The sequence below is a fragment of the Syngnathus scovelli genome, chromosome 2, assembly GCF_024217435.2.
Source record: "Syngnathus scovelli strain Florida chromosome 2, RoL_Ssco_1.2, whole genome shotgun sequence".
In the NCBI taxonomy this organism is placed as follows: domain Eukaryota; kingdom Metazoa; phylum Chordata; class Actinopteri; order Syngnathiformes; family Syngnathidae; genus Syngnathus; species Syngnathus scovelli.
Window position 1 is genome coordinate 14,246,123 of NC_090848.1, and position 115,310 is coordinate 14,361,432.

The 115,310-nt window shown below is 41.3% G+C and overlaps 5 protein-coding genes across 9 annotated transcripts; 2 read left to right on the top strand and 3 right to left on the bottom strand.

Moving 5' to 3' along the window:
- Positions 1–5,980: 5,980 nt before the first annotated feature.
- LOC125989035 (probable N-acetyltransferase camello) lies at positions 5,981–7,602 on the bottom strand. The gene is made up of 2 exons (XM_049755003.2): positions 7,423–7,602; positions 5,981–7,130 (listed from the first exon to the last, which is right to left on the bottom strand). Exons 1-2 carry the CDS (start codon positions 7,439–7,441, stop codon positions 6,394–6,396), a joined length of 756 nt encoding a protein of 251 aa, XP_049610960.1. The 5' UTR covers positions 7,442–7,602; the 3' UTR covers positions 5,981–6,393.
- An 8,055-nt stretch (positions 7,603–15,657) lies between these two features.
- pfdn4 (prefoldin subunit 4) lies at positions 15,658–17,946 on the bottom strand. Its single transcript, XM_049755005.1, has 4 exons — positions 17,805–17,946; positions 16,963–17,070; positions 16,755–16,895; positions 15,658–15,952 (listed from the first exon to the last, which is right to left on the bottom strand). Exons 1-4 carry the CDS (start codon positions 17,829–17,831, stop codon positions 15,821–15,823), a joined length of 408 nt encoding a protein of 135 aa, XP_049610962.1. The 5' UTR covers positions 17,832–17,946; the 3' UTR covers positions 15,658–15,820.
- Positions 17,947–19,791: 1,845 nt separating this feature from the next.
- Positions 19,792–33,005, top strand: bcas1 (brain enriched myelin associated protein 1). 4 transcript variants are annotated; one of them, XM_049754992.2, is made up of 15 exons: positions 19,792–19,929; positions 20,023–20,066; positions 20,304–20,379; positions 21,899–22,209; positions 27,071–27,211; positions 27,888–27,977; positions 28,638–28,673; positions 28,868–29,086; positions 29,674–29,730; positions 29,866–29,907; positions 30,000–30,053; positions 30,474–30,512; positions 31,137–31,259; positions 31,494–31,712; positions 32,246–33,005. In XM_049754992.2, exons 1-15 carry the CDS (start codon positions 19,794–19,796, stop codon positions 32,312–32,314), a joined length of 1,656 nt encoding a protein of 551 aa, XP_049610949.2. In that variant the 5' UTR covers positions 19,792–19,793; the 3' UTR covers positions 32,315–33,005. The 4 variants fall into 4 exon arrangements, with proteins under 4 accessions (XP_049610949.2, XP_049610950.2, XP_049610952.2 ...); XM_049754993.2 differs by having other exon boundaries at positions 27,924–27,977; XM_049754995.2 differs by lacking the exon at positions 27,888–27,977.
- Positions 33,006–36,881: 3,876 nt separating this feature from the next.
- znf217 (zinc finger protein 217) lies at positions 36,882–44,344 on the top strand. Of its 2 annotated transcripts, none has more exons than XM_049754978.2 (5): positions 36,882–37,209; positions 40,005–41,353; positions 41,542–41,649; positions 42,094–43,398; positions 43,488–44,344. In XM_049754978.2, the coding sequence occupies exons 2-5, from the start codon at positions 40,045–40,047 to the stop codon at positions 43,598–43,600; spliced, it is 2,835 nt and encodes a 944-aa protein (XP_049610935.1). In that variant the 5' UTR covers positions 36,882–37,209; positions 40,005–40,044; the 3' UTR covers positions 43,601–44,344. The 2 variants fall into 2 exon arrangements, with proteins under 2 accessions (XP_049610935.1, XP_049610936.1); XM_049754979.2 differs by lacking the exon at positions 36,882–37,209 and adding an exon at positions 37,225–37,752.
- Positions 44,345–72,132: 27,788 nt separating this feature from the next.
- Positions 72,133–109,395, bottom strand: LOC125988406 (teashirt homolog 2). Its single transcript, XM_049753563.2, has 2 exons — positions 108,802–109,395; positions 72,133–75,758 (listed from the first exon to the last, which is right to left on the bottom strand). The coding sequence occupies exons 1-2, from the start codon at positions 108,839–108,841 to the stop codon at positions 72,736–72,738; spliced, it is 3,063 nt and encodes a 1,020-aa protein (XP_049609520.1). The 5' UTR covers positions 108,842–109,395; the 3' UTR covers positions 72,133–72,735.
- Between the last annotated feature and the right edge of the window lie 5,915 nt (positions 109,396–115,310).

Below are 115,310 nucleotides of genomic sequence, written 5' to 3' on the forward strand. Positions count from 1 at the left end.
TAAGGGAGTCAAGAGAGATCCCAGTCATGACGAAAAAAAATAACACAGATGCCACTTCGAGGAGGAGCTACTACTATCAACTACTGACAACATAACTCCTAGACACAAATATTGGCCATTTTGAAAAAAGTCGTAAAAGTCTAGCATTCTTTTTGCCTCCATTTTTCCAGAGCTTTATACTTTTCACGTTCCAGCGTTCTCCTTGATTACATCCACTGGGTCACATAAATAACCCCTGAAGTGAACTGTAACTAAGCATTAGTCAGAGCGGCATGGAGTCTATCTAATAAGGAAAAACACGGTGGCTCGTGATGATGATGATGTTGATGTGTGTGACCCTGCTTTCCGTCAAAGGTGCAACGCCCGTGAAGGAAGAGAAAATGTTATTCCTTTCACTCCCACAGCCACTTAAGGGAACAAAACAAATTTCTGTTGAGGGGGTGGCGGGGCGGGGGGGTGTCACAAAAGACGCCCCTGACCCAACCAGCAGCTCTTTCCTAGCAACTGTCGCTAGGCACAACCAGGCCTGTTGGGGACCTTGTTTTTTTTTCTCTTCTCAAAAGAAGTTCACATTGCCCTGACAACTTGAACTGTGTTGAAACACATTGTGGAGGATTTCAAATTGTTCAATTTTGCACAGATGCGAACAATGTCAGCTGTGTAATTTACATCTCACATTTAAATGATAGAATAGAAAAAGAATGATCATTTCTCAACCACCCAGTTCAGATTATTTTGGGTGAATCCTTGTGAGAACCACCACTGTCCAAGATGTAAAGATGTGCAGCCATGTTTGGAGCGCAATTTGAGGGTCATACCGTGGTTCTTTTTGCATGTTGCCACACAAAGTTGTTAGAGTTCAGGCTGATTTTTCTGGCTGTGGTGGTGATTGCTAACATGTCATGATATACATCACTGGCGCAATCCTCCTAAAAAATACCACTCCTGTCTTTTAGGGGTAAAGCATTTTGGGAAAAGGGGACCAATCATCTCCTGCTCGGCTCCTCCTTGCCCTTGTCATGACGCTAACCACGAGTGACATGTTGGCTTTCAGCAGACCTCCCACCAACCCTGCCCTCAATTTTTACCTTTGCACGATCCTGTGAGCAAGCTGCATTATGGCAAGTTGATGGACGTCATTGAACTGCCAGTCTGGTCTGTGATGAAGGATATGGGTGGTCTGCTTTCTGTCACGGCAGCTCCTATGAAAAACAAGCGCATAAATGACTTTGATTGAAAATGACGGCATTAAGGTGGAGGTGAATGTAAGAGGAATCGCTTAGCTAGAAAAGAAACAAGAAGTAGAGTTTGGCATGCACACAAAAATGAACCAACATCTGGGTCAGGCCAGGTATTTTTTTTTATCTCTTGGTGTCTGTTATTCGATTATTTTACAAATGTCGTTTATTTATTTTGATTCACTTGTCTTATTAATACACTACTTTTTTAATAAGGCCTACATATTGACTCAAATCGACTCAAAGTAGGGTTTCAAACTCGATTTAAGGTTTCAAATTAGGATAAAATCTTGAAATCTTTTTTCACAGGCATTGCTTTCCGTTTCATATTCTCAGAACAAATCTTCTGTTCTTCTTCTAGTGTCAGTTATTGATGTTTGTTTCCTTTTTTTTTTTGTTGAAGGGAGTTTCTGTTGTCTGGCTTTTGTTACGGGTCAGACAACTGTTGGGCTAAATAGCCGTCAGCGTTTCTAGAGACTGTGTGGTTTTTGTATGGCTATTTTTTTTCTAATTAAAATCTAATTTGTACTGATTGAAGTTAAATTAATATTAGGGTAAAGTTGACGTCACTTGTCAACAATTTGGATTGTGCCTTTGGATAGTGTCAAAGCAGCCATTGTGTTGCCTTGCGGCCAGCAGCAGTTCCTCCACGTGATCGGCTTGCTGAACGCCACTTGAACTTTCACTCATTAGATGGCTGTGTGAGGTCACAGCCAGCGCGTGACACATGATTAGCACACAAAGAAGTGTTTTAAACCTTGTGACAGAGGCAGGCAGATTGTAAGCTCTTGAAATAATACTATTATAAAAAGATATTCAAATGACAGCATACAGTATCAGCATATGTCCGAAAATTAGAGGCTGGTTTGTTTACTCAACTGCAGATGGGGTGAGGCAATCATTGTGAGGTGGTTGGAGTCTTGGTGACTTGTAACTTGGGATTTTTAACACATTATTTTATTTTTTTATTTGAGTGCAAAACGTCCCATGCACCCTTATGCATTTCAATAGCCATCGGTCCACTGCACAGGAAAACAAACTTTTTCCACAACTAATTATGTGAGTGAGCAGGAATGGGGGATCAACATCTTGAGATGGCACTAAGAAATTCAACAACACATTTGAATGTGAAAAAAAAAAATGATGAAAAGTCTTAGCTGTAGAAAAATATATTACAGAATGTTCAGACCCAAGTGGCTCTTTGAGAGGGAGGAAAAGGGTAGATAACAACTTTTCATCTTGAGAAAATTACTCCTAGCCAAAAGATTGATAGCTCCTTTTCATGAATGTTGGCTTTTGAAACTTTGTTTGTTAATGTCCACATGTTTTGAATGTCGCCTCACTCCAGGGTAAAAAAACAATCATAGCAAAAACATTTCCTGTCCATAGCAATGACGTTTAAATTGGAAAAACAAATCACAGTGCTCTATAAGCAGGGTGTCAAACATCCAGTTTGGTGGTTAAATCCAGCCCGTTGAATAAATTTGAAAGTGAAAAATAGCTGAGTGACCCTGCGGCTACGTGTTATATTAAGACGTCTTTCTATCTGTTAAAAGAGAACCAGTAAATGTTTTTTTTTTATTTCAAAATTGAAAAACTGCAGAGATTTTAATGGCAAAATTTAAAACCCCACATGAAGAATGTTGTCCTACACTTTGGTATTGATCCAAGATTTTCCACATATTTGTGACCTTCTCTCAACTCATTCCGTAACAGTCTTAACTAAAACAGTGATTTTATTCTGGAACGCTCACTAAGCATCTAAACAGCAGCAAACCCCAAAGAGGTCAAATGAGTGATGGTGGTTTCGGTCCCTCAGCGTGATTGCGAGTACGAGGTGAGGGAAGTCGCTGAGTCGTGTTGACAAGAAGGCAACATGAGAGAAACGTTGAGCCGACTCGGCATGAATGACAAAGCGCCAACAATGATGCCTGATGAGAGCATCTTCTGGCTTCCTGCATGCACTCTTTTGATCATTCAGTTCTTCATTACAAATCACGGCTGTTGTGTGCCACTATCGTATTCTGTCAGAAGAAGAAAAAATAAACTCCAGTCGTACACACAGTGGGCCATTCCAGATTTGGAGAAATTGTTCCCCAAGTGGAATTTCAATCATCTATGCACAAAATAAAGTTGTTGCGACCTTACATAACAGAAAACATACATCAAGCTTTAAATGAACCTTTTTGCATGATTTTGTTGATAATTGTTATTATTAAAACACTTTGATTGACTAGATTTTTTTAAAAACTGCTCTGAGGTTTAGTGTCGCAACATATGAACATGTGACCCTGGGAACTAAAACCTGCAGTGGACCAGAGCACATGTAGACAATCATTCACTCACTTTTGGTGGATATGTGAAAATAGAGGAATGGATAAAATGAATGGATGTTACCATTCATAGCTGTAATGTTTCAGATCAAATTCCATCTGTTGCAGACCTAACTTTTAATTCATAAACATTATTATTTACAAATATTTTCTTGCATCTCTGATTAAAAAATGTGAAAATTAGTTGAAGTGTTTTTAGATGCTGGAACGGATTATTCCATTTTCCTTTTTACTATGAGAATTTTATTCAATTTTTTTTTTTAAATCCGAACAAAGCGTTGGCCAACCAGCTAACTGTATTGCAAAGGAAGAACTCCACCACTATCAGTTGGATTTGGTGGGGCACTGCTCTGCCTGCCCCTAATGCAGTATTAGCCCTGTCTGACATCTTCCACTCTCATATGCTATTTTATAGACTATATATTTGGAATTTATGTTAAAAAGAAGGTCAATCCCTTGCAGACTATTATATATTTGGTTTGAAAAACGATTAGTTCTGCTCATGCCGTCAACAATAATTATAAAGACCTCGATGCCACCGTGTCATTTAATTGTCTCGCCAGTGTTTTTATTCGCATTTTATACTGCAGAGTGAAGGTTAGTAATCTCTGAGAGCTTTGAAGAGAGAACAGTCTGTCTCTTCACCAGCATGTTGGAATCTCCCCAGGCTCATCACTGTCTTCAGTTATTATTAGTTTTGACACACACAAAAAACTCATTTAGAAATCATAGTTTGATAATTAAAAACCCAACTCATTCCATTCCCGCAGGAAGGTGAGCATGGGATGCTCGCAGCGGCTGCCAACATGCGTGTTCATTCCCAAAAAGTTGCTCCTCATCAGCAGTCGCTGGTCGGCCTCCCCCTTTATGACCCTCTTGTAGAATCAGCTCTTATTTCCATTTCAAAAGCCTTCACACTGATGCAAGTCAAATCCTGAGCAATAAACGTGGAAAAAAAAAAAAACGTAGAGGGGGACAAACATTTTTTAGCCGATAGTACAGCAACAGTGGGCAGTTTTAAAATGAATAAAATCCAACAAAAAAACAGAGTACAAACAAAAACAGCCGGAGATGCCAAAACTCAAAGATGTCCCACTGTGGAGACCCACCAGCAGCCATCATGGATTCTGTGCTTCGTGCAAACTCAATGCATTTGATTTTCGCTCCATGTTATTTTGTTTGTTTGGTTTGAGTGCTGATTGGGACCGAGTTCAGGCATTAGATGATTTGAAAGATACATTTTATACTATGCAACTTCAATCAACACAATACAACACATGCCCTGCAATCATGCGACATGATAGCAAATGAAGTTGCGTCTGCACACAAATGGAAACGCTCCTCTGTTATTCTTTTGTTTGTCATTAGTTCTAATCTCAGTATTTTTACCGTGCATGCCGGCCTGAATGCAATGCGTTATACTCCGTTCTTTATCCTCTTTGTATGCCGCACTCTTTCAGCTCCAAAGAATTTGAAATCTCCCAGTGTCCTGACACTATTGCATTTTTCATTGGTATTTTAAGCAAAGAGTTGTGAGGTCTTAGAAGACGGCTGGCATTAATTCCTCTGAGGTAGACGGATTCAACTTCTCCCTGGAAAGCGGCTTAACACAAAGTTCTCCCCCACCTCCAAATGACTCAATTTCTCACATATTTGAGCACACCCAAGAACAATAGCTAGACCGCAACACGGGCGCTATTTAATGTCCATAGTATGTTTCACACGGACATTAATTCAATTGAACACAAACTTCTAGGGTAAAAAAAAACAACAGTTTGGAAAACGAACGAACATGATGACAAAGAATATTCCAATGCCATCATCCACATATAGTATTGTCTCTGTAAATTTTGGACAAACGATTAGGTGAGTTATTTAACTCATTCACTACCATGGACGTCAAAGGTCTATTTTAACTGGGCTGGCAGTGAATGAGGCAATCAATGCTACAATGACCATAAAGTATGTAATAATGTTACGCAATACCATTTAAACTTTTGCTAATGCCTGCCAGGAAAAGTGCAAATACTCTTTAAACAGCCATTTATACCATCCATGTTGAACAGGAACTGTAAATCTGCACAACTGTTGTGAAAAGACTCATGAAATCATTTTTCATCCGTGTGAAACATTTTACGCATTTGATGGGCTAGAATTTGCGACATCGCCACATCGTGCAATTACAATCTTGTTTTTGAATCGCAGCAAAACCAGCGGCTGAGACTCGTCCACTCGTGAAATCGGTGATAGACAGGTAGAGATAAAAGTACCAGGCCGTTCTGGAACCTGCACTGAAAATAATGTCGCTTTGATATCACAACCTCTTCAACTGCTTCTCATCATTTTTCTGGGCACTACTCGACTACTTGTGTTTGGCCCACATGGACTAAACTCAATTTAACACCAACTCCTTGCTAACTCACTACCCCACAAGGGAGGCACTCTCTCTTTTTGTCAGTGGACATCAGATAGCGCTTCTGTTTTTTTTTTCTTTTCTGAGCCTAAACATTTTCCTCAAATGGCACAACACAGTACACTGAACCCATTTGTCTCTTTCAACTTAACTGCAGCATCACACATATAATCATAGCTGTTTGTGACATCAAAAGTCACCAAATGTAATTACAGCTTTTTTTTTCTTTCTTGACGAGACAAAAGGAGGCATTTATTTGAGGATAGGTATTTATTTGGTCAAGTGGATGACACACCCCGGTATTGAAGTTGGGTTGACATCTATTTGAGTGGAGCTACAAATTATTTTGCATTATGTAAGTGGAAAATATGCGCTTCACAGTCCAGGTTGGAAGAGGTCTTGGAGTCTTTCAGAGGAATTTCTCCATGCGCGTCACACTGATTCTGGCCAGTTTGGCGATCCAGCGATTGGAGTGCGTGGTGTTGTGCGACGACGTCGGAATAAAGCCGCTCTTTCGGAGGAGGGAGATAGCCCCCGTCTGTGGCGAGCTGACATCCAGCAAAAGACGAGCGAAGCCCCGTTCTTTGCAGAAGTCCAATGCCCGCTGGGTCAGCTGGGAGCCCACCTTCCTGCGACGCCACGGGAACGCCACAACTAAGAAGGACATCTCTCCGCTATCGCCGCTCCCATCGGCCGATGATCCTGTCCCCAATCTGCCGTTCAGGATGTCATGATGCTCTTCTTCGGTTTCCCTTCTCCCGGTCACCACCACCATGCCCACCACCCGGGACAGTTCTCCGTCTCCCGCCTCCGCCACCCAGAAGCCATTATTTGGGTTGTCCAGATAGTTGGCTTGGATATCAGCCATATCTGCGCTCAACCTTCTTAGCATGTAGCCCTCGTAGATCTCGTGGCAACAAAAGTAGATGACCCCTGCCCATGCTGCGCCGAAGAGCAATGCCTGGAAGTAGGAGCTGCCGCCGAGAATGTAGCCGGCCATAGAGATGCTCAGTGCCACACCCACGTGGTCCGGGTGGCTCATGGACTTGAAGAAGGCCGGGTATATGTTCTCACGAACGCCGTCACAAAACAACTCTGTGACCACACGTTGATCAGAGGGCCGGTATTCCCTGATGTTGAGCTGGACTGAATGAAGGAAGCAGGAGAAAGAGCTCAGCGAGGCTAATCTATGTGCAGCTTTAACATTCTTGCTGGATTTTCTGATATGGAAGCTAAGAACCGTGTTCTTGTTTTACTAAGGCAGTTTCTGTACCAAATGGATGCAAAGAGCAAATGTATAAAGCACAACTCAAATCAGGATCACAAAGGTTACTATAGAAATCTTTGGATGAGAATAACAAAATCACAAACACCTCACAGAATGTGACAACTATTCCTGAACTAATCAGCTAATTAAAGAAAATTCATCCTAACTTACGGTTGTTTTTCTGGGCCATGATGACTATTCTCCTCCTCCTACGTTTTTCGTGCACTATGAACTTCTCGACGCTGTGCTGGCCCCAAAACCTAAGCTACGTCTAATCAGCCAATCGCAGAGGGGATGCAAATTACTCTGAACAAATCCCTTTAACACCTCCCTCCAAACACAAACACGCATTGAGATCATCAAATGAAACGGCTGCCTGAGTGGACACGCTTCAAATCAAATAGATCACAGTGTTTGGATGATGGGATGTCTTTCCAAAGTTAATTATCTCAGCTGACGAACTCTGCAGTCAAGGAGGATGAGCACAAATCCCGATTAAATTAAAGCCTGATGTGAATTCAGTGTGTTCGTGCTTTTTTTCCTCCGAGAAATAATATTAGCTACAGCCATGTCCTCCCCCACACTGCCTTTAAACGTATTATCGTGAAAGCAAAGTTTATATGGTGACATAAACATGGTGGCAGGGTCCATGTCTTCTGATAAAGCGCCCCTCTCGACAACTGCGATTAAAGTCAAGTCAAAAATGTTCTTAATTATTTCTTTGCGCCCCTACTAGTCTAAATATGATAATCTGATCAATGTTGGATTTGTGGAATATGAATGAAGCAGAAAAATCCACCCCTTCTTGTCTCTCGGGGTGGCCATTTTATCTTGTATTGTCACTTAGTGGCCATTTTATCTTGTATTTTATCTGACTGAAATTATATCAGATATAAGCGCCGTTAAAGAAAATGTGTTCCCGGCCAATGAAAGCGGCTCCTCTCATTGCCTTTAAAACAAGCTCACAAAAGGCAAAAAGTTTTTGTCACTGTAGAAACAGAAATAGACAGTTGCACAAATTCTAGCCCATCAAATATATTTGTTATGGACATTTAATACAAGTATTGGTTATCCAATGCTAGTCTACAGTTACTGCAGTTATGCCTCATTTAAAATTCTAATGCCAGATGAATTTAACATCATGAGGGCATCAAATTCAAATATGTGACTTGTCATGGTAACATGCAGCCACCTAGCATTGTGGAATTAAGGTCAGGTTGAGGGCATGTTATGATGCAAACAGGAAATTTCCACGAAGCTTTCAGAGGTGCATCCATCTACGGAGACGCCTCCTCAAGGGTGCAGCTTCAGAGATGCTCGTGTGATTTGACAGGAACACCCACACACTCATACCTGCACTCAGAAATGTCGCATTTGCTGTGCTCCCTCCTCTACGACTGCATGCCTCTCTAAATTAAACCAACTTGCATTATATAACTAACTCTAAAGAACATTGGTGGAAGTTTCTTTTTATGGCATTTCAGAATGCAATCAATATTTTCCTAGAATGCTAGTGGTTATTTTCCATTCATCCATTTTCACCCCTACTTTTCCAATTCAGGGTGACGGTGTGGTTATTTTATGTTCCAATTCTATTTCGCTACTTCACGTTGACCTGTGAACTAGCATTCTACTCATTTCACATTCATGCTATATTTCTTGAAAAGGCCTATTGGCACGCCACTGATGCAATTCAAAACACGGATGACATGAACCACGGTTGCGTAAGCATCATGGTATGGGGGCGGGGGGAAGGGGATTATACACTATGATGTTTGGCATATTCATCTGATACCAGGGATCATGGATCAGTATGAATTAATGAGAATACTGAAGGAGTAATGTGACTTAATACAAATGTGGAAATATCCTTCAAACCACGCAGTGTCGTAATCAGCATCTTGCTTCCAGTTCAACAAAGTGGAGTGGCCAGAAAATGTGATGCAAAAAAACAAAATACTTTGTACTGGTGCCGTTATCCAGTGTTTTGAGTTTGCACATGAACACGTCTTCCCTTTTCCTCACTCGCTCGCTCGTACACACACACACACACCAGACACACACACACACACACACACACACACACATACACACATACACACATACATACATACATACATACATACATATTTTGAGACAGAGCAGCTAGAACTTTTGGGCGCAGTTACTTTTGAGTGGTCACAGGTTAAAAAAGAACATTCTACGTTGATTACCTGGCTATGATTCCACGAAACGAACACGCTTTCAAACAAACGACCTGAAGGTATTTACAGCTAATTTTAATTTATTGTATTGGAAATGAGCAGGAAGTACTTGAGGGCTGATTGGTCATTGTCACAAAACCAATTCAGTTGCTGTGGAAACACAACTGGTCTGCTTGGTATGCTTGTCACACGATGACCGCATTAAGAGTCTAAAGCATTAAATTCCTCCTCATATGCAGGCATCATTTAAACACACTCCACACAACTTCAACTCCAGCCCACTCGCTTCAAAACTTTGAAATTGAACCTGACGTGTCTCCAAAGTGCTTACGTGTCGTGCAAAAACAGCGCACAAATTTCCATTTAGTCCAAACGTCTTCCATTATTTTATGAATGCATTTCTGCATGTGCAATAAAGTGGCTCAGTACAGATGGAATGCTTTTATCTGGGAGTGCTCATCAAACCAAACGAAGTTGGATCACCCATGCTTTTTTTAACTTTTCATTTTTGTTGTGTATGAAGGACTTGACATCTTGTTAGTTTCTTTGATGAAGAATTTTCCCTTGTCACAATTGTGCACAGCTGTGATTCTTCAGGGTGTGCCCAGACAAAAGTGAGACGCGATCTCACCTCAAAGTGAGATGCTCAACTAATCATCATCCTGGAAATAAGAGGATTACACGCAAATGCACACTCTCTCAAGAGGCTAGCGAATATGTTTAAAATTCAAGTGAATAAATCAGAACACTGGCGACAGGGAGACTTATGGCAGGACAGAGATACAGAGGAACTGCTAAGGCGAGGATGTACTGACACACTAAAAAAAATATCTCCAAGGGCTGCATACAAAAAAATAGGCTAAAAGGGACACTTTGATATTGAGCACCCTTGAACCATTCTAAAACCAGTCCATCAGTGTACATGCAATGGAAATAGTCATTTCCTTCTGACAATGTTTTTTCCATTTATTAAGGCATTACAATAATCGGGCACTATTTTAGTTACACGTTTTTATGTATTTTATATCAACACGAAAATAAAAACAAATATTATTTGTTGTAGTAGTTGCCATTTCCCCAGGAGGGTGTGGATACATATTCATATAAAAATGTGATGTCACTGTGATTGACTGAAATCTTTTTAACGGTATACAAATTAAAAAAAACAGGAGGTCAATGTTGTTGATGAAAGTCTTGTCAACAGAGATATGGTAAAGAATACCAATACACAAGATTTCATCTTCTTCATCCTCGTTAATGTTTACATCAAAAAGATGGTGGGCTTTTCACCCAGAGTCAGATGGGATAGGCTCCAGCTCCCTTGTGACCCTAATGAGTATAAACAGCTTTGAAAATGGATAAATGCTATATTGGAAGACATAAATGTTGACCACAATAAACGTGAGATCCTTTTAAAAGCTCTTAACTGTCACGGTGCAAAATAGAGAATAACTGCAAATAATCCAGAGTTTAAAAAAAAAAAAAGTCCATGGTGCGCTTAGATATGCCGGGGGGGGGGGGGGGGCTATGTACAAGCTCACAATTTCACGATCACATAATTGTTATTGCTTCTCTACCGAGTGAGTCATAATAATCGTTGTCTAGGACAACGTAAGTGCATTGGACGAGTAGAAAAACTATCCAGAGGAGAAAAAAAAATCCACAGGGTGCTCATTCGTTGCACTCCAGTTATTAGTGATAATAGCTACCTTCACAAATAGAAATGAACAGAACGTAGAACTGTGTAATGAAATAAGGGCATACATAAATGGGCTGGAATCCAATTGCTTAAAAAGCAGTGAGACAGTGAGGATGGCGACGGGGGTCTGTTAAATAATCACAAGCCCGCCCTTATTACACATAGGCTCGATCACAAAGCTCATCATGACAATCTGAGTGATAGGACATAAAGACTTTGAGGATTTAAGGTAAAGTGTGGGACACAAACCTGATGTTTGCAGTCATTTAAGATTTATAAGGCACACAAATGTTGTAACTTGAGGTATTATGTTTGGGACTTTTATTAGTTTCACAATATTGAGTTGAGTCCCTTTGCTTCCTTGGACGCTTTGCAGGGATGTCGTTCATTTCATTACTGTCTATCACGTTGATCAGCCAAGACTGCAAAGACACGTGCTACTGCAGCATTAAGCGGTACAACAACAAAGACAAAGTCAGCCTGTGTGTGAGTGTGTGTGCTTGCAATTAAGATGGGCAAGCGCCCTGGGAACACTGCTTTCCCCGAGCTAACAACCTGCGGTTTATTTAAAGATTTCTTTATCTTCATTTATGAATGACTAGAAGTAGAAATCAAGGGAAGTTTTTTATTCCCACAATAATGCTCTCTTAGAATCACATCCCCTGCCCTGTGTGTGCAGCATAATGTTTAACACTGGATTTCCATTTCCGCAACAAAGGAAGCAAGTTAGTCATTCTACAAAAGAATTGAAAAAAATTCTATGAATATCATTACCAGTGGCTAAATTTATTAGAAAAACAATTTTGGACATACTGTAGCATAGCAACTTTGAGAGTGCAGACTAACTAGAAGACGCCTGACTAAGAGGGCTTCAGGTAAACCTCCCAACCATATACCGTATTTTCCGGACTATAAGGTGCACCGGACTATAAGACGCACCTTCAATGAATGGCCCATTTTAAAACTTTGTCCTTATATAAGGCGCACCGGATTATAAGGCGCACCATTAATGCATCATGTCAGATTTTTAATCCAAATTAAATCATTCTCCATTTATATTTTTTATTTCAACTTCAGACGCAACAAATTACTTTATAATCACAAAATAATGATCCATAGTCTTTTTGATTCATGATTCATAGTCTTCAGCGAGCCACTAATGACTGATTTCATGACACAATGTTTCGGGCTAGTTTAAATTTAGGAATTTGGTCCATATATAATGCGCACCGAACTATAAGGTGCACTGTCGGCTTTTGAGAAAATTTTAGGTTTTTGATGATTACAGGTATGTTCAAACATTCTCTCAAAAACGTTCGAACGTTCTCACAAATACGTTTGAACGTTCTTGCAAATACGTTTGAAAGTATTAGAGAGCTAAATGCACAAGTCAATAGCCTTCCCTTTGAACTGGCTGTAATAGAAAAGGGATGAATTACAAAACTTTCGAGTTCTGATGCAAAAGTTAATTCTCATAACTTTTCTTAGTGACGCTGATGTTAATGATAATGCGCAAGCATTTGGTCAGTTCACATCGGCAAAGCTGATGACCTCTGGGTGGCTCCAGCGAGCCAATCTAAAAGTCCACATGTTGCGCCTCAATATTCCTCAGACGGCATTTACCAAAGAAGAATGAATACTTTACATTCACCCCGGCAGGATTATGCTCTAGAAAAGATTTTAAAAAGCAGATCAGTCATATTAGCGCCGCGCCGACTCAGCTGTGCTGTCAGCCAATTAGCCTCAATTGATGTTGCAACAACATGCGCCGTCGTCATTCTCACACAAGGACTCACTTTTACGGCCTAATAGTATGCTACAACCGAGGGATAACAAGGACGAATTATGAGTTGTTTTCTCTTTTAAATCAAATTTTCCAGTCAGCATTGTAAAAGCATCTGCAATGTGGCCGTAAAATGTTTGAGATTCGCAAAGTGGTGACTCGGTATGGTGCTGTTTTTCCTACAAGACGGTGCATATTATATTTAATTTCAAAACACAATTTAAAGTTTGTATACAACTCAATTATTTGGATAAGTATAAACACAGTAAACAAGAAGCAGTTTGTCTTCCAAAAACACTGTGATGCGTGAAGAGGAACAACACATTCTGGTAACCTAATCGAAGGTGTGTGCTTAACATGGCCGCCTCTCAGTTGAGGTTATGGGTTTGAATTTCCTTCCCGAGTGGAGTTTTCATGTAGTCCGGATGCTTGTGTAGGATTTCTCCGGGTATTCTGGCTTCCTCTCAGATCCCCAAAACGTGCATGTTAGGTTCAGTGAAGACTCTACATTGTCTATAGGTGTGAATGTGAGAGTGAATGATTGCTGGTTTATATGTGACCAGTCCTAGCTAGGTCCCAGCTGACCCTTGACCTTAAGAGGATGAGAGCCTCTGTATAGAAAATAGCTGAACTCATTTTGCATTCTGTAACATTGCTCAGTCAGGCTTTCATGAAGAGCGCATTATGTTACATCAGAAATAATGATTTGATTGACAAAAACACTTTGCACTTGATTTCCGTCTACATTAAATCAAATTTGGGACAGTTGATTTTTGAAAGACAAAATGCTCTCAGCCAAACAATGTCACAGGCTTTAAAAGAATTTCAACACCGTCAGCTAATGGAGGTCTAATGGAAAATGCATATACAATAACTATTCATTCTGCCCTGTTCCCACTGTATTTATGTAAAAGTAGATATTGCTTTTATTAAGACTGCTCGTGGGAAATTACATTTCAGGAGTATATAAAGAAAACAGCAATTTCACTTGACCATGGAAAGTCACTTAGTGTACACATTACGTGACCTGGCCTTTCTTTTAAAATGTCTGTCACCAGATCACAAGTAGTCAATAAATCCAGTTTATAATCTGACTTCACTGTAAAATGTCTGGCCGAGGTCGCCTTTTCATTCAAAGCGTTTACAGAAACCAGTGTCTCTTGTGTAATTTAAAACCTGATTCATAGAAGTAATTATATAATTTGATCAACATTTATATGCTCAAAACACCACCTTGGCCAAGATAAAATTAAAATTAAAACTGCTGTCTTAAAAATTGGACTGACCCAGGAAGGTGGGTCAAATTGACCCAACTTTGGGTTGTTTTGCACAAATAAAACAATCATTTTGGGGGTTGTTTTGTACAATAAAAACATTGTTTCAAGCCCAGTCGGGTCAAATCGACACGTATTACTTCGAGAAGTGATACTATGGCTGCTGACTTTTACAAATCAAAGGTGCAGCATGGAATAAAGAAACCGCAGCATCCTCCGTGGAAATGTTTGACTGTTCTGACATTTGGACAATCGTGCAGGAGCAAAGGGCAAACACAATTGTTTCTTCACTGTAGCGCCACAGAGGAGATCACGTAGATGAGCCATCATTGGAGAAGAGATGTAGGTGAAGAGCACGTACAAAAAGACTCCACTTAAGCCTCGCTTTTGCCATATTCCAGTTTCTTCAAGGTTCTCTGATCACGTGTTTTGGTGCGGCGAGACCGACTGACATAACTTCTCGCTGGCCATGGTCATTTGTTTTTCAGTGCTGGGGAAACAGCGACCCGCTGTGGAGGGGCACTGCAAGTAGCATCACTTGCCAAACATTGGGAATGTCAATATATTTAATGAGAAAAACCACCGATGACTACCTTGAGTTGATCATTTCGGTTAATCTTAAAACTCAATTATAACCTGTGTCTAAGGGGATTGTGTTTAACTTAATATAAATTAATCTGTATTTTCATTTCTACTACGTCTCAAGTATCCTATGAAAACAAACATTAAATGTTTCCGAGTGGATAGTCCCACTGCATTGAAAAATGCCTAACAAGCAGTTTTCCCAGTGCGCTTAAAGTCAGCTCATCAACATGAGAAGAGAGTAAACAAGATCACAAGGGGAAATAAGTTCCGCCGTTTCCATGCATCTTCTTCTTTTAACAAGTGCTGTGTAAAGTATGCTGTGTGGTCTTAATTACAGGTAGTTCTTTATCAGGAATTTGGATGTGGAGCAGGAGAGTGCACAAGCAGGGGACCACTCAAGTGCGATCCACAAGCAGATCAACCAGCGATGTCTACTTCAACCATTTTATTACTCAATTGGCACTTATCTTGAACAATACTGTAGTTGTGATACATTTTTGTTTTTCTTACCTACCCACGACTGACCCTCATCATTACCATTTATTTTCTACTGCACTTGTCCTCATGGAGTCAAGTCAGCTTTGTGCGAGAGGTGAGCTAAATCCTGGATAAATTACCAGTCAATCGCAAAGCACATATTTACACATAGATAACACTTTATCTTTGAATCTAAAATGAATATAACATGCATATTTATGTAAAGTGGGAGGAAGCCCGACTACTTGTAGTAAACACCCACAAGCACAGGAGGAAGATACAAAATCTATACCGGAAGGCTGGAGCCAAGATTTGATCCCTGAAACCATTGGATTTAAAATATTTGCCACAAATTAACCTTGAAAAAAGGGAGACTGAATAATATATACTTGAATGGCATTTATTTATTTCATTTTCCCCCCCATTGTTGATTGTTGTCCTTGAGGTTCTTCACAATAACATCACAAGTCGGGTCCATCTGGACCTTCTGTTTGTGTGTCGAAAGTTCTGTCAAAGTCCTTACGAGGTGTGTTGACAATATCTCGCCTCAGCTTTCATCCGCCTCCAAGTTGATGTTGTTACCGAACTTGGCGTAGAGCTGCACCTTCAGATCCGACAACAGTTGCTGGATGGTTGACACTCGGTCATCAAGCTCTTTGACCTCCTGCTTCAATGCTTCCTGCTCACACAATCAAGCCACTTACAATTACACACAGTGGATGATTCAAAGGCCTGTTCCAAAGAAAAATTCAGTGGCTTTTGTTTTCCAGTTCAGTGCTTATTTTCCACTCCATCGTCTGCCAAGGCTGTCGTTATTCCCGGTCCCACGGTGCAGAATGGTGACGTCTTTTGCCTTTTAATTACGTAAAGTCGGATAAATGCGACCTCTCAGTTCAGAGAGATGTGTTTCGGATCTAGGACCATAGATGAAAGTGACCCATGTTGGACTTGAAACAAAAAATCAGTACCTAATAAGATAAAGACAAGTCTGTAGAACCCAAAGAAAACTTCAGTGGCGTACAACTTCGCTGTATCATAATGAGAGTTGCCTCTTGCATTTTGGTCACCTACATAAAGAGAGTAAAAAACCAGAGGAGCTACAAACTATATCCAAAGTTATACCTTTGTTTTTAAATGAGTACCTGTCCGACAGTGTCAATAAGAACTGACCATTATATTTGTGTAGATTTATTCCATCATTTTTAATCCTAATTTATTGATGTGTGGTTTTTAACCATAAACTCCCTTCACTGATTGGCTGGGAGAATTCACATGGTTCGGTTTGGATTAGAGTAAAACGTTTCTTACCCTGCACGGGTATAATTCATTGCTTTATGTTGTTTTGCATGAGTAAAAACAATAAAGCATAAAACGTAACACAATCAAAAATCACAGTTATATTCAATCAATGGAAATCATTTCATACAATGCATCAACTTGATAAGCATAGCGTGGTGATAGGAGATGTGAAGTGAACCTACCTTGGCAGCCTCCAGCATCTCTTGCGATTCTTCCTGCGTGTGACTAATGAAAACGTCACCGATTTGATAAGGGATCAAAAGTGAGTCATCGTCAAACAATAATAGGTCGTCGCTGGCGTCCTCCAAATTCTGCAGTGATTTCTGCAAGGCAAGAGAGCACATCAGTGGTGGGAATCACAGACATAGTCACAATATTAGCAAACCTCACCTTCTTTGCCTCAATTTCTTTGTTTAGCTCTGCCATTCGATTCGTGCTCCTGGCAAACTTGTTGATCTTCTGCTGGTCTTCAAAAGTGACATTGACATCTTCGACCCCCTAGGAGTGAGAAATGCAGGTTGGTGAAGTCAAACACAAGATACACGTATTGTTGAATTAGCATAATAAACTGTAATTCTGTGATTAGGAAACATTCTGGAGGTCTCAACATGCATAAAGACTCAATTTTGATAATCACGCATATCCTTGAGAAAATGTATGTATTTTAGGAGTCTACAATGCAGCACCTCAATTTAGAAATTAGTAGAACTGATACGATTTTATTCTACTGCTGTGTTTTTCGTTCCTACTGATGCTTTCATTCATGAATTCAAACGACACGGGCATGGTATTACGCTAACTTTTCTCCAAAACCCAGAAATTACACATACCTACAGGACACGCAACCCAGCTGAGAACAGAATGAAGCGAGATTAAACTCTGCAACCGCTATAATAGGGGAATCTGAACGATTTAACAAACGTAGTGCATTGTCATTTTGTTCATTCGTCTGTCTGCTTATTTAAAAAAAATGAGAGATCGTTTGAGCAACGAATATGCTATCCAACTAATTACTAATAAATCGCAGAATAATCACGCAGAATGACTGGCGAGGTAGCTGGCTGCTACTTAGCACATGCTGCTATGATTGAAATGAGGGTGTGACCGCTATCAAAAATCATCGGAAGCGCGCTCTTATACTACCGACAGTTTAATTTACAAAACACACAACATCTACACAAAAGCGGTAGTATATGCTGGAAACCAGAAATAGTCTTTTAAAATGAACTTACGGTTGTTGATTTTATGGTTGCAGCCATCTTCAGTTCTTCGTTGAAACAGTGGGGAAACGTGCGTCAGGATGGAGCTAACAGCGGCCCCATGCGCCGCGGTAGACCACAGTTTTTTCTCTCTCTCGAACAGAGAAGTGGGCACAACCTTTCAAGAAATGTTTGTTGTTGCATGAGGCATATTTTGCATTTTCCCATAGTTTAGAACAGTTTCAGGCTGTCTTAATTTCACACTTGGTAGTATGGTATCTGACAGGTTAGTCCATACAGTTCAAAGGTCATGCATGGGTTGTAAACTGCTGGGAAAGGCCCATGTACTCAGTGAGGCTATGCAGTGGCAGAGAATGTCACATTTAATGGGTGGACAGGCACTATTTAGATACAAACATGTATGAAAAATGTCAGAGGTGTTATTAAATGAGTCCACTGTCATTATATCTCCAGCAAACAGTACCGCGCCCTAACCTCAAATATTTACTGAACATCTGTAAAGAAAGAACACCATGAATCCATTCTAAATGTGTATGCCATACACAATAGCACCCCAAAAATCGAGCCCAATCTTTTCCATGATGCTTTGTTGTATGAGCCCAGCAGCATTCTTAGCCATTATTTATTTATGTATTGAAAAAAAAATCTTATTTAACACACACATTTACTCCATTTGCCATGAAAAAAGTGCATTAAATACGTGTATTGTGTATTAAACACTTTTTTTTATCATTGTTGTAATTGGCATGTGTCATTGTCTGATACAAAGAGCGCACTCCAGACTGGGGGAATCCAACTCCCACCTTAATGTGCACGCCACAATTGGTACATTGTGCTCAAGCATTCCAACACTTACCATCAATACAGTACATTTTAGGTCCATTTAAAAAGAAAAAAAACATGTTTTTCTTCCAGTGTAACTGAGTGATGTCAGTGTTGGCTTCTGAGAGAAACAAAACAAACGCTAAAGGAACTTTTGTCCCCGTAATTGCGACACATTTCGATAGCTAAAAAAAAACGAAGACTGATAAAAGGAAGAAATCGGTTGATGAGCTGTCGTCTTGGATGGTGAAAGGTTTGCAGAATTGAGAGGCATTGTGCAATCTTTAACGGGACAATGATCTAATCACAGAGCTCTGTCTTTTTTGATGAGCTCTGATCAAAAAGAGCCCATTCTCGCTCTTGACAGGTCACAAACATCTTTGCTTTGAAATGGAATAATGTCACATTCGATATTTTAAGCCTCATGTCGGTTATGATTAAATGGAACTGGGATCTTAATAAAATAAAACAATAAGACAACTGGAATGTCACTCAGCTGAGTGTAGAGCCGCCGAAGCTGAATTGTCATAAAGAAGCAAAAACCTTGATTTTGTTAAAAAAACAACAACAGGACCGCTGCAGTTTTTACACTGGGGCTGGAAAAATGACTAAAATAAAGTGCGTGTCAGTTTGGGTTCACAAATCACAGCATTTGTATGTTTGCTGTTTAGCAGTTTTGAGCCACCTTTGAATAGGACTTTTTATGCTAGAGAGCCCTTAGCATGGGCCCAAATAATTTTAATAAATAAATAAATAACAGCAAGAACAAAAATAATAGCATGTGTTTTTTTTGGTTTGCTTCAATGTGTCTGTAGATGAGGAATGGTTGTCTTGTGCATTTGAGCATCAAAATATGTTGAGATACTCTTCTGCACATTTGTTAAATTAAAGCCGATTTGAAAGCGAGTGGTCTTTATGTGGCTCCTATACATTGTATTTCATGTATGTTCAATGTTTCCAGCCGTAATGGAGTCTGTCACTCAAAACCTCGTTACCCATATTATCTGAAAAATACAATTTAACAAAGTATAAAACTCACTATTATTTTTACAACGGGAAGAAGGCTCAAGAGGGCTTCGACTTATCATGTGCTGCTGCTGCACGTCTTTTGGGCCTTCCAGGGAGAAAATCTGATTGATTATTTAAGAAGAGTCCCACCCATCTGCAAGCACACATATAATGATCTTGTCTACAACGGTCGTAGGTAAGCACAGTTGGGCCGAAGCGACGAGTCCACCCCTTTTGACAGGGTGTCACTCTACTTGTTGTCTTCCAAGGGAGGATCTCATTTACTTTGACCTAAAGAGCCGCTTGGGTAAGGCGACTGATTCACGTTACACGTGACCAAATGCTGCAGTTACTTCTGTTCTAATTTCTCTTGGCTTCCCTGCATTTTTTGGTCTTACAGTAAGTATGGGGAGTGAACATTCCAAGAAAAAAGATCCAAGCAAGGTAATATGACAGATGAAGCAAATTCACCTTGGAAACTATTAGTAACTAATAACAATAATACAATTCTCATTATTATAATTTTTGATTATTTTATTAATCATTAATGAGAATAAGTGGTCCAGGTGATTATGATGATTATTCATTTGATTGTTAGATTGTTATAGGAATTTAGGAATGCTTACTTATATTTTTCACTTGTCATTCTTCTTTTCATTGTTGCATACTATATGTTTATAGGTCAATCAGTGTGATAAAAACGGAGGACTGAATGGCCTAGCAGAAAACATTACATCAAATGGACTAGAAAATGAAGGTGAGTTTTTTATATCAATATTACGATTGAACTTCAAATATACATATCACAGTTTTGTACGGTTGAACTTCAAATATACATATCACTGTTTTGTTGGGATTTGGAAACACGTTTTTCTAAAAAATGGAAAATGTATGCTAGCGTAATACTAACCGACTTTTATCTTTATTAAATACACAGTGGTTTACGTAACAGTAATATTTTACTTACCACATAAATATGTAAAGAACTTACCACTGTTAACATTGCTCGGAATAAACAAAACATTAAAAAAGATAGTGCAGAACATAGTGAGTTGCACTCACATTATTTTTAAACATTCTTTACACCTGTCCAATGAACCATCCTTAATAGCAAATAGAAAATGTGAGTGATATTAACTATTATATTAACTAATGGTAAATTCCTTTTATGTTTCCACAATCTCCTTCACAGTCCTTGTTGAGGTTGTTTGTTGCAAAAAAAATCAAAAGATAATTCAAACTACATTTTATGACTAGATGTGCGTGACTATAAACATTTATTTTCCCCAAAACCTTTGGTTGAATTCCAAATTGTCAAAGGTGTCCTGTTCAGCTTTAGCATTTCTACTATATTTATAATTGTAACACTGAAATCGATAGCTGCCAAATTAGATCGTACATAGTCATAATTATCTTTTTCCTGCTTACTTTTCAAAACACATTATGTATCTATCGGTCAGTGGTAAACAAAATCAGCCTCCCATGTGCAGGATGAATTGATCCTTTGGACTTTTTAATGCTAGGTAAACAGTGACTGTTTCTTGTACCCTCTATTGTGAACTATAGGCGTAGTCTCTCAAATGGACTATTTAATCTGTCATGGGGCAGTTAGTTACTGTCTCTGCAGAGAAAATCATCCAGTGAGATGATGTTTACACAATGGTGATCAAGTTAATCTCATGTTCTTGGGTAGACAAGCCCATGTTTACTTCACGGAGCACGTTCAAAGAACAGACACAGCATTCGTTGTACGCTAACTGATTTAATAATTGACAAATATTAGTTTAAAGGACCTTTTAAACAAATATGGTTAAATAAAATAGCTCAGTTTATGATGGACAAAATTTGAACAAAATCACCATTGAGCTGATTTATTGTAATTCCCCAAAACGGGCTAACTTGTGTGTTCACTCTCAAAGATTGCATACGCTGTTGTTTAGAGGTTTTACAAAATCACATTGCCTGAACAAGGTTATGTATATTTGTATAAACTCCTCCCAAAAGGTGTGAAAAGTACTGTGTGTCAATATTGTCAGTTTGGAACAAACAGATCCTGGGTGCGCCCGGTTAGTAGATTATCTTACTTATTTGAGAAATCAAGCTTGTACCTGTTTTTGCAAGGGCAAACCTTCAGCAAATTCACAAACACTCAGATGAGTTAAATGAAAACAAAACACAGCTTTAATGGGATTGGTGGCCTCCAAAGAATTATCAGGGTAAAATATTTCTCAGTCATGATTGTTATGTCGTCATTTGACTTTTTTTCTTCTCTTTAGCTGAAAGTTTGACACCAAACCAACATACCAGCAAGGTTGCAGCATTCAATTCTGACGCAGATTCTGAATATGATGTGGTGGTGCACTTGGATAGTCAGCAAGCTGAAACCCAAGTTGTTCCCGAAAAGCCGGCCGCCACCTCTGAGACGGAAGAGGCTGAGAAACCCGAGGCAAAAATGAATTTTTTTGACAAAATATTCAAAAAGAAAGCAGAACCAGAGGCGCCAGTTGATGCAGAGCATGTTGCTATAGAAGAGCCTCTTGAGAATATTGCAATCGAAGCAAGTCTTCCTACCACAGACACACAGCTGGTGAGTATTTTCACTTTTATGGTTAGGGAAGGGACCAAGAGTATGGAGATTATGGTTGGGTTGGGGGTCAAGCCCAGGTTTTAGGGTTCGTTTTGAAATGGGATGAGAATATAATTCTGTGAGAAAATTTTGGGCCTGGGTCTTAGGTCAGGCGGTTAAGTTTCTCGTGAGTTCTGGCAAAAGTTCTAATATAAAACTCTAAAAACTAAACCACTAATATTTACAAAATATAAAACTTAAAGACACTCGTGTCTTTAAGTTTTATATTTTGTAAATATTAGTGGTTTAGTGGAGGGATTTTAAAGACTCCTTCAGTGGACAACCATTGTTGTCGTACGGTAAGTAAAGTAAGTTTTCATTATCAAGCACAAGTTTAAGTGCCCGTATCGTCCCTAAGGTTTCCAATCAAAAGCAGCATATTACTGGAGCCCCGGTCACATTAACCAATCAGTGCCAAGATGGATAAAAAAGTGACGTGTCCGTATCACACTTTTAACCATCTTTCCGGATATCGTGAGGCGCTAAGCTAACTTTCTCTGTACAATGTCAAACAATCACATAGTGTCTAATGTTATACATGAAAACCAAACTGTTTATGCTTGAGATTTGTCGTTTACATCTTCAATAATATGCCTCTGAAATCAAATACATAAAGTGTATTTTATTCTGTGGCACCAACTCCTATGAAGTTACAATATACTGGTCAATTTACATCCTGCTCAAAAACATGGTTATTATTTGTCCCAGGGTCAAACGCCAAAGTATGAATCTAAATATGAATCTTGATTTTCATGATAAAGGAATCCAGTTCAAGCAGAGAAGATGCAGTCAGCACATCAGCACCCAAAATGGAACTGGATTATCTGCATCACCAAGCCGAATCATCCACTCAGACAGAGAGAATAGTTGAATCAGATATTTCAACACAAACAGGAGATGACGCGGAGAAAGCACTGACCACCAAGGTCCTGGTCGGAACGGATCGAGCCAACGAACCGAGTGAATCCGATATTGTGATCGCAAGGGAGGCGATTGAAGAACTGTCGGACAACCAGGCAACAGGGATCACCACTTTTGACATCATCAATGAGGATAGTGTGTTCAGGGCTGAGATGGTGGAGGTCACTGGTGAAATCCAGAATCCTGAAAAAAGGACGCTTGATGACACTCATGAAATTGATACAAAAATCCCAGTCAAATATCAGCCAGTAGAATCCATCACTGACATAGCTGATGAGGTCAACATGTCTCGGCTTCAGGGTGGAGAAGGCGGCTCAGCGGATGAAACATTTGTAAGTGAGACTGCTGAACCTGAAGTCATCACGCATGATATCACGGGAAGAAATGACATCCCATCAGCCAATGTTGAGCCACAAATCACAATGATGGAAACCATCTCAGAGGAGGAAGAGCATTTGCTTCTTGAGAGACCAAAGCGAGTCTTTGAGAATATTGCTCAACGTGTTGATGTGCTTGAGGATTCGTCAGAAAGAAACACTATTTGGTACAAAGAACTGTCAATCATTGACGAAGTTCCTGAATATCATATTGTTAAAAGTTTAGCAGATGCAGATGAAAAAGACTTTGACACGGCACCGGAAACCAATGCAGAATCTGGCTTTCCTGCAGATGGTAACAAAGAGAAAGCAGTTGCTCTCCCCTCTCAGATCCCCAAATTCGAATCTACTATGCTTCTGGAACCTGCCAATGATGACCACCAAAAACAAGCCAACACTGCAGTCAGGTTTGTGTCCTCTGCACAACAGCCTGGCGATTCAGAGCCTGCCTTCATGGAGACCATTCACAAGATTGCCTCTGTAGAATCTAAACAAGACATAAAGGCATTCCTAGGAGGTGTTGATGAAGCTATACCGATCCAAGAATTATCTTCTCAACGTGAAGTCACCAAAGCAGCTTTGCAAGCTGTGGCATATCGCTCGGAACTACTCATCAAAATCCCCGCGGTACCAAGAAAAACTGTGGCGACCAACATTCCGACTAAAGATGACCTACATTTTGAGGAATCTACACAGAAAGAAAATGAAGTAGTTGATAACGATACACTTGATGAAGAATTGTCCTCTGATTGTAATGTCACCAACACATTTGTGGGAGCTGGGTTCTGTTCGCAACCACTCACTGAGATCTCAGAGACGAGTAAGGATAAGAATTTTACTCCTGCGAAAGATTACGTTGAGGAATCCCCACAGATAAAAACTGAGGAAATTACACTAATCCATAAATCATCTTATGAAGCATCTTTGGAAGCTTTGGCAGAAGACAAATGTCCCAAACCACTTGATCAAATACTTGCAATTTGCAAGCCAATTGTAAAGGATGCTCAAGATGAGATTCACTTGACAGATTTTACTCAGCTAAAAAATGGAGTAGTCAATAAAATGACGAAATGTGAAGCACAAAGAACATCTGAAGATTCTTTGTCAGAAGATGAATGTTTTGAACCACCCAGTGAAATCCCACAAAACTCTGAGCCAACTGTAGAGGAGACCATCATCTCTGCCAAAGACAAGAGCCATTTTGAGGAAACATCTGATGAAGGTGAAATCTGTGAATCATCAAAACATGCACAAACCGAAAATTCTGCAATCTCAGACGTGCCCAAAGAGGAAAATGAAAGCCCTCACAAGACTCAAGGAACGACCGGAATAGAGCCTTTTGATAAAGGGATGTTTGAAAATCTTGATGTTTGTACAATCAGTTCTACAGAAACTTTGCAAGCAAAATCATTAACAGGGGGGGATCTGGATTCATGTAGCTCAGTTCATGAGGATCCACTAGAAGAGAACAGTGTTGTCAAAACTGAGGACACAAAACATGATGTTCAAGAGTCTCTGTCCTTAATGGAAACGTTAGATATTCCTGAAGCCGAAGCTTGCCTTGGAACCTCTGTCAACACAACAGAAATTACGCCTACTGAAGAGTGGTCAGACCAAAAGTTGGAACGCCAGGTGCACATGGAAGATTTACTCATGAGGCTGGAGTCTTCATGTACATCTGTTGTTGAAGATTCACCCTACAGACTTCAATATTTTAACATATCTTCATCAAGTGATAAGATCATGGTTGTCATTCAAGTAGCTCCAGAAGAACAGCAATGAAACACAAAAGCGTTTTGTTTTTTTTACAATAATTTTATTTGCTGCTTTGTCTTTGTTATTTTATGCTTTTAAATGTACAGAACACTGCCGTGAACGTGATTGCATTTTGACAATGTCAAGGCACCTGTATTTTTAAATATCTAATTCACTTTGTAATGTAGCAATGTTGACAATAAAATTAAATAAAAATACCTTGACCAGGCTTGAGTATTCTTATTTGTCCATCATGGAGGAATACAGAAAATTCCCCAACAGAAGGAAGTGCAAAGCCCTCCACCAAGACAATGATCTCCACATAAGACGTCTATTGGTTGGGCTTGGGCTAGATAGATAGATAGATAGATAGATAGATAGATAGATAGATAGATAGATAGATAGATAGATAGATAGATAGATAGATAGATAGATAGATAGATAGATAGATAGATAGATAGATAGATAGATAGATAGATAGATAGATAGATAGATAGATAGATAGATAGATAGATAGATAGATAGATACCGTATTTGCCGCACTATAAGGCCCACCGAATTATAAGGCGCACCTTCAATGAATGGCCAATTTTAAAACTTTGTCCATATATAAGATATATACATTTGGCCCGTAGGCTGGACTTTGGACACGCCTGCTGTAGTGGCTCAATATTGGTCCATATATAAGGCGCACCTGATTATAAGGCGCACTGTCGGCTTTTGAGAAAATTGGAGGTTTTTAGGTGCGCCTTACAGTGCGGAAAATACGGTAGATAGATCGATCGATCGATCGATCGATCGATCGATCGATAGATAGATAGATAGATAGATAGATAGATAGATAGATCGATAGATCGATAGATAGATAGATAGATAGATAGATAGATAGATAGATAGATAGATAGATAGATAGATAGATAGATAGATAGATAGATAGATAGATAGATAGATAGATAGATAGATAGATAGATAGATAAACAACTGCTTGGCTTGCTTTACCCAAAGCAGAACTGATTGATTGTTTAACATGATACCACGACAACAATCAAGTAATATCCAAAACAAAAAATATATTTTATAAAACATGGTTCCTTCAAAATACCCAACTAAACTATAAGCAGTGAAATTGAGATATGGACTGTATGTGCGTGACGTGCGTTTTCTGATGTCGCTAAGTGCTAATTTAGTATTTTGTCAGGATGCTTTACCAAAATCGTGGCCACAATTTATTTATTTTTTTCATGTCTGTGGCTCTGTAGAATTTGCTGTGATGTTTACAAATGACAAAATATGTAAGCTCCTTGAAGAAGCCTCATTGTTAACTGAAAAATGCTACTAGAATACTACATTATGTCTGATATGCAGTTGATGGAAGACTGTTGCACATAACATACCTCATGTTCATTGAAGACTAAACAGATGTTTATGAAAGTTACTTTTGTTCAGTGGCAAAAAAAAAAAAAAAAAAAATCCTTCCATTTAGATTTATCCAATCACGATAAAATCAACGATAGCAACTTCAAAGACCCACAGCAAGGTATTTGGATTTTCTAACAATTCTTTGAAAAATGACCAACCAACATACTTGAATATCAATGAGTGAGGGGGGAGCATGCACGTTAATAAAAGGGTGATTGTTTACAATGTGCAGAGTAGGCAGAGGCATGGTTGGAATTGTGCTCCCATCTCAATGCTGCGATTAAGACGCTGTTGCACTGCTCTGCTACTGCATAACCCTCCAAAGGCTAATTCTGTGTGATGGTGCTTAGGCGACTGCTAACCAAAACCCAGAGGCACTGACGGAACCAGACAGTGGGAATCCAGAACCAACTGACAACGCTAACTGTCCACCTGCAGAAGACAAGACTAACCCGGAAGAGAGTCCAGTTATGAACTTCTTCAAAAATTTAGTAAGTGACACATTTGAAATGTAAACATGAATAATATGTATGTTTGTGATATTTTGGTTATTGAATTTTGCTCTTCAATCACCAGAATTGAAGGATTTCATAAAATGTTGATTTGATTAGCTCTTAATCACTCAAATGAACCAGATTATTGTTTTTTTTAAGTATTCCTTTTGCTAATATTACAAATAAATTGTAACAATGACGTTGTCCATTGCACCAAAGCTATCCATAACAAATGATGCCCTGATGCACAACAGGCAGCCATTGTGTTTCCTCTTCATCATGCCGTCGTTTGGAACGTGTGCCGTTTTAAAGAGTTACAGTGCCCTCGCGCGATGCTAATCAAGGCTTGGAACATGCGGGAATGTGGCGGCCCATTGTTGGAGCCATCGTGTGAGCTCACAAGGGAGGCCTGTGCAGCTAGAAGTTCAGATTGGTAAAGATAGAGCGAGGGCAGGCCTACGCCATCTCCAGAGCACAATGGCCGCCACTCTGACAGCGACACACTGTGTACACAACATGGCCACCGACAGCACTTATTTTGTTCTTACTTTTATGAACGACCTTCTTTCTAATGTGCCTTGTGTTCAACTTTAACATTTCTAATGCAATCTTTAATAATGTAACACTTGGGCAACCTATTATTCTATTTTGTGTTTTCTTTTTTTCATGACAGAATTTAACGGTAGCTGTCCCTTCCCTTGTTCGGCAGACGACTCCTACTAAAACATCCAAAAAGGAAACTTCTGAAGTCATAACGGATCAGGTGATCATGACACGATCCAACTAAAAATAAATGGTCATAGATGATCACAATGAAAACAAGATGGCATTCTCCATTTTTTTATTTATGATACTATATCTGTCATTGTTGGGCAAAAACCTTCTGTGTCCAGATTTGTTTGAATTCAAATCTATACTATTGGTTGGTCCGGGTCTGGTGTGGGAGATTCTGCCCAAAGTTCAACATTTGTACATGTAATGTTAATCTCACCTGATGACTTCATTGAATCCACTTCCTCATCATGTTGATTTTTTTTTTTTATGTTATACCAAGACTGGGTAATTAATCAATTAGTTTGGATTTTTAGCAGCTTCTGTAATTCAAAGCATGTCCTGCCATATAGCCCAGCCCTTAAAAACATGGTAACAGCTCATATTCATTCATTCATTCATTCATTCATTCATTCATTCATTCATTGAAATCAACTATAATTGGTTAGCAGAATTGTCCAAAGACTCTGAAAGCCAATGATTAGTTTTAAATAACAAAGATCAGCCAACGCAAACTAATGGATGTTTTGAGCTGATGGTTAGTATGCAGGTTAAATATGGCAGTTAAAGTAGCTTTCTATTTATTGGCACTAAACTGGATGCATTTTTTACTGATCTACATTAAAATGTTGCCTCTTTTGTTGTAAAACAGCGACAGAGGGAGAAACAGCCAGCGCCAACCACCACTGTGAGCACATTGTTTGTTTCCTTATCAAGCCATGGGTTCCTTTCTGCCTTTGTCTTCGGTCAACCTCCTGCTAAATCTCCTTTATTGAACTCTTGATGGAGTTTCAAATCGTCTTGGTTTTAAGTACTCGGCAGTTGTAACATGTCCTTCCCATGTTTGCAGACAAACATCCTAACTAAGGCTCTCCCCCAAAGGTTGCACAAGTATCTGATCCTCCTGCCGCCTCCAAGGGAATGTTGATCCCGCCACCTCCTCCTCCAGAGCTTCCAAAACTGGAAGTCAAAGTGGAGCTAAGTGGCAAAGCAGCCAAAGCCTCCACCTCCAAAGAAAAAACAAAAGCTGTGGCAAAGGGCACGGAATCCCCTAAAGGGAAGTCAGCCAAAGATGTCCTGAGCAAATTCTTCCATTCAAAGGTACATAAACACAAAATCAGCTTGCGTGCATTATTACTATTCTAGTATATTCAAAATGTATTTGGTAAAGTTGTTTGACCGTATTCCGTAAAGTTATTCTAACACATTTGGCAAAGTTGTTTGAACATGTTTGAAGTTATTTGCACGTATTGATAATAATGTTTGAACGATGGGAACAGTTGCAGATGCATAATTATGTGGAATTATGGGGATTTTTTTTTTAGCATTCAGCCTTCGTTTTACCAATACGTTTGAATGACTTTATCAATTACGTTCAAACAACTTTACAGGTTACGATCGAATGACTTCGCTGCGCAGCCCAGTCCAAAATGTTCACCCGACATTTGTAGTTCCACCTTTTCGTACATTAAACTGGGGTGTGTAGACTTTTTACATTCTCTGAGTGCTTGGTGGAATACATCTCTGTAGGTGTGTGTTCAATTATTTCAATGAACAAAAGTTAATGTGGGATTTAGTCAGAGGTTACCAAAGTCAATTGAGGAAGGAAAATGTTATTTGTACTGCATTGTTTTGTTTCATGACAACAAATGTTGTATATGCAACCTAAGTGTTTCAATGTGCTGCAGACTAACAAGGAGACACAAGAGCAAGAAGCTGAAGTAGATCCAATTGTAGAAAAACAGGTAAACTTGTCCAGCTGCTCTCAGGAAGTGTCTGAATCTATTCAAAGCTATTCATGCTAGGCCTCAACTACGTACTGTTAAATTAAGAAAAAAAAAAAAAAAAACAGCAACAGCAAACGTTAATTTACCCTGCAGGAAACTCCAGTGGATGTGCCCCAAGCAGTTGTACAGGTTAAGGTAATCACTGAACGTAAATATTTCACTTGTGTCACTCGTGAGACGTAATCTTTTTATCTAAAAAAATGTTTTCATTTGTATTTGCAAATGAGGCTCAAGAACCTCAGCAGGCAAGAGAAGAAACTCAGATGGTTGTAGAGGAGAAGGTAAAGTAGCAGATGTAAACAAAAGTATTTTCTTTCTTTAGTAGCAGTAGACTTGCAGTTAAATTCAAACTACATTCAAATCTTGCTAGCAGTTGCAAAATTGTAATTTCCCCTTTTGAGAATGTTAAGAAACACAATCGGACACATTTGTAGGTGGCTTTATGATTCAAGAACAAATTATTTCAAACTCATTCATTCATATCTTATGTTCGTTCGTTCGTTAGTAGTTAGTTAGTTAGTTAGTTAGTTAGTTAGTTAGTTAGTTAGTTAGTTAGTTAGTTAGTTAGTTAGTTAGTTAGTTAGTTAGTTAGTTAGTTAGTTAGTTCGTTAGTTCGTTAGTTCGTTAGTTCGTTAGTTCGTTAGTTCGTTAGTTAGTTAGTTAGTTTTGGTGCGAAAATAAAAACCTTTTCCTTTCTGCAGATGATATTAGAGACACCACCGCCTGAGGTAGAAAATGAGGTAATAACCAAGAGGAGTTATTCAGGAACATTCAGATTACATTTATTATGTGTACCTATTGTGTTATTTTTACAAAGGGTTTCTTGGTTGTATTTAATCAACATTTTGACATTGAAATCTTTGCTGGGATTTGGTTCTTTTCTTCCATCTCGTCTCAATAATCCTGCACAATTATTATCTATACCTCCTCTTTGACCTTCAGGTGTCAACTCTGGTCATTCATTTAACAGTTAGTTTACACGTTTGCTGGCTAAAATGATTCAACCAGTCGCATAAAACTTTATTGAGTCATGACACATGGGCCAAATGATGCGTATCCGTGGAAAGTTCTAGGAATTAATTTTACTTTTTGTTCAAATTATTGGGTGACCCGCTCTTTTTCTTCTTTGTGAATACTGCATGAGTCCAAGATAATTCTACTTACACTATTGTCAAGACAATATTCAGTATAGATAAATCAGGGTGTGCTTTTTTCTATTCTTGCAGGGACTTGGGTCTGGTTTCAAACATTTCCTCTCCTAACAATATTTTTCACTCTTAGGTTTCTACTTTAATTCAGTCCTCGTCGTTATCCTCATAAACTAGCTGGTCATACTTATGATTCTTTTTTGTCTTTCACAAAAGAAGGTGGATCCTTCTAAAGCTGGGACACTGGAGGCCACTGCCAAGCAAGAACCACCACCACCGGTTCAACAGGAGAAGAAAACCCCATCAAAGTCATCATTCTTCTCCTTTTTCAAACCTAATGTAAGAAGTAATCGACAAAATATCTGTTTATTTTCTGATACTTGTGAAAGATGGAGATTGTCTCTGCTGATGCTGAAATTCATATTTCACTAAAAATCTTCTGAACAATGACACTCATTTGTACTGTCGGATGAACTAAAGCAGGCACGGACGAATTTATGTTGAAAGATTAATCAAAGAAACGAGCAAACTATCTTACTATGCACCATGGTGTGTTGCATTCACTGCTTTCAGGCGAGTGATCCGAAGAAGGCGAGCCCTGCCCCCGTCAAAGCAGCAGATGCATCTCCCACAGTAAAGACCAAAGAGGAGCCCAAAGCTGCAGCAAAGACATGCGAGATGGTCATAGACGACAAAGCAGCCTCAGTGGCCCCTAAAGCTGGTGATAGTGCTGCCAATGCAGCCAAGAAGTCAGAGAAGAGGAACTCCATCCAGCTCTTTTTGAAACATCTGGTAGAAAAAAAACACACACCAGCAATACTTAGTTACAGGTCCCCACATCATTTATTTAGAGATTAATTCGGAGGCCTTTCCTAACACATTGCACTATGCTGTGGAATTGCCTCCACTAGATGGCAGCAGAAGCTCATCAGATAAGTCAACTAAACTGTTAACCATAGGAAGGTAGTTTTGTCAGAGTCACTTTATTTCGTCATTTGCTTGTGTACAACTTGTCAATTTACAAGACCTCGATTTTATTTATTGTATATATATTGTCGTATTGCAACGGTCATGTTGGATTTTTATTGGACTGTATAATCAGTCCATATATATTAATAATATCATCAGTTGCTCAGTCTATAGTATATGAGTCATCTCTGAGTGGAACTCAGAATAAACCAACAGATGACAACATTGTCAAAATTATCCTTCTTCACATTAACCTGCAAAAACGAGCTAGGCCAGGAGTTGGTTGTATGATTTGTAATCAAACAGTACAAACATCAAGAGAAGTCTGATCCATTTTTTGATATTCCTCTCTTCAGGGTCAGAAACGTCACTCGACAGATGCCGGGGTCCAGACCGAGCCAGTGACCGTGGCTCCAGCCAAATGAGAACAGAATCTACACTCAAGTACTTCTGTATAAACTTCCTTCTATGTTTATCTTTCTCGCTGGCTCATGGCAACATTTCACGGAACCATCATATTAATAATTGCTTGTTTTTGTCAATTTAGCAGTTCAAAGGTCAATGCGAGGGTTAAAAAAAAAAATGAAATATGAACTGAGAGTGCAGATACTTTTGGGATGGTTTGCTTTGTGACAATGTGGAGGAGGTCAACATTTGGTCAAATCAAGGACTTGAAATGAAATTAGCTTTGTTTGGACTAACAAACACCTTTTACGGGATTCACTAGCACACTTTACTTTTTGTTGCTGGGCGGCAACAGAAATCTTTCTCTTAAATGTGTATTGCGCTTGACAAAATAGCACTTCAACATTCTGTTATGTTCATGTGAGATGTTCGTACATATATTGACCCAACCTACTGGACACATGAGATAAATCACAATCGTTGCTATGTCTGGGAATAATTGCAAGCTTTGAACTCTATAATATAATTGTCAATGTGCAAATATGTGTTGTGCGACTGACACCAAATCAATATGAAGTTGCCTCTGAACTGTCAAGTCATGGTTGTCTTGTGGCATGTTCTTGTGTGATTAACATTTTTGTCTGCTTCCATTAATGTGTTTATGTGTAAGTTACTTCCTGAAGACAATAAAGAGATTTGTCGTTTCTTGCTCATTGGCAAATGTTCATACAGACAAGCCTTCAATAAAACCCACGGTGAGTCATTGGGTTTGAACATTCATGTGTTCATGTGTTTGGTGAACTTGAGGGGAAGTGTGATGCATCAATCACTTTCTGTAAATTCATAGTCATAGTTGGATTTCGTTTGGATTGCTGACTGACAGCTGCAAGAAAACAGGAACTCTCTGTACAATAGACAAACCGGATGTACAAGAAAATTGCAGGGGGCTTTAAAGGTGCTGGTTCCTGGTATAAAGAAATATACGTAAATAATATAAAATAATAAATAGTATGAATAGTGAGTAGTTAAATATCCCTAGCTGCGTTCAAGGGTAAAAACTAGTACAAGATTTTGGATCCAGTGCAAGGTTTGTTTCACCTGTTTGAGAATTTGGTCACATCATTATTCCTGTCACATAATCGTATAATAAATATAATCTCATTTATATGTGATGTAAGACGTATGAACCGAGGCCCCATACATAGTTGGCTAAAAGAAAAGCCTCGACTCGTCTTTAAACATTTATGATGTCATCGCCCATGATTAACGGGCCTGGTGTGACATCTTTGGAAGGATGTGTTTTAGAGCGGCATCCTCCGAGCGGGAGGCGTTCAACCTCCATTAAGTGGTGAGTCACAGCCCTTGCAGCCATAACTCACACCGCTCTTTTGTTATCAAGGAGACTTTGCTTGCGTTACTTTGCGTAATAGGTGGATCATTTTCAATTTTGCATCAGTGTAATTGCAGAGGCAATGACGGAAAAGTGAAGACATCGCCCGGGTCGTTTGACACACGCCCAGCTTTATGATGAAACAAGTGGGAGGGAGCTGGACTTGAACTACTTAGGAAGTGGTCACAAAACAATAGTGATGCATCATGTGACCTGAGATTCTTTGAAGTTTCTAGACCCCCAAAAAGCATCTGACTGAGATTTTAGCATCCACCCATCTTATGGAGATCTGGAACAACAACTTTGCGTTCTGACAATCATGAATGAACAGCAACAGGTTCAAAACAGCGGGCGGAATTTTGGGGGGCATTGTCATGGAGATGATCTTCTAATGTGACAACAAAAGGCAATCAAAGTTGTTATCAGTGAAACCTTTTGAATGCTTAGAAATGATCCTGGAGTCTGATTTAAAGTAACACTATACACTGTTGAGCTTAATTTCCAAGAAGATTCTTGAGGAATGTAGAGAACTAAAATACAGCAGATCATATTCTTACTTAAAGCAATTTAACTTTTTTTTTCTAACAAAGTCAGAATGAGTTGATACATTAGACATGGAGCTAAATCTCACAAAACAACATATCCAATTATAAACAGAATAAAACATTTTATCTGATTTTTTGAATTATTTGAATTAGTATTATAATTAAAACCAAATTATGTGCTGTGAATGACCGTGACCTCGCCTCTTGCAAAAGTCAGCTGGGAACGACTCTGCCAAAATAAGGACAAGTACTGTAGACAATGGCTGGATAAGAACTATAATTAGAATTGATCCAATTAATTTATCTTCTTATTGACTGAAGGCGGCTGTACTAAAAGCATTTACATGATGCAAAATAATACGATCGTAACACTCATCACTGAAGGCAACAAATAGAGAGAAAACAAAGGAGATAATTAATTCCTCAAAGAAAGTGCAGCTTGGATGTCATGAGGGAGTAAAGGTCTCTTTGCATATTTTTTCATTTGTATTATTTCAGTAAAGGGAGTTTTTTTTTGCTACTTTCATTCTTACTGGTTGGATGTGTGACAGTTTGTGATTTATTGTTTGATTGATGACATTCTTTCTTCCATTTGTTATGCAGGATGATATAAATGTCAAACCCAGTTTAAACCATCTAACTGCATATTTACGTGTTTATATTTTATCAGGTTCAAATCTCATTCATCGTTTTGCATCTGCAATTCTCAAAGGAGGTGCTTGGTATCTAGAGGTCCGTTCTGAATTCAAGAAAGCATTCTAAATACAAAGCAGTTTGAAATTTCAGATTTTGATGGACGTATTTGAAAGCCTTTGAGGAAGCCCACCAATTCTCCTCAGGAGTCCAAAAAGTTAGGTTGGAGAATGTCTCCAGTGTTTGGTACCCCAACAGCTGGTTTTATGTAGAATACAATGGAGTCTACAAGGGTGTGTATGGAGCTCTCATACGATCACTCACTTTTTGAGTGGCCATTATGAAAGAAGGGGGGTTGGGGGTCATGAAACTTGGAGAACAAAGAGGTCAGCTGCTCCTGACAAGTCAGGACAAAAAACACATGACCCTTTGCATACATTGATTTCTTATTACCATGAATGCTAACTTTGTTGTTGCTGTATTTAACTGGAAGTAATTTTTTTATGCACTTGTTAGAAAGTCAAAGACAAAAACAACCACTCAAATAAACGTAAACAATGAGTCTGTATCAATTTGTACTACTGAATGCTAGTTAGATAAAGGTCATTAAAACAATATTTGTTTTCCATAAACATATGTCAAGTGTGTGAGAAAGACCAGGAACTAATAGACAGAGTTGTTATTGTGTAACAGAATTTGTGAGATATTTAAAATAACATCAAATAAACATATATAACATATACATGACAAGAGGACAACTTATGGTCAAATGTTCCACCTGGCAGCACATTTATTTTTTCAAATAGTGGATAAAGTTCAATACTGTACACCAAAAGCCATTGATGTTTCTTCCTTGAGTCACATTAAGATTGGTTTGTATTATTCTTATTCTTATTCTTGCTTGACCCATTTGGTGAATATTACTGTACATTATTAAAGCGAAGTGCTTTTCCTTTGTGTGCCTGGTGCTCACTGAGCCAATATATAGCTTTTGCATTGCAGCACATTATATCTATATATTTCGGCAAGACATGTTGAGTAAACTACAAACCTACTTTTCATCCAGTGAAATGAAAATGGTCGCCAACAAAACATCTACTAATGTACTTTGGGCTCACACATGCTCTTTGTTATACTGTTCCTCAGCTGGGCGAGCTTTCACAAAATGCTCGTCTTTTTCTTCATCCTGGCTGTGTTCAGCTGAATATACTCATTGATTGTACCATTGTATGTATGTGGCTTTTAAACCAGCTATCAATGCCTACTGTCTGTCTGGCTGCTTTGAGGGGTGGAGGAGGGGCTGCTTCTTTCACATTGCTCCTTCTTTACTGTGTACAGTATCTCATGAAAAAAAAATGCTTCAGATTTTATTCCCACGACAAAGCTGTAATGCTTCATTCAAACCTTCCACATGTTATATTCACCATTATCATCAGGTTAACTGATTTGACATTATTGAAGCTCGATGTGAAATAGAAGGAAGCTGACTCACTCACTCAACCTGCTTCTGCAAAAACTCCTCCTCATGTAACTGTGAAAAAGTTGGAGGTTGCCCTTCCCCCACCCCCACATGGTGCCTTAAGAAGAAGAAAAAAAGAAGAGGAAGAGGATCAAGCAGCAGCGCTTTAAAATGTAGTTTACACCAACTTGAATGAAAAGTTTAAGAAAAGTTGTCAACACACACTTTGTGACAATGCATTTAAACATGTCGTTTATGATTTCTGCAAATACGCCAAAGTTGACTGTATGGAGCAGCGATGGGTGTGTGTGTGTGTGTGTGTGTATTTGAGCAGATACAAATCAAACGTGATTAGTTGCTCGTTCGCAGCTGATGAATATTGTGTCGTCGACATGGCAACGAGCACTGTGACTCAATTGTAAGTTTATGAAACAAATCATAATAAATTGCACGATCCAAAGTTCTTGCAGTTATCTGTTTTACTTTCATCTCAGCTGTTCGTTGCAACCACGTGACATGAGTCTTCTTCAGAGGGAGGACGCGCGTGCGCGTGAGGTTAGGTTAGGTTAGGAAAGGAGGAGGAGGAAGGGAAGGAGGGGGGAGTGTCGTGCACGCGCCTCATCTTCTCCCCAACGGCTGACTAAAATGATTGAACAATTTGTTGGGGGCGGAAAGGTGAGCCGAGCAAGACAGAGGGCATCAAAGTAAACTTTGAAAAGATCACCCCTCGACAAAGGTTAAAAAAAACTCAACAAAAACTAAAGAAGTCGGTGCTATTAAACCGGAAACGGGAGAGGAGAGTGCTTCGGTTATTGTTTCTTCCTTCTTAAAAAAGACAACTTGTTAAGTCGTTGTTTGGAGCCTGAACGCACCACAGATACGCCCAAAGTAAGTAAACGTACTGCAAAAAAGTTTGTCTTTTGTAATGTATGTGAGATGCATTGGATTCAGGAAACATTACAGCGTGTTGCACACCAGAGGTAGATAATAGAAACGTAATAGGACGTTTCTTAACAAACGTTTATTCTCGGGACTCGAATACCGAATAAAACGTAACAATGAAGACATCTAGGGCAGTTTTCCATTGAAGAAGATGCCTATAAAGTGAAGTGCGCACACTAAAGTGTGTGTGTGTGTGTGTGAGTGAGTGTGTGTGTGTGTGTGTGTGTGTGTGTGTGTGTGAGAGTGTGAGTGTGTGTGAGAGTGAGTGAGACAGTTGCAGCGTTGTTCACCTTGGACGTGCAATAAGAATAAGGAACAATACGAATTTGTTCGCTCTTGCTTTTTTTTGGGGGGGGGGGATTATTGTGAATCGCATGATGTGAATGAATACGGTAATGTGAATTATGTGCGCTTGTCTAACCTCGTGGACCTTTTCAACGGGTTTGGCTTCAAATTGGTGACGTCATACCTTAATTGAAACATCACTGGGTAAGTGACACTGGGTAAATTTTGAGGAACCATCCAAGACTCTGCATTACTTTGTAAGTTTCTACATGACCCCCGCCCAGCAGTCATCAGAAGTGGCTCATATTCAATATCTCCACTTAGGTCGAAAAAGTACAGATGTTTGTCTACAAAAAAGACTGGTAAAAGTATTTCTGGTTCAACGCTTGTTCTTAAGATAAACAAGAACGTACACTGTGAAATGTAATCAAGCACAAAAATAAAACTGAATCTTTACTGTTCTATAAACAATGCGAATTCTGATAACTTTGAATAAGAAAAAAAAAACATGCACTTACAAGATTTCCCTTTTATGAACCTACATACATAAAGCCAATGATAACAACAAAATACACGGACACCCTGTCCTTTCATTTGCTAACTCCTGAAGATTTGGGTCAATCAATCAAACCAACCATCAATCAATCAAGCTCTCCAGGACAGTCAATTGCCATTGAAATGCAAAAAAAGTAACAACACTTTTTTGAAAAAGGAGTCGTAAATACTGATCAGTTTTCAAATGTTGAGAGTAAATGTACAAAGCCGAAAGAAAAAGAAATGCAATACTCAAGTAAAGTTTGCATACCTGAAAAATCTGCATTGATTACGACAGTAACTTATGTATGCTTTGTTGCTTCCTACTACTGGCGGTCATTTTTAATCACTAAATCAATCAAACACAGCTCGCAGGCTCAGGTATAACAATACAGAACTGATTCTGCTACATTTTGTAGAGGTTTGTTGCCATGGCCCAAACAAGAAGCCTGCCATTTAAGTTCCACACTCCAGAATTGTAGTGAACTTGAACGTAGTCTGCGGACTAGCAGGAATTAAAAATGCGGTTGTGCATTTTTATTTATTTATTTATTTATTTAATTTAATTTTCCATGACCCTTGTGAGGATAAGCGGTTCAGATTATATTTTTTATTTATGGAAAGGGGCTCAACTAGTATGTTCTACACCCACAGCTTCTGATCAACTATCTAATTTGATTGGTTTGGACCACATTAGAACATAAAAACAAAGCGGAATCCCCTGTTTTGTGAAATGTTAGTTTGCAAAAGCTGTGCACTAATGGGTGATAATTTCACTCATTTGAGTGGGCATGGCAAATTAATAGAATTATAATTCTAGAATTAGTTTAGGTTAGATGACATCACTGGAATTGGCATTCTGTTTACAAAACAACAAAATAAAACAAATAAAATAAAGTGAGCTCCTATTAACACCAGTATAAGTATGGCTTGTAAACTATTTCAAATACACATGGTGTATATGCAAAAACAAACAAAAGCCTTATATATATATGTGTACTGAATATTTTATCAATGAAGTGTACTAATAACAAATTCACCTATAGTAATTAAACATGTTTACATACATCTTGTATATATTTACACTATATTTTTGAACCGATTCACACAAATGATGCTAACCACCTTAAATAAAAAGAAGAAAAGAAACTTAATAAAGGATGAACTGTACTGTATGATGACACTAGTGTCTTGGTGCTATGAAAAAATGAGCCTGTTAACTTCCTCAAACTTTATGGTCAAATTCTTTTCCCTCTTATGCTCTTCTCTTCACTCTGTTAAAGCTGCCACAAAGAAGCCACAAAAGCAAAGAAAAAGTGCAAAAGATTCCAAGTTTAGTGTGAGTTTTAGTTTCTTCAAGAAATTCTGGTCACAAGTCAATGATAACTGCAGAAGTTCCACTGTAAATTAAAAAAAAAAAAAAAGTGTGATGCGCACGCACACACACATACAAAAGCATGTGTGAGAATAACACATTTCATTGTGATGCGTTACAGTAAGTATTGTGTTTACAATGCTTACACTATAACTGGCTGGTCCAGTTACTCCACCTTTGGGTAAGACTGGCACATTAAAGTCAAATTACGATCAACAAGTGGAGGAATTGAGCAAATCGATATTATGCGCTTTCATCCAAGCCTGACCATTGCTTTTAATGTGTTTGTTTAGTTAAATGTAAACCTTAGTCTGGTTTTAGTCATATTGGTTAAAAAAAAATCTCAAGCATCATTTTTTCTCATTAGCATAAATAACGCATACCAAATTTCAAATCCATGTTATCCAAGTGGCCTCAAATTGGACACAATCAGTTTTATCTGAACTCGATTGCTATAAAGCTACATTTCCTGTTTCACGACATTGCGTGGTAATTATTCTTCATCTTTGAGCTAAGCCTCAGGAGACTCTGTTCTTTATGCTTGCAGATTCCCAGCCATCTTTAATGCATTGTTGCTCCATCCCACAATGCCAACTCAGTCTCTGCTGCCGTTTGTGGAGAGCCCGGAGGGACTCACCCAAGACAGCTTGACTAGCAACAGCGCCAGCATCCCGGGATCTGGCTCAAGCATGACTCCTCACGTCACCTACCTCTCAAAGACCGTGGCACAATGCGGAGCGAATGATTCGCCATCTTGCATGTTCTGCGACAAGACGTTCACTCATCAAGATGAGGTGGGGCAACACGTTCTCACCCAGCACCCCACCACATTCTTTGAGCCGGCCGTGCTCAGAATTGAAGCGGAATTTCGGATCCCGGGGCAGAGACCCCGGACCAAACCAGGTAGCCTGGCGCCGGACAAAGAGGAAGTCCACACCTGTATCGTGTGTGGCCTGGTGTCGCAGGATGCCAGCGAGCTGGAGACCCACCTGAGGAAGCACAAGGACTATTTCACCTATTGCTGTAACGTGTGTGGACGGCGGTTCAGAGAGCCCTGGTTCCTCAAAAACCACATGAAGATGCACGGGAAGTCAGGGACCAAGAGCAAGGCCCTGCAAGACCAGGAGGGCCCTGTCACTGTCAACGGCGTGGTTCAAGAGCCTGTGTCAGCGCCTGTGGTCACCGCCTACAAAATGTGCATGGTTTGCGGGTTTTTCTTTCCAGACCACAGCAGCTTGGTAGAACATAGTAAAGTACACAACCGAGACGTGGGGCCTGCCAAAGATGAACAACACTCTGACGGCAGTGGGACTGAACCTCTGACCCAACAGAGTTTTTTTCACAGCCTCAATCTCAAGCCTCGTTCCGCAGGCAAGACTTTGCAACCCGAAAGAACGTCAAAATGGATTCCTCAGCTGGATCCCTATAACACATTTCAGGCCTGGCAATTGGCCACAAGAGGTAAGATTGCAGTTGGTCCTATTGCAACGAAAGAGATGGGCCCGGAGGCCAGCACAGACAATGAGGACTGCAGCTCTGATAAGGAACAGATGAACGCTTCCGGGTCTGATGGAGACAAAACTACCAAAGTGGTTCTAGGCAGAGAGCTCAGATCGCAGCAGCAGCAGCAGCAGCAGGCCGTGGCAGCGAACCAAGAACCGCGACTACCACCGCAGAGATCCCTGATGCAAAAGAACAAAGAGACTAAGAGGCCCACCACTTGTGAGGAATGCCAGCGAAGCTTCAAGACCTACCACCAGTTAGTACTTCACTCCAGGGTACACAAGCGTGAGGGAGGCGGAGGGGAGAGCCCCACCTTGCCCACTGACGGAACGTGGGCCAGAGCAGGTTCAGCAGCCTACGTCGAGGGTGGGACTGAGGAAGGCTTTGACGCAGGTATTCATCCATCTTTTTCATTTTAGTTGATCACACCTTCATTTAAAGACCAGAACAACTGTAAAAATATTGCTGCCTTATCTCGGCCGCATTTCTCCCATGTACCTTGGCCTTTATGTTTCTGTCTATTTGGAGATCTGAGGTCTTTGAGCACTGTTGATTTCTGTTCCTGTGTTGTTTTGTTTAAGGCGAGGATGGCCTCTACCAATCGAAAGAGCGATCGACACACTGCAGCTACTGTGGCAAATCATTTCGCTCAAGCTATTACCTAACAGTGCACCTCAGAACTCACACAGGTACATTCAGCCCACTTGAATTGTTACAATTGAAATGTGAAATGTTTTCTCGTAGGAAATCACCTGTTTCGTGGACAAAATTTCGCCATCAATAAACCGTAAACATTTTGAGTACTTATAACATTTTTAACAATCAAACAAGTATGAAATTATAAGTCAAGAACTTTTGCTGGTAAGATATTAAAACCAAACATTTTTTCAACCTAAAGTTTGATATTGAGTAAGGGACGCTGAAGTAAAAATGGACTTTTTTTTCTTCTTATTTGACTTACTATCTGCTACAGGGATGTAGGTACCACTTTAAATGGAAATAACTTCAATTTCTGGTTTCGATCTTAAAGGGGAAGTCAACTACAATTATAAGAAAAGGCGCTGTAAAATCTTTCTGTACATTTATAGAAGTGCTCCGTTCATACTTGTTACCTTCCCTTCCTTTTGTGTCAGGTGAAAAACCCTACAGGTGCATTTACTGTGACTATGCTGCCGCCCAGAGGACATCGCTGAAATATCACCTGGAACGACGCCACAAGGACAAACCTTATGTAGAGATCCCAAGCAAACCCGTTATTCCTGTGCCTTCACCAAGTGAGAGGAAAGCAAGTTCAGCAGTGAAAAGATCCAAACTTTGGTTTCCTGAGGCCAAGGGAGAACCGCTGGATAAATTGCAAAGCCTTGTCGGCGAGCTCCACAACGTGGCTGTGCAGAACGAGCATGAAAAAGTAATTGCTGATGCAGCTTCCAACGGAACTGAGAACGTGACCATAAAGTGCCCTGTAGCTGTTAATCTGAAGGTGGAAAAGGAGGAGATAAAAGACGACAAGTGTGAGGCCCCATTAAATCTGTCCTTAAAAGTGTCTCTTTCCGTCCCCGCCAGCAGACAACCCAGAAATGCATTAATTCCTTCTGTGTGTTCATTCTGCACGTATAAAACCATCTACCCGGAGGTTCTGATTATGCACAAAAGGCTGACTCACAAAGATAAATGTGGTGGTGCAAGAAAGAATACTTTGGGCAAGCAGAAGCGATTCACAGGCTGCCCACCTGCGCTCCAAGGAAAAGACGTCACCCCGCTCGCTATGATTGACAGGCGCCATCCTCGCCGAACCAAGTCCCCACCCCCAGCCTCTCCACCGACAAAACCAAAACCCAAAGAAACGACGCCTCCCAAGCTGATCCGTGCACCTCCTTATGCCGGTGGTCCGCACCAGAGAAAGCGCTTCGGGCACAACCGGGCGTCGCAGTCCGACCGGGAGTCTGCTCGCTTAACCGAGCAGGCGAGGAAATCCAGCCCGGCGGGCGCGTACCACTCCGAGCAACCAAACACCTTCACCAAAGTGGCGGCCGCCGAGAGGAGTTTCCCTGAGAGAAGTGCGGCCATGTGGCAGTCTGATGCCGCTCACCTGTTCCTGCCCAGCCAATTCGGGAACCTGCCCCAGATTGGTGAGCCGCCCAGCAAGAGATTAAAGCAAGTGAAACCTGAAGGGGGTGCGGACGTGGGTTTCAAACGACCACCACCGGGTAATGGACGAACCAATCTGCGTGTCCAAGGGAGTGTTGTTTATACTTTGCCGCAAGGCCCGCGTGCACCTGCGGACATCTTGGCTCCAATCAAGAGCGCGGCCTTCGGAGAAGGTTTGGATGCCGACTGGAACAACCTCCTGCGTGCCTGCGCTCCCAACACCCTGGCATCTCTTTACCGCGGCATCCTGGGGAATCCAAGTCACATGGAGCTGGCTCATCCAAGAGCAGGTACGTTGTTTAGCTGCTCTGGGGTGGGCTAACGGGAATTGGGTTTTGGTCACATGTTGTGGATCTAACATGGCAGATGTCTTCCTCAGGAGGCAGGAGTGTGCTGTTCCAGCACTTCCCCACTGTACCCATCCTGCCCAGGAGAGAGCCCCCAGCACCCATCTCAAATCAACACCATGGGACCTCCGATAAGACAACATAAAAGGTCAACGCACGCTAAAGGACTTATGCAATCTTTCTGCACATCTGACACAATTGGGTCCTTTTGAGAATGTGAAATCATAATCATTTGCTGCTACCTTATTTTCAGGACTGTTGGATGTTTTTTTGTTGTTTTTTAGGGCTGAAAAAAAATGTGTACCAGAAGATTCCTTTTTGAGCCACACTAATGTTGATCAGAGTTTACCACATAACATTTGTGCATCTTTTTAGCACATAAAAATAATATCCGGAGAGCCTTTGATGTACGAAATATCGTTGCTGCTATATGTTCATCAGCAAAGCCCGTCTCCTCAAGCACTGACCAGTGTGTTCCTTTTGTCAAACGTTTGATTGGAGTAGAATTACATAGTACATCAAGCGCCCCCCTAGTGGTCAGCACAGTTTGGGTGGTACTGTTCGTCAAATGGTCCTCAGATTTGGTGGTTATTAATAGTGCTGTACGTTGTTGTTCCATGGCACATTTTCAGTTTTTCAAGTCTTGCACATTTTTGAAAGTATTTAATTTCATATATTATTTGTTTATCCTGCCTTGATATCTTCAACTACATCAGAATCAATATGTCAATGTGAATAAAATATCTCAGGCAAGTCAGATTTACAATCTGATCTGCCACCATAATTGAGATTAAGTTATTTTGTTTTTTCTTTCACAACTTGCGTAATTAAATGAAATATATTGTTTGAGATTTGTATAACATGTTTGAATAAAAATATGAGAGGCAAAGAGTTAGTCAGTTATTGCTGCGTTATTGGTTATAGTGACCATACAGTTAGGACTACCATTGACACAACCACATATAATAACTTCTTAAAATCAAAATACAGGCTCTTTTTTAAACTTATGTCTCTTATCTTTATCTACGTATCTGCATGTTTAATCATAATGAAACATTTTTTTGATAACGTGATGAAATCCTCCCTATATACAATACAGTACAATGAGTGCATCACCTGCACAGACTTGACAATTAGGTTTGTTGTATTTTATTGAACTCAACAGTGGCCGTAAAAATCTGCCGCTAGAGGGCAATATTTACTAAGTACAGTTCTGTATAAAATTCCATGGGCCTGCAGGCCAACACCGTGAAGAACCACGATGTCCAGTTTTTTTTTTTTTTTTTTTCAATAGATAATTGATTTTATTTTGTTTACAATAATACAAATTGATTGTCCCTATGACAAAGACGTCTCTGTCGTAGTCCCTCCTAAAGAGTTAAGTCATCCAATGTTGATCATTTGGCTTAAAACGATACCTGTCAGACTGTCAGACGTTTCCCCATGACGTCACACTTTTGGTACGACCAGTGCAGTCACGTCAGGGTGATTGACAATACAAGCAAAATGGCTTGAATGATGATTTCAGCTGCATGCGACCGTACTTTGACTGAGCGAAAGGTCTACTATCGAAAAAACGTTGCATGGCACAAAATGTTGCATGACAAAAAAGGCTGGCCGTAATTTACATTTAAGAAGATACTGTAAACCAGGGGTGGAACTACGTGGTGGCTAGACTTGGCCAGCATCACCTCTGGATGAATCTTTTGTAAACTGATTTTACTGGCATTTCCGCATGGATGCAGTATAGATACCTTGATAGTCCGTCACAACACAATTACATTAATTGCAGATTTTAAGAATGCATTTACAATCGATTTGCAGTCAAATACAATAAAGTTTAGAGTTGTGAATTACCACAAATATTTTTGTCATTGTGCTTTTTAGATATGATTTGAACAAATGAGACATCGATCCGTATGGAAAATGGCGTTGGCTGTCATTACAATTGATCATTGTAATTGACTATTAGCTAGAAAATCAAATCAAATTGAAGTAAACTACAAGATAATTGCAATTTTTAATCAAACAGGGTAGCAAGTCAGCCATTATGTTTTGCTAAATTCCTCAAATGTAACTCAAGCACTCACTTGTAAGAAATCCGCTTCTATAGATCTGATGGTGGTGGTTTGGTTACCTTAAAAAAGGGTAACTCCTGGTCTATATTAGGCAGTCTTGGCGTGCGGACAGAAAATTTGAAAATGTATCGGCAATATATAGCCCCGTTCCTTTTTGTTGTTGTTGTTTGGGGGGGTTGCGGAAGGTAGGTATTTTTGATTGACATGTGTCTGGTGACATTTTGCTGCCCATTCAAATTTTGGCAGGGTTAGGGGTAGCCTGACCCTTGTTAACACAAGGTACATATTCCACCATTGTTTCAGCTAGCTCTTGAAGCCCACGTAAAAAGTGTGCCTTCAATTGCGAATGATTGACATCTTGTCAATCGCACTTTGGGTCTCGTTTTTCTAATGTATTATAGTTTATAGTTTTTTAACAAAACATGGTGCAAACTTCATTCTTAATTAAAATATAAGTAATGTATTGTATATCAGAGCCCCCCCCCAAAAAAAAACAAGCACTGCTGAACAGAACAACAGATTCCATCAAGGCTGAGCATCGTGTAAACAACAAAAGGCTGTGGACAATTTCAGCACAGTGAATACTTTCAAGTTTGGGCTTTTTTTTTTTTTCTTGACCCCCACCCCCTTCCTCTCCTTTGAGTAGACCACATCTGTTTGCTGTCTGCTCCCCTGGGCCAGCACTGTGTAATCTATTGCATTAGCTCACATTAGTGCATATTGCCCATGGGCCTCGGTAATCACGAACGCAAAATGAGCATTTCACTTAGCATCACCCTCATATTCCCCCGCACTGCGCAAACACGCGGGGCTCGTCGCAAGTCGACAAAAGCTTATGACATCCGTCCGCCGACTCTCCGTCTCTGAGTCCGCCAGGGTATGTTTTATTTAGTTATTTGTATTTTAAATGATTGATTCTACTATAAGCAGCCAAAGATATTTTGAATTTCGCCCTGGGTTTATTTGCAGAAGTACTAGAACATCAGGAAACAACAGATTGTGCCATGCCAGATCTTTACCTCCATCTTAAGACCCGACACAAAGACAGCATGACAGGCCCTCCTTTCACAATCATCATAATCATAAACCTTAATTAGTGTATTTCTGCAAATAGTGGCTGTTTAGTTACTGAACTGCAGATGGGAAAGAAGCCTTTATTTCTACTAACATGTTTGAAATACCGCTATATTACAAATTATATCGCAAGGAGACAAAATAAAATGTCAGTTTCAATAGCATCACATAGTGGTCACGTCAAAGTCAACTGGAACATTCAAAGAAATCAATTCCCCTATTGTGCCTTGGTGAGTGCTGCTGTTTTGGCTAGCAGCAGAGTTCAAATGAGCTCAGCAGTTGAACTATTTTGTCTTTGTGAGTGGATAATAGTGTCAATAAACTCAAATAATTGCACATTTCCTGACAGAAAAACAGGCATCAATTTGAGGGAGAGCACATTTATCTTAAGTGGATGGAGCAAGTATGTAATTAGGGCATAGCATCAATTTGATGACCACACTTTTAAGAAACAGTAACTCATCAAGTGTGATGGCATATAGCAGCCGTCTGCGTTTCCAGAGCGAAAACAATTTCATCACGAGGGAATGTAGCACCTGAGGTCCTTCTCAAGTCACTTTGGTCACTTTTGAGTTTGGACCCATCGGAGTGCACCGTTCCACAGACAAATGGCTTGTCATGCTGGCGTTAGTAGTACCCCCTTGTGCGAGGTCTCAGCTGAGGTACGTACACGTTTTGAAGGCCAGGGAAATGTTCTGTCTTCTTCCTCTCAACTCTTGTGATCGTCAAAGCGCCGCTTTCATCACTCCTAATTGTTGCCTCCAGATTGTCAACTTGCATGAATTAGCAATTGGGCCAAGAAAAGCCAGTTGAGTCGATTGTTGCACATCCTGTCAGTATATCGAGGCGGAATCTGGGCTCCGGCTGTGATAGCTCATCATCGTCAGCCGGCGCTCCTCTGAGGAAGAGGAGCGATGTAGTGGTTCCCACAAAACAGCCCCTGGCCTCAGGAAAGGGATTTGGGTGTCTGGAGACAACAGAGGCCATATGGAGCGAGCTGAGATAGCAGGGCACACGTACAGAATAATGGATGATGTGTCATGTTTCATGATGCCCAGAAGCCATCAGGAGATTCGGTTTGGGGAATTCAAAAGACTCATATACAGCAAGTGACTGTTGGACCATTAAGCTTTTGGGCCGCTTATTTTTGTTGTCAGAGTGCTGATCTTATAGCCTGGCACAATGTTGCATGACTTTATATTCTTTTGGAAGTGATTTAGTGTTGCGCTTCTAAAATACAATTGTAATTTAGCACCAAAATCGACACAAGTAGATGAGTTAATATAGATTTTGCAGCATTTAGCTTAAGCACTCAGAGAGGAACATTGACACAACAGCGAGTGGTACTACGTTTCAGTCTTGAGATTTTTTTCAGCATCGCAGATGTTGTGGGGAGGGGGGTCAAATTACAGTTTATCCATTGAACGTCCTTGTTAGCATTTTTAGTACACCTGTGATCCTCGGAAAGATCATCATTATTATCACCGTCATCATCATCACCACCTGAGGTCACTCACCCATATTAAAGCATTAGATGTGCTCTGCACAAATACAATAAATGTGTTTTCGGCATCCAGGCTTACAATCATTTATCCCCAACTGACCATATTTATATTGTAGCCTTTATGCTTGTTGAAGGATTGAACACAATCCACACTTTTGACTTCTGAATCGACGTTACGGGTTCTATCAACTGAGCCCATGAAAGTCTTCTGTTTGTGTCTAATATCATGCGAGGTGTTCCACTACCCCCAATGCGTTCCATCTACCTGCATGTGGAATACGCCCAGCAGCTCACCTCCGTTTCCCGCCCGGTGTCGGAACTACACTTAAGTGCTGTTTCCGATACCCATGAGTAAGCCCCATAAAAGCCGACCGACCCGCTGCCGCCTCAGCAGCGTTATTGTTTCTCTCGGATGATTGATTGATGGATGAGGGTTGACACTTCAATGAAGCCATTTCCACCGGCATCTCTATCTGATGATGTGCAGCGTATATTTTCTATCCACGCCTCATTGCTTGCCTGTGTCATTCCCGGAACTTCATTTACACCACATTCCCTGAAGGACCTTTTTTAGCCCCATCTCCCTTTTACTCTCCCTGGCTGCTCTTTTTTATCTCCACCTTTTTTCCATGCCATAAAGTAATGCTATTTCTCATCGACTCCGGAGAGGCCTGGGATAATTTTGTCAGGGAATGATAAAACCAAAGGCATGGTGGGGTTATTTACAAGAGTCTAAAGGCTTCCAGTTGAGATGCCAAGTGAGGAGGAAGGCGGCGGGACAATGATGTACACTTTACATGTTCTCACATTCTCGCACAATCGTTCACTCCTTATCTGCGGCAGCCAAATAGCACCGTTGCGTATTCTAGCGAGATGTGGTCCAAAGGCGGAGAACACGTTTGGCGTGATAGTTCAATGACAGCGTGATTGAGGTGCCTTTTCGCTCATATGGGGAGCAGATGGTAAGCGGGCGTCAATGCGGCAGGCAGGCTTTCTGGGATGACAGCCATGTGATTCCCCCTAAGGTGACATCGGAGCCTCCTTTAGAAGCAACTGTCGTTTTTCCTGACGTGCTGCGCTTTACGGTTTGTACTGGGACGCTCAAACAAAAACATTTCTATCCACAAATGATGATGATGACCAATTTCATCTTCCAAGCTACAGCTCGGGCAAATCTTTTTTTTACATCTTGCTGCCGTAAGAGTTTACAACTGGCTTGTGATTGCAATATGGCGTGCCGCATTATCAAATGTTCATTATGTGTTTATATGCCTATTACAGATGCTGTTGGAATGAGTTATTGATTTTAAAAGAACTCCACAGCCATCCTTAAAAATGGCTCTTACAGCAACTTCCAAAGCACTATCGATGAGAGCGGCTCGATGTAAACAAACCTTATGAAGCTGCATAACAGATAGTTAATATGTTTTATCTACTGTGAAGATGAGACAACGGAAAGCAAGAGTTGTGCACGCCGTGCATTTACTGTGCACGAGTGTGAAGTTGATCAGGAAATATGATTGGCTGAGACACGTGAGGACCAACTCTCACAGCCCCCCCCCTCGCATCCCTAATGGTTTCCACTCCGTTTCTTTTATGGTCGCTCAATAGGTGGGGGAATAGTGTCCCGCCACAGTGTTTGTACATTAAGCAAGGTCTCCCTGTCCACAACTAGGAGGAGAAATGATTGGACCAGTGGGTGATATCGCTCATGCCTACATCGGTGTGTCACCAATAAACCACCTCTGGGAGGAGTGTTGCTCTTGCTCAAGGGCGATTGACTTTTGTACTGATGATGGTTAGGGAGGGAAGGTACAATCCGTTACTTCAGCCACACAAAGCAAGTTTGAAAATTCCAGTCTGACACTGAGTCATAAGCATCGCATATACCATTTCATTACACTAGCCTAAAGTGAAACATTGTAGAGCCACCACATGCCTGCAAAAGTCAAACACGTATTCAAATATGTTCTCACTGCTTGAATCCTCCACTTAAATCCCTCGCTCAAAGCCATTATCCGATTGCCGAACATTTACATTTGATGGTGTGTTCCACCTCATGCTGCAAAAAGCAAAAAAGTAAATGAGCTTCTACAAGTGGAACAAGCAAGTTACACATCCATTCCCAGAGAAAGCAATAGCTACTGTCTGCTAATTCATTGTGACACTGAATACTACACGGCAAGAAACAAGTAAGCTGAAATTGGGTTATTTTTCCTACCTGCCAGTAATCCACTTGATAAACACTATACATGTAGATTTCAAGGGAGCGGAGCAATCAGATTACCCTCAGCCGAAGTGGGATTTTCCGTCTAAATTGGCTGTTGTTCCTTGGGTCCCTCATTCCATCAGGATGAATGAGGGAAAACACACGATTTGACTTTGCACCAGATAAAGCGCCTGAGGCTCCTGAGCGAGTGAAGACTGAGAACAGCAAACGCGTGGAAAAGTTACAAAAGGTTTGATGTTTCATGTAGTGTCTCGGAGGACTCTTAATTTAGAGGCACAGCTTTCGATGCATTCCACCTGCCGGAGATGTAAGCGCAAGTAGGCGGAAAAACAAACTTTTCAATGTTTCTTTATTGAATAACAAAGACTAACAGTAGGCGAGTGAAGGCGGAGATTAATTCCTTTCCCGAAGCCGACTGGGGCTAATGAGATTCTGGTTCCTTGGTTTAACGGGACCAGTTTATGAGCACTCGGGAGGAAAAGCACTGAGCTGAACGCTAGCGTCAGCATTCTCGCACCCTGATATGCCTCGGGACAGCTGCAAAAGAGGATGTAGCAAACGTCGCCTAGCCATAGCAGGCACTCTGGGTTCGATCCTCAGCTCTGCCTGCAAACAAGGCCCAGAACTAGCGTAGCTGCTTTATGGCGAACCGCCAGGTTTACAACTTTGCAATCGTGGAATGTATCTTTTAAATGAACTTTTTGCACGGTGACTTGATTGTCAGTCTTCTGATGGTAAATAGCCGTTTGGGTGATTTTGCACAAAGTCAAGTGTGTCAGTTTCCCATTAGACAGGCATTTTTTTTCCCTTCAACTTTGATTTATTTGGGTACTTCATACATTTGATAAATAACGGCAAAGACACTTGTACCTTAATTGAATCCCATTTTTTATTTTTTATTTTATGTTATGGCAGTTAGGTTATATGTGTAAACGTATCCCATGCTGAAACAGCCATTCTTGAAGTCTTGTTTTCAAAACGTTATTGGTACTAAGTTAAAATTTTAGGCCATAATAGTAAAGACATTCAAGAAATAAATACACTAATTTATTAGCAATCCAATGTACCGTATTTTCCGCACTATAAGGCGCACCTAAAAACCTCCAATTTTCTCAAAAGCTGACAGTGGGCTTTATAATCCGGTGCACTTTATGTATATGAACCAATTCGTGGATGAGGAATAATTTATTAAAGTAAGATTTACGTGTTTATTTTGTGTGTTATGTGATATTAACGTTTGAGCAACGTTGAGTTAATATATTGTTATTGTTTTCATTATTTCGAGTGTTACTATGTTGTGATTGCATTAACGTTTGAGCAACGTTGAGTTATTTATTTTATGTGCTTTATAATCCGGTGCGCCTTATATAAGGACAAAGTTTTAAAATGGGTCATTCATTGAAGGTGCGCCTTATAATCTGGTGCGCCTTATAGTGCAGAAAATACGGTACATATATTTTGAACACGATTGCTTTTCTTGGAAAAAATCATAAACCGTGATGATGACTTTAATTCTGCCACAGCCTTGTTTTTAAAACTTATTGGCAGAGCAAATGGTGGTAAAGACACAAACAGCTTCATACGTAGTAACCATGTGATTTGCCCAATTTACAAGCTTTGCCCTTCAAACTGTGCAGATACAAATCGGTCTGTACATGACTCTAACTACTCATTACCCTTTGCAATATTTTCTTTATACATTCATAATAATGGGTGACATTATTTCACAAATTCATACGTACTTTAGAAATACATCGACGGTATTTCTGTCATTTTCCATTAATGAAACAAAATTCTGCCATCCGCACCTTTTATCTAGATGAAGATGTAATTGTTCTTAATGGCCATGCATTTACAGATTTATATTTTTATGTGTGATTGACTGTTTAACATTGAGTGTGAAAAAGTGAATTAAAACAACAAAGCTAGAGGTGGACTTTTGTAAAGTACTATAAATAAGATCAAACGCACAATGTCCTGTTGGAGACACACCGTCCAAGCATTGTTCATGTTTGCTGCAGCCATGAAAGCCAAACACGCATGTTCCACTGATTTATGTCCTCAAAGCAGCATCCATTGCATTGCAAGTAAGCGAGCTCGCCTCTGCTGTTTTCCTATTTTCTAACATGGCACGCAAACCCCCCGGGGAGCCAGTTGGAATCAGATGAGCCAGGTGCAGCCGTAATATCCTCCCAGTACCCAAACATTTCCTTTAAAAGTAACTGGCAAACCGGGACCTATAAATTAGGGCCCAACGCCGCTCAAGATGTCTGGCTTCCAATAAGACTGTACCCAGAGCAATAAACTTTGACATTGCCGTTTGAAAAATGCCTGCCCTTTTTCATTGTCAAGTGTTACAAATTGATGAAATGAGTTCATCGATGTTCCCCGGTCATTATCCCTCCAGTGGCACTTTGTTTTACAGACAGTGGGAAAAGGGAGCGTGCAGATTAGAGGCCCGGGCACAGTTTATCAAACAAAATCTAATATCATCCATAAGAGAGGGAATCTGGAAATCAATACTTCATTACTAAATTGTTAGTGGGGGATGAAGAGTGATTGTGCGAGTTCAGAGATGTGTCTCGTCGGCGGGGGCATCGGAAGTTCAATGTCACCGGAGAAGTGATAAGTAAAGGCACTGATGGGAAGAAACATTTCTATAATGGTAGGGTGCGGGAGGAGGCCGGTGGCCCGAGCACAGAACACACAATAGACACCGCTTAGCCATTGATTGGTCCACCAATAAAGATAGAACGGCTTCAAGAGGCAGTGGGGGGAAAAAAAGTCCGAGTGAGCATCGCTGAACCTTGATCGTACCCTTGTCCTGTCACCTGTTTTTGTGCATTGCATCAAGTCTTGGAAAATGAGAACAATCAATCATTTCCTCTTTTAAAAGGCAGCTACTGATGACGATGGCGATGGCCGGTTTGTCTTTGGGACGACTTTGTCTTCATGTACAGTCTCTTGAAAATGACGGTTTTAGAAAATCAGCTGGGTAATTAAAAAAAAAAAAAAAAGGCTTTTAATTTACCCAAATTGGAAACATCTTAACTTTTAAATTTTATTTTGATCACAGTTAGTGGGATTTTGCAAAAAATATTTTATTTCATTTTATCATTGAATTTATTATTTTAAAAATACTTAACATTATTTAATTTAACTACAATTATTACAACATTTTATACGGTGGTGCTTTGAGGTGCTCGTGACATAACAAACAAAAAACTCTTATCACCACAGTACCAAGTACCACCATGGAAAATACTGTTTTAATTACCACCATAATGACCAATATTAAAAACATTAAAATAGCCACTGTTATATGACACAAAGTTTAATCAAAATTGTTAATTATAGAAAAAAATATTTGAAAAATAATTATTCATTTAAAATTCATTGGACATACTAAAAATGGTACCAAAATAAAAGATCGAAAGGTCTAAACTATTAAATGCAAATCTACTTAATAGTTAAATACAACTGGACTGTACTTGACAAATGTACTCTACTGGATGACAATAAAACGTTTAAACCATTATAATATGCGTGTCCATTTAATTCACAACCTTTGACCACAAATGCAAACAAAACATCTTTGTTGTTTTGTGGCAGCATGTCTTAAAAATGCGGACACTCTTGTTTGAACATTCCGCAAGTTATTTCGTGGTCTGTATGAAACCGGCTTCCTTCCGCCGCTGGAGACGAAAATTCTTTATCTCGTGCTTTTGACATGGGTGAAGCGAAGCTGACAGGCCAGTAACGGGGGCCGCTTGCTAATGGTTTTTGAGCAGCTCCCGACTGAGCCCTAAATGTCTGTGATATCCATAAACAACTCCATACTGTCCAATTAGGCGGACAGAGATGTACTGGGCTGTCAGGCAGATTTGCATGGCTAAGCACCTGAGATGCAGAGGATGATGTAGGGGGGGGTGCCAGAGGGGGAGGGTTCACCGGCCGGGGAGGTACAATGGATGACTTTCATTACAACATTACCGTCTTATGTACACACTCGTCCAATTACCGGCTGGATTAATTGATCGCTCTACCTTATTTTCCCAGCCCTTTGTGATAGTCTCTTTCTTCGTGTCCGGCTTCTTCATGAAATAGTCCAAGGAGACATTTTGAGAAGGAAGGTTTCGTTTGTTAGACTAAGGCATCACGGGCCACCACTGTGAGGACGGCCATTTGCAGCGTGGCATGCGTTGGGAATAATTAGAATTTATGTGCGCTCGTCAATCCCGCCTTCATGGTCTCGGCCGTCGTCTTCAGACCAATGTGTTGGTCTGGACGGGGGGTGTGGTTGGGGGGCTCACCGGCGCATGACTCATCCCAGAGCGCGCTTGATCTGAATGAATTATGCCTTTTAGATTCATTATGGCACCTTATTTCTCCTCTATGTCCTCCCCCCTTGTCTGCTCAGCTTGCAGCAATGAAACGTACAAGACAGGCTACATATTTTATAGTACGCACACTGTCACGCACACACAACCTGGAAGCCAGCACTTGTGCTTACGGTGCAAAGCACAAAATTACAGACTTTTTTGGTGAAAAGCACACCTCTAAAGTTGCGCAAAAAGAAGAAATAGAGACAAAATCAAGAATTCAGGTAACACTAGTAGTTAACTCAACTCGTGCAGTGATTTGTCTTTTTGGGGGAAGGATCCATTTATTTGGGTAAAAAACGGCCAGATGGTGGGCGAAATCCACCGGAAGTATCTACCAACCACCAAAAGTAAGAATAATAACAAGAAGAAGAAGATGGCTTCATGATGGCCTCTAGAACCATCCTAACATTTCAATTATGTCCTGTGGGAGAAAATGATTCCAAATTCAAACAAGCTGGAGGTCAATGTCTACTGCCGTGTCCTTATTTAGCCCGGGCCTGGTCCGGTGGCCCACTGGAAGACTCACAATAAGGCATCATGAAAGCATGCACTTTAATTTGACAAAAATTTAATTGATCTCACGCTGTTTGGTGTACGCGACTATGACAAGTGCTAATGGGATCGTTTAAGATGATTTAAAACACAAACGACTCCTGACTTTGCGCTCATTAATTACTGCTAATTATACAAAACAGCTACAGCATTGGCGCGGGGAAGCGCGTTTGGCTGTCTCCGAGTCGTGAACATCAGGTTTGAACGAGAGGATGCGCACGTTTCCCTCCTGGATGACTGACTTGATGTGTGGGATGGGAAGAGCAGCAGCCCGCTGGCGGAATGTGACCGCTTTATGATGGCAATTGTTCTTCATTTTCAGTTTTCAAAATGACACAAAAGATGTTTTGCTTCCATTAGTTACAGTTGTTTGTTAGACTGTTAATACGATGGGCAGGTAGTTCCTCATGGCAATTATTAGTATATCTACGACTTTATAATCCTCACAAAACTTTGAAGTCTTGGTGATGTTTGGGCTGATTGCTACACTATTTATTTATTTATTTATTTATTTATTTATTTATTTATTTATTTATTTAATTAATTAGCACAGCTGAGTTTTTTTTCTGTTATCTGGTTTCAATGCAAACATATTTACTTTCAGAATAATTACATAATTGGAAAAAAAAAGTAAGACATTTCTCAAGTCTCACAAAAATTTTTTATGCATCCAATACCACAAAGGTGTCAAACTCATTCTTGTTGCGGGCCGCACCGTAGTCATAGCGTCCTTCAGAGGGCCGTTATGACTATCATCTTCTTGCAGTATATCTACACAACAAACTGCTAACTAGTTTTGAAATCAGTGACTAGTAACTGTTCAAATATTTTAAACAATGAATGATAATAAACATTGCTGGCAATATCTCTAGTTTTTAAAAGTGAAGACAATTTTGAATTCTAGCATTTACACATTAAGCGGATGCACAATTTTTTGTCGTGGGCCACGTAAAATGATGTGGTGGGCCGTATCTGGCCCCCGGGCCTTGAATTTGACACAGATGCAATACCACAAATCTGCGATACAGGCCAGTGAGTTTTTTGTAAAATCTTGTTATGTACCAAGCTGATGACATGAACAACTTTTGGTATCTGCAGTTGTTTACCCTCTTCACTCTTCTTTCCAGTGTCACGTGCTCCGATGCAAGTGGGCTGCTCGATTTTGGCCGAACATCGAGTCTTTTCTCTCTCAGCGGAGCGCTTAATAATGTAGTTACCTTTCGCTCTTCATTCATGTGCGCTAACATTACCTATCGGTGTGCGAGTACAAAAAAGGCAGTGATCTGCAATATAATTGCACCAGCAAGTGGTCAATCTTAAACGCTTGTTTTCAGCCTCCATCAGTAATCAAGGGTTAATTTCACACCTCAGTGGAGCGCCTGCCTTAATCTCTATTCAGTGTAATTAAATCTGTCCAATAAAGGGAGCTCTTTTCCTTTTTGTCCTCGCCCATCTCCTAATCTTCTTCTTTTTTTTTTTTATTGTTTTACACCCATCACATCTCCTCGGCTGAACTAAGGGCCATTCAGCTCCTCTTGACAGGCGGAATCAAAGTCGTAAAATTAAAACATTCCTGAGTGAGAATGGTAGGGGGAGTGTTACAGCCACGGAGGATATGCAAGCTGACACATCCAGTGTCCATTTTACTTTTGACTTTGTTCCCTTCCCCCTCTTCATATCAGTAGAGATTTGACCCTGTCAATCAAGCCCCTTGACAAGTTTAATCATGGAGCGCCTGCTGCAAAATGGCTGCTAAATGGGAATGCAAATAATAGAGCGGCCGTGTCTTTTAAGAATGCTAATCAAGGTGTATTCATCAAATGACCATGCATTCAGGGAGTTGCCTTTTTGTATTGTTTCTTAAATTCGTGTCAAGCAAGGACCTGAATTTGGTAACCTTGGTGGAATTTACATTGACCTCCTGAACACCAAGCCAATCGTAATCATAAAACGGACCTCTCGTCTAAAGTCATCTTGGATAATCTCCAGCTCCCTTGTGACCCTAATTGGGAGGATAAGAAGTCCAGAAATTGATAAATGAATATTATTGATGAATCATTCAAATAAAATTAATTGGAAACACAATCATCTTTTATTAATTTTATGACAAAATGCAAGATTAAGTCACTCCAACATGCACTTTTCTTGTAAGAGTTTAATCAACATTAATCACATGGGCCACAAATATGAATATTATTCAATTTAATTTATTCACTGTTTTTTTTTCTTTTTAATGAATTTTCATTCGTTTTTTTTATCCTTCAGCTTGAATGTGGAGATGTTTCCAAATTATTTAAATGTTATATCTATTTGAGCACAATTATTCCTTTTTTTCCCCCATATCAATCCTCACATTTAATATGAATGTAAAAGTCATTTTATTTCATTCTCATCTATTCCTTTTTACATGAACTTACATGAAGTTTCAAATACAGTGAGCATTTTTTCCTTTAAGTTTCTGCACATGTCCCAACAATGTAAATGAGTCTTTGCCTTGATGCGCCGCACAAGTCAAGGGCTCCGGCAAGACTTTGAAATGTTGATTCGGTGGTGAGCCGCAACGCTCCCTTTGCACTTTTAAAAAAAAATACAACTGATCTAAGTTTTATGCGCTCTTGAAAGTTGTGAAGGTTGCCTCTCGTCCCAATTGTCAAAGGTGTCAAGGCTACACAGGAAATTTCGTCTCAGCATGGGGGGTGGAATGTGGGCATGGTTCTAAAGTCCATAAATCCCCATTTGGTTGGCTCCATCCCATCCAAAAATCATCCCACTCAGTGAAGAAATCACTTTAATCTTTTTTTTTGATCATTCTGAAGTGGAACCTAAATTCCATGTCAAATACTGTGTATACTTTATGATCTTGATTCATTATTCATCTTTTTAGGGACAGCGTGAAGTGGACCTGCTTTGCCCTGAGCACACATGAATTTAGACGGCTTGAATTGGGAATTAAAAGAGTTAGATGGCACGTCAGTGGGAGCTAACACTTAAAAGAGTTTGATTTCCTTACTTGTTAATGTACATGTTATTTCTCACTGCGGAATTCTATTGGGTGTCACAGATGAGCTGGAGCGGGCCCAGCTGACTTAAGGCGTGTGCCAGTAAAATGTGTCAGTCATTCTGAAGACAATCACACCTAACCTTCAATTATTCCAACACGCAGTTTTTGGAATCCAAGCCAGGTTTGCAGTCCAATTTGGCTTCATTGTGTCAATACGACACACACACACACACACACACACACACACACACACACACACACACACACACACACACACACACACACACACACACACACACACACACACACACACACACACACACACACACACACACAACAATCCCGCAATTCCAAATCATGTCTTCTTTCAGGACAATGCACAGAACTTGGAAGGGCCACGTTGAAGTCTCCAAACAAAGCAGTGTAATTCTCTCAACGGGACAATAAATTCAATGGCCCCAACTTCAAATCAATATTCCATCCTGTATCCTTTTTTATCCTCTGGGACACATTACATGGATTTGTAAAAATTGTGTTGCTGCTAACACGCAGGTAACAGCTCAAACCTTACAGAACCCGCAGAGGAAGATCAAATGTCCAAACAGTGGAGCATCCTGGACCAGACATCATTAGGCTCCTTAGTGCCTCACAACAGCCAAGCAGACTGACAAGCAGCCAATTTAGCCATGCGCCAGCATGGCTACTCAAGTTCTACAAACTCCCTGTGGAGTAATGATGCTCTAAACCTGTCTCGGCCCTTTATGGGCACTGAACAAATCCACTCTGAAGTCAGGATAAATGTACACTATCTTAAACCATGTTTACCTATTTTAGCCTCATTGCAGATTTTGCAGGAGAAAAATGTGATTCTTTACAATGGGGTCACCTGTCAGGTTGGCCACAATTAGGCAAACAAATCATCAACAAGATGCTGATGAACCAAACAGCATTCTCATCAAGCAGCAGGATGGATGCAAACACGAGGAGGAACGATGCCTTGTATTTATAGCATCCGGCTAACACAAGTCCGGAAATTGGCAGGCCCGTCTAATGATGCTCTGCGAAGTGGGTGAGGATGTCGACCGAGGGGACCTCTTCCAAATGGGGGCCAATCCCCGTTGACAAGCGGGCCGAATAGCCCAGCAGCGAGCCCATTGTTTGGACGCCCGCACGTGGTGCCATTTGACACCCTTTGGTTGGACAAATGATGGTCAATCTGCCAAGGAATGTCAATCATCAAATCACTGTCACTTTGTTCGCACACAGGGGTAAGGGTGCACTTGACAAGTTGATGAATAATTAGACGATATGAAAATAAGGCAGCACACGGCACATTCTTCTTTTTTTTTATTTTTCACAACCATGTCTCGCAACTTCCGACCTCCTCGCCAATGTCATTTTGATGGAGGGGAAAAGGAGGCACGGTTTATACAATTTGCAAATCATGGACTCACATCGTGTTGAGAAGAAAACTGACTGGCGTAATGAATCTAACTGTGATTTTGTGTATACTTCCGACTTCTGCGGCACGTAAGAACATTTCTATGCTTTTAAAAGTGGCCCGTTGTCATCGAGTACAAATAGACTTGTTAACTGGTTAAGGCTAATTGGGGATGGTTATAGCTGTCTGAAAATGGATGTATTCTGCATGTAGTAAATGCCTTCAATTCCTGAATAATAAAAGCCATATTTGTGTTAAACGTCTTCCAAAATACTCGAATCACATGTTGACTGGCTGTTTGATGTGTTTCAAATCCATCGTGGCAAAACAAGCTGTCCCTATTTGCGTTTCTAACTGTACGCTATATCTCTATCACGCCATCCGTGCAGTTGTGTAGTGATAGCACGTAAACAAAAGAAGCACTCTTGGAGTCAGTCATGATGAAGCCACCCACAGCTGCTACTGGGACCTCCATTAAGCGCGCTGTTCCTGAGATGCTCTGGTCTTATCTGATCCATCAACAAGACGTTGGCTGGCATGATTTATCTATGCCACTTACTTGTTTTCATTTTGCCCGGGGGCTGCTGCCAGCATCGGGGGCTTCTCTCCACCCCACCCCCTCCCTTCTTATTCTCTCTCTTCTTTTTTTTTTTTTAAAGAACGTGACAGCTCCATCTCAAGAGAAAAGATTCCCCGTGAAAAAAAAAAAAAAAAACAGTGCATCATAACAAATAAGGCCCAGGCCACTTAAGTGAAGTGGCTGCGTTCAGGACCCATTTTCACCATGTCAAGCAAATGAGGCAGCAGCACGCACAAATCTGTATTGCTTCTGTGCTCTTCATGCTTATGTCTCCAACTTCTAATTAAAACCAGAATTTGGTACTCATCAACATTCACAATAATACCTTCTTTTATAACACTAAACAAACAAAAACTAAAGCGTTTTGGCAGAAACTAAATAAAAATGAACAAAGCCACCATGAAAATTAAATAACACAAAAAACAGAACTTAAAATGAAATAAAAACTATCTATAATTCAAATTCCTAACGTATATTAACCCTCCTGGCAACACAAAACAAAAAAAAACTGAAACATTAGGCCTTTGGTAATCAAGGTATTTCAATCCGACCAACTGACGCTACCTGGGATTTCAATCTAATTAAAGATGGTAAAAATAGACTTGAAATCTGTCAGCAAAACGCATTCTCTTAGTTTCCTTAATGATCTCTCTTGTTTTCACACTTCCGCCCACCCCTCGCCTAAATCTACAGGCGACGGGACGCTTTGTGGTACATTAAATAAGAACTGTCACCTTGGGCGAGTTGCAGCGACGAAGCGTTTATTCTGCCTCACATTTCCTGGCACTTGGAATTATTTCCTTCATGCCTGATAACCAAATTACAATATGGCAGGTCTCCCCGGAGCCACGCGATTGTTAGTGCCAGCTCACGACATACTTTCAACCGATGTGACATTTCATGTACAGCTGCCAATCATAGGCGGCGGAAGGGAGAGATGTAAATGAGGGCGGGCTCGACGGTGTTCAATTACGCCTCTGAGCTTGGCATAATCCCCCTTCCCGCTGACGGCTTGATTGACAGCTCGGCGTTTCTCCTCAACGCCGACTTTTCCCCCTAATTTTCCTGCTTGGTTGTTGCCTTATAGACAGAACGGCGAACGAGGAGATTTATGTCGCTTGCATTTGGAATATATAGTCCGACAAGAAATTGCTCAAAGATTTATGTGGATTGAAGTCAAATCCCGTTTAAGGCCTGAAAAACCGGGCAGCACGGTGTAACGCTGGTTACAGTTATGCAGTGCTGGGTTTGAGTCCAGTAAGCCAAAATTAATGTTCATTCAATGATCAATTCCACACATATGATTACAGTTAAGAATCAATCCATTTATTTATCTCGCTCATTGGCATTTGCAACGTAGCGCTTTAACGTCACACTACGGTAGCTATAGCACACGGTGTAGCTGGCTGTGTTTCAATGCAGGTTGTTTTCCTCCACAGTTGTCTGATTTCTGTCGGTCTAAAAGTGGCACTTTTGTCGCCTAGTGAGGGGTTGATAAATCAATCCATCAAAGAATTCTTTGCGGTGAAACTCAATCAAGAAAGGTCATGTCGGCGGGAAAAGAACAGATTAAATTAGCATTGAATTAGACATGGAAAGTGAGCTCTGTCAAAACCATCACTGTGCTCAGCACAATTAGAATATGTTAATTATGCATTTCATTAAGGGGCCTCGCTGCTCTTTGAATGTGAGATGAAATGTCACTGGTGTAGGCAGCCGAAAAATGGAAGATTGCCAGGCACAACTTTCTTTGTGCAATGTGTGACACCTTCATTAACATCAGGGATTGCTAGTCTGATTAGACTTTTTGTATTAAGCCTTCGGGCTTTCTAATTCGACGCTTTTCTTTCTCCGTTCTGATTCCTTGCCTCAGTCCCATCTCCGTTTCCGAGCTGATCTTGTCTCTTATTTCGTTCTTTGTTGAAATTCTTTGGACATCTCATTGTCTTTGTGTCGACAACGGCATTTACCGCCTCTTTGTTTCGGGTAATCTTGGGTCAATTTCAGCCACGTGGGGCTTAATCGGACAAATTCCCGCACTCAAGGCTCATATCTGAGACTCTAATATCAACCTTTGACTTGATATTAACTGTTCCAGCAGGCCATAATATGTTCATACACTGAGGATTGATGGACGACTGGGCAGATCAAAATCAACAGGAGGCGCAGAGGGGGCACACATTTCTCAGCAAAGCGCCGCTCATTTTTCAGCTAAACAAATTTATTGGGGGGTCAACATGGTGACGTTAACACGTACGGCTTGCAAACAAAAGATTTTACGTAGGAAAAGCTGGAGCAAAGATTCAAACGCAGAACCGCTCTACTGCAAGACATACATTGCCCTCATTACAACCATCTTGGATTAAATGTGACTTTTTTTTAGCTAGGTAAAGATCAAATTATACGGTTGGATGAATGGAAAGCTACCTAGACCGAGACTGCATTATATTGCATCCAGTGACATTCATCCATAAGCCATCCACCAAGTTTAAAAACTTCATTAAAAGCAAATGAGAGAGGCTTGGCGGCGCACTCCCATTAAATCCAAACGCTCCGGGACGACATGATGAAAGCTGGAGGTGGGAGCCGTCTGACAATTTCACACACTTTGATGACACCAGATGATTCTTTTGTGGCCAATGTGAATGGTCGCGATGATTGTCTCTCGGAGAGCTCATCTCACAGATGTAATATAGATGTCGCCAATGACTGACTACCTGCTGCTTGCTTTGTCTTTGCGCCTCCCACCTCGCTAGCTGCACCACAAGATTGCCTTTTTATGCTAAGCGCATAGGACGAGACCTGCGCTATCACCATGAGCCTGCAGCGAGGGATCAATTACTTTATGTCTTTACGCTTAGCAGTATAACTGTCATTCTTGTAAAATCAATCTCAACTCAGCTATTATAATTTGATAACAAGGTTTCCTTTCAGTAATGCACTCGTCCACACGGTATCCTTTTTCTTTGGCAAAACAATATATCAGTGCAGGAGGCTTTTTTTTTTAAATTTCATTTCCTATGTGAACACTTTTCATGTGATCCTTTAATAAACTAAGGAGCCATATTGGCTCACTTAAGTGGGCTTTAAAAATGAACACTGCCAGTTGTCAGTCTTCCAGCTAATCAGTCCAGACAAAATAATAATTGCTTTTGAAGTGTAATACAGGGATTTCATCATTTTTATATAATTATTTTAATATGGAGAATGAAATAAAATATGGCTACTGGGAGGCAAAATTGTTTGTTGGTGTAAATGTTGTTGGTTCTCGGTCTTTGTGCGGCAGTCCTGTGATTGACACGTCATTAGTCCAAGAATGTACAACCATCTCTCAAGATGAAACAGTCGTCTTAAGATTTGGACCTCTATTACGTATGCGCAGGACTGAGTGCTCAAGCGAGAGAAATCGAGTCCTCGCTCAAGTTTACCACAGGTGTTGTCATTCGCCTCTCTCGTCTCATCGTGGAGCGTTTGTCACATTAAAACCTCGAGAGCTGTGACAGCTGCGCTCCTACGAGAGGTGGGCTAATTAAAATGTATCAATCACTAGTTGGAGAACATGATTTTTCCTCTCCGCTTGATCCGTCCGACGCGGACGGCAGTAACAAAACGAACAATGAAAAGCTCCGTGTCGCAAAATAATCCACTTTCAGGTACACCACTGCAGGGAGGAACTCGATCAAAAGAGAAAAATGGAAGCGGGTGTCCAAGGCCTAAATGTATTCCATGGCCAGAGAATGAACCTGCCGCCCATGTGACACATGATTTACACAGGAAGAGGCCTGTGACTCTCTACAATGATAGATCTCCGTCCAAGTCTGCCTGGGCTCACTCTATGACACATCATCCTTCTCTTTTAGCTGGTAAGATAGAGATGGATAACAAAATGCTGTATTGATTTCCCTGTCCAACGTGGGGCTGCCTTTTTAAGACTGCACGTCTGAATTTTGACCACAGTGACAAGTGCCTCGCCCGTCACCGTCGCCGTTGCTTACATTTGCATCATTAGATCCATTTGCTTTCTTGACATTGGCCACGCGCTCTGCATTCTAATGTGCTACTTGAGGAAAAACACAACTTTAAATATCGGGAGATAATCCGTACTGCTGCTCGATCCTCGTGGCGATTGATGAGGCTACAGGAGAACATCATGCTCAATTGAGACTGCTTGGGTTTTTAGTTAGCTGCACAGGATTTACACTGCACGGTTCAAGTAATATTCTGATTCGTTTGTGTGTGTCACATCAACTAACAGACGCAGAGATCATTGAGACAAAATATCCACGAGTCCTTCTCCAGAAAAAACAGCCACATCACAATTCACCAAACCTCCTGCCGAATGCAAGGGACTGAAGTATAATACAGTCACAGATTTGAAGACAAAGCCAAATTATTCCTTTAAAATGAAAACTTCACTAACAAAGCAATCCACAAAGTTGGTGTTCTCACATAGCCTTGTGATAGGTCATCAAAAAACTGATGTCACTTTGATGGGAGGCTGAGTACGGGCTTAGCAGCTGCACATCATGTCACATTTGCTGCCTGTCATTTCATATTATAACCTCGCCATTTCACAAATAACCTGCAACAGCTTACTTTGGCTCTCATGGCACACCAAAGTAGTTTTGGGGTGGGTGGGACAACATGAGCTTGGTCTTTTTTTAAAGTGTGTATGCTGCAGGCCCGTGGACCTGTGTGTGTGTTTACATGGCTTTAAACTCAGCGGCGTCAATGCTGATTCATGTCACATTGAGTGACAGCTGACCTGAGAGCCGGCAGCCAGACACTCAGACGGATTACAAGGCAACTAAATGCACACAACCTCTGGCCTGCTGTGAGGCGGCATGATGACAGCATGGGAGGGGGCGGGCGGGGGGCCTGGGCCAAGAGGTGGCGACCCCCCACTTCCATCCATCACCCACCCCCCTCTTGGCCACAATCCATGCTGGCTGGCTGGCTGGTAGAAGAGGTAAGCGAAGGCTAACCATTACATCGAGTCACTTTTAGTGCTTCAAGTGAATCATTTTGCTCACATGAATAAAACATGTCGTAGCCCGAAAATGGATTTCAAAATACTCTATAAAAACAGGGGTCAAAAAGACACCAACCCAACTTTTTGGAGTCATTCATTTCACCCAAAAATTGGTTGAAATTAAAAACCAACAAATCAGCACATTTTCTTACTTGACATCATCCGTTAGCGGAGATCTTGTAAACATCTATCTCGATCTCCAGCGTGGACTCCAGCGTGGACTCCAGCGAAACGATTTTTCGCCCACGTAGCCTCTCCAGCACTGAATTTAAAGTGAATAAGCTCCGTCTCCACTGCTCAGCCAACATGTCCAGTGGTGCCCAACGTGGGGTGAATGCTTGTTTCCTGGGTACCAAGTGGGTATGGATTTCATCTGGTTTTGCTCCTGGGTTCCACCAGGGGCACACGTGTGTCTGCATTATCTTTTATTAGCTAGAAGTGCGCAAAAGCACTGGGTTCCACACAGCCTCCATCTTGGATTTGTGGGCATGGGCTCGAGCTGAGTAAACTTGGTGGGTCCAATAAGGGTTGTGTATGGGCTAAGTGGGCATGGCTTAGAACTACCTGGGTCACACACCTGTCATCTATTCCCAATCGGCAGCTATTGGAGGGCACTTTCAGGCCCAGATGTCAATTTTGGCTGGGTGACTGGGAAGCAAGTCGACTGTGTTTGCATCCACAACAGCGCAAACGCCCGTTCAACCTATGCACGTCTGCAAAAACACCTAAAGAATATAGAAGATATTGTGTACCTAATGAAGTGGCCAGTGAAAGGGTAGTGAAGGGCAATGATTCCGCCTCACCAGGGCAAAACCAAAGTATTCACGCGTCCTTGTCGACTGCGACCGAGCCAACAAACCAACAAATCTCTTGACACAATCTAAGGGGTCCAAATCCAATTGCCTCCAATTCGGCTAGTTAGTTCTCAGCAAGGACGACCTTGAACAACTCTGGCAGTCTTTCCTGAAAACTTTCATAATTGTTAGACCACACGCAGCTTTTAAAATGTTTCCAGAATCCAATGTTTAAGAAAAATGGCCTATTTAAAATGTTTCTTGCTAAAATAAGCTCCCCACAAACACCTGCAAAATGTGCCCCATCTTGGCCATTTTACATCCGATCTCTCGCTTTCTTTGGAAATCAAATTTCCCTGCGGAGCAATACATGTAATTTGGAATGTCAGAGAGCAGCCACAATTTGCAGTTTTTCTTCCAAGCGCGTGTCTTCTTTTGTGATCAGCTGACTGATGTTGCTACGCTCCCCAGACCCATTCTTGTATAAGGTGGATTTTTTTTTCGGAGTCTAGTTTAGTGGCTGAATCATTTTTTTTTTCTTTCTTGTCTTCTCTCCAGGAATTTTTTTTCTAAATGCCAAATTGTTTTGGTATAAAACTCCTAAAGACTTTGAAACCAGAGCAAAATTTTCAACTTTGTTTACTCCCTGTCACCCAACCTGCAATGTAAATCCATCCCACCAGTCATCAAGATTGTTTTTTGTTTTTTTAACAACAAACCTTGTCAGACTTGATTTTCTTATTTGAGAGGAGATACTTGATAGGTGGATATCAGTACGTGTTTTTGACGGGACTCCACTAGTCAGTCTTTTTGGTGTGTTTTAGTGGTATGTCAGAATAACAATTGCTTGGTTGGATTGGGTTGGTTTTGATTCATGAGGAAAGATTGTGGAGGTATCTAGTCGTATTCATACTTTGTCCGTGTTTTGGTCACTTTTCTCCTTCTCTCTTCTCTTCTGAATGATCACCCATCTAGTCCCTTTTTAAAAATATTTTTTCTTGAAACCTTCAGAATGAACTGTCCCTTTTTAAAAATATTTTTTCTTGAAACCTTCAGAATGAACTGTTATATCTGTCCAAAATCCGTATTGATGAATGTCTTCAAACTTTTTCACATTTTGTTGAATGATGGCCCCTCATTGATTTATGCGTTTGAAGCAAGATTTCGGTTGCTGGGTTAGCAGGTCGCTTGGTTTAACAACTTTTTAAATTTTCGTCACTACTCTGTGGTCATTGTTGGTTTCAAGTTTACATTTGTTTTTGTCCTTCTGTTCACGTCCTAAAAAACAAAAGCTAATAAGTTCTAGCGTAATATCTGCATTGCTTCCAGATATGATAGGAGTGAACATGTTTTCAGATTCATTCTCAATCTTCAGCTCATCCGCATCTTGACGAAAGTACAATGTTGTTCTTCCATGCGGCACATTGCGGCCTTAAAGCCTCCTAATAGGCACTTGTCTATGTCGGCAGTTGTTGCAGAGCATTCAGTCGGTTAAAAAAAATAAAAATCAGCGCGCCATCTCTGATTGTGCTGACGTGTGCAAAGCGGGAGCACACGGCTGTGCGTATGAAGCCCAATAATAATAATGATGGAAAAAAAAAAGTGTGATTTGTTGCTTTCATGTTTGGGGGAAGTCAGCTCCAATCTGAGCTTGCACGCTGCCTTGAGGGACAAACATGAACGATGAACTCATGAAGTGTCGGCAATCAAGTGTCTCTGTTTTTTACACCGAGCTAATGCTATCAAGCCAATTAGAATGCCACTTATCAGCTAAAAATAAAAAGGGACACATTGGAGTCTGCTTTATGCATCTCGATCTCCATTTCTTTGAGAGAGCCAAAATATTAAAGGGGACATATTATGCAATATATATATTTTTTTTAAGATACATAATTGTCAGGAATGCCTGACATTGGTCCAGAAAATATGGGCTAAGGTTGGATGTCCATGCTTTTCATCGGACGGCATCTTTGAATTTGCAATCGGAAAGAATATCAGATGTCTCATAAATGTAAATACTCGATAAAACCCAGTGATATCAAGAATTACACAAAAAAGCATCCCTAAATATAATCTGACTGTTCAGTGTGCAAATACTGCATGAAACATTAGCCAGACCTCTGCGGATTTAATCCGTTTTCCAAGCGCTCCATCAACCTTCAGCTATTTTTTTTCCCAGACGAGACAGTAGTTTCAGCGTGTATGATTAATAAGATACAAATGTGCAACGGATACTTGATAAATGACTGGGCTTTCATATTCATGATGCCCAATGAATATGCAGCACCGGCGGCTTGGGCCTATACTTGATTGATCAAATGTATTCCATTCATCACACATTTTGTGCTTAATTAGCATATTTGAAGCAACACCATTAAGAGTGCAGCACTATGGGCTATTTGAGAGATATGATGTATGTATGCAGATGAGCGCACATCCCTCTTTGTCTAGTACGGCACGACGAAGAATCATTTCTGCCATGCTGGGGAGAACTGGAGAAATAGGAGAAAAAAAAGCAATTGACAAATGTTTTCAAAATGGTATTGTGCACATAGTCTATGAATATTGTTTTAATTGCCGTTTGTTTTATTTGTTACATGAGAGCTACATGAGATTTGGATGCCAAATTAATTGTTTCTAATTGGTGTTTGAGTTGCAAAAAATGATTTGCTTGGAAAGACACATTTAGAAGCCATCTTAAGTCAGTCCTTGTGAATTAGAAAATAGTCTGCAAGCTAATAAACAAAAAGTTTGTGTAGGTTGTGTCTGGAGGTTTTACACAACAACCCAACTTCACTGGAATTGCAAAAGGTCTCTGACATTCTTTGCTCAATATTATGTCATTAGTCAATCTTTTAAAGATTAGATAAGTTGAAATATTTTTTAACAGTTTTTATGTGGGTGACAGTCTGGAACTGATTTCCATTCCAGTTATTTCCTTTGGGGGAATTTGTTTTGATAGAACAAAATGGAGGTCAGCTGGCATCTCGGAGCGGATGGAGCCGAACCTTTAATATTCCGCCGTACATTCGGTTGTTGAATTTTTTTGTCAACGCGGTGTGGGAAAAATGAAATCATCTCCAAGAAAAGAAACGTTGTGAGGTTCTCGGCAGGATATTTCTCCAAGAGGGATGTAATAACCTGTGCGGGGAGGATAAATTGGAGGAAGGGGAGTCAGGATGTGGGTCATTATGGCTCCAAGTTCTAAAGGCCTTCATTAAACACATGAGCTAGTCATTACCCTGCTGCAGACTTGATGAACATTGTCCGCCCTTCTCACAGCAACCCCCTCCTCTTCCTCGGCTTCACAGGCCCAATGATGCAGAGCGTCTGTGCTTGTGTGGCGCAGGGGGAAGCAAAATCTCTCACACACACAATCACACACACACACACACCAAATGTTTGTTGTTTTGCCGAGCGATCGCATTTGGATTGCAACATCATCGAAGTGCTGTTTCTTGGCATTAATGACAAGAGTCCGATTTTTCACTTAAGAACTGCATGAAAAGCTCTGCAGTGGTGTTTTGAAATCAAAAAATAAAAAGGGTCGAGTACGGTAAACTTCTGCGTATTTTGTCTTACCGCTCAAGTTTTGCCTTTCTGTTGGAGTAGATTCTACTCGGAAAGTTTTTTTTTTTTTTTAATCGTTCTGTGATTACTCAGCTGGAGACAGTCTTTGATTAGTTGACAGGGAAAAATGCTGAGTCATCAGAATGTATTCGTGGCCCATTTATGCTCCGAATGATGATAGTTGCCACCCGTATAAGAAAATTAAAAAACTAACTTGCTAACAGAATGCAGATATAGTCGACGTTGGTAAACTCAATTTAGAAGAAAATACCAATTACTCATGTTACTGCATCTCATCTGTATGTGGAAAGACGACACAGCAGTCCGCATTGCAAAATTGCTTTTGTCGTTGTAGTATCATTGTTTGTTATTGCTGCTGGTGATAAAAGCTATCTCTTAAAAACATTCCAATTTTATTGCCACATTTTCCATGTTGATGCTTAAAAGTCAAATGATTTTACACATGTTGATAACATTTTCTCTTATAAAACAGACTTGTATTTTTTGTGTGCTAGTATAACATTGTCCACCGTAGGCGATTATACAATCATCTAAAAAATATATATAAATTGCTTCTCTTAGAAGCTGTTTGTATTCCAGAATTTCAACATAAAAAATGCGTCTGAACCCTGTGACCGGATCAAAAACTTTCTATATTTTTGTTGTCATTTCCCTCCAAAGAGCCTCTTCGGAGTGCAGCTTGCTCTCCAACATAATGGCCTCGTAGACGAATCGGGGGAAAAAAAAAAAAGTCCTTAAATAATTGATCGCTTTAATCTGCTCACTGAGGTGTGGGCTCTTTGACAGTAATTATAAATGCGTGCAGAAATTATAGCGGAATACTTTAACTGCATTAGGAGTCATCTGATGAACGAGGTGATTGCCGGCTCATTTCCAACAATGGGGGCCACGTCGGTGTCACGCGCATTGGAATGGCTGCCGCTTTCCACCCATTTACCATCAAATGTCACTCGCCTGTTATAAAATAGCCATTTGATGGGTCGAGGTAATTGAGGACTTGATTGCTGTGAGAAAAAGAGATGAATTGCATAAAATGTTTATGAATTTAGGAGGCAATTATTTTTTAATAGCCTTGAAATAATAGAGCTGGAGGAAATATGTTTAATTGTTATGATAGCATCTTGCAGAAAAGCAATAAAGGCCGACATGAGGAAATATCTCGGCGCTGCATCTAAACGCCATTATGTGGAGATGAGAAAGTATTGTACACTGCGGCCTTGTTGTCCTTTATCTCACAACGCTTCTCACTGTGAGATTAAAATGTGTTCCTGTTTCCACAATTGAATAAGATGCATCCTGCAGCTCTATCATTTCCTAATAATGTCCTCAGAGCAAACGTGGTACTTCAAGTCCATGCCAATATTCATCACTATTAGCTGTTGTTTACACCCTCTCTCTTTGCCATCAGGGGCATTTTTACGACATTTGTGGAGGAGTGAAGGCTGAGCTAAGGAGGAGTCCATTTAATTCTGGGCCACTTCCATTTAGCAGGAGCTAAAAAAAATGTCCTTTGCGGGACACAACTATTAAGAGCAGTGGTAGGGGTTTATAATGTGTGTGTGTGTGTGTGTGGAGGGGGGGGGGGGGGGGGGGGGGGGGGGGCAAGTCCAAAAGTTCTTGCCATCTTTATCCCGATTACGGTTAAGAAAGCCCCACCCCCACAAAACTCACTTCAGTGCAGCAAAAATAGAGAGCGGAGTGTAAGTTGAATTGCCCTGTGAGTGTGATAAATCAAACCTAAAAAAAATACAATATATAAAAAACAGAAATAATTACAAATAAATAAAAAATACACAAGTGGATATCAATAAATTAAAATATAGTTGTGTTCAATTATTTCAGTAATTTGATTTAAAAATCGAACTGACATATTTGCATAATACTCGATATATCTAAGATATTTCTTTTCAGCATTTCTAATCATCAGCAAACATTTTATTTTCTTCACATTTTATATTCACTTTATTTGCCCCTTCAAGCAACTTCATCATACGTGTTGAATTTTTATGAAAAACCCCCCCGCACATTTTTCCATGTGATTGATTTATCCACATCAGTAGACAGAAAGGTGACAGTTAATGGAGTTATTTTTAAAATAGGAAGAAAAAAAAACCCCAAACATATCCAAAATAGAATATTTCTCTTCCTTGCTGTCATGTCCTAGCATGTTATATTTATCTTTTGATAAAAAAAAAAAAAAAATGTTATGCTATTAACGCGCTGCTACTGTCTCCTGTGATAACCGCTGAAGGTATCAAAGCTACAAATTCCGCCATCGGGACTTGCGCTTGTTAAGTCTGTAATTGGTACCAAGTTGCATACGTGACGATATTTTGCTCATAGTCAATGATTTGAAATGAATAAAATAACAATACAAGCTGTTATCAAATGTTAACTCTTTATTTGAATATGTAAAAAAAAAAAAAAGGTGCAGGGATCACCGGTAACATTTGTCTTGCAGCTTGTCCTCATTGCATGTTTTTCTTTTTCGTTTGAAATAATTTTTGCTCTTTGAAATGCTCGGGCCACTTTTGAGACTTGTACAGAGTCCAAATTGATGATTAAATACTAAAGTGCTTTTACTTTCGCTCTCTCTTTTCTAATGGGACACGACACGGCTTTACATAGAAATAGACTGTACAGCTCTGCGCAGAGCGATTCGCTGCACATGTATTCAGGTGTTCTGTATCCCAAAAGTTGCAAAGTACAATTATCGTTTCATTATGTTGACTTTCAAATACAATTGAAACTTGGCATATCATACAAATAATAAATAGTAGTCATAGCCGTGGCTACGCATGCAAGCATTTATGTTTCTTCAAGCAGTAATCGACTTCATTACTGGTGATGAATTGGAGCAGGGTGCAAACGTTTGTTTTAGTGTCTCCGAACGTTTTCCGAACCAGTGTGTCTTTGCCGCCACTCCGTCAAATGTTGAACAGTACTACGCAACGCTAACTGGGAAAAACAGTTGAAATGTCCGACCCGTGTGTTAAAACAAGAACTGTGTCAGTAAAACTATTCTTTGTCCATCTCCACGTACTGCGAGTGGTTGTCAGGGGATTTGCTGTGAGTTTTACTCAAATGGAGTTTGACGGCGTGATTACTGGCGAATGTCCGACAGCACAGCTTACATTTAAATTTAGAGTCCCCGTCCTCCTCCGGGACCAGAGTCTCTGAGACCCGGACGCCGAGAACCTTCGGGAGCTCCGCCTCGTCCACCTTGATCTGATGCTCCACCGGCATCTTGTTCATGTCTTTGATTTGGAAGCCCAGATGGGATTCCAGATGGGAAATGAAGGAGGTTGGCGACCTGAACTGTGAAGCGCAGTCATTGCAGTAGAAGACCGGGTGACCCGTGTCCATGTTCTTGAGGAATTTGGTGCCTCCCGTTTTCCGTAACTGGTACTTCACATTAGCTAGCCAATGACTTATGGTGGTCATGGAGAGTCCTGTGAACTTCGAGATGTGCATCCGCTCCTGAGGGCCGAGGTCTGAGAGAAGATACTTCCCCTCCGAGGTAAGGAAGAGGCTGGAGGCGAACTGAGCTTGCAAGATGAGAAGATGGCGAGGATTCCAGTTGGACTGGCGGCCTTTGCGCTTGTGGACGGAGTAGACCTCGGCGGACACGTCCTCAAAGCGCCTGACGTCCGATTCCAGTTTCATGGCCGGGAGCCTGGATGCGGTGGGCGGCTTTGGCGTGGTGGCTTTGGGAAGCACTTTAACCATGTCGGCGATGTCGGACAGGGCGTACTTCTGTGGCATCGGGGTGGCGGACTGCAGCAGAGAAGATCTTGGTTTGCTGTGTTTCGATTTAGTCAGGTCTATCGGTTGGTCATCGGTTGGAAAAAGAAATGTTTTTTTCGGCTTATTCCTGGCGGGATTACTGAGCATCAACGAGGGCTTGTCGCTGCAATTGTTAGTGTTTGCAAAAATAGACTGGATATGAGAAGATAGTTCATCTGCTCGCGAGTTGTTGGGCTTATTTGCTTTGCCCAAATGATTGTTCAGAACTGACTGCAGCGCACTAAGAGGGTTTACGGCAAGGATATCCAGAGTGTCTTTGAGAGGCTCTGTGACGCCAGCAGAGGGGCTTGGAGTCTTGCCCCTGTCAAAAAAATCGGGGCTCAGCTTCCCTTTGATCGGCTCACTCCCGTCATTCCCACAGTCGGCATCTGGCTTTGAAGAGAAAGAGGAATCATCCTGACAATCGCTGTCGTCCGTCTCCATCAGATCAAGCTTCACACTTTGACTTTCCTTCCCGTCACTAATCACAACCGTTTCTTGTTTGATGTCCAAGTTCTTATGCGTCCCCTGGGGACTCTCAATGCCAGTGGCACCAAGATACTTCTCCTTCGGGGCGAGCACCCTCAGCTTTTGGTTGAACGTTTGCTTCAGCTGAACAGGGGGTGACGCAGCTGTGATGGGGCTGCTTTTGATGAGGCCAGAGATCTGATAGGCGGCGTGAATGCTCGGATAGGCACTCCAGCTTGGCGTCCCTGTTTGGGCTTTATTGATAGCCGAGGCTACTGTGTTAGCTAAAGATTTAAGAATGTCTCCCCCTCCACCAGAGTCCTGCTCCAGATCTTCCTCTCGAAGATAAGGGTACTTAAATCCCCCATTTCCTGCCTTTTGATCTTCACCCTCTTTTTCTTTGTCATCTTTTGCTTCTGTTTCTTCCATTTTGTTTGATGCGCCCTCCCCTTGGCCATCTGTCTCGCTGCTTGCAGGGGAAACATTCTTGGGAGACAACTTTTCTCCATCCGGTTCACCGGCGGTGGGCTCGGCCAACCCCTGGATTTTCTCCACTGACAGCGGATCGAGCGATAGCTGTTTACCCTTCTTGGAAGCAGAGTTGGTCACCTTGATGAAATGTCCTGTCACCATCATGTGTGTGGTGAGTTGCTGTAAGGTGTCATGGGAGCTTCCACACTCCATGCATTTCAAAATCTGAGACTTGCACGTCTCAAACTGCCACGTGTAACTCGCACCGTTCTGATAGCCAAAGCGATTGTTTGCGTTCGAAACTGCACCGGCGCGTTGGGTGTCGCCGTAGCCGGGTGCGCCCGTTGTAGAGTCGGGGGAGCACGGCCTAGCGGTTTCAAAGGCGCGCTTCTTTGATGGTGGCAGTAGTTTGGGCGTGATTACTGGGATTGGCTCCTTTAAAGGCACTTTTTGGTAATGCTTCGTTTTGATCATATGGACGCTCAGATCCTGGAGAGAGTCAAACGAATGACCACAGAACATGCACTTCAGAACTTTCTGCGCATCTTCCTTCCCTTCCAGATCCTGCAAACTACGTTTCTTGGATTTAGAGGATGATGTGGAGGAATTACTCTGTTTGCTGATGTTGTTGTCCTGGTAGTGGCCACTCTTATTCATGTGGACCGTCAACTCCACCAGGGTGTCGTAAGCAGCACTGCAGTCTTTACAGCGGAAGCGGCTAGCACCTGTGAAGACTGAACCGCAGGGTTTGCTGCTTTGACGGTACAAGTGGACCGAACTGAAGAGGTTGGGCTTGGACGTGGGTTTCGGGGAGACGGTCTGCTGCAGGGTCTTCGACAGAGCATCCTGGTGCCAGTCGAACTCGCTCTTGGCGCTTCCGTTGGTGCTGTCGCAGTTGGCTTTGCTGGTGTTTCGGCCCAATTTCAATTCCGTCCCAACACCTGTCCAGTAGGAATCGGAAAGAAAGTTTGCATAGGCTGCTCTCATTTTCTGCAAACTGTTGCCCGTTTCCTCTTTGCGTTTAGAGCTCTCCTCATCCGCCTGGCCGTCACGCGGTGAGGAGTTCTTGAAGTCCGACAGTCTGTCGCAGGTGTCGCTAAGGTGGGACTCCAGATCCGCCTCTTGGTTCGACAGGAGACTGGAGGGAGAGTTCTGGTTGCTGTAACTGTTGGTACTCTTGTTGTCCAGCTCGCGATCTTCGGACACTTTGGGGCTCGTTTTCTCTGAGGATTCCTCCTCCGTCAGGGTGTCATTCTCTGCATCTTCCTCGACGATGGAGTCGTGAAGAGCAGCGTCTTCATCATCAGGCATGTATACTGAAATGAAAGACACAGATGAATTAATGAAGAAGTCAAGACATGGCCAACACAATGCTTCATCAAAATCAAACTGCTTAGCTTCATGCCAACAAAGTTTCTTCTTTGGAACACTCTAAGCATTTCTCCATTGTGTTTGTTCTTATTAAAACGAAGGGAATTTGTATTTAAGCTAATGTGAAAAAAAAGTCTTGCTGTGAGTAATATCACACATCAAACTAAAATGGTGCAGAACGCGTAAGGCAAGCTGATGCATTGAAGTGGAGTGCGCATAATGGTTATTGTAAATGCAGTCTGAGACTCATGACTTGCCTGCAATTACTGTCATAAAATGGTGAATACCATTCCGAATGCTCATCCCTAATTCAGAATATAAACTACACATTCGAGCCGACATTTGCGCCTCGTGAGACCGGCTGGCGCCGGATCCGACGTCTTGACCAACAGTCCGGCGCGGTCTGTGATTCACGACGGGCCATCGACTTAGTGCTGCGTCCAAGGCTTTTCTGGCCTCAACTTGATGTGTTTACAACAGTCATTGGCGACTGAGTGACAAAAGCAAATTGATTCTTTGGAGGCCTGTTAACTGTTATTGCAAATGACCTATTCCACAGTGATTAAGGAGGCCGTGAAGTGCAGTGAAAATGCGAGCCTTGTGCTTCTCTGCGCCAACCCCGAAGCCAACGCAAAAATTTGACGTACTAATGTCGCGACATGCACGAGCAACAAATTAGAAGGCGACGGGGAAACATGACTTCAGCAGATGCTTTGCGAGCCATTCGACATCAGGAAACTGATTTTGCTGACGGCGAAACAGAATTATGTTGCAAATGCGAGCGATGATGAAGAGCAATGAAACTGTACATAAATAACAACTTTCGAGAGATTACCGGCAATCTGTCAGGTCTTTATATTCCCCCCGACAGCCTCGTAAACAGTAATTACATCTTTCATTATTCACCTGTTCCTTCTCCCAACTCATACTGCACAAACATTATTGCTTTCATTAACAGATAATTAAACAACACTATTACTAATTGGCACACTTCCCGTCACGCAATTAGAAGAAGTCTGACTCAGCACGGAGCATTTCACGTGGCTGCGGGAGCGAAGGAAAATCTCCTCTTTAAATGGCCGTCAACGACATCACGACTGCCGTTCTCCTCGCAAGACACTTTGCCATAAACGAAGTTTGTCAGCACAAATCTGAGATGTTTTCCACCTCGCAGCCATGCGGGGAAAATGTGCATTTTGGGAGAGAGACTTGGCAGATGTGCTCTCCTGCTTAAAAAATGAATGGGACATAACAGCCATGTCCGGGTGCACTTATGCCATTCACGTGGTTAATATTTCCTCTCTCCACAGAGCGGCGTGTGCCGGTCCCACGCCGGCCGGCCGGCCGGCTCTGTAAATGCCTTGCTTTTTTGCTTTCTGAAAATAAAACTTTTTCCTTTTTGAATCAATATTTCACAAGCGCCTCCAGAGAAAGCCCGGAGGTGTGTTGCTTGCCAGCTAATGGACACAAGATGGAGATGGGCTTTGGACTTTTAAAACAAATATAGAGAATGTGGCATCATGAACACACAAGAGCCTTCAACCGTGCCATGACCTTGATCCGCCGTAGGAGCGACGTTTTGATTGGCCGACTGACATCCGTGATGGCCTCTAAAACACGTTGGAAGCTGAGGGAACGTGGAGCTATATTTTATTTAGAGTTTTATATGTAGAAGGAGAACACCGGCGGCTCTGACAAGCTCGAGTGGCAAGAACAAACGTCAAAGTGGAGCTATTAGTGGTTTTTAGGCTGGAGGGAAACTGAACGCAAATGCTTGTTGTAAATTCTAAAATTCACTTTAACTTCACCCCTTTTTTAAGAAAATAATTGTGCATTCCGCAAGGGAGTTTCACCGCTTACTGTAATATCAATTTTAATACGAAGGTCTGTCTTATCACACGGGGCAGAATCGTGGGAGATTAACAGCCGCCCTTCCCGCTCTTCTACGCGGTTCTATCAGATGGCCCCGAGTAGCAAACTTCCAGAGGCACCAATTAACCTTCTGGCAGGCGTTGCCGGAAAGTCCCTCTCTTGCCTTTCACTCGGCGTTTGTAACTCAAATATTTCCTAACAGCCTTTTATACAAATTGAGATTCAAGGACAAGACCAAAGATGGATAATTACGGTAATAGCAATGTCATAAACGCAAGACTCACATTTACTCAGTGGCAGAAATTACAGCCCATATTTTAGAGGTAGCCCCTTTTTCCTCTTTTAATTTATTTATTTTCTTATAAACACATTTATGTTTGTAATCATTATTCCCATTACAATTTATGTGCTAAATTCAAATTATAATGTTGCCTACGCCTGCAACTATTTTCCTATTGGGATGAGGATTGCATTTGTTCAAGTGCATGGACAATGCACTCGATGCGGTTCAATTACGGCAGTGACCAAGATTTGATTGATGAGTCACATTCTGCTTCCTGGCCATGTCACATGTCTCCATAAGTTTTGTTCGACAGAACCTCCAGAGTAAAATCATTAGTGCCCCATCATGTGATTTGAGGCTCACACAGCAGAGAAAGGACATGAGCTTGGTCAAAACAGGCCCACTGAAAAAATGGCAGTCAAACAAAGCCGAACATCCAACTTCCAGAAAACTATGGGTTGGCCATATGGAGCATCTTATTTCCATTACAAACCACCACAGAAGAAGAAACCAGCCCACCCTTACCCAAAAGGTACTGCCATGGGGTCGGAAGAAGGCAACCTGACTACCTAGCTTGCAAAACAAGAAGCTGGCATGGCTTACAGGAGATTTAGCATGTCGTAAAGCACCGTTAAAGCCTCCAATCTGTGTCAACGCAAATTTATATCTTCAGACGGAGATATGCAAAGGTCAAAAAAGCCGAGGTGTCCGTCGTTAATCAACCGACTGAAGTGTTTAGAACCTTTATCCGTGAAAGCAGGCTCTTGGCATAGTGAGGCCGAGATTTACGGAGGCAGCCGCCTGTTTGTCAGCCAACACGCTCTGTTCCTCACGTCTACAGAAAGCGGCTAAGTGCTTCGGCCATACTAGATTACTTTTACGGCTACATCCACCCACTGGCAGCAAGTTGTCCAAGCCGATCGCGAAGAGCGTACAGCACCAAATATTTAGTGCGACGTTTGCAACTCAAGAGCGGACGGTGCTGGCTTGCCTGCTCGAGAGACGATTCTCAGGATGTGTCAATCATTTGAGGAATTTCCTGTTTCAACACGCTAGCGTGTAAGAATGTTTCGCCCACAAAAAGGTCAACACCTCATTAAATTCTTAGTAAAAATACTTGCTACATCCATCGAGTTTAAGGCGGGATGTCATGTTTTCAACCATGTGTCCAACGTTTTGTGGGTTCATGTTGAAAATTACGGAATTAAAAATTATTTGAGAAATGACCATGTGACGCACGTGACCATTAGCTGCACCTACATGATTGGAGTGTACATTTTATATGTAAAACAGAGTGAGTTTATACAATCTTCTTAGCCATTTCCTGACACATTTGTGCTTCCGCAGCTTAACAAAATTAACGCCTGTGTGAGTTCAACATAAACAGCAACTTATCATCTTCATAACATTTCATCTTGAAATAAACAGTGTTGAATATAGCATTTTTGCATATTTGTACAATCTCTGCATCCAACTCTGAGTTATGAAGTTAGCATTAGCGCTACTAGCTTTAACACAATGATGGAGTTGGTGACGATTGGAAAATGTTCCAAGCTTACCCAATGACACTACAGTCCTATGCATCAATCAATTTGATTTTTAAAACAAACAGATAGGTTAGAGTGTAAAATATGTCACATTTGAAATAACAAAATGTAATTGTGATAGTGGGATTGAGGTAAATTGAGGTAAAAGCATTCAGAAGCAAAGCAGCAAAAACAAAAGTAGATTGGCACGATTACAAAAAGAGCGCACTATGCATGGACAAAATTGAAACACGTTAAAAGAAGACTACAAAAATATTTAAAATGCTTAAAAGAAATGATAGTACTTTTTTAACTTCACTCAGAGGCTTATCTCATGATTTATTGGACACCAAGGTATTCTGGCTGCAGATGATATGAAGTAGCCGCAGCAATGACAGACATTCTGTTGTTCTTAAAACAATCCATGTGGCGAATCCACATGATTCTCAACCTTTCACATTTATTAAATATAAGAAATTGATAAACAGCTTGCTAATTCAAAGCTCTCCATGACGGGGCATGATACTCGCATTTCCAACTACCCACACCAAAATACATGCACACCTCCACCCACAAAGGCTCTCAGGCTGTCTCAGGCTTCACTTTTGCTGCCCGCCGATCGATATCTCTTTTTACTTCTCATTGATTGCTTAGCGGCGGGAGCGACCTAAGCAGGACTGTTATGACATTTCCAGATTTCCCGCTGTCCTTGCAACAATCAATTACATGTGCATGGCAATCAAAACCTCTTTGGAAAATGAACCTGCCCCGTGACATTTTCATCTTGGAGATTTATGCCACGTAAAACGCAAGAAAAATGGCATCAGTGAACGTTCCGTAGTTGCTGTGGTAACTATCACCTTCTCCCTCACATCAAAGTACCAATTAATGGTGTGTGTCAATTTCAAAACACTTTAAATAAGTGTGGAGGTGTCAGTCAAAAGAAAAAAGTTGGTTTCTAAACAAAGTTGAGCTGCTTGTTTTAGTGCCGAGAACAAGCGAAATAAAAGTCGTGTCCTCGGTGAGCTATGATTAGAAGGCGGCGCACACCCGCCACAAGGTGTAATATTTGACATCTTGAGATCTGACGATGTGTGTGAGTCACGATCAAACGCCGACGCTGTCAGACATCCCGATGACAGACTTGATGACACGCTTGACGTCTGATGTTAATTCTGAACACAGTCACAAAAATAAAGGGGGAAAAAAATGGCCAAGTGTTAATTCCGAGCCCCGCAGCCATCTGTAAATATCTGCGAATGCTTTTCCTCGTCACCGTTTCCTGTCAGGAAGCAGCCGAGGTGCATGCGAGGACGCAGACAGAACAATCAAGCCCGGGCTGCCTCCTTTTGACAAAACATGTCTGGAGGTTAATTGACATCATGAGATGAAATAGTATTTGATTTGCCTTTAAACAGGAGCGTGTCATTACCTCCCTTCTGACCCATTATTTCCTTGCAAGTCTTGAGTCAAGCAGCTCTGATGACGCCCTCGAGGGACTTCAACTACTCTGCCACGCTACGACTGATCATTTCAGGGATTTAGCTAGCGGATATGGATGGCACACTGCACACTGCTTTGCAATGAGCAGATTGGGGATGGGAATTTGGACTCCATCTTTGATGGATAAAATGGAATCGGTTAACTCATCGTTCGAATCACGTTATAACCAATGGCTGTCGGTCAGCCACAACTTCAAACTAGTTAGTGAACCCCGATAATGATTCCGCTTATTTATTCCTCTTAGACAAAAAAGAACACAGAAGGACTTGGCCACTTGGCATCTTGTCCTCGACTATGATCGGGCTTTGAATTTTTGTGAGAATGGCGGAAAAGCAAAGAGGAAAAAACAACAATTCAAGACTTAAGAAGCAACCGTCACGAGGGGAGTTTGCCGCTGGCAAGGCCGATCTGACGCTCACCTCGCTCAGATGTGCCTCTGGGAAAGCTCCCAGATAGCAGTTTTGAAAAAGTGGGTTTCTATAATCGCTCAGAAGGTATTTTGCAAAAACAGATCAATTACGCTCTTATTTATGGGAACATTTCTTCTTTTGTGTCTGAATTAGTTGATGAAGATGAATGCAAAAGGTGCACAGGAAACATTCTCAAATGTTAGTCATCAAACTGTTTTGGGAGATTAATCTAGTGACAAAAATATTCCGGCACGATTATGAAAATTTGAATTTCACCTATGATTGTTCTCTATCTCAATGTTTAAAGCTGTTGGACTGATAGTCTTTTTATTTGGACTGCTCAAAATTGATTGAGACAAATTTTCACGATTTTCAAATATGAGAAACAAAAACCGCATAAAGCTTTTTGGTCTCCTGAAGAAATTAATTTATGTGGTTGGAAAATGCACATATAAAACTGCACTTGTTCAACCCAAATCCTCCTGAGCAGGAATGGATACATTGATTTATCATGCAAGATAAGACGAAGTGTCTTGAAAGGGAGGGTTGCTGATTTGGTTTTGGCTCCAAAAAGCACAAGTCAGGGAAAAGCCCATCTTGACTTCTGTACGGATGACGTAGATTCTACTTTGAGCACATTACGTCCTCCACTAAGCACAAGTTATTCATGCAGATAAATGCCTCGTTCTCGTACAGCCTCAACCTGAATATTTGATGCCCTAATATAATCACATGAAAACTTGCGGCTCAAAAGAGGACAACAGATTGTGTGCGCGGCAAACGACGCTCAACTGGACCCCGAGCCAGATTAATACGACGGGATGGCGGATGCGACACCATCTCCTGCCATCTGGCTCTTCATTTGGCCAAAAAGGATCACAATAATTAAGGCAATTAATCAAAGAAATGTTTTCATGAGCCGCATTCGCTAAGCAGAAAAAACAAAAACACTCAGCACACATCCAACTCTAACGAGCATATTCACCCAGTCACCGCCTCGCTTGTGATGTCATCCAGTGAGGTTGACACCCCTTTTGATGATAGAATATTCCGCGCCCGTCGACCCGAGGCCTAATTGGAAGCGAGCTGTCCGAGAGCGACACAATCTGCTACCCGGAACCCGGAGTCATCACTTTGATGACGCATCACATGAGGCCGCTGCTGCACCGACAGACCCGGAGCCAGATCATGCACCAGCACACACACGCAAACACACTCGCACACACACAGGCATTGACGTCCTGGTTCGTTTTGTCTTCTTGATGATAAAAAAGGAGATCATTAGTGCACTTCATCTTGATGCAGGCAGTCACAAATATGCTGTAAATGCATTTGCAATTGTCCAACAAATCTGTTTTAAAAACCGTTTTAAAATTCCTTCAAAACCTTTACAATGTCATTATCATATGTACTGTATTGTTTTATACATTTTATTGACTACAATCTGTGCTCTCAATTAACATTTGCTGCATTAATCTGTAGGAGCCGTGAACATAATGTCCATTTGTACTTCAATTAATTAAGGTTAGGCTGTAAAATGTAAGATGAATAATTAAATTATTAAATTGAATTACTTTTAATGAAACAACAGCTTTGAAATCATGGCGATCCTATATTGGCTTATAATAACAGTGACCCGCGGATCAACTACTTTAGCGTTCTGTAATAACCAGGAGACGGTCGAGACGTCTCTCACGTACAAGCTCGGATGCTAACATTCCCACTCAGGGTTGTGTACAGTGCTGCGACTAACACACACAAATCAGTCAATATTTACCTCAAATGCAAGACATCAGATTGAGGCTGTGTGCTTAGATATATCCTTACGGGCATCCTTCAATTGTTTATGACATATGGCAATGTTTACAGCACACAGTATGTAGATACGCCTTGAATGTTGTACTCAGCAAGCAAAACAATCAAGGCTTAATGATAAGGATGATTATATCTTTTGAATGAGAAAAAAGTCCAACGTCTGCAAACAAAAATGAAGAAATAAGAATGAAAAATGACTGAAATGTGGGATACAATTACATTTAACACCAATAGGAGGAGCCCCGAAGCCGATAACCCGACTGTGACCTGAGCAAAGATTACAGTATGATGCCGCTCCTTAATCTTGCTTGACTTTTCCACAAACCCCACTTGGCATTTTGTTTAGATTTTTACTGCTGGGTTCAAATGGCACAATTTTGACGTTTTGAGACACAATTGGGATATAAAACATAACACAAACACACACTAAAAACGAATTAAATACATTTAATGTTAATTTTATTGGAACGTTAACTACATACAGAGGAGGTATGTAAACTGTGATGATTTACAATTTGGTACTGATCCAAATTATGATTGCTAGGTCAGTGGAGGGATGTGACTAAAACACCCCCATAGCATCTTCCTTTGCTAGAAGGTAAACAAGAAGCCATCGGGGGGGAGAGTGTTGGAAGTCTGTACAAGTGAGGATGTTCAAAAGCCCCAGTTCGTATTTGTCAGCTTACAGATGATTTTTTTTCCACCCCCGCCCTGGCCGATCCACTCACGCAGACCCCCAGTTCCAGTCTGTCGGCTTAACCGGGCCGGCCGTGCTCATGACACGGCTCTCCCGCAGCAATGCGATGAGGTCCGATGCTTCCTTTCTGCGGAACAGCAGTTTACCCCTCGTTCACCCTTATCAGGGTGGGGGAGCCATCATCTCGCCGTACGCCACTCAAAGAGCGCGGCGCATATTGGAGCTGACCGCTCCAGCAAACAGGGCGGCGCTAATAAAAGAGCATCCTGCTCGCCTTCAGATTTCCCTGATGGACTGTCAGTCAGGAATGTTTGCGTGGCGGCCGCCAGGGAAGTGGGCAGACGTTTAAAGGACCTCGCAACACATGAGGCCTTTGTTCTGCTTAGGAGACACTGAGCGCCTCATTTCACTCACTGTGTGAATGCTGAGAGATGAGCTTTCACACTAACGCGATGGCACATCCTGAAATTTGCCTTCTTTTTTCCAGTCCTTCATCTGCTTGTCTGTATTGTGATGAATAGCAGCAGCACAACTAATGCCATTCCAACTCCAACAAACATTTTGGAATCACGGCCTTGGTATGGAGTTAGTAAATGGAGTGTGAATGTTTTGAAATCCAAGTTAATTATATATATTTTTTTTATTCAGGTTTATTAAGCTGTAAAATCTTTTTTTTTTTTTTTGATAGAATTTGTGGTTAGCAAGTCTGCTTCTCATTTGAGAGTTTTCTGAGTTCAAATTTTGTTGCAGGCCTTCCTGTCTGCTGTTTGCATGTTGAACTCATGCAGGTTGTTCTACGGCTACTCCTGCTTCCTCCCACTTTCCAAAAACATCCATGTTAGGTTTATTCAAGATAAGGGCTGCAATTAATGACTGATTTTAATAATCGATTAATCTGTCGATTAATAATTTATCTTTCGATTAATCAATAAATCACATGAACAGTCCCTTTCTTTACATTGACATTAGTTCAAATTAATAGTTCAGAAATAATTACAATGCGTTTACTGGTTTGCTCTGGAATATTTTGAATAATTGGCAAAAATAATGATCATTGTTTTCCAAAGTAAATCAAAAAGGTTTATTTTGATTAAACACAAAGATAATCAGTCTGCTATCATGGATCAAGGAGTACATACATTTGAGAATATTTACCATTTAGAGGCTGGAATTCTGAGCATTTGTGGAACTTTTAATTGAAAATAAAAGATAAATTGATTACCAAACTAAACGATGAATTGATTATCAAACATAGAAATCGATTATTTGATAATCGATTAAGTGTCGCACCCCTATTGAAGACTTTAAACGGTACATTGGTGTAAATATGACCAGCACCAAAGTAAAGAAAATGGATGGATAATTATTTTTTTTCAATGGCACACAGATGGCCATTCCTCAACAGATCACTTGTTGCTTCCAACACTTACTGCATCACCTTTAGAAAACCCATGATGATATCACAGAAACGCGTCATTTCTCTATGTCCAATCAGATTGCGCTGATGTCATCACATTTGCGCTCACAACCATGTTGCAAGGTGTGAGGAGGCTGCTTTGACATGCTGTGATGGGACGGTTCTTTCTCTGCATAAGATAATGGACAGAATTCTAAAGATGCCGTGGCACTCCAGCACTTAGTCATGCTGCATTTACATACTGCAAGGAATTAGGAAATATCCCAGTTGAAGCTCACCAGGTCTGACCTCAAAGTCTTTCGATCAAATATAATAACAATAAAAAAAATGGCTGACTAGGATAAGAGTATTTGCCTGAAATTATACATGTGCTACACCATAAGTGACATGCCATTAGCGATATTGTGCTAGATAGATGAAGCATATAATTTGAGCTTTCTATAAGGTAGTTTTATGTTAACCTGTTCATATTCCAAAATTACAAATTGATCGAGCAATGTCGAAACCATAGCCTTTAGAATCAATGTGCATTAATAATCAGACCTTGTGCGCCCTTGTGACATCACTTGTTATTTCATTAACTATATCTCACTCACTCCCGGTGGGACCTCCGGTGACTCCCCCTGAGATGGCTCTCTCCCAGCAACATCACCTTCATATGAACCCAAAACAACGACCTGTCCTCCTCCCCCAAAAAAGCAGCCTCCATCAAGGTCAGGCTCTGATGAATGTGATAGTGCAGCTGTGTGTATCCTATTAAAAACAATCTGCATGTCACTCCCCCCTGCCTGCTTTTTTTTTTTTTTTTTTACGAGGCTGCTGGATGCGCTCCAGCCGCAGCTTTCCTCGTACAAGCACTTTTAAGTTTTCAGCAAAGGGAGGCACTTTTTTAACATTCCCACTTCATTAATAGTAGATTGCCACTTTTTCCCTTCATTAAATACAATGAGGAGGCTGCGGATGGAAGGTACGGCTGCGAGATTGCCTCGGCCCGTTGTTTCTGACGGCGCCGAAATGTGACAAGACAACGAGTGTATTGAAAAGAGCCCCCCAATAAAAGCCTCCCCAGTATAAAATGATCATTTTTAAGTGCAAAACTTGAATGGAGCTTTGTCACTCTGACAGCCCGTCGTGACAACAAGGCTGCCCAAACAGAGACGGGTGTTGGCAGCCCCGCAGTTGAAAGTTTCCCTCTTCCAAAAACAGACCCTCCGCTGTTTGTGGATATTCTACAGCGCTGATATCTGCGTGTTGATTAGAATAAAAAAAGAATTGCGTTGAATCGGCGCTCCCCGGAGCAGCACATCAGCCATTGTGTCGCAATGACAGTCACTCCATTGAGCCAATTATTTCTCTTTGACAAAAGCTGCTTAAAAGACTGCTGTCATTGTTGGAGTCATACGGAATAAAAAAATGACATGACGGCTCTAACATACAACCCCACTAAGTATTACTTTTACCACTGGGAAATGATTCCTTTTTCTGGTTAAAGCTGAAGCCTTTGCAGCGCTAATGCAATAATGAAGCCTTTGAAATGGAGATGTTAAAAACTATAATGTTTAGTCTCGCAGGCACGGCAAGTCAATATAGTGTAGTTTAGTCTTTAACATTATGTAAATGCCCATATTCCCCCCCCACCTACTTTTTACAATGGACAGCTAAATGACCAATGAAAACATGTTTTATTGTGATTTTAACTGGTATGGCCATTGGCCAGCAGAGTCTATGAAGCATTTACGTCCACTACAGACCTAACGTTCTCGTCGTCTGAGAAAGAAAGCACACCGACAATACTATTAAAATAAGAGCTGACCCTTAATTCTTTGTTTTTATCAACCGAGAGCTGACAACCTTGACTCATGAACATGTTTCCGTTGAGTTTGACAGATTAATGCAGATCAAAATACGTTGGTTTAATTAGCCATAAAACTACGAATTATGCTGATTTAAAATGTCAATGCTTTGCAATCTGAGCTGGTTTAACCTTGATATACAAGGTCATTTCCTTTGTTTTGGATGTATACTGCAGACATTTGAGTTTTAGATGCCGTAACAGAATTAATTCTGTAGTCTACAAAACCAATTTACAGCTAAATGCGTTCAACCTAATCAGGAAAAACTTGCAGCAAGACAATGGGGCCAAAACACACTGCCAACTCAACAAAGGACTTCATCAGGTGGGGAGAACTGGATACCGGTCAGGTCGATCACTGACAAGCATTTTCTCTCCTGAAGAGGAGATTGAAGGAAGAAACCCCCAGAAGCAAACAAGAACTTGAAAGAGGATGCAGTAAAGACCAAGAAAAAAAATGAAGAATACAACACTCTGCTGAAGTCACTCGGTTGTAGGATTGATGCAGTTGTTACAAGAATTTTTCCACCAAATATTCCATGTTAATCACTACAAGTTAATTTAATATCCTCCATTCCAATATTTTTGCTCACATGAAAAGGGACTCTGTCCTGAGTAGTTTAACATATCTAGATTACCATGAAATAAAAGGTGGATTTATGAATTTCTGTTTCTCAATCATCTTCAGTAGACAAGAAAAACAAATTGCCATTCCAATACTTTTGCAGGGGACGTGTAAATTGATATTAGAAACAAATCTCAGATTTCATATCACAGGGTTTGTTATAGATCAGCTGAAGTAGGAAGAGAAAATTCATGTAGTATAAGCCCCATGATGCGGCCTTACAAATGCATCACAGCTCTTCAAATATTGCCACTGGAAAAGTCAGAGCCACAACAATATTTTCCCTGCGTGACATTTGCGAGGTAAGAGAGGAGGAGTATGTCGCTGACTTTTCTTCTTTATTCACGACATGAGAGAGACAGAGAGAGAGAGAGAAAGAAGAGAGTGGTTAATTTATTGAAAAGATGGTAGGCGGATGAAGCAGCGGCACGGAACTGATACCCTGCACGGCTGTAGGTTGTGCGCCGAAGGAGGGGGCAGAGAGATGGGGGCGGTAACAGGGGGGGCCTGGGGGGAGCTGCGTGGACCGGTGCGACAGAGGAACGGTTAATGGAAATGAGTGACAGGCTTTCAGAATGATTTACAACGGGTGGTGCTGCGGCAGAGGCGGCGCTTGATGGATGATCCTGAAAGACGGAGACGAACCATAAATCATGTCTGGGAATCATTGACAGAGATAAAGGAGGGCGAGAAAAAGCAACGGCATTGACGTTCATTCTTCCAATAATGTACATTGACGAGTTACACTACGGAGCCTTAATTAAAAAGTGAACATGGGTTCCCCCCCCACCAACCGGCTGTCCTCCCCCATCCCTCTGTATTGCCTTATCAATGCTAATTAAGGATGCAGCATTCTTGACCCAAACACACTTCCGCCACGAGTTAAGTTTCTGCGCCAAAAGATAACTTCTATGCCTCTTCCTCCCAAAAACAATACTTGACAAATTTCTTAGTACATTTTTAGGCACATCTTCATGGTTCTATAGGGAAACATTGCATGTAGGCTAAAGGCTAACATGACTGGTGTAAGAAAAGGCTGCCATTCTTAATCCATCCATTTTCCAGTGTTTATGCTGTCCGGGGTCAAAGGTGAGCTGAAGCCTATCCCAGCTGATATTGGGGGAGAAAGGCAGGATACATTTTGAACTGGTCATCAGTCAATCGCAGCGATATGCTAAACAATCAATCAGTCTCACATTCACATCTTTTCTCTTCAACGATGAAGAGTAATTGTGTATTAGTTGTCAAATAGTGGACTCCACTTTTAAAATACATTCAATCTGAAAATGCCATTCAGCTGTTTGACTGAGGGAAAAAAAATCCCCCTCAATTCAAATCAGTTGTATTTATTTGCCCCTCATCACGGTGGCGACGTTTGCATGTTCTTACCTAAGTCTGAGTTGCATGCAAATCTATTTCTGAGAATGCCATCTGTCAATTGTTTCCTTATTGTCTTCAAGCATCCACGTCTTCGTGTATTGGCCGCAGCCTTATTCCAGGAAGGGTCTACAAATTGTCAAACTGACCTGAGAGTTTGCATGTTTGATTTATTGTCTTAAAAATCAGACATGTACACAAAAGTGAGTGGTGCCACCATCTTGACGATGGCGTCGGTGTGTCTTGAGTGCAGATGGCACTTTGATAAACAGGAGCAACCCTGCAGGAGCCAGCATGAGTGGCATTCCACATCAGCTGAGCTCGCTTTACGTGCGCACAATAGAGCAATGAGGTGAAAGTAATCCTAAACATCTGTCCGCTGGGTCCTACACGCACATGCTGTTTGTTCAAGTTCTAGGAAAGACATTAGAAAGTGGGGGTGGGGTTGATGGAAGGGGGCTGTTGGAGCAGATATCACTTTGTATTCTCGCCTCCAGAGGGATTAGGCTCATGTTGTCCCTCCTTGCCGTCTTGCCACAAACAAATCATGCATATGTTAAAGCATATCAGAAATAAAATTCATTAGCAGATTAAATGGACACAAATTGATTTTTGCTCATCAAGACTTTAGTCAATCATGTGAATCTAAAGGGAATAGCAGAGTGATATTTCCAATATTTTTTTTCCCATTTTTCTTTTATTGCTGGTGTAAATAATAATTGATTGTTTGTCTTGGGCTCCCTCCTTACGTGGTCCAATCAAATACAGGAGGCATAAGACGGGATCGGGGGGGGGGGGGGGGGGGGGGGTGAACTCGCTCTCCCGCCATCCCACTGTGAGCAGACATGTTGGCAGGCCGGAATAAAAATGAAGAGACAATGGCCATCGAGCGTTGAGAAGCTGTGGCGACACAATCGGTCCTGAGCGAATGTGTGCGTGCTAAAAAATCATTTCCGTTTGAAGGCTTGAAGTTGTTCAGATCATGTTTGATCGCATCCCTGCATCAAAACACACTTTGATAGACAAGGCAAATAATTAGGTGTCATTCAAACGTCGGACTTCTTTCTCTTCGCCATCCCACTTTTATTATTTTTTTCCTCGTTACTTTCGTCTGCTCGCCAAACTCAAACCAAAGTCCTCGATCGACTCTCGAGCTCGACAAGTCAAAGAGCCGCTAAGTAATGAACTCCTCCGAGTCATTAGCCGATCGTAGCTCGCACTGATCTTTAACGGTCTTAAAAGATGATCCATACGTTAATGAAGCTCGGTCTGCTGTTGGCTCGGAGCCCGAAATGGGACGGGATCAAATCCTTGAGGGATACTTTTCTCATTTTTGACTCGATTTAAGTATAGCTGTCCAACATTAGAAAATACGTTAGAAAATAGTTGTTACTCCATATTTTCTACAAACAAATATCAGTTTATAGAGCTAAGTGTCCCTTGTATTGTCCTCCAACTTAAAGATATACGTAAATAAAAACAACTCAACGAAAATGTTTTGGAACAAACAACTCGCTTGCTTTATTGCGCTAACATTATTGCCGTAAATGTCACTAATTAACATTTTAAGCTTTGTTTTCATCTTTAAATAAGATATTCCTTTCGTAGGGTTTCACAAATTCAATTTTGAGGGGGGGGGGGGGATGCCATAAAATTCTTCTCGCCAAACAAGTAACCTTTGACAAAATGGGGGAAGAGAGCAAAGTACACCAAACGGTGAGCTTGCTGAAGCTGCTGCCCAGGCGACCCGGCTCCAGATAAGCTGCGGTATGGACAATTTTGACGAAGCATTCTAATTCAGAGCATGTTTGTGGCCGTCAACTGTGCCTGTGCCCAGGCACCAGCAGGACGTCCTACAAGGGCCTCCAGCACGTAATGTCCGAAAGCCTAATCCCTCCCTTCTCTTTGCCGCCGCTGAGGCTTCTGCCGGGACCACCCTGCCGGCCGGGCCGCGCCACATGACAGGATGCTGCTACTCAGAACTCAGAGCCGTCGCATTGTGTTTCTTGGAGCGCGTTGAAAGCAAATGGCAGTTAAAGGGCCGCAGTGCCCGCAGTAAAAAACAAAAGCCGTGCAGTCATTCATCAAAGTCCAAAAATACCCCCAACAGCCGACAACCCGCCCACTCCCCTGCGGGCCCGGTGTGCCTCCCACTCTGAGCTTTAACTAGGACTCCAAATAATTCCAGAAATGACAAATGATACTTATATCTCTGGCCTGTGCCGAATCAATAAGCATGCAGAACAACGATCCATCTTGGGACGTATCGACAGATGTGGCTCAACATCTGTGAGGATGCGCTTGGCGGTTGCATTGTGGTGGGCAGGGCCAAGTGGACGTTAGTGAAAAAAAAAAAAAAAAAAAACGATTGTAAGGGTTTAGCTTCATCCGCAATGTAGAGAGACCTTTCATAAAAAGCGGGATGCGGCTCAGTCCGACGAGAGCACCTCCACGTGGGTACATGGCAGTTGCATGAACCCAAAGCGACCCCTTTGCTAAACCCCCACAACTGCCCCCGTGCGCCGCCCCCCAAGCACAAGAGCAGCTGACAGATCACACTTCAGAGCAGCTTTAGCTGCAGCTCCCCTTGAGGGGCTGTGATGGATGACTCCCGCTGCCACCTCCATCCTTTTTCTCATCCAATCTGACTCCTCGCAAGGTAGACCTCAAATCCGCTCTCACGTTTAAATGTTCTATTTTGACTTTAAAGACCGAGTGGCTTGGAAATGGCAAATTAACAACAGATTCCGACTGAGTCAAAGGAAGCAATCTCGAAAATGAGAGCTCCGAAAAAAAAGCAAGACAATGTTGTGTAGGGACGAGAAGTCATTAGTACGAGGGGAGATGTTCAGACCCCTGCTGATCTGAAGGCATTGAAGAGCAGTTAGCTTAGCCATCTGGTAGACAATTATGGCGGAACAAACGCACCGCCTCAGCAAATAAAGCTCGCCTCATCAATCACCACAATGGCCGCAAGTCGGCCTCGTATTGGCTCTGATTTAATAACCCGATGAACTGCGGCGGTGTCAGCTGGTGAACATTCCTCCAGCAGTTTGTGCGTCCGAGAAGCTCCAAATGTAAATAACTCAAAGAGGCTATTCGGATATGGTTTATGTTGGCTTTTGACACACAGGATGGCAGACTACTAGCGATGGACATTTGACTACTTTTCCTTAATAAACTATCGGAAAATGAAGAATCAATTAATAAATCGATGTAGGGGTTAAAAAAACAATTTGATGCCAAATTGGGCCTCTTTCGACAGCAAACTGAATCAACAGCACCTGCTGGTAGTAAACCAGTACTGCATTCCATTCGGACTCGTGACACAATTAACAGTCAATTCCACACAAAGAAAGAATTGCTAATGGTCAATCAATGGATTATTCAGTCTGTCCCTTGGTACTCGAAATAAAAAGTACACTCACTCTTAACAAGCTTTGACCCACAGTACTGGTTAGGATGTGTCAATCTGCCGCATACTAATTAAGTGTGTTGCGGCTAAACAATTCCAACAGAGATCAACAAAACATCAATATATGTAGAATAGAACCTCCAAAGTAGAATTGATTTCAAATTGGTTGGTCATTGTAGTACTATATTTCTGCACACTGCAAATCATAACTATTGTATGCCTTCATTCATTTTCATTGTGAAGTTTGGGAAACTGGCACATAAGCAGTCAAAATAATAAAACTAGCATAATGTATGTTCTTAACGATAACCCAGCATAGAGACAATTTGCATCAGTGAAAATTAAAGCTGGTGGAGGTTAAAAGTGACAAACGTTTAAAACATCCCCTCCTTCGGGTTTCAAGCCATTTCCTTAATTAACGTTTGCCTCATGCTTTTAATTGCGCTCACACTCCCCCGTGGGACCTGAGTGTGGCTTGTCTGGTAATTGCAGATGTTGATATGAGATGATGGTGCCGCCGTGTCAAGTTGAACTGCAGAACTTACAAAAGGAGGATGAGGAGGAGAAGGAGAAGGAGGGCGAGGGGAGGAAGAGGCTGAGTTTCACCTGAATGCAGGTCAGTCTTTGTGCGGTAAAAACTAAGCTGTGTTTTCTGGGTTGTGGCCCGCACGGAGAGAAAAGAAGTAGGCCACCGCCGCAGTCTCCAGTTCGGCTTTGTACACGCCTCACCTGCCAACTCGCGTTGTCCCTTACAAAGCTGGACGTGAGCTGCTCTGGCAACAAGCAAATGTTTTCGTTTACCTCGGGGGCATCTGTACTCGGTGGCAGGACTGGGAAGGGTCACACACTTTTGGTTTGGGAAACCGCAATATGTGCAAGACAGAGTGAAGAGCAACTGCAAGACTAGAAGACTGGACAGCGAGGCAGCTAGCTCTTGATTTTCAGTCATGTGCAAAAATGTAGTCCACTTCTAGCTTAGATGAAATAGCAGGACACATACAATCAGAAAATTTTTGAAGAGAGGACCGAGAAAGAAGCCATTACATTTTAATGAGGATCAGGATAATGGTGCAAGTATAGATTTTTTTTTTTTTAAACATGGATTGGTGGATCAAAGCGCTTGAAGTCTGAAGCTCAGAGCTAAACGTCTTCACATTCAAATAGACAAGTCAAGGGTAAGAAAATAAAGTAGTGAGGGAAATGTGAGCATGTCAACATGTGGAAGCAGTCGAGTCAGTCAAGCAGACAAACAAATGCTCACAATGAACCAAAGTTAGACAGTAGACACACTAATCTGGGGAATCGCACTCCATCTTTGACACCTGTTATCTAGTATCACCCTATTTTTACTACTGTCTTTTTAAAAAAAATAATCATGCTCCATACTTCCATTGTCTTTGTTTCTTTCAGTTTTGCTTTCTTTGGCAACCCACCGAGGTTGGGCCTCAATTGACCATTTTTAAATGCGAGTCGGCGACTGACACTCAGTGGCCATGTCAGCCATGCCAAATTTCCAATGCGTGTTTTTTTTTTTGTCACCTTTGCAAATGTATTCAGTTTTCTGGAAGTCAATTAGAGCAGCAGGGGCTAGGAGTGTGTTTTTCAGAGGACACGTTAAAGCTCCGCACATATTTATTTGCTGCCATCGCGGCTGAGGAGCCGATGACAGCCCGTCATGAGTTGACTTCTTTGATCAGCCGTCTCGAAAAATAAATAAAAAAATAAAAATAAACGCTAAGGGAGGCGGGTGGCGGGGAGTAACCATTGCTGACAAGTGAAAAGAGAAACCCAAAAGGTACACAAAATGTTTATAAAGCACAATGCGAAAAAACCAAGAGGCAGAAAAGAGCTGATAAAAGACGGACAAGGATGTGACAAAAGTGTCGCTAATCAAATGATCAAACAAGGCCAAGGAGCCTCACAATCGAGAGCGACTTTGAAAGGACTCAGCGGGACGAATCAAAGTTTAGCCGTTTATTTCAAACCGGAAAATCGTATCTTTGAGACTATTAGCGACGCAGCCGGTCGAAGTAGCAAAGTGAGGAGTTACTCATATCCTGCCTCCGTTTAATGATTCACCACCGAGGAGCGTCCACACGCTTCCAGGAGGATTCAAATCCCTTTTCCCATAGCCTCTTTCAGTCGGCATGATAAATGACACCCGTCATTCCACCGCTGCCAAACAGCACAGAGGGGAATTGTACTGATATATGATTCACAAGAACAGGAAATAAACTCGGCCTTTCAGTGCAGTATTCCTACTCGCCAAGTAGGACGGACCTGGACAGCATCAAGCTCTCAGAGGAAGGGGGGGGGGGTTCTGCCGGAGCCCAAAAAGGGAATGGACGGGGGTTCAAAATGCTTCTTACGACTGATGAAAGACACGAGTTGCTGCAATAAAACAAAAGCAAGCTCGGGAGGGGTCGCGCTATTTAACAGAGGCTCAGCTAAAATACGCAATTATCAAACGGAGGCAAAATAGGAAGAAACAAGAATGCGCAACCTCCCTTTGCCCCCAATTACACTGCTGCGAGCAGGGCTAATTAGCGCTTAGCTGATTTGAGGGAGAACTTGCACAGATCTGATGTGAGCTCAGGAATTACTTTCAAAAAACATGCGGCCAATTTTAGACGACTGTATGAGCGCTTGAATGTCCAAATAGCCACAGCGACTGGGGAGGCTTCTGGGATGTGACCTTTAGGAGTGCTCGGCCTCCCCAATCAGAATGCTAAGTAGGGCATGAAAAACAGCCGTATTGAAATTGTTTTGCCAAATTGGTTTTTCGGTCAGTCTGCATTTTCACTTCAGAAAGCCTCAAATTAATGAAGTACAATTCTTTTTTGGTGTCCTCAAAATGACTTTTCGTGATCTATTTCTTGTCAACAAAAAAGTGAGTAAAATAAGTGAGTTTTTTAATCATTTGAAATTGAGTTCAAACACTGCGTAGGTAAAATTGCTAAATCTATTTCGGATTTTCACCTATCGCAGGTGGGAGCTCAAGACTATCCAAGCCGACTGCCAACCAGACTGAAAAAAAAATCGTCACTGAATCATTTCCATATTAGTGTCTCGTAAAAATAGTAGCGAGTAATCGTTAAAAAAGTCACTCAATCAGAATTAGACTTTGCGATTGACAATGTAAATCCAAGTGCATGGTAGGAGGCACCTCCTGCTGCAGAACCTCAGACAAGTCCCATTTTCACTCACCCCACCCCCTTCGGGCCGGCGATCAGCAGTGGGCTGCCTCTTGGGCTCCGAGCAGCGACATGTGCCCAGGGCCGGCCGGGATCAGCAGCACTCAATCACCCAGACAGCGACATCCTTTCGCCATCACTATCAGAGAGGCCCTTTTCGGAGAGGGGAGGAGGGTGTTGTGCTGCTGGGGTGGATATTTATGTGTAGAGTCACACATACACACACACACACACACGCACACACACTCGCACGGTTGATGATATACTGTGGACCGGAGCTGTGTAGTTCATCTCCTCCTCATTTCCAGCCTCTAAGCACATCCCTGTTGTTTGTGGCCCTCTCAGCTTCTCTGGTCTGACTCCGGAAATGTAAAAGTGACTGACTGGACCTCACTATCAGCGATTGCTTTGTTGGAAAATGTGCACCAAATGACTAAAAATATGTAGGCAGTATTTCTGGCGCTCGACACTTTAGTTGATGAGTGGCTATATTTTAAAGTAACACAATTGAGGTGGAATTCGATTACAGTGTTCAACAGTCAACAGTTTATTTTTTGAACGACTTCTCAAACTTACACTTTTAAAGAAAGTTAAAAAGGCCATGTTTTGCCTCTTGATCACAGTGAATGTGTGAGGTGCTCCACATGACTTCTGCAGAAATATGACAGACTAAAGTCACGCCTGTGTCATTCATGGAAATTAAATCAAAGTGGGTCAATAATGAACAGACAAAGAATTCCAGCGCTCCAGTTTGAGCTGTGCTCCATGCTGCTACAGTCTGAAGAAAAAAAAAAATGCACAGCAGTAGATGACCATGATGAATCCCACCAGGAATCCTCCAATTAAAAATTATGTTTGACTCGCTCATCAGTGAGGTCACACAGCTCTCATCTCTCAGCCTCAAATTTAGCAATAGTAGAAACATTATTAAATTGTGTCACTTTGACCCAGCCCAGGAATGAAAGACTTCCTTGATGGGGTGGGGCGTAACTACTTCCAGGTTAACAGCACGTAAGTGGCTTAGAATTTTGAAAACCCTTTGGGATTGTCTAACATAGCCGAGGTCAAAAGTCTTTGTTTTTGTCTCGGTTTTACCCACTTTTGGCCATTCCGGCCACTCAAAATGTCAGTTTGTGAAGATTTTTCCTTTAACTAGCAGAATTGTGAGATTTTCATGCTAGGACTGGACCTGGATTGTTTTTCAGTTTTGGCTTGGCCCGTCAGCAGTCTGACGACTGATATCAACTGCAGATGTTTACAATTAGCTGGACGCCGTCCCAGAGCAGTGCTCAAAGTTTTACTAACCGTCAGAAAAATTGGTATTTTCCACAATAAAACACAAAGACACATGTACAAGAAAACACAAGAGTGCTTTTAAAAAACTGATCAAACATTTGACATTAGCTCAAATATCCTTTGTTGCATTCATTTGGGTATTACTGTACAGCCACACAGATGTCATTTGGATATTGAAGTTTTATCTCGCACTCGACAAATGCTACTCCGTATGCACTAAAACAAAAAACTAAAACTAATACAAAAACTAATACGAAAATAAATTTTAAAAAATCCAGAATAATTTTAATCCTGCTACACACAAACCGAAAATTACATAAATATAAGCATGTTTCCTGTTTTCCAGTCAAAGCTAGTAAAATTGTGAGTCGACGACTCGGGATTTTCCTGACCTATTAGTCATGAGTTTAGAGGGATTTTTTTTATCTGCTCGATAAACCGACAAATATCTCGAATGTTAAACCGGTGCAATATTTACGATCCCAAAGCCTTCTGTGGTCAACACGGAGTTGGGCCGAGCCACGAACTCTAATCGTGATATAAAATACAACAATAGCCGATGAGGAAGCGACTAAAAAAAATAAAAATAAAATAAGAACGTACTACGTGATTACTTTTGTGCGTGGTTGCTCACATTTTAGAAGCGTGATGAGATGCTAAAAATCAGTATGTGTGTAAACAAACTAGTCTACACCCAGTTTGCCCATTTTTCGGCTCCCGACCATTGAAAGCTTCAGCTTCCACAGGCTTACTGCACAAAAGGATAATGCTGTTATCACATGTGGCCCAGATTCACAGGCCAACAATAGACACATACGGTTCCGAGGGACGTAAATCTGCACCAGACACCTCTAAAGCCAACCGTCGGCTGTGTTCAGTTTAGCTCACGACAGCACAGAGCACTTTGGTGTTTCCAGCTCCACCCTTTTGGTATAGCGCAGAAAAAAAAAACCTCACTCCGAACAAATTACCCAAATAATGGTAACGTCATGTAAATTAACATATTGGGTTGTCGATCGCAGCTGGCTGCTTGTAAACCCTTCCCCATGCACACGGCTCTAGTTGCATTCCAGCTCTTTATCCAACCAAAGGTGGAGATGATCCACTCCTACGACAGGGCCTTCCCTTTGTGTACTCATGTGTTTGATGTTGCTGTGACGACGGGGCTGGGCCTCCACGCCCTGTCTGTTGCGGTGCGTGCGTAAAACAGGTCCAAGCGAATAGGCTACCTGAGGTTCGTCATCAAACGCCAGCGATAATTAGAGAGCAGAAATACGGCCGTACGTTATTTTGATGATCATTTACTTCCCGTCCGGGCTGAAAGAGTAAACAGCCACCCACCAGTTTAATCACAGTGCAGTTATCTTCCTCTGTGATATTACCCCGCCCTCATGACTTGACACTGAATGCCATATTTATTTTATGGTGGGGGTGGTGGTAGATGTCTGTGAGGAGACAGCCAGCGGAAAGAATCACGTGCACAAGACAATGGGCCAACTTGACTACAATAATAGTGTTTATCAACGGAGCAGCCGCATGCTGCGCAGACGATCTCAAAAGTAACCGTCTATTTTCCTCACGGCAGCTGACACAGCTCGTGTTTTAGCAGGTCCTCTCGAGATTTTACCACCAATGGAAATGCAGGCGACCTTTGGCAGGAAATAAGAGGGGTGGGGGCAAGAGCCGAGGCGGCTTTTCATCATTTGAGCCAAATCGGAGAAGGAAATGAATATGGATGTCCTCAGGCAAGAGGGGGAGATGGGCTCATGAGGTCCCTCAAGGAAATGGCTGGACAGAAGCGCAACTTCTCAGATGGGTCAATCTCAACATCTCAAACACAATTCCAATCTGATGGGGATTATTTTAGGCCAATACTAATTATGACATTTGGCAGAATACAATTCCAAAGAACCAATTGAACCTGTCAATACAAAAAAATATATAAAATGAATCGTCGGTTGAACGTATTCATAATATATTTTTAGTCCCTTATTGCTTAAAACAATTAAGATATGTGTTAAATTTGAAAATGTTTCTGTTTTACTGTTTTCTAATAGTGTATATAACTACAACAGAGAGAGTCTGTTGTAAATTGTAATATTTCTATTGTGTAAAAATAGAAATTGACAACAGAATGTCAGATTTTGAACAATTGGAGACATACAGACATTAGTATGTATCTACTGTGCTGATCTAAATTATGCTTGGCTGGCCTTGTTCTCTACTGAGTGCCATCTTAATATAAGATTAATGACCTTGAAAATAAAATAGGTGAAAAGCAAACTGGGTCAAAACTGACTACAATCGGCCCACGCTGCTTGTAGAAAGCTGCTGCCAGCTAGAAAAGGCCTCCGCTGTTGCTCAATCTCTCAGCGTGCTGAATAGTGGCGATGACATCAGTGGCCGCCCACGGGAAGTGTGCGCGTGACGAGTCCGCACAGTTCCCACCGGCGGCCTTTGCTCTTCGCCAGACGAGCAAGCCGCTTCCTGTACAAAGACATCCCTGTGTTATATAAATCATGTGAGGATAAAGTTGTAAATCCTCCAAGCTTTAATGTCCTCAAGGGGTGTGGCTATAATCGGCTGTAAGTGCCTTCGAATTTCAAAGAGACAAACTTAATGTTTTATTCTGCTCACAGGTTAGCCTACAGCGAAACATCAGGGGAAAATTTGATGCACTATTTGATCAAATTAGCACAGCTTCGTGGAATTTATCCATTCCGAAGACAGTACAATAATATTTTTTAAGTTTCTCCTGCATTCATTTTCTCCTCTAAATGGCACCATTCGTCATGGACTCATTAGTGAGACAGTCAATTCCAAACGCCTCCAATATCAAACTCAAATCACACTCGGAGCACATTCGTCATCCGGCTGACACCAGACAACTTTATTGTATGCGCAAATATAATACACAGATGAATGAAAGTTTGGGAAAGTTATCATAACTGCAATTACAGATATATTGCACAATGCTGTACAATAGCGGATAAGAGGTTTTAAATGTGCATTTTATACACTGTGCTGTAATCCGAGAACTTCTTCAAGGTGGAATTTCATCCATCTATTTTTATAGCCAATTACACGGCACATATAGACAGAAAATAAGTCAATTAAAAAACACACACTCTCATTCACACCTAGGGATCTATTTCGGTGCCCAACACAAGTCAATGGATGGAATTTTTTTATATTAGTTCCATAGTTAGAAAGGGGTGTTAGCGCCATTGTGAGAGTGAACACAGTCGACTTACTTCCTGGCCAGTGAAACCAGCTCCACTCATTGCCTTTAACTTCTGAAGAAAAAACAAAATTGCAGGAGTTCATGAGTTCACATGTGCCAGGATTAAATACATCACCATCTTAAAAACTTTATTAACTGTACATTTTTAAAATTAACTGTCATAAAAGAGCGACTTATCCAGTATTTATTGTTTTTTGCAAGAACACTAAGGGCCTTCCGATGATATTGAATCAAAGGTTCGACTTTCGAGGCTTTGTTATGTTTCAGGACGTCCCGCGGGTGCGACGGCCCGACACACTCGTCAGCCACTGTTGTTGCTTCTCTTAATCAAGTTGTGAGCACAACACAATTATTCCACATCCATCACGGACACTGAAGCTGTCACCGCTGTTTAATGAGTATCAATTAAGTCGTTTCAACTGACTCGCTCAGCACGTTGGGAAGACACAGGCGGGCGAGTGACCTCCAAATACAAAAGACCTTCAGGCAGAGCGGGCTTAACGTGACAATATGTCGTCGTTTTAGCCCCAAATAATGGCTTCATTTGGATTTTATACGCACTTGTAATCAGGGAAATGCGCAGTTACTACTTTGCCAGCTCACCTCTTTGTGTGAGACGATATTGTTCCTGTTTGGTGTTTGTAAAAACAAAAATTATAAATCTGTGTTTCAAGTCACGAAAGCACAGGCGACCCAGGCCTTTGTCTCGGGTAATACGTATGTTGGCTATAATTGGCCCACATTAATGACAAAACAATAACACAGCTTTGGTTAGAGCAGTTAAAGGGACAGTGTATGGTTTTTTTCGCCATCTAGTGGCGAAATAATAGAATGCAATGACCTAAGTTCGAAGCGTGTGCATTTTGAAGCACGCGCACTACGGTGCCCCAGAGAGACAACATATGTGACCTAATTAGTGATTACTGCACTTAAAATAATATATTTTAAAATATGAGCGTTGATGTGAGACATTTTTTGCACATTACTGACATTGATAAACACTATAAAGACTTTCAGGTTGAACAATGTTCAAAGCACTAAAAGAAAGGATCAAAATTTCCCAACATTGGGTATGTGCCTACTCCATTTAAACAAGGGTCAATTTGATCAAAATTTTCAGGATTTGTCATTAAGAAAGCGAGTGCGAGGGCCCGTTCATTGCTGCTTGCAGCTTCACGTATTATTATTATATTACACTGCTCACATAATAGATCAGCTTGTTTTATGAGCACAAACTAAGAAACATAACAATAATTTTGGATATTGCTGCAAGCTGAATAATTTTGCTTCATGATTCACTCACTGTTCTTTTATCCAAGTGCATTTAAAAGAATCCGATAATGGCTAGTAACCAAATCTCATCAGAGATGCATAAAACCTCTGTTTGACCCGCAGCGCGAGATGGAAGATGGCGGTCTAGCAAGGTCAACGATGGCGACGGAGCATCGACTTGATTCATCAAATTAGGTCGTGTGTAATTGCACCGCATGACGACTCATAAAACACGAGCCGCATAAAGCTGTCGGGGTGCCATCAGCCCGGCGCTAAACGAAGTTACCAAAGGTGCAAAGTTCAGCACTTTATACAGCACCGCAGGAACGTGTCCAGCAACGCGTCTTTTGCTCACATGCGCATCGTTACCGAGGTGACGTGAGTTGAGCATCCCGAAGCCAGAGTACAGTATTATGCGAGGTTTTAGGCTAATTGGGAGTGGGTGATTAATGTCATGCGGTGATCGTTAAATATCTTTGAATAGAATGTTGGTGAGATGCTTTTTCAATTGCACCCTGATTGGCTGTCAAATAACCAATCATATTCCTTGATTGCTGATTGTCATGATGGACTCAAAAATACATTGAAATTTTCACAGCTAAAAAAATTGATAATTACAAGTCAATTTTATTTCTCTTATTTGAAATCAACATAATTAATAACAATTAAATCATATAATTCAAAAAGCAAATGGATAGATTTTTACATTATGTGGTTATCATACTGAAACAATCTGTGCAAACACTCAAAACTAAATTATATATTTACAGATTTTATTTTACCTTTGTGTAAAATTCTTCTTAATTATATGTTCTTAAACTTCACAAAAATCTATTTGAGAATTATTTTTTTCGCTAGCTTGTCATGTTTAAATTATATTTGCCAGGATAATTTATTGTTTTTTTTTTTTGCTATCTTCAAATTAGGGTACCCTCAAAAATCAATTTTGAAATCCACTCAAGTAACTACATTTGGTTCCTAATTACATTATGAAATTAGCACTTATTGATGTAATGTAAAAAAAATAAGATGTAATATAAGAATGTACATTAGACGGTTTGTTGCTGGATTAATTAGCAATCAATTGAGGAATTTCATGTCCAGTTTTATAACAGCTGAGTACGTGTACAGTAAAAAATATACTCAAATTACTTTAAGCTCAAATAGGTCTTTTATATTGCTTTAACAACCACTAGTACATTTAAACAAAATACAAAAAGTGGGCAGAATTGAATGCCACCGTATCCTAACGCTCAGAGCTGAACAGTTTCACAGCCAAATGCATAAGACAGTAAAGTGTCAGCATAAGTCTTTTCAATATTGTGATATTATTCATCGCATTTTTTTTTCTCAGAACCGTACCGCCCAGAGTTAGGTTTATTACTTTTTTTTTTTTTTTTTTTAAATACTACAGCCCGTTTAGGCACCTAACTAGGTTGGGAACTAATTAACAGTGCCCAATAAAACAAGGCATTTTCCTCATCACCTGGATATGAACGTCCCCACGATGACCCTCCCTGAGGATGTGTATCATGTGACGATGATTTTCCTTTGCAATTACCACAAATCACGCCATTAGAATTAGCCACAATGTTTCCATCGTTTTCGCAGTCACATGGAGGCGAGGGGTAATTTACATAATTCATCTTAATTGCGGCTCATCAGAAGTTTGATAAGCAGCAAATCAGATAACTTAACTTAAATGTTTTCTTTGTTTCTTTTTTCCCTTCGTGACAGGAATTTTTGGTGTATCGTGCGCTCATTTCAATCCATTTATAGTGCCGCTTCATTTTTTATTTTTTTTTTAATCAATGTTATTTCACAGCGGCTGCTGAACAAAAGCAGAACATCATTTGGTCTCATTCAGTGTTAGGTACACTGGTCGTCAGGTGAACCTAATCTGTTTGTGATTTGTTTTTAAGGCCTCCATATGGCAGACGCGCCCCCCCCTCCTCTCCCCACCTCCCGACATTACACATGTAGGTCAACAAGTACAAGATGAACGCCTAAATCTCCGTGTATGGAAAAGATGGAAATGACGTGGGGCCACGGGCATAAATTACCAAGACGAGAGCTCTGGCGGGAATGTTCGTCGTAAAAGTAACACACGGCGCATGAGGAAGTGAGCATTTCAGCGCAAAGAACATAAAACAGACAACCCCAACAGCACCGTGTAATCGATTGCAGGCCGACCGTTGCTACTGTATCCTTCACATGGGCACAAAGCATCGGTTTAGCAGGTTTACACTTAACCCACATCCCAATATTCTAGTTATTGTCACACTTAATGAGGAATGGGTGAAAAATCAGAAATTTACTATTTTCTGCGTCACGTCTACATGAATTAAATTGTGTCGTTTGCCTGGAAACTGGCGCATGTCTCAAGAGGACGCCGAGGTGAACGAGTGTAGCGGAGGGAGAAGAAAGTTGGACATTTTTACGTCAATGTGTTGTTTTAAAAGCTTCAGCGGGAACCACATTGTTAGTGCATAATGGCATTTTCAGTGCTTAGTGCAAGAAACTATATTATGTAACTTAAATGAAAAGTAAATATCAACATAATGTAACTATGTAAATGTTCAATGTAAATGCATATGGTGGTAGCTGCACAATAATTTGAAGTCCACAAAATCATTTTTTTCTAGTAATTTACAGAGAAATGGACTCAGCAGAAGTGTGATTATGCAACAAGATAAAGATTTTAGACAATCACAACAGAGGATGTATTTTACCTCCCAAAGAGGATGTCAAAGGGAGAAACCCTCAGAAACAAACAAGAACCAAAAGTCATTTCAAATGGAAAATGCAACAGTTTGGTGAAGTCAATTGATCACACAAAGGTAGTGCGTCATTCCACTAAAAATCAGCTCATGCGCACGAGTCTCGCTTCACCATCACGCAGAAAACATAACTCCATCCTCCATTGGCACAAACAGCTAGCGGCACCTGCCACCATCTTACCTGACTTGAGATTTCTCCTCATTTTACAGTAAAAAGTCGCTGATGAAGAGGAAGTTATTATGGGAAATCTCAACGGTGGGAGAGCCCAAAACTGCATACGCTGCAGCAAAGTGTGCCACGCTCGGGAGACTGCATTTGATCAAAATATTTGTTGACGTCAACCTTGTCGCAGAGAAACACTGAGAGATTTAATGCCCGCTAATGACTGCATCACATTGCAACTTCCTGGACCTCCAGCCGAAGTTTGGTGCCCCAGAACATATTTACGTTTCCACATATTACCGTCAAAATAAAGTTACACAACTTTTCTGCTTTTAATTTTGCTTTTGAGTTTGTTTTTTTCCTCTCCCCTACTAGTTTGGAAGTGAGCGCTTCATACACAACAATCAACACACGAGCTTTAGGTATCCGTATCACTATGCTTGATACGCTGACGGAAAGACGCCAAAATGTGGTGCAGTGTGGATCAGTTAAGAGTGGAAATAGGTCATGTTGTATTCATGGCTGTTTGTTTATTAGCTGGATTACACATGAAATGCTTTCTACCAAACTTTGAGAAATGGAAACTGGGCCAAATTTGAATGCAATAAATATTGTGGCACAAAAACGTATTTGCTAACTAGTAGCTCTAACCCTATTCCAATAATGTGCTGTCCTAAATAAGGATTGTTTGACCTTGGTGGAGGTCTGTTCTCTACTGGATGACTTTTGTCATCTTTTTGCACAATCAAGACGTCAAAAGAATAAAGAATAATTCTCAACCACATAAAGCATGTCAGAACAAATATAGCACTAAGACAGCGTGATCGCTGAAGAGAAGGTGTCAAATTCGCCGGTAACAAAAGAACAAGCTTTGTTAGTCCTTCCTTCAAACTGGACTATCTTTCCCCACCTCAAGTAGATCAACAACATCTGCCTTGATGCTCGGATGTTTTCTGAGCGAGCCACTTAGGAAGAATCTGTGCAAGGCCATTCCCACAAGCTGCTGTCAGTCACGAGCTGGCGCTGCAACACTTAATGCCTTTGTCTGCTCCCCAATTCATCTTGTTAACAGCAAATTGGGTTACAGGCACAGCGCTATTGTAAAAATTAAAAACAACAACAGCGAGAGGGATCCTCCCACGGGTCGCGCAGTAACATATGGCTCCTTTCACTCAAACATGAACCTTGCGCTACTACGGCGCCTTTAAACTGAATAAAAGCACAACATGTGGCTGATAACGTCTCACAGTGATGAAGGTTCATTGCACTCCAAGAGCTCTTCTCCAAAGCGCTATTAAATCCATTTTCATTATACAGGGAAGACCTGCAGTTTACAAACATTCTTTTTATCCTGTTAAAACTTTTACCCCACATGAAGAAAAACTACTGGATGGATGGACGGACGGACAAACAGACTGACGTGCGGACGAACGGACTGATGGATGGATTTAGGATAAATAGATAGTTGGCTTAATGCTAACACGCATGTAAATCCCCATAGATGGGTTAATGAAACTAACACTGCGGCTGTGGTAATTATAAACCTTTGAAAATGTGTATTTGAACATAAGTGGTCAAAAAAATGCTGACAGAGCATATCATAATACTTGCATTTGCGAAAAACGACCATTAATATTTCAGCTATGTTGCTGCAGACTTTTTCTGTGTTTTAGAATCAAATCAGTGTGTACAATATTACTAACTGTTGGTCACGACTCACACTTCAGAATGTGTCGCACAATGCCAATTGATGTATTTTTATTGTTTATATTGCAATTACCTATGTTTTTGTAATGCGCAATACTGTGGTGTGGTGTTTATTTTTTCCCCTGAAAATCCTGCTACATAAATTGTTGGTGGGGGTTTTGCAGTGCTAGACAGACAGACAGACAGACAGACAGACAGACAGACAGACAGACAGACAGACAGACAGACAGACAGACAGACAGACAGACAGACAGACAGACAGACAGACAGACAGACAGGCAGGTTGTTGTTGTTGTGACTTTTGGTTTGTCTCATCAAAGTCATCACCAAAACACTATAAGATAAATAACTTTTTTTTCTAAATTTTGAATTCTTAAATAAATAAACTAACAAATAATCTAGGAAGCCGTACAATTTGACTTTGTTTGGCCTCACCTTTGCTTTGCTTTCGATTGTGTGCCATATTCTAGTGTTTTGATATTTGATCCTTCTCTTGTATTGGATCTCATTAGATTGTGCAGGTATACCTAATATTGTGTGCGGCGGGTCTAGTTATGATCTGACATTTCCATATACACCTATTAATAAATGCTACAAATCCCAGAGGAGCATCCTGACTGCTTTGTGATTGAAAAAAAAAAGAAGGGACATAGCATCTTTAAGGGCTCTCCATCAACAATGAACACATTTAAAAATGTATTCCTTTGCATCTTGTGTGCGCTTATTTCCATCCTCCTTTCCCCTTGTTCCCGCTGCACACATCATTAAACATATTATTATAACATGACTGTCAGCCGCCGTCTCCGCTCGCTCCATTCTTGCTCTGCCAGGTAATCAATTTGTCGTCACTCTCTGTAACCTCAGTAAAGTCATCAAGTGAAATGAGTTACAGCTGCAAAGAGCCTTCAAGAATAGTGGAGGAGGACGAGGAGGAGGGGCGCGGAAAAACGAGAAAAATGACAACGAAGGCCGGGAATATTCCACCGCTTCGCGGCACCGACGCAGGTCTTGAAGATGAAATATTAATGCACAATTTGTTTATCTGCGGGCCCACATCTCACAAGCGCAGAGCTGTTAATTTTCAAGAAGAGGGGGTTGGGGAGAGGAGGAAGGGGGGGGGGGGGGGCTCGCAGACAAGGGATCAGTCAGTCATGAACTCTTCACAGCCATTAGCGGGCCGACATTTTGATGAAGTATTCCTAATGTAGTGGATAGGAAAGAATGAAAACACTCTGCCTGCCAACTTTTGATTGACCATTAAGCCACTGATGAATGTGCCTGTCAGCCAGAAGACAATTACCTCAACAATGAAGAAACTCTTCTGGAGGGCTTATTTGTACGCTCGCACAGGCCCGACACATTTAGGGAGCGTGTAAAGGGATCACTTAGGCACCGTCTAAAAAGTTCCCCCAACCCACTTCTAAATAATGAAAGCAAGGGCTTTTTAGGGAAGGACCACTTTGGAGGTTGAAATGTGGGAAAAAAAATATTCTGTGCGTTTAGAGGGTGACTATATTTGTGTGTGTGTGTATGTGTGTGTGCGTACGTGCGGGCATGTGTGTGAAATCTTAGTATCTTCGTCACGTAGAAAAGCAACGCTATCATTGGCGGAGAAACAATCGCCATCTGCTCCCAGCATCCGCAGCCATAATAAAGACTGATAACTTCTCACAGCTTCACACGCGAGAGAAAAAAAAGGGCATCCTCTGAAAACACTCCTAAGGGGTTAGGTGACAAGGGGGCAAAGGTCACAGATTATGGCACCCTTTGGCGAATTTAGCATCCCCAAAGACTGGAAGTATTTAAGACATATACATATACAATAAAGCCCCTCCCCAAAAAATGAGTCTGTCCGTAAGATGATGAAGAGTTCACAGAGAGTTCACATGCAGGATATACATAGCGGCTTCACACAACATCATACAGCCAAGAAAAGCATGACTTATTTCTTTTACAACTACTACACATTGCAGGCATGCAGGGGATGAGGATCATTGAAAGGGGACAAGTTATACAAATTGTTGATCATAGATAGATAGATAGATAGATAGATAGATAGATAGATAGATAGATAGATAGATAGATAGATAGATAGATAGATAGATAGATAGATAGATAGATAGATAAAGACATAGATATAGATATAGATAAAGATATAGATTAGGTATTGATATAGATAGGGCAACTTGAAGTTGGCTTATGCACCTTGCCTCCAGCTCATTCGCGGACCACGATCTTAAGTGCTGCGCAGAACATGGATGTTGCGCAGGTGTTCCCAATAAAATGCCCCGCGACTATCAGCCATAAAAACTTATTGCGGTACATCAAAAATAAACTTAACTAAATGCATCGTATGTGTCGTATGTATAAGAGGGTCCTGTATGAAAACAAGCCAAAAAAGTTTTTGGAGAGGGAGGAAGGGAGAACTGGTGGGAGGAGGCGCCTAGGTGAGGCGGTGACCATGGCAACAAAGGCAAAACAAGCCTAACAATGTTCCTAATAAAAAGAAGACAACGGGAGTGGATGAGACGTCTTCTTACCCGCAGCCCTTCGAGGCGCCTGCTGCTTCCTGCGTGGCATGGTGCCGCGGGGTGGCCGTTCGCGCGCGCGTGCCCAGGTGCAACCACAATGCGGGGCCACTCTCGTGCGCGCGCATAGAGAGCGCACACGCGCCTGGAGTGCGTGGTTTCGTTTTTTTCTTTTTTGTTTTCTTTACGTCGCTTGTGGCTTGCAAGCTGGCTGCCGGGGAGAATCCAGTTCGCTTTGTGTCGCAAAGCAGATCAAAAATAAAACGAGAGCGTGCAAATCAATCAATATATATTTAAAAAAAAAATCAGAGCTTCTTCCGTCTTCTACGCGGGACAGAGCGCCCCCCTCCTCGTGTCCATCTGATCGCTGGTCCCCGCGTATGCGCGCGCGTCCACTTCCACCTCCGTCGAGTCTTAACGCGTGGTGGAGCTCAAGAAAAAAAAAATGTAGAAAAACAACAAAATAAGGGCTTTTGGCACCGCTAGCGTGGACTGCTGGGTGCCGGGGGTACGGGCAGAGCAGATAGGCGATGTCAGCGCGCAGAGATCCACGCGAGAAACTGAACATTGAAAACTCCTCCCTCCCTCCCTGTTTCCCTCCTTCCACCGGGCCGGACCTGACGACGACGACGATGATGGCAGCGAGACATTTGTGAGAACAGATAAGCAGCAGTTTATTAAAGGAACAGGGGCTGCGTGGCGCTTGCTGCCATGCACATGTCTTAACAGGGATTGTTTGTTCCAAACTGATTTTGTACCTAACTTTTTTTCATTACCCACTATCATGATCATGTTGGATGGTCCTCATTTATTATGAATAAATAAATAAATAACAAAAATATCTCAATTGTCATGATGTAACCTAATCTCCGCGACTTCTCATCCTTGAAAATGTGCTATATTACTAGAACAAGGTGCTGTGCCTGCAGGATTTGGGGAAGTATGCATGTGACGACGCTTGAGCAATGGTGATTGATTAGTATGATATTATTTAGTAACATCAATCGATGGCTATTGCTGAAGGCGTGTAATTGAAGCCAGCTAACATTACTTCTGTCATCTTAAATGTTACAACTGCTTTCCCGGCTGTCATAGTTTCCCGCTCGCTCTCTCCTGCAGTTTCAAAAGCATGCATCGTCAGTGACCCCTTCTCTGCCTGCCCGCTGCTGCTTGTAACCTGAAGGTACCAGACTGTTGCTCTCACAGTAATGAAGACTACAAAAAGCATTTTTTTTTTTTTTTTTTTTGCAGCATCTCAACTAAGACTCCTCAATTTGCTGCTCTTTCTTTTGGAATGAATGTAAGAAGCCAAAGAAAAAGCAGATTGGTAGTACCTTGTCCTCTAATAGTGTCAGTGTCTGTGTGCTCGCCCCTCCCTTCCTGTGTCTACTCGCACGCTATATACTAATCACAGTCACCTGCCTCTCGTTACCTGTCGCGTATATAAGTCCTGTCTGCGTGTCACTCTGGTCGGATTGTTCTCGTCTCTCGTCGCGTCTGTCGTCGCCGTTCCTGTCTTTATCTTGTCTTTTGTTCTGTTAGTCTTGTCCGTAGTCGAGCTTCTTATAGTCTGTCTTTGAGTTCTCCAATAAACCCTGGTCCAAGCTGCATTTGGTCGCCCTGCTCCATTCCTTCCAGGGGTTACTTTTAGATCAGTTTTGACTTGAAACTATTCTTATTTGGAGGACAAATCAAATGGAGTCGTATTTCAGTATCCTCAGTTCAAATTGGCGTGCTTTTACTCAAAGTTTGAATTTCATGTGTGGGAACATTTGGAAAGTGTCTCTGTCTCCCCTCAAAATCTGCTCATGACTTCATCCAGTATGAAGCCGAGGTGATGGATGACTTCATTCCAGCGAGACAACAGTCCTCAGAGATCTGGGCTCGGCCCACAATACAAATGGCTTCCTGATAATATTCCATCAGCCTATTTTGTGTCTGTCACTCACTCACGCCGCAGCCGATACCGGAGACCTCCGCTGAACTCCGCCTGAACCCCCGCGATCAATCACGCCTCAGATCATGCCTGAGTCGTACCTGCCTGACAGCTGCGAGCACCTTGTGTTTACGCAACAACCGCCGTCCCCACCCCAACACAGACAATACACACACACACACACACCTTATCATTCCCAACATTTAGTGCTGGTGCCCACATCTTGGCATGTTCCTTGAAATTCAGAGTGTTTGCAGCAGTGCAGATGGTGACAGTAGATTGATGTCCTCCTTAGATGCATGATCACAACAAATAACTATTAGGATTCACCAAATGGAAGTTAACGTGAAAGGAGATTTATATATATATATAGAACCGAGGCTCCACTGTGTGTGTATACACATATATATATGATAAAAGAAGGGGCAAAACATCAATTTCTGAGTGATGTTGGGGGGGAAAAAGGTTCCAGTGATCTCCGTCATCTGTTACATTCAGCCCTGAGGACAGAACACGTTGTGTAGCACAAAGCTGCTTTTACTGCTTTCAACAGCAGCGACTGTCACGTCAACTCAATCCACTTTGCTTGCATTCAAATGTGATGTGGCTTTTTTTCTATGAATATGGTCATCTCTGACCCCCTTTGCTTGCTGAATGCCTTCCAGAAAAGAAGCCACAAGCAAAAAAGTGTCATGGGTGTTGTTTCTATGATCATACATTGTAGCCTTTGTACACGGGTCTTATCTCATTTCATTTTGATGTGCTTGTCAATCATGCAGCATGTTTTTTGTTTTTTGTTTTGTACATCTTCAGAGTTTGACATAGATCTTTGTTTTCAGCATTTTGTTTCCTCTCCCTGAGCGTAACCGGTGAAAATCAAGCAAGCGTTTTGGATGATGTTTCACTTTGAAAGGGATTAAACTCTCAATTTCAATTAGAGACTGCCTGTCATACATGAATTTCTAACATTGGATTAAACAGTCTGTGGTTTTCCCAGATGTCGTCCTTGAAAGAATACTAGAGGATTAAGATTCATTCATTGAATACTTTCGTCTCGTTCCAAGGTGAAAATAGGAGCGAGGATGAGGTTCCCCCAACAATTTTAATACCCATGTAAACCTTAATGCTCATCAGGTAGTCGAGGCATTCAACATATCAAAATATTCTTAAAAACAAGACTTTATGTAGTGCAAAATTTCACAGGGAACAAACATGCTTTTGTCTCAATACCTCAAGGATCAATAATTTTAGCACACTTCCCACACCACTGCAAAAACAAATTCTTGTTTTGATGGGCAGCCCTAAGAATTACCCCTCAAATCACAGTGAGGGGATGCTCACAGCCAGATTTTCAGAAATAGATAAATAAAAATTATGTTATATCACACTCGATCGATAAAGTGAATCGCCATTGTTCCCAATGATTTGCGATTTACCCACTTGGGAATTTTTCTGTTGAACCTAACAACAATGTTAACGAATGAGTAGCTAGCGCCGGATGCTAAATCAGAATTCCAAAGTCAAATGCACGCCCACAGCTTGTTGTCCCGTGCATTGTCCAGAAGTTATGGATGGCATGTGGGAAGTGAGTGGAAGTGTGCTTCATCCTTGCACAGCTCATGGAAGCATTAGTATGTGTTTGAGAATATTTAGCAGAATAATTAGCATGATATCCAACGGTTAAGGAGTCGGTCGATGAAGTCTTTGTTCCCTCACTTTTTGATGATTATGACTATAAATTCACATCACAAAGTTCATCTCTATAATATATTTGCTGTTGACCACACACATGGCTACTGTGTATAATATTAAACTGGCTTAACATTTTTCAACTTTTGGCCTGATATTTTCACACAAACTAAAAAGACATTACAGATTTTAAGCTAGCAAGACCCAATCGGGCACCAAACTTTAGTGGTTCTATTGTATGAAGTATAATTACAAAAAATATGACTACAATGAATTTCCAGTGAAGCAAATCCAGTCACAGAAAAAAAGGTCAGGGAAATTGAAGCTAGGACAGGATGTCCCGCTGACCCACACGTAACCTTTCTCATCACATCTGCATTTAAGCGAGTGAAGCCGTCAGCCATTGTGAAGCGTGTATTGTTGATCTATTGTTGGCCATGAAGCCAATAATAATAATAGAAAAAAAAAAAAACATGCGAGCGATCGCACTAACGTTGCTGCTTGACCTATTTCCTCTCGTGTAATGTATCGTTAAAGCAGCCTTGTGAAAACGCTTAATTATTCATGCTTGATTTCAGAATGAAGAGCTTTGAGAACATGGCTCCACGGGAGGATTGACACACGCAACACACATATGCACACACACGCACGCACGCACACACACACACGATAACACACGAACAAGCACACTTACACACACAGTTTTGTGCATAGCGCATTAAAGCACGAGTGAAGATAAATGCCCTGTCAGCGCCTTTAATGATTTATTTCAAACGTTCCACTGGATCCAATAAGGTTGCAAATCCATGGCAGGTAATTGTTTGTACAGAAACGAAATTGGAGGGCCTTTTGTTTTGTTTTATTGAGCACTGAACTGAGCAGAGAACATGCTCACCGCAGAGGGGTATCTACTGTCTTAAACAAAGAGAAACAAACATTTTGAATCAATGCGTTTCTCATGACGACAGTGGGCAACTTCCTGTATGAGAAGAAACGGTCTTTACTTCCTGTTGAAAGGTTGTGCAGTTTACTCAGTAACTCAGGAGATAAAAGAAATGTGCATCTCTTGAACACATGGTTTTAGGGCGGTCTTTCCCCCAGGGAACATGCTTTTTTTTTCTTAGCTACTAAAGTGTAATTGCACATCCACTACAGTAGGTGGCAGCAGAGCTTTCATTATCTGATTATGTTCAGGGGGTGGAATATGATTTTTTTTTAGATAGTTATTGAGCAGAAGGCCAAATAACATCTAAATATTCATTGGGGAGCATGGTGCCGAGTGGTAAGCACATACCTGCTTCACATTCGAGAGGTTCTTCTCATACTCCGGACAAACTTGACCCTCAGCTCAGAACTTGCGCTGGCCCATTTTTGCCGACCTAGGGTCGAGGGAACAGTGCGTGTGGGATTCGAGCGATCCAAGGATGCTGTTATGGCAGCAGCCTGTCAGTTGTCGCTCCGCATCGTATTTAGTGCGCCCGGACAGTGCGTCCACGTTGGGTTTGTCAGCGTCTATTCCGACCCGACCTGTCTGCTTGAGCACATGGCAGCGCATGCTGATGGACGTTTCCAGCGCTCCTTCCCGGTGTCCATCACTCGGCTCAGGACGTTTGCCTGACGCGTCTTCCTTTGAGCTCCTGAAATCTGTTGACAGCTGCAGAGGGTGGTCTGCACTTGTGTCAGCCTCCATTACGCCAGACGGGACGGGATCCTGACGGGAGGGATGCGGGTTGCCTGCTGTGCATAAATGCTCAATTGCGGTCGATCGATCACTTGCTAATAGGTTTTGAAAATTGACAACAATGCGAGAAGAAGGATGAGTAAAAGCACCACTGAGGGTTTTTCTTTTTGGGCAGGATTTTGAAAATACAGCCCCAGAGGGCTAAGTGAAGGTGGGGCTTCGGGGCATGGCTTATTTATTTATTTGCCGTCAGGCCGGTTTAGAGTCACTCACAAGAATTTTCATGTTTGTTCCTTTGCAGGCACTTCATCTCATGTTTGTTCTCTTAATTTGCTGCTATCCTCTGAAGAGGAAGACGCACTATTTAATTAGCGTTCCCTCTGTTCTGCTGAAAATGTTTTATGTAGCGAAAGGGTGTGTGTGTTTTTTTTTTTTTCCAGTGGTGATAGAGGCGCCGCCCCCCCTCCCCTCAAGCTGCCCCCTCCCCTCCTCCTGAAGAGGACAAGTTCAGCTTTTAATAAACACGTAATAAGAAAGAAAACAGCTGGTAGCGTCTTCGCAGATGGCGTCGTTCTTGGCATCTCTGAGGAAGGGACCTCACTCATGCAGATGGCTCATTATTCCAACATTTGGTGATGCATATTGCACACAATTTTATTCCAATGCTTAACAACCAGGATAAGCCGTACAGGTGTTACTAAGGCGTCTTCAAAGAGTTCAGACCTCTTCAATTTTCTTCACATTTGGGACGCGCCAGCCTTATGCTGCCATCGGTACGGTTTTTCCTCCGGAACTTTCACCGTATCCACACAGGATGTTTGGAAAAGTGAGCATTCAAGCCACCATGCCAAATCTATTTAGATGGCGGACCCTCTAAAGAACTTCTAAAGAACTCTAAAGAATATCTTGGTTCAGTGAACATCATAGGAGTCGTGCTTTTACTTTATTTTGTTGATTTTTTTTCTTTTGGTAAAATCTAATGCAAAAAATGCAGCCTTCAAGGAAGTTAGGAGCTGCAGCATCACTTGTTGTACATTCTTATTTTTTGTTGTTGTTGGTTCATTTTTGTCAGAACATGCCGCAATATGTTGAACATAATCTATCACTGACCTATGAGTAATTATTGGAGGCAAAATGCAGCTAGGCCCAAAATATGAAAGAATCCAATGACTCCCTGTAATGTATTATATGTTAGATACCAAACTACTTTAATAT

Bases quoted from the DNA above. Each gene is read 5' to 3' on its own strand.
- LOC125988406 (XM_049753563.2), bottom strand. From the start codon at position 108,841: ATGCCACGCAGGAAGCAGCAGGCGCCTCGAAGGGCTGCGG. The intron at 75,759-108,801 runs GTAAGAAGACGT...CTTTCATTTCAG, and splicing joins GGCGCCTCGAAGGGCTGCGG to TATACATGCCTGATGATGAA.
- znf217 (XM_049754978.2), top strand. From the start codon at position 40,045: ATGCCAACTCAGTCTCTGCTGCCGTTTGTGGAGAGCCCGGAGGGACTC. The intron at 41,650-42,093 runs GTACATTCAGCC...CTTTTGTGTCAG, and splicing joins GCACCTCAGAACTCACACAG to GTGAAAAACCCTACAGGTGC. The intron at 43,399-43,487 runs GTACGTTGTTTA...TGTCTTCCTCAG, and splicing joins GCTGGCTCATCCAAGAGCAG to GAGGCAGGAGTGTGCTGTTC.
- bcas1 (XM_049754992.2), top strand. From the start codon at position 19,794: ATGATCTTGTCTACAACGGTCGTAGGTAAGCACAGTTGGGCCGAAGCG. The intron at 28,674-28,867 runs GTGAGCACATTG...TCTCCCCCAAAG, and splicing joins AGCCAGCGCCAACCACCACT to GTTGCACAAGTATCTGATCC. The intron at 29,087-29,673 runs GTACATAAACAC...AATGTGCTGCAG, and splicing joins GCAAATTCTTCCATTCAAAG to ACTAACAAGGAGACACAAGA.
- pfdn4 (XM_049755005.1), bottom strand. From the start codon at position 17,831: ATGGCTGCAACCATAAAATCAACAACC. The intron at 17,071-17,804 runs GTAAGTTCATTT...TCTCACTCCTAG, and splicing joins CAACCATAAAATCAACAACC to GGGGTCGAAGATGTCAATGT. The intron at 16,896-16,962 runs GTGAGGTTTGCT...CTTGCCTTGCAG, and splicing joins AAGAAATTGAGGCAAAGAAG to AAATCACTGCAGAATTTGGA.